Source organism: Desmodus rotundus, chromosome 1 (assembly GCF_022682495.2).
Source record: "Desmodus rotundus isolate HL8 chromosome 1, HLdesRot8A.1, whole genome shotgun sequence".
Taxonomy (NCBI): domain Eukaryota; kingdom Metazoa; phylum Chordata; class Mammalia; order Chiroptera; family Phyllostomidae; genus Desmodus; species Desmodus rotundus.
Window position 1 is genome coordinate 212,002,118 of NC_071387.1, and position 130,044 is coordinate 212,132,161.

General features: G+C 51.4%; 2 protein-coding genes across 4 annotated transcripts in view; both read left to right on the forward strand.

Moving 5' to 3' along the window:
* Nucleotides 1-1,662, forward strand: part of GAPT (GRB2 binding adaptor protein, transmembrane) — a 15,777-nt gene extending 14,115 nt beyond the window's left edge. Inside the window, exon 5 of the transcript XR_006657044.3 lies at nucleotides 232-1,662. The gene's annotated coding sequence lies outside the window, so the exon portion shown is untranslated. The remainder of the gene's footprint in view (nucleotides 1-231) is intronic.
* Nucleotides 1,663-12,621: 10,959 nt separating this feature from the next.
* RAB3C (RAB3C, member RAS oncogene family) lies at nucleotides 12,622-107,093 on the forward strand. 3 transcript variants are annotated; one of them, XM_024571925.4, is made up of 5 exons: nucleotides 12,622-13,052; nucleotides 21,848-22,075; nucleotides 67,878-67,996; nucleotides 88,656-88,780; nucleotides 99,164-107,093. In XM_024571925.4, exons 1-5 carry the CDS (start codon nucleotides 13,035-13,037, stop codon nucleotides 99,349-99,351), a joined length of 678 nt encoding a protein of 225 aa, XP_024427693.2. In that variant the 5' UTR covers nucleotides 12,622-13,034; the 3' UTR covers nucleotides 99,352-107,093. The 3 variants fall into 3 exon arrangements, with proteins under 3 accessions (XP_024427693.2, XP_045060764.1, XP_053771008.1); XM_045204829.2 differs by lacking the exon at nucleotides 12,622-13,052 and adding an exon at nucleotides 13,880-14,015; XM_053915033.2 differs by lacking the exon at nucleotides 12,622-13,052 and adding an exon at nucleotides 17,739-17,801.
* Nucleotides 107,094-130,044: the final 22,951 nt, after the last annotated feature.

Consider the following 130,044-nt stretch of genomic DNA (forward strand, 5'->3'; position numbering starts at 1 on the left):
AGGTGGATAGATGGGTGGATAGGTGATAGAGAGTAGATAGGTAGGTAGATGGCGGGTGAGAGAGAAGCAGTAGACTGATAGACAGAGCGCCAGTAGGTGTCACACGGGAGAAAGTACTGTCTTGTTTCCCCCAAAGGCGGTGTTTGGCGGGGTGGGGGGGGTGGTCTGGGGGAGGAGAGGCGAGAACTGTGTAACCAAATGCACTAAGCAGCTTCTCTGACGCCTGCGCAGCCTCTCCGGTCGGACACTAGAGGGAGACAGAGCGCATCCCCGGAGCGGAGTGGGTTTCGCAGCCTTTCCCTTATTGTCCTCGTGAAACGGCGGCGCCAACTCAACGGCACCGACAACGAAGTGGTTTCTCCATCAGAGGTTCCACTCGCCCGCCAGTGACCCCCAGACTCCGGCAGCCCCGATGCCGGCTCAGCGAGCGCTGGGGCTGCGGGCGCGGCGCCCTCGGGGAGCGCGGTCCGCCGGCCACGCCCGCAGCCGGGGTACCCCTCTGCTTCCAGACAGACCCCGGGGGTCGCCGCCCCTGCGAGGGGCGCACAGGTACCGAGAGGCGCCTGCTTCCCGCCCGGAGCTGGCCGCCGTCCCCGGGGACTGCCTGGGTGCCCGCAGGCCGCCCTCGGACGGACGGGACCGAGCGCAGCGGGCAGTGGTCGGTCTCCGCCTGCGCACCGCGCCCGCAACCGCACGCGCTCCGCGTCCCGGGTCCGTCCGAGGCTGCGCCGGGCCACCGGCTGAGCGCGCGGGGCGCTGTGGCTGCGGAGCGTCCTCCACCCGCGCCCTCCGGGCGGGAGCTCGGAGGCCCAGGCCTGTCCGCGGGCGGCTGCTCACGCGGCTGGGACGAACGCGGCCCTCGCTACCGTCTCGTTGAAGGCGCCGCGTAGTTTCCGCGCAAACTTTTCTTTTCAGGACCCTTTTAACCAAAAGCTCGTTCTTTGCGGAGCTCCGGGAAAACCTAGGTTGGGGTGGAAGGTGCCTGTTGCTGGGAAGGAGCCGGGGCCTCGGTGGATGCCCGCGGTCACGGGAGGGACTCCGGTCTAACGGCGACATTATTTCTAGAAGGTTCTAACTGCTCGGCGGCCGTAGTAACTCAGGTACTGAGTGACGACCACGGAATCACCTTGAACTTCCTCCGGGAGCTGCGCGGCCCGGCGTAAGTTACTGCACCCACCGCAGAGCGGGCGCGCAGGCCAGGGCCTGCCTGACAGGGGCTCCGGGCAATTCGCTGTGCCTTTGATTTCGTTCCTTCATCTGTACAGTGAAGTTACAGTAATAACGCTCACGTCACAGGGGCCAAAAAGACAGAAGAAATTATTACTTTACTGCTACTTTTTCTTCAAAAGTTTTATGATACCACACTCCCCTTTGAAAGGACTTGACTCGATGGCACAGAATTATAAAAGAGAAAGTATTGTATTTGGACATAAGAAACATGTTCTCTGTGTAAAAATATAATAGTTTGAATGTAATGAATCTTAGAAAATACTAACTTTTGAGGAGGGTATAAGGGGACTAAATGCTAATGGAAAAAATACAATAAAACCTTTTTAAAGGAAAATACTAACTTTTTGAATAAATAAATACATATTTCCCTTCCTTTAAAATTCATATTCCACATTATGTTTCTATTTTCATTATTTTTATTAATAACTTTCTTAAGTCAAAATTTATGTTGTAGAAGTTAGGATGAAGATCACCAATAGAAAAACTCCACAAAATTTGATTTTCAAATTGGCACCTAGTGAAATCAACTGGGAATTTGTGTGCTAGTTTTGTAACTGAAACGCAGGTTCGGCTGCCTGTTCCAACGAAAGCCAGACTCAGGAGACAGGTGCTGGTGCAGAAGGAAGGGGTTTGTTCAGGTGCTGGGAGGATGGCGGTGGAGCCCAGGGCAAAGACCCGCCCCCTCTCCACTCAAGGGCCCTGTTCTCCTGGGGACGGGAGCTGAGGACTTTCTTCTGTCCATTCATCTTTCCTGCCTTTGGGGCTCATGGTAAGACCCTCCCCTGCCACGCACCCCCCCCCCCCCCCGCCAGCGTCTGGACCCATGGGGGTGACTCCCCACCCTCCCTGACTTTCTACAATAACAGTTTGGGAGTAACTTTTTTTTTTTAATTAAGAAACTCGGGAATTCTGTAATTACAAAACTAAATACCAAATTGCCTCTTTGAGGTTATAGAAAATTACTGAAGAACTTCAAAAACTACCCTGCAGACCATTTCTCCCCGTGGACGGGACCTGCTCATCACTCACGTGGGAGGCTCGGGGTGTGGGGACCAGCAGGGAGCGCTAGGGTGGTGCCCCCCCCAGGGAGCCTCACACTTCTGCCCATAGGAGAGCGGGCTCCTTAGCCTGCCCGTGCCCTGGGTGATTTTTCCGTAATATCTACTCTGTGGGTTTTACGTGAGGAGAAAATGATAAAAAGATTAAAAAATTATTACTTTATTACTACTGTGGCATTAAGACAACAACACATGAATAAAGTCAGTTTCTCTAGTAGAGGTCCCACTTGTCTGCCAGTGAAACCGCTAATTAGGGACGTGTAGGAAACTTAGTATGGGTCCTGGGAAGCCAGCTCCAACGTGCCCCATGGACACCCGCCTTTGCCCGCTTGGTGCCAGGACAGCGAGGCAGGACAGTGGCGATGGTGGGAGCCAGAATCATTCAGGAACGTATGAAATGTGAAGCTCACGGGCCCAACTTTTCCTTGCACACCCACCTCCCTGCGCTCAGACTCACCTGAGCTGCGGGAGCTAAAGGCAGTCACTTCGTGGGGTCCACGCCGACGAGCTGAGTGGCTGCTGCTTGCCTGGCTGTGACTGTTGGACCAGAGGCTTTTTCCCTCCTTATGTATCCCCTCCACCTCCTTTGCGGAATGAGAAAACAAATTCCTTCAGATCTGGCGTGATTTTATCTTGCCCAGAGGGATCTAGGACCCAGATGTGTTCTAATGCCCACCCCTCCCTTTTTCTTTCATTGTTTTTATCCTCACCTGAGGGCATTTTTTCCCCCGTTGCTTTCGGAGAGAGAGAAACACCGATGGGAGAGAGAACATCAATCGGTTGCCTCCGCGTGTGCTGGGACATGGACCTAACACTTACCCTTTGGTACCAGCCAACTGAGCCTCACCGGTGGGGACCCCGGCAATCCCTTTTTCTTCAGGCAAAAACAAGGGGCTCGGCAAGGAAGTACTGCCATGAATTCAGCCAGAGTTGAATCGCCTGGGTTGAGTTCTAATCCTGCTGAGATGTTCGAGTGTGGATGCCATGTCTCAGCCCCAGGGCCCCTCCAAGGCGTGGAAGTCATTCTCCCTCAAGCAGCTTCCGAGAGTTAAGAACAGCAAGCCCACAACCAGCAAACAATTGCTCCGCACCCACCTGTGATGAAACATCTGAGGGAAGCCCCCTGCAGCGGGTCGCATTGCAAGGCCTGACCCCGACAGGCACTTTCTGTGGTGAGTGCACAACCCCAGACAGGACAGAGGGAGCCGAGGTTTCTCCGTCTCCACCGGCTGCTCCCACAGCTGAGTGCTGCTCTGAGAAGGCAGGGTGCTCCCGGTCACAGGGTGGGACCGCAGGGTCAGGAACAACGCTCTGTGGCACTAACACAACCTTAGCTCGGGTTGCAGCTCATTATTATTTGTTTTTCATTGTCTGGTGGGGCGGGGCCAACCCACCGCAGTTTGCCGGGGACTTGGGCGGACTTCGCCTGGCAAATCCCAACAGCGCTGGTCCCGGGGCAAAACAAGCGCGTTGCTCACCTGGACCCCAAACCGAGTGAGCAGGCCAGGCCTGCTCCCACCTCCATGGGCTGCGTAATTCCAGGGTCCCAAGGGGAGGTTTATCAGCCTGAAGTATAGCATTTGAGAAAAGGTCATTAGAATCATACTCATAGAATGATTATGAATTTATGGGGACCTTGAACTAGTTCTCAGTTTAGTGCTGGCAGTCGGTGAACGGAGCCTTGTGCGGAGAAGGGAGGCCGGCCGGCAAGCTCGCCTGAACATCCGGCAACGCCAGCAGCAGGGGCCCGGAGCAGGGCACTCCAGAGTGGGAGGGGGCACGGGGAGGAGGACAGAGATCCAGAAGGTGCCAGAGGGTCACCGCTGGCTCCTCCAGAACAAACTCCCTTTTATCACGTTTCCCTTGATCTCCCGAAGGAGAGACTTGGGCGCCTCTCATGTACCCAAAGTCCCCTGCGAAGGAGCCCGGTGTCCTGCCCACTCTTCAGCTCACATTCCTCTGGGCGTCTGCACTCGCTGCGGGGCTTCCTCCGTCAGTGCGCCCCTGACCCCGCCACCCGCCCCCCCTACCCCTAACACCTTTGCGCACTTCAGTGTTGGAATCCGGTCTTTTATGTCTTTTTATTATTTACTGATTCACCCACTGCTCTGCTCCAGGCATTCCTCCAGGTACTGGCTAAAAAGTAGCAAGCATGTTAAACAGGACCCCTGGTCTCTTGGAGACGCGGTGCTTTTTCTCTCAGAACCAGCACACAGGCCCGGAAAGGCACGGACCACATCGCGCCTGCCGGTCGTGCCTCTGCGGCCTCCTGTGAGGCCGTTAGAAGGTAGACGACAGCGTGAAAAGTTAAAATGTTCAGTAGTGGGACTGTTCATATCAGCAAACAACAGCCACAGCAGATGGAAGAGCGGCTGTGTGTACAAGACACTCGGCGAGGAGGCGCGTCACCGTCTGCCCTTGTGTAGCCCTGGGGACACTGGGATGTGAAAGTTAAGAGGGAAATGGAGTTGGAATTTTGGAAAGTACTTGTTATGATGAAAATGTAAATATTTTCCTTCACCCAACCCAGTAGAGTTGCTAGCACGTGTCTTGCAAAGGCAACTAGATCTGAGTTTAAATTCCGTTTGGGCTCTGGGACCCTCCTTTGACTCAATTGCTTCATTTTTAAAACGAGGGAAGACACTGGTGCCTGCTCTCTGCCCCCGCCCCCCTCACGCTGCCTCTTGGGGGCTCTGGTCTGATGGGGTCCAGCCAGGAGCAGCCACAGGCGGTGGGGGAGCATGGATGTGCCTTCCCGCTGGCTTCACCTGCTCCGGCACATTCTTCCTGGGCCTTGGCCACAGGCTGTGACTTCCATCCCAGCGTTCTTGACGGCTGGTTTCTACGGACACTCCCCAGCCTTGCCAACAGTCCCTTCATTAAATTTCCACAAATTACCCAGGCTGACCGCACCATCTTTCCCTGTGGGTACGGCAGTCGTAAGTGCCCCCACCAACACGAACATTAAGCAGAGCTCGGTGAGAGTCTAGAGCCCTGCTTCGTAAGCGTGCGTCTTAGATAAATACGGCTCTCACCCTCCTCCACGTTCTTAAAGACGCGGTGCTAATGCCTGTGTGGAATCTCTGTCCGATGTGATTCCTAATAGCTTCACCTTTAAGAGGGCTTTGCTATTACAAGGGGAAACTATTCTTCATATCAGGGTTGTTTGCCAATAAAATCAAGAAAATGCACCATTCAGGAAGTCACGGCAACATGAAGAAAAGTGTGAGTGTCCCAGTAGAGAGATGGCAGGCCTCCTTTCAGGGACCCACACCCACTCGGACCACGGAAGAGCCCCAGGGTCACAGAGAAGGAAAAGATGTGTTTGACGTAGGTAACACCTTTGTGGACAAAAACTGCCTGGAAAATTATCTCGGAGATGATCAATAATATTTCTAGCTCAAGTTTCCTAGCACTTTTGAGTCAGGGAGACCCACTAGAGTTAAACGGGACAGATCACTGCTGAGAAATGACTGAGTCCCTTTGTCCCTGTTGGGTGACTGTGGAGAAGGACAGGCGTCCTTTCCTTGGTGGTGACAAGGCCTGAGCGTCCTCCTGTATGGGAATCCTTACCTCGCTTACCTTCTGGGGTGGTGTGCAGCCGGAGGAAGAGATCAGCTGAGGAGGGTAGCCTTGTCGTCAAAGACTTAGGTCCATGTGAATAATTACACGGGATTCTCAAAGGGAAAATTAACCAGTACGGTGACTGAGGGTCGGAGAGGGGCCCGGTGCGGTTGGCGGGAACCCTGAAGCCAGGCAGACCGTGAGGATTCTGGGTCCGGTGCAGTGAGGCTGGGCTCCCAGGCTGCAGAGCCGTGGAGGTGGCTGGGCCCCAAGGCCACACCAGCCCGAGTGGCTCCTCTCACCACGGCCATGTTTTCCACACCTCCTGGTGTCTGAGGGGTTTTGGAATGTGACTTTGTGGCTCCTCTCATCAAGAAATCGAGTTTATCCCTCCACGTGTTGCATCTGAGCTGAATTGTGACTTCTGGCCACAGGATTTCTGTGCCTGCTCCAAGTGTAGGCCCTGGACGCCTGTGCGTTTCTGCTCGTTCTCTGGGAACCATGAAAAGCTGCTCTGTGTACAGACTCGAGATTGCCTTCTAGGAGACCAGGGACCCCTGGCCCCGCCCCTCTCCCCCGCCCACCCAACAGCCAAGCAAACCCAAGGAGCAAAGCCACTCGTCTGACTCCCCGCTGGCTGAGCGGGTCTGCGCGAGCCCGGCCTAGACAGAGAGGCCTGCTGGACACACGCCCGTCCCCCTGCACCCACAGAGTCGTGGACTAACAATTGTTGTCTAAGTCACTAACTCAGGGGTTGCGTGTCACACAGCAGCACGAACTACACACCATGCGCTCGAGACCTGGGGGTCTCCATCAGGATTTCTGAGGCTTGGCTTGCAGTCAAATGGGACATGCTGACCTGAAAAAGAGCGGCATCAGTGACCATCAGCGACGTCCAGCACCTGCCCTTTTACTGTCCTGCCCGTCACCCAGGGTTCTTGTGCAATTGGGAGAGGAAGGAGGAACCCTCGTCCCCATTCCTGTCAAATCGGTTGATACTGAACTATATAACCATCTGAACATGTGGGGACTTGGGTCAAGTTTAATTTTAATTAGAAAAATAATGAAACTTTGGTCCTGTAGCTTAGTTTTTGTCATTAAAAAAATGTAAATAGCCCTGACCGGCGTGGCTCATAGGTCGGGCATTGTTCACCTTTGGTCGGGCATTGTTCCATAAGGTGCCGGGGCGGGCGCGGTTGGAGTCTGGTCAGGGCAGGGGCCTGGGCTGCGGGTTCGGTCCCCAGCGCGGGTGTGTGTGAACGGTCGCTGTTTCTCCCTCACGTCCGTGTTTCTCTCCTTCTCTTTCTCTCCCTGCCCTGCTCTCTAAAAATAAATGAATAGAATCTTAAAAAATTTGTAAAAATATTTTACAAGCCTTTATTTGTAAAGTGAGTATTGTATTGGTTGGCTAAAAAGTTCACCTGTGTTTTTCTGTAAGGTGGCTCTAGTAGTGCTTAATTGTCTTGAAATTCATCTGAAACAAGTTTGTTAGGTTATATGGTGACAGCTGTCATATCAGTGTGCTTTTAAAAGACATCAAAATTGGTGAATTTTTGTGTAGCCATTTTAATATGGAAGATGGAACAAAATAAGCAATATTTTTAGCACATTATGCTTTATTATTTTAAGAAGGGTAAAAATGCAACTGAAATGCAAAAAAAAAAAAACAATTTGTGCAGCATGTGGAGAAGGTGCTGTGACTGATCAAACATGTCAGAAGTGGTTTGTGAAGTTTTGAGCTGGGGATTTCTTGCTGGACGATGCTCCATGGTCAGGTAGACCAGGTGAAGTGGACAGCGATCACATTGAGATGTTAACTGAGAACTATCAACGTTGTACCACGCGGGAGAGAGCCGACATACTCAGAATACCCACATCAATCAGGTTATTGGTGAACGTGAAAAATGTGTCTTTTATTTAACGGAGCAAAGTAAATGAACTTTTTGGCCAACTCAACACTTCGACCCTCCTTAGATTTTACACCCTGTATGCCAGCCAGCTGAGGAGAGACACCATCAGACACAGGTCCTTTGAGAAGTGTCTTTGACCTGTGATGTAGTGTGTGGTGATTGCATGATTTCTGAGAAACGTTTGGCCAAGTTATAAGATAGCAAATAAATGTTCAAAGCAGTGGTTGTTGAACTGCGTATTTACACAGCACTCTGGGCTTGACGTCGTGTGAGTCACACACGAGTCCTGGCTGCGTTGCTGGTGTGATGTTGGTGAGTCCTTGCCCGTCTCTGAGCTTCAGGTTTTCTCTCTGCAAAGCCAGAAAGAAGACCTGAAGTCTCTTTCAGTTCCTCTGAAGGCCGCTGAGTCTGTCTCGCCTTCTGCATGTCCATGTGTCCAGAGGCATCACTTGGGGCACACAGAATCCCCTTGACTGACTGCTGTCTCTGCGAGTCTGGGGAGCAGCTGTGGACATTCAGAGTGGGCAGGCAGCTCCCCTGCTCTGCTCGGCATTCTCTCTGCTGCTGGGGTCTGCTTGTCTGTCACCGTCTGGGTGCCTGGTCTCCGGAGCCAGTGCGGAGGCCCCGGAGGTTGAAGTCCCAAGTCTTTTTGACTTCATTTTAATTTATGGTGTGTGACCCTAAAAATGACTCAGCAAGTACTGATACACTTTTCTGGGAGCTAATTTCTTGTCCACAGAGTGGGCTGGGCTGCTTGTGAGATCTCTTCGTGCACTTCACGGGCCATGGAAGTTCACAACAGAGACATTTGTGCCTTTCCTGTCGCTGACCTGGCTCTGAGATGTAAGCTTCACTTGCAGCTGTGGGTGGGGACGGGGCCACAGGCGGGCTGTCCCCAGGCCACGGGCGTGGAACCCACAGTGTGCACTGCACCTCACTGGCACCTGTGCCCCTGCCTCCAAATCACACACACACACACACACACACACACACACTCACACTCACAAGCTACACACACCCCCACACACCCATATACATACGCACATGCACCACACACATGCACCACACACTCCACACACACACACACACACACACACTGTGGCAAGTCTCACAGGGGCGTCTGTTCAGGGCCGCCCTGTTTCTGTGCTGGTCAGAGCCGAGAGGTAGGAAGCTTGTTATCTAAATGGTCCCTCATTAAGTCAGGCCTGGATTATAAAACTGTCTTCAAAATTTGTGACAGATTTATAAGAGTAATGTTTTTTTTTAAAAGATAATATCTATTTCTTCGGAAGTACGCCATGGCTTAATGAAGCTGTAGGTCACACAAGCTTTTCCCAAACACGCCAATCAAAGACCAGTCGCTGAACAAGTGCTTTGTGTGAATGTGGGAAATGTTGTTCAGTGTCGCTCTGGTTTTTCTCATAATTTGTATGATTGTAATCTGCTTATTCTAAAACTGTCTCCTCTGAACTGGAGATACACATGCTTCACCAAAGGATCTGAATTTGATACAGCTCCTTAATAATATGTCTAATGCATCAAATCTATTGATACTTATCTGGAGATGCTGACAATTTTCAAATTAAAAAGCACTGTATGAAAAGATATCTAATAACCAGTAATCCCATGACAGGACTGTATGTAACCCCTTTCAAGCAAGGTCAACCACCACAACAAAGCCCAGGAAAACTTCTTTGGAAGCGATCATAAAACACTACTTTGAAGCAGCGTTACCTTTTACGAGAAAATCTTTGGGTGGGAGTCTGAGCTTTGGAAGCAGATGACCCTGAGCCGTAAATCCTGGCCCAATATCTTACTGGCTAGGTGTCTGTAAGCAAAATAGTAGACCTCTCTATTAGTTTTCTTCTTTGTAACATAAAGCTGATAACACCACTTTGCAACATTATTGAGGGTGAGATGGAATAACAGATACAAATGCCTCCTACAAAATAGATATTGAAGAGAGGGTAGCTGTCACCAATAGTATCATATTTCTGTTATAGAAAGAAAACATCCTTTTCATTCTATTGGAGAGCATTCATTTGTTTTGTTTTTTTTTAAAAAAAACACGTTCGTATTGTTTATATGTGAATTGGAAGCATCACAAGCAGGAATGAGTTTAAATGATTTTTTTCTTTTAATTAAAAAGAAATCGATAATGTCACGAGGATGTTCCATTTCTTCCAAAGGGAACGTGAGATAATCAATAGCATTTATTGATATGAGCACTGCATGGAGATGAAGTCAAAGCCAGCGCCCACACCGTGACTCCGACAGTGAGGGCTCAGGCCAGAGAACCCTCCTGCGCAGAAGGAAATGGCCCTGGACATACCCAGGATCACACACCAGCTGTGTCCTCGCTGCGTGGGTTTGAGCAGGGCTCGCAGGAGGGAGGGAGTGAATCCCAGGAGCATCCTTATCTCCTTTGTCAAGTTCCAGTTGTTTATTTTCAGTGTAAGTACTAACGCAGAGATGGGAACAGTGATGGAAACAAAATGTCTGTTTCTATTTTTTACTTAACCAACCTCAGTGGTACCAGTTAATACTAAATTAACTGTCTTTGTTCTTGGCTGTGATTTAGCCAAATAAATGATCCCCATTTGACCTTGCTTGATAGAATTCCAGTGTTTAATAGAGCTGACACAGACACGGACTGATGACAGCAAAGTGAACCATAGATAACCTAGATAAACACAAAACTCAAAGTGAATATTAATAAATATGAGATAAACACAAGGTAGCAAAAAGCCAATCAATAAAGAGTAGTGATGTAAGACAAAGAAAAGAAAACCGAAACCAAAGACAAAGATTGAAGCGTCCTCATCCCAGCCCCTGGCCCTCCCAGTCTCTGTGACTCTGGCTGAGGCCCCTCCGGGCCCCAGGACGGGCCTGCTCCGCACTCTGCTGTGGGTCCTGCAGACTCTGTGGCGTCCACTGGTGGCCCCTGTGCTTTCCATGAACTGTCCTGCCTTTAAAACCTTTTCCTGTCAACTGACCCCAGATTCATTTGTAAGTGAAGGTGGCTTCCCTCTTTCCAGGATACTCCGGGATTTTAAGGCTTTGGTTGCTGTTTAATTACAGAGATCCTGGGAATGGGTACATTTTCAAATAGATATTTCCATTTCCATAAAGGTGTAGTAAAGTGGGGGAGGGGGAGCAGCACTCTGTATCTGGGAGTTGCCAGCCACCTGTGGTGGAGACTCCGGCGGCCTTCCAGACCCTGTGCTTCCCTTCCTTTGTAGCCAAATCCTGCTGCTCAGCCAGGCACCTGTTCACCCAACGTAAGAACTACATTTCCCAGCCGGCCTTGCAACGAGGCGCGGGGATCTCGCTAGAGCCACGGTGTGCTCAGAGGGTGGGAGCGGCCCTTCGTCACTTCTTCCTTCTCGATCCCCAGGAGGTGAAGGTGGGGGCCGGGCCCCGGAGGGCATCTGGTGGCCTTGGCAATGGAACTGGTAGGTGGTGGTCCGACTTCACACAAAGCTTCCGTGCTCTTGTTTTCATTGCAGGGAGACAGTCAGCTCCAGTCCTTCTTGCTGGTTTAGTTGATCCCTAGCCACCTTTTTTTTTCTTACTCCCTGAACCCATGTAAAACCCCCAAAACATAAGAAACAGGACAGGACTCGGTTCCCCCAAACATCTTGCCACTCTAATAGTATTTTCACAACTCAATTTTCGTGTGTTATTCCACAAGTAAGAGAGATACTGGAAAACCGAGGAGGTATTTATGATTTTCATAAAATGTCAAGAAGAGATGGGGTTCTCAAAGACTAGTAAACCTGTAACAGCACAACAGTTGTAATATTTAAATGTGTCCTATGATAGCAGCCTCTGGAATTCTGAGAATTTCGGAAGGTGATGATAGCATCAAAATTACAGGAAGTTCTGAAGAAAAGCAACTCATAAGTTCCTGCGTGATTTTTTAATTATTAAGTGCCAAATAATCACACTTAAGTGTTGGTATTGGTTTTTGGTATTTCCCCTGGAAACCTTTACATGTACCTTTAAAAATTACAGAAATGTTGTTTCTAACAAGCTGCTACCATGAACCGCTCCGGCAGGGTCCCCGTTACCTTTTCCTTTCATTTGTCATCCGCTAATTTAAATGCACTTGCTCTAACCATCAGATCACCTCAACTATCAGAGGAGCATTTAAACATGTGTTTTCTGAATAGCTACAAAACCTGTTCAGTAAGTGATACCCCATGAGATTCTCGCTGATAGCGAGATTAGAGGACAGGTCTTAGATTTCTTAAACAAAAACAAAACAAAACCCTAAAATAAATGGGACATAGTTGGTTCCCAATACATTGTTGTCTCATTATTGAGTCAATCTGTGAAATGGCTAAAGCTTGTGTTTTTAAAAAACTCTTACATATAAATTATTTAAGGCAGTGTTTCTTGAATTAGAGCAAAGGACCACTTGCATCAGAATTGCTGGCGTGTTTGTTGAAAACGCCGACGACTCAAAATCCCCATAGATGCTTCGAGAATTTGGATTTAATCCCCGCCCCCACCCCCCAGATTCAAGCTCATTTCGGTTCAGAACCGCCATTCTACTGCCTCGTCTAACGCTACGAAGTTTCGCGCTGATTCCGCGTATTACTTCCACGTCTCTCTGCCAGTATCAAGTTCATTCCTTTCCCACTCTGCCTCCGCTAACAGTCGTTCAGACCTCTTGCCAAAGGCAGCGCCCTCCCTGGACTCGCGGCCGTTTACTCTCAAGGGCAGAGACCGGTCTGGCTCCGCGAACGGGGCCAGCCACGCACGCTGGTCCGCTGAGGGGAAACCTCAGTGTAATGAAAGCGCCGTTCAGAGATTTGAGATCCGTTTTGAACTCGTGTGGGAGGAGTAGGCCGAATGGAAGGACAGGGAAGCTTAATAAGGTCTCCAGTGCCACCCTGTGCGGGCGTTCCGGCCCCGGCGACGAGCGCGTTCCCTTTGTAGGACCTGCTCTGGGCCAGTAACCCGCGCGCGCTCCGCTCCGGCCCGCGGCCGCGCCCCGGGGACGCGGACGGCGCCCGGCTGGGAGGGGCCGCCCCGCGCGGTGGCGCCCCCGGCGCGGCTCCCGGGAGCCCTTTCTCCGCGCTGCCGCCAGGACTGCCCGCTGCTCCCGAGGGAAGAAGCGGTCGGTCCGGATCAGCGGTGCGTCCACGTCCCTCCGTCTCTCTCCGCCACCTCGCCCCCACCCGCTCCATTGTGTTGTGCGTTTACCGGCGCCTCCTGCGCAGACCCGCACCCCCCGCAGAAGGACTAGGAGCCGCGCCTCGCCATGGAGCTGTACGGAAAGGTGAGCGAAGGGCGTCCCCTGCGAGGTCTGCAGGACAGCTCACCTTACATACTTGTGTGTGTGCGAGTGCGCCAATGTGAGTGCTTGTGAGCGTGTGTGCAATCGTGTGTCAGTGTGTACGTGCGCACGTGTGCGTGTGTGCAAGTGCATGCTTGCGTGCGGCTGTGCGTGTCAATGTATGGGCGAGTGGTTTTGTGTGTCACTGTCAATGTGAGTGTGCGCGCGCGTGTGTGAATGTGTCAGTGTACGGGCGTGTGCGCGCGCGCGCGTCATAGTCTGGGTGAGTGTGTCAGTGTCAGTTTGAGAGTGTGCGCGCGCGCGCGCCTTCTTAACGCGACGGTGCGGGTAACCCACTTTGCCCATGTGTGCGCTGCCCGTCGCTTTTTCCTCGCCTTTGGGGTGACGGCGTGACACCAGCCCGCCTGCCTGTGGAATAAACTGTCCGGGTCCGGGACGGCAAGTGTAGGGCAGAGTCGGAACGCCGCGCAGGTGTCGTTTATATTGGTCATCACCACCGGGCAGCGCGTTTTCTAACCGGAAAATCCCGTATAGCTTCGGAAGGCGACAGGTGGAAACTAGAAATCTGCAGCTGAGGCTGAGCGATAGTCAAGTCCGCCTGCACCTGGGGAGGGCTGGGGGCGAGGCCAAGAGCGGTCCCAAGAGAAGGAGGCGCGGCGGCCGAGCGCGGCTGGAGGGAAGGCGGCCTGCGCTCTGGATCGCCGGGAGTTGTAGTTCGCGGCGCGCGGGCTTGCAGGGCGTGCCCGGGATCTAGACTACAATTCCCAGGAGCGCGTGCGCCGAGCCAGGCTGCGCAGGCGCCCCATGAGGGGACAGCGCCGGTGCTGATATCAGGCGGGTCAGCGAACCCGAGGGTGCGGAGCGGGGAGCGCGCGCCGGGCTAGCGCTGTCGTCCCCGAGAGCGAGGACCGCCCGAGAACAATGAGACACGAAGCTCCCGTGCAGGTGGGTCTGTGCAGAGCGTGTGGCCTCGGGAGGGACTGACAGAGATGCTGGCACCCTGAGTCCAGGCGGCCGCCGCGGGGAGCGCTTTCGACTCGGTCCGGGGACAGACGTGTCCCGATGCGGGGTGGGGGTCCCTGTCGCCGTCCTGGGCTCCGCAGGGACGGTGAGCGCGCCTGTGTGCCTGTGAGCAACAGTCCGGGGCGCAGGGTCGTGTGTCACCCGTGGTCCCGGGTCTGAGACGGCGGTGCCTGCGCACGGGCTTCAGACCGGCGGGCGTCCAGTGGTTCTGGGGTCGCGACCGACTGAGAGCCGGGCCAGGAGCGGGGAGGGGAGGCGGCGTTAGGGTACCCCCCGTCCTCGGCCTCGGTCAGAGCCAGGACAGCGTAGGCGCGCAGGGGCGAACACGGAGGGCTCGGCGGCCACCCGGAGGCCCTTCACCTCTGACCCGCCGGTTCACCCCTGCCCTTCACCTCTGACCCCCGCGCACCCCGGAGGTACTTCACCTCTGACCCCGGCAGGTTAATCTCTGGGCCCCGAGACCCTGAGTCCCCTGAGCGATGAGCCCATTGCTGGGCGCTCAGCCGCTTCAGTCCCACTCAGGTTTGCTGCCGTGGACTCCGGTGATGAGCGTCGAGATTAACTTCTGTTTTTAAGTAACGTTGAGCGAACGCTGCTCATTAGCCCGGGTTTCCCGGACCGAGAGGCGACCGTGTGCCGCAGAACCAAGCAGGTGCGCAGGGCCTCCGGACAGTGGTGTGTGTGTGTAGGGGGGGGGGGTCCCTCGAGAGAGCCCACCCAGCTGCCAAATGCAGCAGCACAAATATTTGACCTTAATTCTTTCTGAAACGCTTTCTTTATGAATCAAGGGCTTTAAACATATGCACCTATTTACTTTTCATCTATTTTGGGGCTATGCGCGTTAAGCTGTACACCGATTGGACTGTTAATGAAAAAACCACAAATCTGCAGAATCTGTTTGTTTAAGGGTTATGCAGTGGAAGCCCTCAGATTACCGTATGAGTTATTGAAGATTTGCTTTGTTCTAGAGAACAGGGCCCATTGTGTGTTTTCTAATACCTCTGTGGCTTGGCTTTGCACTGTGAACCTGATGTGAGCAGAGTCTGGCAGACAATGAAGGTGCAGGCCGTGGCGGTGGAAATACATTGGCTGATGATGATTTTCCATTTGCTGGAGACACTGCCAGCAGCCACCTGGCTACATTAATCGTGTTTGATTAGAAGTAAACGTTGACAATGGAGTTTAAAAAGTAGATTGTTAGTACTTAAGTCAACCCCGTATAGGCACTGAAGTGTTTCTGTCAAAATAAATTACTAAAAAATGAACCACAGTGCATCTTGATTTTTATTTTCATACAAGAGTAGCTTGGAATCTTCAGAGGGTCATTAAAATGTTTCAGAACTATATGAAATTAATGCCTTAGGAAATATTTTAAATTATTTCGTATCAACTATACAGCAGGCAATTTAATGAAGAATTAATGTAAAAATAGGTTAACAAAATTAATTTGCTCATGGATGGAGTTATGTTCATATTTATGGTGTACTTGATTCATTGGACTAGATTTTTGAGATTTAAAATTTTAAATGCCCAAATATGCCCTGGCTGGTGTGTCTCAGTAGATTGAGCACCAGCTTGGGAAGGAAAGGGTCTCAGGTTGGATTCCCAGTCAGGGCACATGCCTGGGTTGTGGGCCAGGTCCCCAGTAGGGGGCGCATGAGAGGCAACCACACACTGATGTGTCTCTCCCTCACTCCCTCCCTTGCCCTCCCTCTAAAATAAATAAATAAAGTCTTTAAAAAAAATTTAAATGACCAAATGCTATTGTGAATAACATAGATTTTAAGGAATCAAAGAGTATTTTCTGTAGTATATTTAATTAAAGCACATTTGATTCAATTTAACAAGTAAATTGTTGTTTTGGGGATCCTCTCTTCATTATAATCAGATTTTCAAACATATAATGATAGGAAGAAAAAAAACTATAAACAAGCTTTATATATCTTAAGTGGCAAGAAGTAGCATCCATATGTCTGAATCATAATCACATTCTAGGAGACTTTGATATATGAAAATGCAACAAGATTAATAGTTGACATTTCTTTTTTCTTCCATTTAAAGACTGAATGAAATACATTATAATTTTAAATATGTGCTCTTAAATTTTACTTAGGTTTCTGGACAATGGGTGGCAAGCAAAACCTCATCCTATAGTTGATTATCCTGAGATTCTTTTCCTCACTTAAAAGTATTTAGTTAAGGTGGGGTGAAAACAGAGACAATTGTCCTTGAACAACAGTAAACAATTAAAATAAAAATATTTAGTTAGTTTGTTGGTGTGAAACAAAATGAGTTCTTTCACTGCTGATTTCCTGATTTACTTGCGTGCTTTCTTCAGTCAGAGAAGCCTTTTAGAAATTATGTAATGTCTTTTAAAAAGCATTTGATGTGCCTGTATCTTGGTGTTCTGTTCAAGGTAGTTTTTGATATAGGGATACTTTTTGAATCCTCACCCAAGGACATGGTTATTGATTTTAGAAAGAGAGGAAGTGAGGGAGAGAGAGAGAGAGAGGGAGAGAAACGTTGGTCGGCTGCCTCTCACATGCCCCAGCTGGGGGCCGAACCTGCAACCCAGGCCTGTGCCCTCACCAGCAATCGAACCCACGGCCTTTTGGTTCTCAGATGACACTCCAACCCACCGAGCCACACCGGCGAGGGCAACATGGGGACACTGTTTTTAAACATTGCTCTTGGAGGTGATGCAAAGTGAGGGGTAATAGTTGTTTTTTTATAGTGACTATTAAATTAATATTCTGTGATAACATTTGATTTCCATATTTCCTTTGTAACTAAGTAACCAGGAATAGCATTTGGTAAGTGCTCCAAAGGATGGGTTAGAAGGCTAGAATTTTAAGGCAGGAAGTGGTCACTCCGTGCCTCCTTCAGGGGTGTCCGTCAGTCCCCAGCACCTGATGAACAGGCAGGAGCTGTGCTTCTGACTCGAGGGAGGGGCTCACGTCAGACTGTCATTTGTCTCGGGAGCCAGACTGAGCAGACTCCGGTTCGCTCAGTGCTCTGTGCCCAGCACTGTGCCCTGGACTCGGGGGGGGGGGGGGGGGGTGTGTGTGTGTGTGTGTGTGTGTGTGTGTGTGTGTGTAAAATAGAAACCATCCTGGAGGGCACTGTTACTGGTTACAGCCCAGTGACCGGAGCTCACTGAGAGGAAATAACTTTCCCAACGTGGCAGATTTGAGACTGTGACAAACCTCTGTCTAGAAAGCCCGTGTTCTTTCTTCGGTTACTCTGGGCCTCCCAGGAAGACACAGGAGAGTGTTGGAAGGAGTGAGGGCACTAGGGATATGAACCGATCCATTCATCTGGCTCAGAAGAAAGACAAATGGTCTTTACCTTCTGTGTACAGAACAAACCTCTATAAACCAAACCAAACATTTCAGGAGGGCCTGTGCTTTAAGAATGGCTTGATTTTTGTTTTCTGGATTTGAATTTCTTACAGGTTGGCTTGCTGTCTTGCAGGACCATTGTGGAATCCGTTGTCTCGGACTGGATGCTTTGTCTTCCGTTTTGTTATCCGCACGCTTCTTGGGTCATCTTAGAAATGCAGAGCATTCTGGCCATTCGGGAAACTTTAAAGAAAAACATCTATCCCATGAATGAAACAGAGTGCCAAAACCTAAAATGAAAAGAGTTTGGCTGAAAATGAGGAGGATTGGAGAAAGAGTATAGACGTGGGCTGAAGATGAAGTTGAGGTGGGAAACTGTCACTGATGGTAAATACGGTCGTGCTGTACAGAGAAATAACTTAGCAAGAAGTAAGGTCTGAATGCCCACGGTTTCGTTTGACCATGAGAAGCGCGTGTCTCTCTTGCATTTCGTGGCGATTGGATTTCTGACAGTGTCCAGCCTCAGTGGTGGCCCCTTCCTCTTTAAGAGAAACGGAAATTTAGTTCCCATGCCTCATGGAGACGGAGAAGCTAGTGCCTCCTTCTTCCTCCCGCAAGGGGGGCGACTAGAAGTGCCAGGCAGACACCCTCACCTTGTCCCCTTGGAGGGGGCTCCCCTCTTTCACCACGAAATGCTGCAGTTTTGTCGTGGCTGCTGCAGGCTGAGACACCCTGTCGCACTGAGGACATTTCTTCTGATTTTTAGTGTGCTGAGAGTATTCATTTTTAACATACATGGGTGCTGAGCTTTGTCAGGCACTTTTTCTGCACCTATTGGGCGATCACATGGTTTATCTCCTTCGTCCTGTTGGATGTTGTTAATTGACTTTTGCGTGAACCTGGCATTCTTTAGATAAATCTCCCTTAGTCCTTTCCATGTATTGCTGGATTCAGTTTGATTACATTTCCTTAAGGATTTTTGCATTTGAGTTCATGATGGATATTCGTGTATGATTTCCTTTTAATGTCTTTATGGGGCTATAATATCATAGTCATGTAGACCTTATAAAAGATGAGAAGTGTTCTTTCCCCTCTGTTTTCTGAGTGAGTTTGGTGTGATTAATGTATGTTGGTATTTAAAGTGTTTTAGAGTTCATCAGTGAAGCCAATGGAGGCTGGAGTTTTCCCTGCAGAAAATTTTTTTGATAAATTCAACTTTACACACACACAACCCCCTCTGTCATCCAACTATCTGTCTTGTCTATTTACTGACCTACCTACCAGCCTGGCTACTACCAACCTACTCCGTCTGTCATCTATCATCCATCGTCTGTCTGTCTCTCCTCTCTCTATTGTCTGTCTTTGAGGGGCTGCTATCCTGCCTTCCGCTGCATACTAAAGATGACAGGTGGAGAGACAGGTGGAGGGACAGATGATGGGTGATAGGTGGGTGGACGTTTGCAGGTGTTTAGCAGGGAAGCGTCCTGTCCCCAGTGGGAGAGCTAGCATCGCTCCTGAGAGGCTCGGATGCTGGAAAAGGGAGTCTTGGGTTGAGTTTGGAAATTAATTCAAAAGTAATACAATTTTCAGGGTTATCTTTTCTCTAACTTTTAGGAGCTCTGATTTGCCCTGGGGGAGGTTACTGCCTGCCCACCATGTTTTCAAATTCTAGCTGTATTTTCCCATGTATTTAGAGGTGTCAGCAAATTTGCACAGCAAGTGTCTATAATTCCCTCTGACATTACTGTCAAATCGCTTCATTTCTGTTCTCAGCAAGGCATTAGGGCATCTCTTTCTCCATCCTCTGAGCCAGGATTTATTTCCTTATTCTAAAGTTTAATAAAATGAATACATTCCCAATGCAGTCTGTGACTCTCACCGAGGATATAGATCAGGCAATAGTAGAAATTCTCCCGGGATAGTGGGCCAGCAACCCTCTCTATTCGACCCCTCAGGGGCTCAGGGCTCCCACTCCGCACCCACCTCCCTCACCCTGGTGCCCTCAGTGCCCTGTAGCCTCTGCTGCCTGAGGCCAACCCGCCCTAGTGAGGGTAGACAGAGTCAACGCCCACACTGCAGAGAGCCCCACTGCCCCTTTCCCTCTGGGACCCCTGGAGGGCACTCAGAGTCCCCACAGGGCGGGCATCTGTTTCTGCCGGAGTTGGAGTCAGCCTGGTTCTGGAACAGGACTCGGGGTTGATGACCACAGAGAACTCATCTCATGCTGTCTTGAGGTGACCGGGAGCGCCAGGGCTCAGGGGCCTCACCCTGCAGGGCAGTGGGTTCACACACCGTTGGCTGTCAGGAGAGCAGCTCTGGGAACCGGGGAGTCCGTGTCCTGACTGGGCAGTGGCTGAACACTGTTTGCCCCGGGTCTGAGCTGGCTTGTGCAGAAGAGGCAGGAGCTTCAGGGCAGCTGTCTGAGGCCCAGCTGCACTCGGCAGCCCCTGGGGGTGGCAGTGGGGGGGGGTACTAGTTGTTGAAAGGAATGTGTCTGCAGGAACCTGCCAAATGAGACAGTTACCTGGCCTTGTGGGGGTACCAGAGCCATCAGAGCAAGATGTCATTGTTCAAATGGTCATCGAGGTGGCAGGCCTGTTTTTGCCCCTGGCTGGTGCTTGGGCTGCAGGAGGGTTTTCTCGGCGCGTGGATTCCCAGAGCAGAAAGGAAGGTGATAGCACTGGCCTGCGTCAGGGCCCAGGTTTTCCACCAGCAAACATTCCTACAAGTCGTGATCAGTGACGGCATCTGAGTGGTTATGTGGACTTAACAGGAGAAACGCGAGCACTCGCTAAGAAAGTGTGATATGCGACCGGAATTTTTATTGTCCTTAGATTTTATCACGTCTACAGATTTTCTTTTTGTCCTTATTCTTATGCGCACAACTGTGTTCTCCTACTGGCAACACAGAGGGACTGCGGTCCCACCCTCTCCCTTTTCCGTTTCCCACAGTTGTCTGTGAATGCACACGCCGACCTCAGCGGGGCCAGCCCTTGTCCAGGATGCTGAGCACTCTTGACTGCTTCCCGCACTCCGCCGTCTGCTGGGGAAGCTGCCACTGTTGGTCAGACTTTGCGGGAAACCATCACAGGCCGCCTGGCCCCGCCCTGCTCCTCAGAACTGTGGGCAGTCACCAGTGTGCTCTGCACCTGTCGGGCTCAGGGCACCTGTGACTGGTGTGGCAGAGCAGCTGTGTTCAGTCAGGTGCAAGCAGGGGCGCAGGGCCAGTGGCTCCCTCACCGGGCAGCAGGGGAAGGGCCACGGACTCCAGTGTCGGGAAAGCGCCAGCAAGAGGGCTGCCGCTCACCCTCCCGAACGCCCCCTCAGCCCTGAGCCAACGAACTTGGACCTCGCACTGAGTTACATTTGGTGGCTGTTAGCACAACTTCCAAACAAATGAGAAGGGAACCAACACCCACGCCCAGCATTTCTAATGAATAATGACGTTATTCTCCACGCTGTGCTAGCAGCCTCGCACATCTGCTTTACACAAGTGTTACTTTCACGAGCGTCCCAAGTCAGATCACACTCGTTTCCGTTCACCTAAGAGAGGGGAGTGAAGCGCACCAGTCTAAAGTAACAAACTCAGGGTCGCCAGCCGGCAGTGGGGGGGCCACGGGGGGGGGGGCCCTTCATCGGTTCATGTCACAGTGAACACCCCCTCCGTCTTTCAGAGCAGATGCGCGCCTGGTCCTCAAGCGCGATGGGCCGTGGGCTCAGAATGTGGGTCCTGCCTGGTGAATCCTGCCCTGGGTACATGTCACCTGTGTGACACTGAGCACATCGCTTGGTATTTCTAAGCCTCAGTTTTCTCCTTTGAATGTGGAAGTAATGAAGGCACCCTCCTCATAGGGTTGCCGTGAGGTTTAAATGAACTAATAGTTCCTGGCACATTGTTTGAGCCACATGTATTTGCCATCGGCACTATTTTTAATTTGAAAGAAACTGCATTTATGTTCAGGTGTTGGTTTAACGTGGTATTAGCAGATGAACTAGAGACAGGTTTTGGGAGTGCTTGCCTGGGAAATATGGGGACACTAAGGACTCAGACACTTGAGGAAGGAACATCTCGCTGTTCCGCCGTGGGTGTGACTGCCGCGGGTGTGTCCGCCACCAAGACTGCAACGTTCCCGAGCCACAAGCCACAGCCAGGCTTCAGGTCGTGGCTTTTCACGTTGCCACACAGAGGTCCCTTCCTGTCTGATTGGTTCTGGACGCTGAGCAGGGCAAACACCAGCCCTGCGGGGAAGGGTGGGTCCTGTCTCCCAGCAGGCTGTCGCCATGGTTACACGTCAGGGAAGAGGGGAGCACTCTGCCCCGTCTGGTCTGGAGCAGACTGAAAGGCCAGCAGAGAGCGGCCGCTAGCTGCCCAGCGAGCGGAGACTGATGGCGCCTCTTTTGTTTCCCCCGCAGGTGGCCTCCGCCCAAGACGCCAGGGCGGGCCAGAAGGACTCCTCCGACCAGAACTTCGACTACATGTTCAAACTGCTCATCATCGGCAACAGCAGCGTGGGCAAAACCTCCTTCCTGTTCCGCTATGCGGACGACTCCTTCACGTCTGCCTTCGTCAGCACTGTTGGGATCGACTTCAAAGTAAAAACTGTATTCAGAAACGAAAAGAGAATCAAGCTCCAGATTTGGGTAAGTGACCTTAACTGATGTGTGAGAGAGGGCTCCCTGCCTGCCTGTCTGTCTGTCTGTCTCCAGGGCTCCACAACCTGCATTGCCAGGCTCTCTGCTGTGGAAGGTTCTGTTTCCAAGACAGCAGAGCGAAGCCTCTTTAAGGCTTGGAAACTGAATTCTGCCTTGTTGTGAAGTGTTGCTTCCTGAGAGTGTTCAGAAAAGAGAAAATGTAGATGCTGTTGTGTTGGTGGCAGGAACAGCCGGTCAGAAGTCTGTGCCTCTGTGGCTGGCGTGACCCCGGGCACGTCTGCGACCCTGTGTGCCAGTCTTCTAATCCACGCGAAGTGGGCCTCACTGTTCACGTGGCAGGAAGCAGCCTGTCCTGGGCACTTTCAGGAAAAAGGCGAACAGCCAGCTGTAGAAAAAGCCTAAGTCTCGTCCCTGCAAAAGGCCCCAGATAGAACTTGGAACGTGATCTGTTCATGCTTCGTGTACTGTGCTCCCAGCTCTAACAGTTACGTTTATCCACACAAGGAACACAAATGAAATAAAATACTTATTTTAAAACAGGGCTTTCCCCTGAGCACAAGGCTCTCCAGTCAGTTCTGAGACTTCCTGCCAGTCTGCTCCCCTGCGGGAGATCAGAGCCCTTGCCTGGACTGCGGGGTAAATTCAGAATCGCTAGCGAGAAACAGAACAATGCATGTGGTGACAGGTGCAAGGTGCCGTGAGGGACAAAGTGACCAAGACATTCGTCACGCAAGAGACTCGTATGTACTCAGCGTTCACACCCATGAAATAAAGTACAAGGACACGGGTGGAACGTGTCCCAGTCAGTCGAGGCCCCTTTTCCCGTTCGTTTTACCCCACCCACCTTGGAAGTGGGCTCGGGCCGTCAGCAGGTGTTCCCCAGGAGGCGGCATTCACAACTTCTTCTGGGGTGATTCTGGCCCCACCCGCTGCTGGGGTGGGGGTGGTCCAGGACCGACCGAGGATAAGCCCCCTCCTCAGACACCCAGCATCCAAAGACAGGCAAGCCCTGGGGCATAGCATTTAAGCATGTCTGAAGGAAAAGTGCCTTTATTAAAATATTTATGTAAACTCGGTGACCTTTACATCCTAAAGCCTGTAGCAGCCAGATGTAAAGAAGCAGGTAAACACAGGCATCCTCTCAGGCGGTTCACAACGGTGCATCTGTTTCTCTTATTCTGACTCCGGATCTTCCAAGTCAGGTTAGAACTCGGGCCAGAACTTGAAAGAGTAGTCCCCAACCCTAAGCTTTATCCTCAAGAAGTCTTCTGGAGCAAGGCGTTGTTTTCGTGAAGCTGGCAGTCTTACCAGGTGTGTCCTGGGAAGCCCAAGAAGAGGCCTGTGAAAGCATGTGACTGTCTCAGTGAGTGGACCGTGGGGGAGGACACGGCTGGAGCGGCAGGGCGGCGTCCTTTCCTGCGGGCTCCTGCCGTGGGTCTCGGGGTTTCAGCTTCATGCTGTGATGTGTGAGTCCTGGAAAGTGTTTGCTGTGTGCTGTTCCCGTGGTTTAGCGACTTCAAGAAATAATTTATTTGGGCATGAATTTGACATTGAGGTTGGTCGTCTCGTTGCATTTTAGTTGCCAGACAACTGTTTTTCCCAGTTTATAGGGTTTTTATGAACTTACATGAACTTGTAAATGAGTTATTAAGAAGCCCACAGTCTCTCAGCCTATCCTACCATCTCTGTCCACTCACACCACTTCTGACAGCCAGTGTGTGGGTTTGTCCGACCCAGCAACTCTTTAATTCTCTGTCGATGCCACCTGGCTGTCCCACAATTTAATTCAGTTCTGACCCTCACCACCTGGATGAGCAGAGACTGACCAGGTAAAGACCTCAGTTCTGCAGGCCCCGCCCCCAGCTTTCAGAGACCAGTCGCAAGTCTTGAGGCTGCACAGCCCCACCCGTCAGGGTTGGTAATTGGCTAGAACAGCTCACGAGACTCAGGAAAGCACTGGACTCACTGTTACTGGTGTATTTAAAGCGTACAGCTTGGGGACAGCCACCTAAAGAGCGGCAGAGGACAGAGCATGGGGGGCTGCAGGGGACCTGTCCCCTCCAGCACCGTGGTGTGACCCCTAGCCCAGCTGCCAGGGCCTCGAGCCATCCAGGAGATTTTCAGCACCTGCCACTCCAGGAGGTCAGGGGGTGGGGCTGGAAGTCCTGGCCGTAGATCACGGTCTCCATGGTGAAGCCTTCCAGGTCCGAGAGTCACCTCTTTAGGAAACTCGAGTGGAACAGAAGGGGCCTGTTGTGAACAATCCCAAAGCGGAAATTCCGAGGGTTTCAGGAGCTCCTTCCCAGGAGCCGGGAGGGAGACCCAATGCGCATTTCTCACTTCACGGCAGCACCGCCGCCTGTTGGACATTTCAGGGGAGAGAAGCAGAGTGGTCTCACAGGTGAGTCCAGGGCAGCTGGACCTTCCCTGAGACACCAGCCAGGTCCCCGGCACCCTCCTGGTTGTGATCCCCCCGCAGACAGCTCCTTTCTGCTGAGGAAGCCAGACGGAGTGGGGTGAGCGCCAAGGCCAAGCAGGGTCTCAAGGCCATGTCTGTGCAAGGAGAGCATCTAAATGGTGACGGGAAACGTGACGTTTCCGCAAGGACACATCGCACCTCCGCTCTCTTGAAGTTCGTCGCTGCCTGGGAATAAATGTGCTTAGAAAAAATCATCGTTCATCGCGTTGGTTACAGACCTCGTGTCCCATTGGCGTTGTCACGACAACCTCCTCTACCACATCAGCATTGCTGTTGCTCTTGCATTTGATGAGCGCTTTTATGGTCCTCAAATCAAACTTTTTCAAAATTTTAGAGATCCCACGTATTCAGGCTGGTCCCTATTATTCTGCGTCAGTTAATGGTGTTACGCATAGACTGGAGAGAGACTGCGTGTGGTGTTCCACTTTAATTATAGAAAGAGATTTCACAGCTGGGGCCCGTAGTGTTTTAGTTTAATCTAAAAAGTAGTTTAGCCCCGAGCATGGCGGTGGAGGGTGGCTGTCATCCCAGGGAGAGCATTGCAGACAGTGCGGCCTCCGTGAGGAAGACACCCCTGTGCTACATGCGCTCCGCGTGTAGACTGCCGCCGTGGGAACAGTGGGACTCAAAGGGACAGCACGGAGTGTGGTTGCTGCTGAAGTGGCCATGTCGGAGGCCAAACTCGACAGCCTCCTTTGCTCAGGAAAGCACTGGGCCCCCTTTTTCCATGGGCTCTGCCGAGTTCACATCCAGAACTCAGGGATGATCTCGCTGGTGGAAGACCAGCCTAGGGAACACAGGGGGGGCGTGGGCGGAGCATTACAGGCAGCAGGTGGCTGTTCCCTTGGGTGTCACCATGAGCTTTGCCTCCTTTCCGCAGCTCCTTTTCTCCCCGGCACCCTTCGCCACTCCTGGCTCCCCACCCCTCTTGGTCCTGTCCTGATCTCAGCTCTGGCTGAGCTGCTGGGAACTCGGCCCCCATGAGTCGGAGGCCAGGGCTGCCGAGAGCCCACAGAGGGCTGCTCGCTGAGCTGTGCTGGGGTCCTTGTCACAATGCGGCCTCCTGACTTTCGAGCATTGCTCCTGGTCCATGTGCCACCGAGGGTGCTCCAGCTCCCACAGGGAGCCATCTGCGGAAGCTGTGCCACCGTCTGGTGCAGCCACAGACGAGGGAGCCGAGAAGACACGCCGCCTCCCTCGCCACGGCCCGGGGAAGAGCGTGTTCTAAAACACAGGTTTTAGTGTCTTACGTTTTATGAATGGAGAATAGAGTGTACACTGCTATGCTGGTGTTTGTTTCTTAAAATAAATTTAATAACAGCTTCATCACAGGCACTTTGCATTTCCATTTCTGCAAAACAAGTGTCAGAAAAACGGTCGAGAGCAGAGGGACACACAGCCTGTGACCGGAGCCTCCTGCCCCTGTGGGGAAGGGGTGTGCAGGCAGGCAGGTGGCAGGTGGGGGCTGGTTCAGTGGGCCCTGGGGCAGCGCTGTCTCTGGCTGTCGTGCCTTCCTGGGCGCTCAGGGCAGGTGGCTGTGGCTGGAGTGTAGGAGCCCAGTGGGGAGGTGGTCAGGGTGTGAGCTCTGGATTGGTTGGTTTGCACGTGAAGAGTGAGCCCCTGGGTTGTTCACCATCTCTAGGAGTCGGCTCACTGGAGGACGGGGAGGCAGACCCTTCAGGGCCCACGGGCCCCAGGGGTCAAAGATCAGAACAGAGAGAAGGAAAGGCAGGTTCTTGGAGCCACACAGGTGGCTTCTGTCACTGCCCCCGACCGTGGTTTCAGCCACTGCCCCACAGGCCCCGTGCACTCCTGGTCTCGCGTTTGGAGCCCCAGGACACAGCGTCCTGTCCCCGCACCTCACCCAGGGACAGGACTGTGGACGGCATCAACCTGCGAAGTGAGCGCTTTGTATCTGTGAGCAGTTGAGGGTTTATTTTTGCAACAACCCCATGAGGGAAAAGGGTATTATTAGCCCCATTAAATGAGGAAACCGAGAATCAGCAAGACACGGGGGTTGGCCCAAGGTCACAGCCGGGCTGCGTCAGGGCAGGGCTGTAGCCAGGGCCGGCGCCCAAGGCCTGCACGTGCCCACAGGCTGCCAGCGCACCCGGGTGGTCACGGCTGCGCCCGAGGCCTTCAGGACATCTGATCCGAAACCCTGCATCGCTTATTCCCATCTCCCCCACACTAAGTCTCTGCTGGATACCTTTCGTCCTTCTTTGTCACCTGTCCCGGGAAGTGGTCTGCAGTCTGTAGTCATGGGATCAGTTGTTTCGTTCCAGGCGCGAGCAGGTCACCGTGGTCTGCGTGGTGTGGAGAACTCGCTGTCAGCGAGCTCCTCGGCCTGCAGGGTGGCTGTTTGGGGAACATGCGGGTTCAGAGCCACGTGTGAGGAGAGGCTGAGTGAACGGGGTAAGCACCTGTGGAAAGTGCCCGGCCTGCGGCCTCTGCACGGCGATGGGGGGGAGCCCTGCTCGCTGGATGAGCAGGGTCGCTCCCCCGGCCCACCCATCCAGCGTGGCGTTCAGACCTCAGCCCGCGTTTCTTCCTGCATTCGGGCTTCTGGACGCCTCCCAGTCCTCCGCGTGCCCCTCCCCCACCGCGTTCTTCCAGCTTAGCATCATCTCCTTTTCCTGAGAGACTGGGAAAGGCGAGACTCAGTCTCACTCCTGAGCGGGGGCTGTCGGGCGCGAGGGCCTGTCTGTCCCACAGCCGCGGCAGGAGCTTGCGCAACCAAGTGTCCGGACCCTCCTCCTCCACGCAGCGCAGCGTGAGGACCTGGCCAGACCCTTCGGGCTGTGCGGCGTCCGTGTGCGCCCCCAAGCGGCAGGGCAGCCCCACCGCGCCCGCAGGACTTCAGAGTCGGACAGTCCGGGTTCCAGGGCTGACCCTGAGCTCGCCGGCACTGTGGCCTCGAGGTTTCACTTCTCTGTGAAACAGGAGCAAATCACACCTACCCTTTAGCTGCTGAGCGTTTGCTGTGACAAGTGCTCATTCCTCATTCAGTACGAGGTGCCAAACTATCAGGTTCGTTTTCTTTTTTCTAAATAGCGTACCATGCCAGCTTTGAGGCTGTTGTACTCAATCAAGTCATTCAGTCGAATGAAACACTCGTTGGCCGCCCACTACGTTCTGGGCACTGTGCTGGGAGCTGGGGACAAGCAGCGAGGGGTGCACAGGGTCGGCGGCGAGGAGCCAGCTTCCCAAGGGACTTGGGTGAGCGGAGAACCCGCCTGCTGTGACAGATGCCCTGCGGGCATGAGCACGGGTGTGCAGGGAGGATGCCCAGCCTCGAGGAGCCACCATGCGTGAGCCAGGAAACGACCGACAGAGGGAATTATTAGTTCATTCACTCACTCACTCACTCACTCACTTGGCCGACATGTTTGAGTTTTCACTGCGCACCGGACACTGAAGGAATTGAGATTGAAGGTAAATCCACAAAACGTGGATGGGACTGCTCTGGGGAGAGGGCAGAGCACCCGAGGATGCAGAAGGCTGCCCGCAGGGAGCCTGTGTCTGTCAGAGGGTCCTGGGGCGGGGGGGGCGGGGGGGGGCGGTGGTTGTGTGTGCTGCCCAAGCAGAGACCCGAGAGCAAGACAGAGCCGGAGCTTGGAGAACAGGGTGAGCTCTCGAGGTCTCTCTGCCTCTCCGTGTTTTAGATTTTTGTTTTCTGAGGTTCCCACCAGACCTTCACGTAGAGCGTTTTCTGCCCAATGTTTGTCAGATTCCGACTGTCCCCATCTTGCCATCTGTCTGGGCAGGGGTGGACTTAGGTCATTGTTGGGGCCTGAAGCACTTACAGTTCGGTGGTCCTCTATAAGAAACAGGATGCAGAAACACCTTACTTTCGACAAAGTCACAAAAGCAGATGACCACATGAACCCTCTGCCGGGGCCCGTGGAGGGAACCTGAGCTTCATCTTCAGCGAGCTTCATGGACAATCAGCTGTGCTGTCGTGGCATTTTCCCTGCATGTCTGTGGGGACTGAGGACATGTGGGTGCTGAGAGGCAGCGGCAGCCAGTGACGGGAGAGAGGGGTGTGGTGGGCACTGAGCACAGGGGCGTCCGGGTGGCACACAGGGAGGGACACTGGGGCCACAGGCTGGGCCCTGGGGCTCACGAGCTCACCTCTCAGGCCTCAGTCACTGACCTTGAACGTGGAGGAGGACTCAGCTAAACAAAACCAGACTGACGTTCTGTGGTCCTTATGCGTCAGGTACAGTGTGCGTGCTCATAGGTGTTGAGTCACGCAACCCTCTGGAAAACCTGAGACAGACGCTGTTCTTACCTTCCATTTACAGATGAGGAAACTGAGGCACGGAGAGCAGAAGAAGCTGTCAGGTGTTTGCAGCTCTGAGTGTGAGCCCGCCTGGTGCAGAGCCTTTTCTCTGGACGCACCTGCTCGCTCTCTCTCGGTTGCTGCTTTTTCGGTGCTTGCTCTGGGCCAGCCATCGAGCACACTTTGTTTTTAACATTTATAACATCCTTGGAATGTATTAATATGCCTTTTTTTAAAGACATGAGGAAACCAAGACCCAGAGTGGCTAAATAATTTCCTCCCGGTTATATAGCTCCTTTACTGCCTTTGTGGTAACTTTGAACTTGGTAACTCCCCAATTAAACAGTCCAGGAAGTAGCCCGCAATCAGTGGGGAGAGATGTGTCCCCAGTAACACACCGCACCCCACCCGGACGGGTACATCCTGCTTCCTCCCGGACTTCTCACTGGCCGCAGCTCTCACGTCTGAAACGGGGAATTCGACCTTTGGTGGCAGAGAATGGAAATTCCAAGTGAAGTTCCAAATAACTCTTTGTTTAAATGGACCAAGCTTTAAAAAAACATTTTAATGAATGTCTTTTTTTTTTTAACGTGTGCTGCACATTTCCTTCCTTTGGGGGCAGCCAGCTGAGGATGTGAACAGCAGGCTGAGTTGCCCTGCCAGTCGGGTCTGTCAGTAGGAGCCCCCCCCCCCCCCCCCCCCCGTGCCGAGCCCCTCAGGGTCAGCGTTCGGCTCGTCTTCTGTCATCGCAGGCTCAGTGTCACCCCCCCTCTTCAACTTCCCAGTGCGTTCCCGTCCCGCTCTACTTTGTTTATTTCTGCCACACTGTTTGTAAGGGAAGCTGACTGTCGTCACTGACTTAACAGGAAAATGGCTCCGTGAGACTAAGAGTCTTTTCCTTGACGTGCCGGGGCTGCGTTGCAGGGCGGGGGCTGCCGCACACACGGCAGGGAGTTTGACCAGAGGCCTCCACTTTGCTCACGTGGTCGGGTTCCCCTAAGTAACAGGACAATGCTGTCGTGAAAATGGGCCCCAGAGCCTGGCTGTGGGGTTCGGATCTTCTCTCAGACTAGCAGCGTCCTGGGAAACTGGGTGAGTTAGTAACTTCCCATGCCTCAGGCTTTCTGTCTCTAAACTGGGAATGATAATAGTGCTTTGCTTGTAGTCTCTTTGTAAACATTAAATAAAATATGCATGAAGTACTTAGTGTAGTATCTGACACACAATATGTGCTCAATTTTTATTTCCCTCAGCCTCTTGCGTTTCAAAGGTGCTGACCTCACCTGCCTAACTCTGCACTTTCCGCGGCGGCTGGTAGACTTCTGGGGGCATAAGCTGCCAGTTCCGAGGTCGGCAGACACCCACATGCAGAAGTTGGTGGTGGTGTCCTGACATAATAATGGCATGGACACGCTTATCGACAAGGGACCCGGGTTCCTCTCACTGGCTGCTGGTGCGTGTTGGTGTGCCCTGGCCGTCCGCGGTGCTTGCAGGCGTGCTAGACAGCGTCGTCAGCTGCCCCGCGAGCTGGTCATGCGGGCGGCTTGTTCACTGGGCGCTCACGGAGCTGACCCCCCGCAGTGTGGCTGGCAGTTACAAACCACCGCGCCCAGGAGAGCTGCTGTTGCAGTGCCGGGCACAGTCTCCCGGGATGCTGCCCGGGGCGCAGGTGGCCTCCGACCTGGGATGCAGCCGTGATTCCAGCACCAGGTGGCTCCCCGTCAGGCTCCCGTGGGTCTGTGTGAAGGGGTTCCGGGCCGGCCAGCGGTCCAGCATTATGTGACCTCGGCTCAAATCTGGACCCAGTGAGTGAGTTCAGTGTCCACATTCCTGTCTCAAACCAGAGTGAGGGAGGGCGCACAGTGTTCGCCACGCTGGGAAATGTACATCGTCCCTGTTCGGTCGCTCTGGCTCTCCCTCCTCATCTGCTCTGCTAGTGCTGATGTGGCCAGTCCTGAGCATCTGGCCGCGGACAGGAGAGAGAGCAGGCATGGCCATCAGTGGACACAGATCACTTTGCTCCGCCCTCAGGTGGACGATGGACATGCCTTCAGGAAGTTTACAGTATCTGACATAATCTTAGAAAGTCTACGAAGCATCAGGCACCACAGTGTAGTGTAAACTGAAAATAAAAGCACAAAGGAGACAGGAAATTAAAAAGAATTGAAGTGGGTGTGAGAATTAACAGGGTTTGGGGGAGAGTTGCTGCATGTAATTCAGGAGTTTAACAATGTAACAAAGGGGTGCACAGGGTTTGGGGAAGCAATCAGGACGGACAGACCCTGGGGACAGAAGGGTGGGGCGGGGACTGCCCCTGCAGAGAGGAGGTGGGGGGAGTGCGCCACCTTGTCTTCCTCCTGCCCCCACCTACCCCTTCCATGCCTCTTGGCTGAGGCCTTCTCTCCTGGGCAGCCTGTCCCTGGGGGACACGGTGTGGGATGAGGTGGGCAGGGGCAAAGGCTCACATCGAGCATGGTGGGGAAGGCAGTTTGCGATTAATGTTTCTGTGCAAAGCAATTCGGTTGTCAGCTAAGGAGGCTTAGGGAACCCGAAGCATAGAAACTGCACGGCGTGGTCTTCATATGCTCATAACCCTAATAACTGGGGTAACGCGGGACATTTCACTGCTGTTGTTTCTCTCTGACCACCCACGTGGTCCCTACGGAGTCTCAGGCATTCTCCGCACAATTCCCTCTGAGGCTGGAGACGTGCTCGTGTCCGCCTCACAAAGAAATACCTTGTATCACTTGAAGCAGGAGAAGCCACATCCTGTCACTCGTCCCCTCTGAGGTGCTTTGTGTCCTCTGAAAAGGGAAGACGGGCAATCTGAGAAGCTCAGCTCGTCTGGTCACGGCCTGTGCTGCACACGTCAGGACTCAGGCCGGCCTCCTGGTCAGAGCCTGAGGTTTCAGTGGTGCTCCCAATGCCAGCCGCCGACTCGCCGACAAACAACGTGTCCCCGGACGAAGACCAAGGCAATGTGTGGCTTCAAAAACTGAATTTACTCAATTTCAAGGAGCATTCTAAATTAAAATAATGTTATTTATTTCAGTTAATTTCTCCCAGTTTGGTAATCTGGGAAATGGTAGGTTCTCTTTGTAAACCTTTCTTGGGAAAAAGCAACAGTTTCTGTCGATTACCCGTCTGTTTTTGGATACTATATATTAACACTGTTTCGAACTCGGAAGCCCCACGCCTGGGAGGCTGAGCTGCGGGTCTATGTGGTGAGGCCCTGCCGGGCTGACAGCAGGCAGTGGGGGGACAGTGAGGGACCTAGGGACCTGGCAGTCAGTGTTTCTGTCCAGCCCCAGCCCGACGTTTACAAGGGGTCACTCCGTGCTGTGCGAAGGGCCAGACTCTGGGAAATGGAGACGGCCTGTGTGCCGGGCCACACAGCCGGGTGCAGGAGATGCGGGTGTGGGAGTCACTGCCAAGCAGCCTCAGGAGGAGAGCAAAGGCTGTTCCTGCCAGGCCTGACCCAGCAGAGCCAGCGCCCATCGCTGGTTCTGTCAGAGATGGAAGGTGGGCAAGGAGGGGGACGGCTTCAGGTGCTGCCCGACTGGAGGCCCGAGGCCAGGGACCCTGGAGGCAGGTCACTGGACGGGGATGCTTTGTGAAGCGTCAGGGTGTGGGTGGCCGTCCCCCGTGGTCCCAGGTCTTCCTCAGGTCCTGACCCTGGTGGCACGTTATGACAGAGTTATTACGTGCTTCCCGGCTGCCACGAGACCCAGTCCCGCTTCCCGCAGGTCTGGCCAACAGCGGGCTGGCTTCCTGGGCTGTCGGTTGGAGACACTGCGGGGCGGGGCGGGCGGTCTCCTCGGGAGAACACATGGTTCAGGTTGTGGCGGTCGGCCTGGCGTCTGCGTGTAAGGGGAGGCCAGCCGTCCTGACACCAGTGACAGAAGCAGCCTGGGAAGAGTGGTGGATTTGGTGCCCGATAGTTTGATTCAGGGCAACTTAGTCAACCTGCTGTGTCTGGGTTTCATTCTCTCTGGATTAAGGGCACCAACTGCCCCGCAGGCTTCTCTGAAGAACAACGTAATGTGCGCAGTGTGCCTTGAGTAAGTGTGGTCACAGTGTTTGGACCAATTTACACCCTTAAAAACCATTGAGTACCCCAAAGAGCATGTGTGTTTGTGGGTTCTGCCATCGATAGTTACTGTGTTAGAAATTAAAACTAGAAAAAGTAAGCATTAACTTATTTAAAAGTAAAAACAATGACATGGCAACATGAATTACACAAAGAGGCCCCTCAATTATGATGCATTTCATCCCAACACACTCACCGGAAGTTGAAAGATGGGAAGGGGAAAGTGGACTTGGTGTGCCTCGCCCACCGAGCATTGCAGCTTGGCCTCCCCGATGGCAAACGTGCTCAGGGCACGATACCGAAAGACGCTGGCCACTCAGTGCCCTGGGGAGCGCTTATCGGCCGACCCCACCTCCCCCGCCCCGATTGCATGGCCAACGGCAGCCACCGCCCAGCTCCCAGCAGTACCACACTGAGTCGCTGGCCTGGGACACATTCAAAATCCAAAAAAGTACAGTTTCTCCTGAACGCGTAACGCTTTCTCACCGTTGTCAGAAACTTCAGTTGAGCCATCACAAGTCGGGATCATCTGTACTTTTATGAAAAATAACTACATTTTTAAAAACAAACAATAAAAGCAGTGAGAAGACTGGTCCTGTTATATTTTTGCAAATCTCTGTGACATTTTCCAAAGGAGGGCAGCTGGGTTTTCAAGTCTCCTTCCTCAGTCTGTTGCCGCATGGCCTCTGGGGACCCCTGCCCAGGAGGAGGGGGAGAGCGAAGAGGGCTTGCAACAGCGTGGTTCCCATCTTGGGAATGCGAGGGGGCCCAGACTGCAACTCCCGGCCTCCGGCGAGTGACTATCAACACCCCCAGGAGGTGAAGTGCTGCTGGCACGTCTGAGGGGCACGTCTCTGTGGACGGAGGCCGTCTGGTGCCCAGGGCTGGCAGGTACAGGCAGGAGACCTGGGGGCAGCTGGCTTTCCAGAGGCCAGGTTTGAGGCTCACACCTCCACCAATGCAGGTGACACAGGGGGAAGCGCTCAGTTTCCACCGGTGTCTGAACGAGAGGAGGCGAGAGCAGAGCACAGACACACACCTTCCACCCAACAGCAGCAGCAAGTGCAGAGGGCTGGGGGGTGGGCCTGCCCACGTGTGCTGAGCCGCTGAGCCAGCATCCCCCTCAGCCTGGGGGAGGAGTGGACTTGGGGCTCCCTGCATGCAGGGTTCTGACTTATGCGGTCGGGGCACAGCCTTGGGGTGGCCCAGAGGCCCCTCCAGCGGCCTGTCCTGCAGAGCAGCTGGGGGCAGAGTGCCTGTGCCGGCCCTGCTCCTCACCCCTCCCTGTTGCCTCCCCCACCCCCGCCTGTCACCCCAAGACCAGCCAGGGCCCCACCCCCCATGTTGCTAGGTTGCTCCCAGTCCCTTCTTCTCCCTGTGGTTCCCTAGTGCTGGGACACGCTGATCTGGGGTCTGGAGCACCCAACCCCCTTCCCCATTCGAGGGTCGAGTATTGTGAACTAGGATACAGAAAGTTCCAGCACTCTCTCCGTCACGGCCAAGAGAGCTCTGTTTCCTGGGAACCAACATCAGGGGCCTGCGTTCGGGTGGCAGGACCAGGCTTGTTCATCCTGGTGTCCCTAGGGGTCCTCCTGGCCCCAGGCTGTACCCCGAGTGTGTTCACCTCTCTGACTGGGTCCCGGCTATGACCCCCTTTCCCCACACAGAAGGGAAAGTTCAGCGACCCTCCCAAATAGGTCAGGAAGGCGGCCACAAGGCAGCGTGGCTGGTGGGCCGGAGGTGCACAGAGCCTGCTGTGGGGGCTGCGGGAAGTGGGGAGGGGACACGCGTTTCATTCTGTGAATGCTTATGTGACTCTGGTTGTCTGATTTCGGCGCGCTTTGGGAATGGACCAAACGGAGGCATTGGAAGTCTCTGAGCCGGGAAAGTGAGAGGGGGCAGCACAGAGCACCTGGCTGCACGTTAATGATCTCGCTGCCGCTCCCCTGACTTCAGGCCGCCCACTAATCATCGCTTTGGGTTCGAGCCTGCTTCGGCCTCCTTCCAGCACGAGAAAACGTGCGGAGCCCAAGCACGCTTGTTGTTCACCTGGTCAGTCTCGAAACGACCCTCCCACTGATTTCCCGAGAACCGGGACGTTCCGGCTGACGCATCTTCGTTAACTGGGGTCTGATCTCCTCACTGGCACCCGGCAGGTAGAAACGTGCGTGCGTCTCACCCCGTGTCAGTGCGCACACCTGTCCTCGGGCACGCGTGCAGAGGTCACACTCTGCTCCTTTGCTGCCTAAGGACAGGGAGGCAGGGGCAGCGTCCTGATCAGCCTGCCCGGGTGCCCTCGTGTTCGACCCCGCTGCACAGTGTCCACACCTCGCTGCGCGGAGATTTCGGCGCACTCCGCACGTCCATCATCTGTGCAGTCCGAGCCTCAAAGACGTGCGGACTTCCCGGTGTTCATCTCCGTGTTATCATTTGGAATCTGGAACGTATTCCCCACTTCAGAACGCTATGAAGATGGTTGGTAGAGCTACAAAGGCTGTATAATTTATAAGGTAGCAGAAAAAAATATTAGCAATCAGCAGTCTGGGGAACTCTGCCAAAGGAAGAACTCTGGACTTGGCTGGATACAAAAAGATCAGAAGCCAGTTCAGTCTTTCAGGGAAATGTATCATCATACAATCAGGAAGGGGTGGGGGTGGGGTGAGGTTCACCATGCCCGTGGCAGTGACCAGAGACTCAGCAGTGACACTTCTTAAACACAATGACCCCAAGTCCACCTCTATTTTCAACTTACAGTTCTTTGACAAGAACTAGCTAAATGGCCCCGGCCAGTGTGGCTCAGTGGGTTGGGTGTCATCCCTCAGAGTGACAGGTCGCCCATTAGATACCCCGTCAGGGCACCTGCCTGGGTTGTGGGTTCAGTCCCATCCCGGGAGCGTATGGGAGGCAACCGGTCCATGTTTCTGTCTCACATCGATGTTTCTCTCCCTCTCTTTCTCCCTCCCTTCCCCTTTCTCCAAAAGCCAATAAATCAATAAAATTAGAAAAGAATGACCTAAATGGCCACACATAAACTGTGAGAGGCTGCGGAACAGTCTAGCTGTGCTCTTAGGGAAGAGAGCAGATTTTGGTGAACAGCTGTGGACTGGGCCGTACCTGCCCGTGACAGCTTCCCATCCCCCTCCCAGGCTGACCCCCGCAGCCTTCTCAGAGGACCTGCGTGCCATTTTCCGGCAGCTGCCGTCCTCCCTCGTGGCCTTTAGTGCGGCGCCATCCCTGTAGGCCCGAGTTGTTCACGCTGAGGCTGGAGCTTGTCTCCCATTTCCGGGCTCAGCCCCCAATGCTCTCAGCTCCCCCAGTCCTCGGAGTGCCGGTTCAGTCAGTATCACCCCAGGGGGACACGCAGAGGAGTCAAGTGACCCCCATGACCCCTACAGTCACCCAGCGGAGAGGTGACAGCTAGGATTCAAATCCAGTGGGCCCTGTCTGACTCACGGGGCCTCTGTCCTGTTATTCCACACCTGTCCCTTCAGCAAAGATCAGTAGTTTGTGGGAAAAACACTTTGATATGGAAGAAAATTGATGGTCATGCCTGGCTGACCATCAGCTCAGGTATGGCTCAGTGGATTGAGTGCCGACCTGCAAACCAGAGGGTCACTGGTTTGATTCCCAGTCAGGGCACATGCCTGGGCTGCAGGCCAGGTCCCCAGTAGGGGGCGTGTGAGAGGCAAACACATATTGATGTTTCTCTCCCTCCCTCCCTTCCCCCTTCTCTAAAAATAAATAAAATTTCAAAAAAACAAAAGAAAATTGATGGTCATTATCTTAATTAATTTCATAATCTGCATCCAGCCTCAATGACTTGGTAACATTGTGGCCAATATAATGTGTTATAAAGTACCAATATAACGTGTTATAAAGTAACTACATAGAATAACAATTCTTGAGGGCGGTGTAGACAGAGAAAAAGGTTATACTTTACTTGGGTTAAAGAAGCAGATTAGCTGAACTTGCCTGAGAAGCACCTGGGCTCCTGGCCCTGTGTCCTTCGTCCCAGGTTCCCAGGCTTCTCCACGTCGAGGTCACACGGGCTCATGGACGGGCTCTGTCAGCGGCTGGGACTTTATCTACTGCTGTGGGCCCAGCCACGTGGCCACACGTGGGAAATAGAAGGTGACAGCGTGACAGGTGGCAGGTGCCCCCTTGCCTGTGACTGGTACCAGCTGTTCAGACGGATGACTGGCCAGCAGACCGTGTCCTCCTTGTGGGAATTCCGGTGAGTGACTCTCGGCTGGAAACACACAGTGAAGTGTCTGACGCGACTCCCAGGTGGACGCATGGTGGAAAGTCACAATTTCCTGCCTTTCCAGCGCTGCATGTGGCCTTCCGAATTCTCTGTGTTAAACTGCCCATTTCTGAAATCTTGGCTTTGTGTGGCCAATCCAACTGACCACACCGCCACCCCTGAAACTGTCTCCTGCCTCCTTCTGCAGGACGTAGTTCACAAGCTTGGCAGAAATGTGCACCAACACCGCACTTACTCCATGCTCCCTGGGGTGCAGCAAACACCAGAAGGGTCCCCGGGGCGGGGCAGGCAGCAGGCTAGGAGTAAACATCTGGCTTTAAACACGTTCTTGGTTGTGAAAGGCAAACCGACACCAGGACTCCAGTGAGCCAGCAGCGCTGCTCTCTGGGGGCTTCTTGCTCGGGAGCTGTCCCGGCAAGTCCGACCTCAGCTTCCTCCCAGGGGTGGTGCGCCTGTGAAGTCAGGGAGCAGCTCCCGTGGTCCCTGTCGTGGTGCCCGGCACTCTGAGCTTCACTGGGGCTCCTTGCTGTGCCCTCGTAGGTACGGCTGCACTGAAGGAGCAGCGAGGGAGAGTGAGAAGTGCCGTTGACAAGATCGCAGCTACAAAGAGGCAGCTCAGTGCAGGGGCCCCCACCAGGAGTCCCGGCAGACGTAGAGTCCGGCTGCAGCCTCGGGATGGCCACGTGCAGCCCGGGGACTGTTGTCCTCCCTGCCCTTCATCTAGCACCTACAGCTAAGCGCCTCGGGGTTCTGTGGGGCCTGGTGTTCTATGACTTAGCACTGGTTCAGGCTAAAACAGTTCCCCATGTTTAGAACCAGATTTGGGGTCACAGCCAGGGAACCCCATCAAGCAGACAGCTCAATCCACAGGTCTCTCTGGAAGCGTGTGTGGGGCTAGAGCAGGCGCACTGTCCTGCATAGCAGCCCAGTTCTCTGGCCTTGCTGTTACTATTGCCGTTCTGCAGAGGGGCCCTGAGGCACAGGCAGGTGCACCACATGCCCAGGGACACCCAGAATGCAGGCGGGACCTGCAGGTCCCAGGCACAGCAGAGCCAGAGCTGGAGCCAGCCCACCGCTGGTCAGGGGCGTCCCCGGAATTTCACAACACAAATAACCGACAGTAACTCTCTTCTCCATCTGAGCTTTGAAAAAAATGAGAAAAAAGACAAATAGTTAATAGGTGGTGGTTAAGTAAAATCACCTTTTTAGTCATAAGGCAGATCCTCGAGACACATGCCCCCAGCCAGAGTTCCCGAGACTCTGGACTCCATTCGCCAAAGTGAGGAGCAGTCCCAGCTGAGATGGCCTTCTGGTCCACCCATCCCAGGGCGCTTTGTTTGACGCCTGGGGCCCTGAGCCCACAGGGCAGCCGGTCCGGTCTCTCAGACTCTGCAGCAGTGTGATGACACGGGCCTCCTCGTCTGCGCCAGCCCTGAGCTCTCCCCTCTGCCTGCTCTCCTGGGTTCCCGCTGTTTTGCTTGTAATTCACAATTTATCTGCAAAGAACTGTCAGCACCTGACCACGACAAACTGAAGTAACAATTGCATGATCTTGTTCTTGGGGCCCTGATTGCATGGATTTAAAACCTGGACTCACCTGGCCCCAGGGACACTTTGAACACTGGGGACATTCAGTGCTGGCTTCCCACCAGCTCACGTTTTCCTAATGCTGATGCCAGGGTTTCTAAGGTGCTCTCTGTTCAAATTTAAAATGCAGGCCATACCTGTGCCAGTGATTTATAAAAAAGGATTGTTCTTGCTACGCTCTTAACACTGTCAGGCAGGAGAGCAGAGGGCAGAGTCTGGGAAGAAAGACAGCAGTGAGGGAAGCAAAGGGGAGAACAAAGAGGGAAAGGGGGAAGGGGCGTCGACACTGGACTCCAGGCAGCGGCAGGAAAGATCAGCAGAGCGCAACATCAAACTCCGGTGTCTGGCTGAAGATGAGGGATGGTGGGTGGATTTAGGAAGTGATACAGCCATTCTCGTTAGGTAAGGAGAGACCTGGAAGTTTCTGCAACATTTATGTTACACACGGTCGGCTCTGCGTTCTCACGTGGTGGCATCTTCTCATTCCCCGGTTCGTCGGGTTTCACAGTGACAGTTACAAATCATCACTGGGGTGCTACTCCTGGAAGAACTAATGTGGTCCCACTTGTCCAGCTTCTGTTTGTCGCCTTCTCTGAATGTCTTGCAGCTGTGTTCCTGCGGGCGGTTTGAGTGCAGGAACCAACAGCTGTGACTCCCAGCCTATGGCTGCGGACTGGCCAGGGCCCCTGAGACCATCTCAGAAATAGCTTCCATAGTTCTTTTGTTCATTCCAGTCTGCAAACACTGATCTCCAAGATGAGGGAGAAAAGAGGACCCCAGAGCTGAAACACAGACCCACTTGGAACATTCGGACGAGGCAGACCCACGCTCAGTGCAGGGCTGTCCCATTTTTTGAGCCTGACCAGGGACGTCCAGCCTTGTGGCATCTCTGGGCCACACAGTAAATACACAAACACTAATGAAAACTGATGAGCAAGAAAAAGGTTTTAAGTGCATTTACGCTTTTGTGTTGGGCCGCCTTCACAGCCACCCTGGACCGTGGGTGGGACACCCCCTAAACCGAGCTGGGCATCCTCACTCCGGAGCTCACATCAGATCCAGTCGGAAACATGTCCCTGGTGCGGGGGCATCGAATGGAGGCAAATCAGACCCCACTGGAAACCCGATGGCTTCCTGGGATGTGTGAGCCACAGAATCACTGCTGACCGCAGTGACCCCCGTGCCGTGGCACCCAGTGTCACCTCTCAGAGCTGTCTGACTCCAGCGCTGGTCCCTGCCAACCCCTGACCGCCGCCTAGCCATGGCTGACGCTGGTTCCAGCTTCCGGCTATGAGCGTTTCTGTCACCGTTCATTGAGTCCACACACGGGGCTGCCAGCATGTCCTCAGACATGCTGTTTCCACAGTGACGGGCGGCAGAGGTGGTGGGGGCGTGTCCATGCCAGGGCTGCTCGAGGGGAGGCTTCTGCAGTGATGTTAGAAAATGCTAGAAAATGGGTCGATGCTTTCATTTTTAATTTTAATTTAATTTTAATTACATTTATTGGGGTGACATTGGTTAATCAAATTATATTTAGGCTTTTAGATTTTATGTTTGTGTTTTCATATGCCTGATGTATGGGTACAATAGAACATTATGTAGCCTATTATACGTATCTGTGTGTGTAAAACAACAGGTCTGTGCGTTATGAAGACTTTTTCTGCAAAACTGTATTAACCGTGGTGGGCGACGTTGGCTCAGAAGATCACACAGGTCTCAAGTGCCTGACCCTGTGACGCATCGTCTGGGTGTTGCGCCGTGCACCCCCCAAAGTCTCGTCTCCGCTCCACGTGTTTGACCCCACTGGCCCTCCGGCACCCTCCCTTCCCTCCTATAGCCACCACACTGCCGTCTGCGTCCGTGAGTCTGCTTGTCTTGCTGGTTCTTTTGTTTCTTTCAGTTTTCTGCCCCACACGTGAGGGCAACCACATAGGTTGTAGCTTTTCCTGTCTGGCTTATTTCACCTAGTATAATACTCTCACGGTCCACCTGTGTCATCACAAATGGCGGTACCTCGTCTTTCCCGTGTCTGGGCCCTGCCCCACTGTGCACACACACCACACCTCCTCTCTCCGTCACCCACCTAAGGGCACTGTGGTGTCTCACGTCTGGGCCACCAGGATGGTGCTACAGTGAACACAGGGGTGCACATGTCTTTGCAAACACACGTTTGCAAATTGTTGGGGTTGATACCCAGGAGAGGGGCTGCTGGGTCCTACGGTAGCTTTGCCAAGATTTATGTTAAACTGAGTAAAAAATCTAAATGCATTCATTTTCTATTATAACAATAACCTAACTGCAAGTCAATCCAATATATAATTGTGATTTAAAAAAAAAAAAACTTAGACCAGTATAAATAATGCCAAGCTCCTTTATTATGGACTCAAAAGAGCTATTCTGATAAAAAAAATAATAAATCTCTGTTTGCTGTCTTTGCTGGATGTGGCTATAAGTAGGAAACCCTGGACAGCCAGGGAGAGGCTGCTCTGGGTCCAGCGGCGTGTCTTCTGCTTAGCGAACATTGTCACTTTAGATGCTGGCTGGCAGGTGCTCCCCGTCCCGCTGGACTCCATGCTGCTTACACCGTGGCCCGGTCCTGCTGTCCCAGCCAGAACCGGAGCCACGGCACCTGGTCGTGGGCTCGCTCTTGGCTCGGCCTCCCGTAGGTCCACTGATTGTCTTCTGTTCCCAGTTTGAACGGGACACTCTGTGTGTCGATGGCCCTCATCTCTCAGATGCTCGGTCCCTCTCCCTGTCAGCCGCGCCCCCTCACACCGTGGGGGAGCGCATAGCTGAGTGTTCCCCGGCACACAGCTGTGCTGCCCGAGGCACAGCTCTCTTGTCCGGGTGCATTCCTCATCCCTCCCGTCCCAGCCCCACTCCCGGCCGGGGCCCACGAGGCCAAACCCTCTGCTTCTCCACTGTCCCATGGCCTATCCCTGGGTGGTGTGTGCAGTGGCTGTCTCCCGGGGGTGGGGGAGGGGAGGCCCCCCCGATGGTCCTCACTGTATCTGAATGCTTTTAACCTCAGGCCAGGCTGCTGATGCCGCTCCTGGCTCAACACCGGATCTGAGTCCGAGAGTTCAGTGGTTGGCAGACTCCGCAGCCGCTTCCCCAGCAGGGAAAGCAGCACCGGCGGCAATGCTGCTGAGTCCGCGTGTGGCAGGCACATCCTTAGGAAACGGGAAGTTCGCTTTTCCATGAGAAGTGTGTGCCGAGCTCAGACTTTTAGAGGTCTGGTTTGTCAGTAGGTTTTTGTGTCATTCAGATTTTTGCTTCTTCCTTTCGGAATCTAAAATTACTTCATGTGAATATTTTCCCTCAAAACTCTGTACAGAAGGTGCACCTAAAGCCCGAGACTTGGGCACTGACTGGTGCGTGGTCTTCAGTTCTGGCTGGCGCCGGACAGCAGCGCGTCACTGGGCCGTCACGCCTCACGCACTGAGATGAGTCGGGGCAAGTCGGCAGACGTGGCGCTCCTTCACAGCACATGAGAGAGTCAAAAAAGGGACGGGGCCACATAATTTATGAATGAGGGGTTCAGAAGTGTCCCGTCTAGAGAAAATGGGGTGCCCTAAAACAGTACCAGCAGTTTACCCCTGTACATTCCCTTGAAGTTCTAGAACCTAAAAAAAGAGCTAATTTCGCCAAGCTGTCTAGCCAAGGAGAAGAACTTGTAAAGCGTGGAACCCAGAGGGACAGTGGGTCAGAAGGGTCACACTCTTACATGAGGGTTCCTGACGGAACGGCGAAAAGAAAACGATCCGGATGCTGTGTGTTGTGCACGCACAGCCCAGCAACTGACCGGAAAAACACACCTGCTTCCCTTTCCTGTTGCTGCTGCAACAAATGGGCACAGACGCTTCCTGCCTGGAGAGGAGGTGCACTCGACCTGCTTGCCTCTCGTGCCCTTGACCTCTGTGTCTCCAGCAAACTTCACCTTCCTGTCCAGGTCACTGGACTACTTGTCTGGTCACGTTCTCGGCATCTCCTTTGAGTTCTTCAAACAGCGTGCCTGCCTGAATGGAACCACTTATCCATCCAGTTTCCTCTCGCAGGAGCTCCCCTGCACCTGTAACGCAGAAGCGGAGGTTGTACAGGGGTTTGTTAAACAGAGATAGAGTACAGAAGGGCATGGGAAGGAGGCTTTGGCTTAAACAGAAATCCTTCTGCCCTCTGCCCCCCAGCCCCAGTAAAGCGACAGAGACAAGGAGAGCAGGAGAGGAGGCCCAGAAGCTTCTCCGGTGTGGGATGGGAAGCACTGGGCCCCCTGGTGGCGGGACTACGTGTTGGGTGCAAGGGGAGGCTGGGTCCCTCCTGCCAAACCTCCTACAGTCTCAGAACTTGAAAACCTCAGGCACCAAAGCAGGTGGACAGGAAGGACACAGTCGACCGGTCGGCTGAGGCGTTGGACCAGATGACAGCGGGGCTGAGGGGCTGACAGAGTGATCGGTGAGAACTGGTCCCAGGTCCATAGGTTGTGAAGCAAACGAAACACGAGGAAAGGACTGACTGCAGGAAAATCCAAAACATAAACAAGAAGGCGACAGTACTTCTCTCAATAGTGAAAAGGCCACATGGCTACAATGTGTAAAATAGGCCTTTGATTGAATGAAAGCTTGTGCTCTTTTGCTGTGTCTTCGTGAGGGTGTGAAGGGAAGGGAAATGGGTATGAAGGGGTCACTGAGCTCAAGCCTTCTCTGTTATGAAGGAAGCCAATAGATAAAGTCTGAAACTGACCAAACAGAAACAGCAAGAAAACATATTATTGAGAAATATGGGCATGAAGGTTGAGGTTACATGGAGTGTTGGGAGCCTCGGACTGGTGTGAATTTCCCTAATGTGCTTTTTAAACTAGGTGTACACGTTACTATGATTAAAGTGAACATTTGCTAAGATTAGAAGCGAACGAAGGTCGAAGGAAGGGTAGGGGATTAGATCAGAGAGAGAAGCACAGAGCAGAGGGAGGACAGCAATTGAAAGGCGGGCACATTTCATCAGCTGAGCACAGACTTGCCGAGATATCTTGTAGCGATTGTTAACACTGCCTGCCACGGGCTGCCTTTTAGTAAGAGCTCCTTGAATGAATTTATTTCAGTCACTTACTATCTTATACATTAGGCCAACTACCTAACTCTGCTCAGTTAACAATAAAAGCCACACTGAAGAACTAAAGTAAGTGGGCCAACCGAACATGGGGAGCACTTGACCCCACACGGGATACAAAATCTGCAGCTAGCCATAGAACCTAACCAGAAAGAGCCTGCACCCAATGCGGAACTCACACCCGGTGCAGAACCTGCCCCAGATACAGAACTCTAGGACCCCAGCCCATCTCAGGCAAGGGGGTTGGAGGCTGGCCCAGGACTGCAGAGGCGTGACTGGCAGACTGAGACTACAGATGATGTTTTCCAATTTTCAGTTCTCATGCTGCCTTATCACAGTGCCTCTCGGGGCTGAATCACCACTCAAAGAGAAGGGCAAGGAGGGGGAGTCACTGGGAAGCAGCAGGTTGTGGAAGGAGACGTCAGAGGGAAGAGGAAGACACCTGAGGAGTTAGTTACATAGGCCAGGGAGGAAAACAGGGTGGCAGGAAATGGCTTGGCAGCATTTGTGTTCATCTTTATTGATGTAATCAGTAAAATAACATTGTTCTCATAAAACCACACAAATGCTCTTGCTTGTGTCTGGTGGGTGTGCTCACTTCCTGCCACTAACGTTGCATACGCTTCAGGCAGCTGGGGTACAGGGGGCTGGAGAACTTCTTAATGAGAGGCTGAACAAAGTAAAGCCTTGTGTTTGAAAAGTGCAAAAACATTCTTAGCACAAGGACAGGGAAGAGGAGGAAGCAGGGTCTACCAGCTTCTGTCCGATCATTGGACTTCCTGCCTCTCTCAGGGGCTGGCCCCCCGGCGATTCCCCCGGCGTAGGGATGGACGGTGTGCAGCTCTCTAGGCTCTGGGCTGAAGGGGCTGTGGGGCAGGTTGTAGGTTTTCGATGAATGTCGCCTGAACTAAACAGAATTACACAGTGTTTCTTCTTCCCAAATTCCTATTTCCATTCTAAAGTTGGAGATTGCACTGGGTGGTTTTTGCTTCAGTGCTTAATCCGAGCATTTGTGCACCAGGGTTCTTATCTGGACAGAAAGGGTCTGGGAAAACCGAGTCAACCACCACGTAATTTAGGTGAAAACAGTTGCGGTGCCCAAACCCTGTGGTCATCTACAGTTGCCCCTAAATGTCTCCTTTTGAGGTCTAGTTAACAGAGATCTTGACGATTAGTCCTGCAATGACCTGTGAGTTCTGTCCCTGTGTATGTGTCTCCTCCTTGCTCCGTCTGCTTCTCTGATTTTCATCCTCCCCCAGCACTCACAGAAACTAGCTCTTAGGGCAGCCCTCCTCCTCAGACGGGCAAGGGAGGGAAGTCGCTCAGCTACACTGCTCACCTGGAGACACACTTGTAAATGACAGGGTCGGACGGCCCTTGACCCTTGCAGCCGTGCGGCACAGTGACCGCTGCCCATCAGCTGGAGGAGGGCAGAGGCCTCGATGCTACTGCCCATTTTTGTACACGTCTAATAACCATTAAAATAGAGCTTTTTAAGTTGGTTTAAGTCTCCAATGATGTGTTCCAGGGAGCTGCAGCTGACAACCCTCCCACCCACCCTGTGCCTCGTGAGCACAATGACAGGACCGCTTTCCTTGGGGGTTATTGGGAACAGGGACCTTCTCTCGTCCTTCAGAGCCGAAGAATTCTAGAAACAGTGGCAGGTTATTTCGTCCACCCACTACACACCAAAATAACCTGCCGTCTTCACAAAATGTGCGCCCACTCCCTAAGTCGTACTTATGCCAAGTTTTAGAAGAGAGGGAATCGTGCCAAGATTCATTTTAAATCAAGTTCTGTTTCCCATTTCTAGTGGGGGTGGGGGAATGGTTCTTTTCAGTTGGGTTCTTCTCGACACTGTCTCTTTTCAGATATGAATTAGCTAGAATCATACTAAAATGAAGTTAACAAGTTCTGAACTAAAAAACACACAGTGAAACTAATTGGAAATAAATAAAACCCAGCAAACATTTCAGGATTAATATGCTTGTGGGGTGGTTAACATTATTCCATATGTCTAGGAAATGTTAATTGTGTGAATGTTAAGAAACTCCACCTAATAAATCCTAGTCTATATGAATGTGGCAGAAGTGGAGATATTAGGCAAAAAATAAGAAAATCCAATTGAGCTAGAAAAAAATAAGGCATAGAGTACATTTAATATAATGAGCCTAACCTGGATGTTAGCGTAGACAGCCCTACATTAAGGTAAACTCCAAATGAACTTGAGAGGACACAGCATTTTGATGGACTTGGTCCCCTTCCTAGTTACTAATGTGTTATCTTGCGTCCTTCATCCTGTGAACCATTGGACTTTTACCATTGAAAACATTTCTGTTTTAAGTCATTGCATTCACTTTGCTAAGGTTCTGCTGGTTTATAATCTCTGCTTATTTCAGCTTCCCTCAGCTATCAGCCGTCTCCGACACTAATTGAATATGCTGTTCCCAACATACCAACTATGTTAATTAATTCTGGCAAACGCTTTGAAAAAGCCAGAATTATTTTTCTATAGAAATGCCAAAAATCCTTTTACTTGGTCCTAAGAGCTATGGAATTTTTTTCCACTTTTAAAATTAAATCATTTTTAATTGTTATTCTGTTACAGTTGTCCCAATATTTCCCCCTTTTCCCTCCTCCACCCGTCCCACCCTCCGCTTCCACAGTCAATTCCCACCCTGTTGTCCATGTCCATGGGTCATTCATACATGTTCTTTGCCTAGTCCCTTCCCTTCTTCCCATCTTATACCCCTCCCCTCTCCCCTCTGGTGGCTGTCAGTCTGGTCCTTGTTTCCAACAGAACTCTGGTTCTATTTTGCTCGCTTGTTTGTTTTGTTGATCAGGTTCCACTTAAAGGTGAGATCATATGGTATTTGTCTTTCACCACTTGGCTTATTTCACTTAGCATAATGCTCTCCAGTTCCATTCATAATGTGGTGAAGGGTAGGAGCTCCTTCTTTCTCTCTGCTGCATAGAATTCCATTGTGTAAATATACCACAGTTTTTTGATCCACTCATTTACTTATGGGCACTTAGGTTGCTTCCAGTGCTTGGCTATTGCAAATTGTGCTGCTATGAACATTGGGGTACATAGGTTCTTTTGAATTGGTGTTTCAGGATTCTTAGGGTATAATCCCAGCAGTGGAATTGCCGTGTCAAAAGGCAGTTCCAGTTTTAGTTTTTTAAGGAAATTCCATTCTGGATTTTTATATGAGTTTGATGTCTGGTAGAGCCCTGGCTTTCTCTAACTATGACTCTGGATTGTGCATATTTGCTTATTAATGACAATAACTTCATTCTACTCAGAAAAATCAGTAGAAATGGTCTCTTGCATCCAATGTGATTTTGAATGAAGTCAGATGGGTTGGTTTCATCTTCATTGTAACTCGCGCTCGTTAGTGACTGGTTATTCTCATTGGCTGTGTCTCCTCTGTGGTAGGGAGCCAGGGACACCTGCCGTTCGCTGCCCTTCCCCCGTGTGCCGGGCCCATTATGTTAAGCATTTTTGTACTTTATTCTCACTTAATCCCCACAGAAGCTCTATGAAGTTGATGCTATTTTTATTCCTGCCCATCCCACTGCCATTTTTTGTTTTTACAATGAAGCCCAGAGAAGTTTACATAACTCGTCCAAGGCAATGTGGTGACTATGAGGTGCGAGCAGAAGGAAGTGGGGAAGGTGGACTTCAGGAGCTGAACCCCAGCCACCACTCTGTCCCCCTTCCACGAAGACAGCGCTGTTTTCTCAGCCCAGCCCTGTCCTGCAGCTCCGCCTGCCCCCCGGTGCCGAAGTAACACTTCCCGGCAGACAGCACAAGCTGAAGGGCTTCGGCAACTGGTTGCCGCGACTTCACCAGCTTTGTGTTGAGATCTTAGAGCGAATCTTCCAGCCGCACAACTGTCTGCCTCGCAAGCAGTTACTTCGGAGGGCACTCCATGAAGTGACCCTGCTAAGATACAGTTTTTTAAATAGTTGTTTTATTAAAGAAAAATTATATGGAGCGGGAGTGTTCCTGGTTGTCTCTGGTCGAAGATTGGTGGGTGGGAGCAGTTTCAGTGCAGCCAGGCGAGGGGGTGAGGCCCGGTCACCGGGACGCTGCAGATGGGCCTGGAGAAGGGGGGCCATGCCGAGTCTCCTTATGACTCCCGCACCCCCACACGCTTCAGGGCACAGAGGTGCCTCCAGGCAGACTGTCCTTCTGGCAGCCTCCCCACTGTCACTGTGGGTGCCACCACGCCCGCTGCAGAGATCCCTGTGTAGTGCTGGCTGAGGACAGACAGCTGGCACCCTGCACCTTATCTGGCCGCTTAGTGGTCACCAGAAGTGAGCAGCCCAGTCCTTCAGGAGGTTTTGTGTCCACCCCATGGCCCTTGTGGGTGAGGGGCTTTCCCGAGTCTCCACCTCCCTCTGGAAGGGGCCTCAGGGCAACGGGAAGCAGCCAGGACCTGAATGCTCGGCCCCCTACGGAGGGCCAGCTCCTCCGCCTTAAAAGTAAACACTTGTAGCTCCGTGACTCCACATCCAGTCGCTCGGCCTGAGGTTTCTTAACTTCACCAGAGTTACTGTAAGGACAGAGCAATGGTAATTGAACAGATCCCCTGTCAGTTTCCCGTGTCAGTTATGTATTACTGTGTAGCAAACTCTACCAAAACTAAGTGGCCTGACCTATTTTCTCTTTCCCATGATTTCCTGGGTCGGAGGTGGGCAGAATGCTGTGAGTTTCTGTACACATGCCCGACACCTCGGTGGGACAGCTAAACCCAGCTGCTACATTTAAAAAGTATAACAGTTCATCACGAGATTGGGGCCAGTATTGATAATATGCACAAATAGATTTCCATGTGAAATGATAAGTTGCTTTTAAGCCATTTTGAATTAACCTATTAATAATAGCTCTATATTAAAGTAACAAAGAACCCAGGAATTACGGTGGTCCATATCATTTCTGTTAAAGAAACGTTTTGTAATAGAGCAGGGCAGGGGGTGGTTCACGATAAATTATTACAGAAAGGATTCCGCCTTTCTGTCTCTGGAGGTTCCTTCCCCCACGCCCACCTGCTAGGTTCAAAATGCCCGCCGCCAGAGGAAAGACATCTCTCAATGCCAGAGACTGGTGAAAAGGAAAGGAATTGTTTATTTAAAAGTTACACAAACTTAGAATAATGACCTAATGTCTTCAATAAGATACTAAAGTCCTTTAGAATACCCACAGATGCACAGTCCTTCCCTCTCCCTGTGCCCAGTCCGGGGTACCGTGTCTCAGGAAAAGAAGTAGAAGTCCGTGGTTCAGGCTCCCGGCACCATCAGCTGTGTGGCTGCTGCAATCTCCAGTTAATCCAAAGCCATGTGGCACCTTCTCATGGCCCACCAGCAAGAGTCCTCTCTCCCCTTTCTCTATGGCTGCAAAGTCTCTCCTGCTGCCTAAGCCGCGTGGCAAGAAGAAGCACTCCAAAACCTCGTGGTCCTCTCTACTCTCCTTCAGAACCGCGTGGTCCTCTCTTTACTTCACCAAAGCTGCCTGATCCTGGCCCTCTTCCTTTCCCCTCAGAACCTCGTGGTACCCTCCTCTTTTACTTCAGAACCACATGGACCTCTATCTATCTACTTGCTCCAGAACCTCGTGGGTCTACTCTTTACTTCAGAGCCGCGTGGTCTCCTCCACCCTTCAGAGCCGCATGGTCTCCTTCCTCTTCAGAGCCGCATGGTCTACTCCCCATTTACTTTGGAGCCACGTGGTCTCCTCTCTTTACTTCGGAGCCGCGTGGTCTCCTCCCTATTTACTTCAGAGCCACATGGTCTACTCCTTTCTCCCCCAAAACCTTGTGGTCCTCCCCCTTCTATGGCTGCCGCGCCTAGGTTTAAATCCCAGCACCCATCTTCCTTTGCAGCCCCATTTCCGACTCCTCCTACAGTCAGTTACACCTGCCAGCATCCCTGTATTCTTCCAGCTTTACTGGGCTGCCATAGTAAGTAAGGGCAGGTGTGGCCCCATGGCATGGAGCCAATCATCTCCAAGCTCTCACCCAGGCCCTGTAACCAGGGGGAGTTGCTTCCTAGACCCATCTTGGGTGGAAGTCACTCCCATCTCCCTGGCTCAAAGCAGGACCACAGCTATTTAACATATCTGTGAAACCAGTTAAAGGTTATAGATATGTTAAATGACTGTGCCAGGGGTTAGCTGCAAAGCTCTTGCTACCCAAAACAGCTCTGAATGGCCCTGTTCCATGTGTCCCACCCCCCTGGCTCAGGCCTGTGGGGTTGAGGACATCCTACATACATTTTTCTAATATTTCCTGGACACCCTGAGTCCTGGACCCCATTACAAATCCCTTCCTGGGGCCCTCCTCTTGGCTGCACCCTGCTTCAGTTTCACCTGAAAACTTTTGAAAAGTTGCCTGGATGTTTTCTTAAAATTCCTGTAAGTTGCCTAGGAAGGAAAGAAAGAGGGAAGATGCTTTGTGCTGTGGTATGCTTAATTTTTGTAAAGAAGTTTTGTCCGAAGTCATTTTGTGGGGATTTTAAAACCAGACTCTCTGGCCCTGGCAAAGTGGCCTAGCTGGTCAGAGAATTGTCCCATACACCAAAGGCTGCAGATTCAATTCCCCGTCAGGGCACAGGCCTGGGTTGCAGTTTCAGCCCCCATTCTGGGCACGTGCAGGAGGCAGCCGATCAATGTTTCTCCTACATCGCTGTTTCTCTCTCCTTTCCTCTCTCCCTTCCTCTCTCTGTCTCTGAAATCAATAAACATAGCCTTGGCTGAAGACTTTTAAAGAATCAGAATCTCTAGTTCTAAGGCATGCTACCTTGATATGCGGTAGGATGAAAATAAAGGCTGACAATCACCCTGACTGGCAACAAGGTTTATGGTTGTTATTATTTTAAAGAGTATCAGAGGACTGGAGGCTAAGTGTGTGTGCAATGGGCATGAACCTCATGAGGAACCTTCCCTGGCACCATGGAAGTGTGGTCTGGGAAAGTCCAATGTATGGTTCAGACAGGGAAACTCCCTAGTAACGTGGAAGACGGACTGAGCTGAGAGGAAGCATGGAAGGGAAGGTGTCTTACGTGCGGTTCCCGATTTGGAAGACTGGTTGGTCTGGCTGTAGCACAGTTTCTTTCATGAAAGGAGTGGTAGCTCTTTGCCAGCTGCCAATGAGCACCAACGTTGCCATTTCCAGGGTCCATTGGGAAGAAATACCATGAACCGGCTGAGTGATAAGACACCTACATGACTCACGTCATTAATATTAAGAGCAGGCTGCTGTAGAGACAAGGAGGGGGGATGCGGTGGGAGACGGTGACGGGCAGACAATGGCTGAGGTTGTCGGAGAAGCGGCACTCACCGAGCTGTGAGGTGCAGACAGAACCCTCGCAGGCTCCCCAATCCTGTCCTGACCCACAGCTCACAGCTCTCAGCTCACAGCTGGTCCACCCTGTTCGCTCTCCTCCGTGGATCAGGAACAGGAAGGATGTGCCGGCCGTGTGTGTGCTCCTTCCTCCTGGCGCTTGTTAGTGGGGTTCCCAGAGGGAGGCCTGGTGCCAGGCCAGCACGGAGAACTGGCCCAGCCTCAGGGCATTGGCCGTTCCCACCCCGGGCAGCAGGCAGGGCAACACACAGATCACACAGCCAAGCAGGGGACAGACTCCAGCTTTTTGCCGACATTTTTTGGTTCTGCCAAATCCACGGGAAGGTGCTCCAACTGCTTGCTATTCAAGCGATTCTCTCCTCTCCAGTTCTGATCAGACATGAATGTGCAGCTGAGCCTGGTGCACGGCTCCGTTACTGAAGGAACTGAGGTCAGAGGTGGGGGTCAGAGGCCAGCCACAAGGACAGATAACAGGGTGGATGAGAGATGTGTCCATGGAAAACAATTAGGGAGGCTTCGTTAAGCCTCAGAAGTCTGAGGAGTGACTTCCTACACACTTGAAGATATAAAAGTCCTCTGATAGAACATCATACATCTTCATTCAAGACAGGACTGGGCTCACTGGGGGAAGTGGGGCCTGGACCTGGCTGCAAGGACTGGGGAAGCGAGGAAGACAGATGCCCCGCTTTGAGGACTGGGCTGAGTGGGGGACTCTCCTCAGAGGCGGTGGAGGGGCCAGGTGGGAGGGAGAAAGCCCTGTGGGCACTCAGCCCCTTTAACCTTGCTGCTGTGGGTGCTGCTTTTGAAAAGGAGAAAACGGACCATAGCATCAAACGAAAACAAAATCTAAGAGAGAGTCCAAACATAGTTAAGACTTGATAGACTCTAAATCTAGAATGACACCCACAGAATTCATTCAACTTGAATTCTACTGGCTTGGCTAAACAGTTTATTTAGAGTTTGTTTTTTTTTCTGTACAAGGGCTCTAGTGGTTGGTTGTCTTTAACTTCATTCAGACCAATTCTGTTCGATTGTATTGGGACAGCTGTCATATCAGCATGCATTTAAAAAAAACATCAAAATTTTTGTGCAGCCATTTTAATATTGAAGATGGAAGAAAATATGCAATGTTTTCAGCGTATATGGTTTAGTATTTCGAGAAAGGTAAAAATGCAACTGAAATGCAAAAAAAAAAAAGATTTGTGCAGTGGGTGGAGAAGGTGCTATGACAGATTGAAGTGTCAAAAGCAATTTATGAAGTTTCTTGTACTGTTGACGTTTTGGCCAAATAGTTCCTTGCTGTGGGGCTGTCTCATGCATTGGAAGGTGTTGAGCAGCACCCTGGCCTCCACCCACTGGAAGCCAATAGTGGGAGAGAGCCAACATACTCAAAATATCTAGATCAATGAAGTCATTGGTGAAAATGAAAAATGTGTCTTTTATTTTATGGGAAAAACTAAGTGGATTTTTTGGCCAACCCAATACTTAGGGATTAAATCTTCCAGTGGGTCAGAAAAAGAAGCCTTCCCGGAGTCAGGACAAGTAAACCAACCACATGATTTCTGGACCAAACGGAAAGAACCCAACTGAATTACGTGGGACAGGAAGCGACGGCACATCCGTGCTGAGAGCACATAACACACTCCGACATCAGCACTTTAAATCGAAGAGGAAAGTACTTGGGCCCGAGAACAACTCTGCTGATGGGAAATAGAGCCCATGCAGAAGCAGCATTTGGCTACTGTTTTCATAGTAAAAAGTTGCCAACCTCGCTGCAACACAACTAGACCACATAGATCGTTTGCCACACCACCGGGCAGCCCACGAAGGCTTCCCCCCACACTTACATTTCTCTGACAATATTAGAATTCCAACTATAATTCACATTTCTACTTTCAATGCAAAAAATTCCTTTAGGGGTCATCTTCCTTCCTTCCCAGGTCCTCAGACTCTATGCTGGGAGCTGCCAGTGAGTCAGAACACACGCTTGGGCATCTACGGACCCTTCTCCTGCAGGACAGATGGACGTGTCTCCCTCGGGGCCCCACACAGGCCTGAGGGTCGCACTGTGCTCACAGGGTCAGAGCCTGATCTCCACGCGTTCCCTGTTCTGCCTGAGGCCATGCTCACCCTGGCGAGTCCCCAACGTGAGAGGCGGGTGACGGGGGGGCCCACAGACCCGCCGTCCATCACAGGACGGCAACCATGTAATTCCTTACACCCCACGACTCCCTGAAGTGCTGACAGACGCAGGTCAGGGTTTCTTACCTTTGGAACCAACAGCAATAGCGTGTGATGCAGCTCAGAGCTGTCTTGGAGGGACAATACAATGAGGGGTGACCCCTCACTTCCAGGGAAATGTCAGGACACCTCTTCCTTCTGATCGGCTTATTTAAAAATTACATCCAGCACCTTCCCATGGTGCCGTATGCTCAGAGCTTACCTTTAAAGGTTTGGTGGGCGGATCTGGGCGCTGGAGCTCCCTACGAGCACCCTTGTGGTTCTGACACTGGTGGTTCGATGGATGGGTAAGTGACTGGCAGGGACTCTGGGCTTAGATGGCTTGTGATCACATTCTGGCTCCATCACTAGCTCATGACCTTAGAAAAATCAATTCACCTCCTACACCTGTTTCCTCAATTGTGAAGTTCCGATCATGGCAGACCAGCCCTCACGGTCGTTACAAAGAGCAAATGAGCTGACACAGGCAACCTCTCCGGCACTGGGCCTCAGACACAGGAAGCAAGGCATGCAATTCATTGTTATGGCCCCCGCTGCTCTTCCCTTCCCTCTGAAGCTTCTTCCTTACGTGCAGGGTTTTGGGTTTCGAGGTTTCGTGGTATGGTTTGGGTTTATGGTATGCATACAGAAGTTCACACAAGGTATATTACATATAATATCTGCGCTACTATTCTTATATCTACTAACTGGGGTGACAGACCTAAGTTTTAGATGTCATTTTTTTCAAAGATGAAGCTACAAACCATTATTAATCACTCTTCTTTAAATACAATGGTGAGTGACCAAGGAGTAAAGATGTCTCAAAAGTAGCCATTCTTTGCTAAAAAATTATCTTTTTTTCTCAGATGGAAACAGGATTACTTTTGTGGTCTTTCAAGTTCACTGAAGTTGACAGGTAAAAATCTCTGAGCCTTACAACTTCTTTCTGCCAGAAGAGTGACTTCCATATGCAGCTTCCAGCGCAATTAAAGACCAAATGGAGACAAGTCGATGAAACTGGAAGCTGCCTCGGAAAGAAAAGCAAACAAATAATGACCGGGGTCGTGCTTTGGCCTCTACTCTGGTTTCACAAAGGGAAGAAGACGCTTTGTCTTATGTTGTGAATAACTGCAGATGTGCAGAGTTTGATAAAACAGAGAAACTCACTAGTAAAAACATCAGTTGATCTGGGCTGGGTGAGCGAGGTGAAGGACGCTGTAGATGAGAGTTCCGTGGCCTGTAAGGGGTTAGGGGGTGCAGCCACACGATTTCAAGATGACAGTTGTAGGTGGTGTCGAAGTTGTAATCACTAGGTATTGGAAGGCTCGTGTTTCTGCTAACTACAGAAAAGTGGAGAAGTTACTTACCTGTGGAAAGACAAGGAGCTCAGATTTTAGACATGTTTGATTTTAACCCTCGCTGGAGACCTCTAATAAGAGGGCTCTAAAACCAACAATCTGTAAGTGGGTACATTCTCATGATTAGAAATCTTTTTCTTTTAATAACTCTTTTTGATTACTGGTGTTTTGCTTTTCCTATCATATAAGTTTCAATGATTCCTTGAGTGGGATTAGCCATTTATCTATAAATAGTTATAAATTTGGGGTGGGTGCCCAAAGCAAAAATTGAAAAATATGCTTATTCAGGGGGTGCCCAGCCTCTCTCCTTCCAAGACTAATTGTCATCTCACCACTTGTAGCTGGAACTAACCAATTTTTTTCCTAATTAGTGAGACGGCACAGCTTACCATTCAAGGTGGTGAGCTGCTCCTTAAGCAACAATGTTTCTATACTTGTTATCTCCTTTCTAGATCACTCAGTAATTGCTGGTGTCACGTTATTTTAATTTCTATTTTTAAAAAATTGTGCCAAACACACCTGGAACCATTAGAGATTCAGTGTAAGAATCCTGAGATCCTACTTTCACACTGGAGGCACCGAAGACACAACGCCCAGCATCTCCTGCAGGTCCACACAGGATCGATCGCGGCCTTGTCCCCGATCGCAGGAAGGTGGACTCTGCAGCCATGAGAGCATTGATGTGTAAAATTTAGTTAGCTCCATTTCCTGAAGCCAGTTAAATTGGGTCAGGAGCCAGAGTCCCTTTTTCCAAAGACAGAGGCAGGGAGGGCGCCAGAGGGGAAGCAAGTGGGCAGCAGGACGAAGGTGCTGGAGCAGAGTCCTTTTATTCAAGGCGCCCTCCCAGCAGGAGGCCTGGGCACGTCCAGTTCTGCCTCCTGAGCCCAGTCCCGAGCCGGGCTCCATCGGAAGGAAGACTCCCTTAACCTCACTCACGTGCACTGGGACACACGCTCAGTTTATCTTGGATTCTGACCTCAAGCGCCTCTTTCCTCTTTTCCCAATAAATAAAAATCCAAATGTCATAATGTCAAGCTCTTTATTGGCATTTTTAAGATTTGCAGTGACTGTCACTGGTGGTTGTGTCATGAAGCTCCAGACGAACGCTGCCCTCCCACGTCCTCGGTGAGAGCACCTCCCGAAGAGAAGGCTGCTTTGCTTACTTACAAAACAGGAACTTGAAACATCCCCAATACAGCGCACAGTTACTTCATCAGCGTTTTTACTCTGAAAGTATTTTGAGAGCAGAGACTCCTGAAGAAACATCTTTTCACCTCACACAATGTCGTCAGTAACCAGATAGTTAGAAAAACACTAAAGAACAAGGGGAAAAGCAAAGGATCGCAGTGATTGTCAGAACAAGGAATTGATAATCTTCGCTTCAATGACCTCGGTTCTGAACATGTCACTGGGTGTCACTCGCGCTGACCCGCCACCTAGGAAACGAGGCAACGGAGATGCCGGGACTGGGCACCACGGGCTCTCGTGGTGCAGATGGACAGCATGAGGTCAACAGCCAGCACGGCCGATAAACTGTGTGCACAGCCCATCAACAGCAGGCACGGCCCATCGACGCGAGCGCAGCCCCGCACCAGACCTGCGCAGCAGGTCCCGCGCCTAAGTCAAACTGGAGCCCGTGCGCACCCGGAGACTGCACGGAGGTTCCAGTAGGCCAAAGAGGAAGAACTGCTCCCTTCAGACTTCTGAAATACAGCGACCAAAACAAGTCGGATAAGGTAGAAGTCCCTTTTTCAGGACAGCGGTTCGGAGTGGAGTAGAATTTCAGCAGCAGACGCACGCAGCACCGTTCACTCGGACAGCGTTGCGTTTGCTTTGCTTTCATCTGGCTGTGAGCTCGTTCGATGTGAGATAAATGCAGCTGTTCACCATCACCCGGTGCTGTGCACCAGGTCCCCAGAAGGTACGTGTCGTCCCACCCGCCGCTGTTCCGTCCTTTCAGACTGCAGGCCAAGGGGCATCAACCCCGCTGGTTTAGTGTGGTCCCCCCACTGCAGGATTCTCGGTCCTTTGGAGAATTCTGTGTTTGAGATCATACTCAGCCAGTCAGGCTACTTTTCATCTCACTAATCAAAGAAATGTTTTTCTGTCCTGGAAACATGTCACGCCGGGGAGTTTATCCACCAGAGTCCTTCTGTGCAGAGCTCTTGCCGCCTGGTCTTAGCTGAGGGCGCCCACAGGCGAACTCGAGAATTGTGGACCACAGATTACATGCCAGCTCACGCCACACGCTGCTAACAAAGATTTCATGTCTCCCCACTTCTCAAAATTAAATGAAAGCCAGACATGTTTCTCTCTAAAAAACAAAATGTGATTTTTTAAAGAAACTGGATTCAGGATGTGTCAATTCAAAGTAAACAGGCAAGGATTAAAACGCCACTTCCTGGGACGAAGCCTCCACACAGAAGCAACCCAGCCCCTCAGAGAACGTGCTCCCCTCGGCAGAAGGGGGGTGGGGCTTCAGACTGGGAGTCAGAACTTCCTCTGGGGAACGAGCTGTCCTTCCTCAGTCTCACCTGAGACCTCAGCAAGGTCCCTTCATCTTTTGAGCTTCTTTATTTGTACAGTGACCTGACTGAACACACAATATTATGGTCTCTTTCAATTCCAAAGACACCAGGGAGCCTGGGACCCACTGTACAAGGTCAGGTGGAGACTAACTGCTCGGAGGGAATGGGGAGAGGCTTCTCCAGGCAGCAGACTGAGAATGGGCTCTGCAGCAGGAGGGCCGCCTAGGGGCGGAGGGCTGGGCGGCCCGGCCTGTCTGAGGTCTCCACGCAGTCTGCCTGCTTGACGGAGCCCATGCGGCAGGGACACAGTGACGTGCAGCCTGTAGCCGCCTCTGTGGCCCAGGGGGGAGCAGGAAGTTCGTGAAGCAGGCCACGATCAGCATTTTGAAAATTTACAGGACGTGACAGAAGATAACCGAGTGCATCGTACAGGGACCTCCGGGGCAGACTTCACTGTGTGTCCGTGGGTGGGGTCGCGGCGCACAAATAAAGGCACTTTGTCCTGTGGGTCATGGTCAGAAAAGCTTCAGGGCCACGACTGGAGCCTGGGAAGTCCCCAGAGCCCATGGCAGAGCCTGTGGCAGAGCCTCGCACTCAGCAGGCGCCATCGTCGTTCTCCTGCGAAGGTTTCCACGTGAACTTTTACGTACACAGATGGGTAGCACATGCCACTTCATACACAATGTAATGAATTACCTGGTGGCCTGGAGAAAGCCCCACTGAACACTGGGGACAGGAGGACTATTTGCAGGCTGTCTGTGCTCACTTCCCTCTGAGCGGACTGTCATCGTCACCTTGGTGTCCGCCGCGATGGAAATGACACGGCATGAATGAATCGCGTTCAGATTGCCGCGCGGCTGTCCACTTGCACCAAAGGCACCGTGGAGGCAGTGGCTCCGCTTCCGCCCAGCCCCGCAGTGCGGTCCGCACCCTGCCTGAGCTTACAGTGCACCCCAGACACGATGGCAGCCCCACCTCCTTCTTCCCCGGACTGTACTTTCCAACTGGCAAATACTCACATTTCTGGTAAGTGGTACCTTGCTTCCTCGTGGTTTTGACAAATGCATTATCTAAACATTTAAGCGCTTATTGAATATTCTGCTACTTAACCTCAGAGTTTATAAAACTCTGAAAAAAGAAGGCAAGTGTCTATGTTTGGGGATGTATTTACATTACAGACAACCTGATTCTCTGGTTACTGTGTGGCACATCCTTTGGGTTTTTAAGTGTCCAGCCGTGTGGAACCGCTGTCCTGCTGGCTGCAGCCCAGGACTCGGTTCTGTGGGAACGGCGCAGGCCTGCTCGCCCTTGGGAGTTTGGATCCTGGGAAGTGTCCCTGTACAGCTCCAGGTGACGCCCAGACTGCGTTTGCCCTGGACCCTGGCGCTCTTGCGTCCACCCACCTCAGAACAAAGTCGCATTTCCTGAGGAGAGGGGACGCGTGAGTCCTTTGTGACTAAAGAACAAGATGGCCAGTCCCGCACGCTAATCAGATCAGGGTGTAAATGGACTTGTCGACATGCTGTTCCAGGGACAGCGTAGGTGCGCGGAGAGTGGATAAAATCTAGTCCATCAAATGTTATACAAAACCACGGTCCCGTGTTTTGAGCTGATATGCCACTGGGTGTCCCCTGGGGGCCGTGTTCTGGGCCCAAGGCGTCCTACCCCCACCTGCCGGGAGCTGTCTGGTCCCCGAGAGACGTTTTGTTCCGAGAGGCCCCTCCTTCCAGCTGGAGCTCTGAATCAGTGCGTTTAAAGGCTGCTAACAGGTGTGGGCTGGTTTCCCAGACTCTGTCAACACCAAGCTTTTCTGCAGAGGCAAACAGAGGCCGTCTCTTCCTTCCTTCCATGCTCCTTTCCTGGGGACTTCATGCACCAGACACCCCACCTGTATGTCCCCAGTACTCTGCGCTTGTTAAAGCTCTTCTCTGTCTGGAGGAAGGAACCTCAGTTCACGTAGGAAGAAATGTGGAACCAATCGTATGGTATGTTCACCCCCAGCTGACAACTTTCTAGAACGTAAAGCCCTCCACACCTTCCTGCCAAACTGGAAGTACAACCCAAACTCTCGGGCAGAACCCGTAAGAACCCACGTGATGTGGCTCAGCTGCCCTTTCCCCCTTCACTCCTGCCGGCGATGGCAGCCTCGCCCTGAGCAGAGTGAAGACCATGCCCCAGGCCCTTTGCCCAGAGCCTCACAAGCTGCTCCCTCCCCCCACCCCCGGCTCCACGTCCCACCTTCTACTCCCTCAACAACAACCCGTCGAAGGTGAACCCCACTCCCACAGCCCCCTGGCGCTCAGTGCTGTCTGAATGCGTGCGTTTCCTGAGGGGGACGCTCTGTCTCTCTCAGCCAGAAGGCAAATCTAATGCGGCAGGTGCCCATCCATCCTGTGCACCAGGTGCCCAAGTCCATTCATGGAGGAGCACCTGGCACCTCGCAGGTGCTCGGAAGTACCTGTAAGGGACTGAGTGAATGAACTGGAAGCCATGTGAAGAGCCACCCAGAGGCCCCAGCGCAGGACGTGGTGTGGAGCAGAAGGGGCGAGGGCAGGGCAGGGTGTGGAACTCCCCAGCCCCTGCGTAGGGGCGCAGAGCAGAAGCTCAGTTGTTAGCAGATGAAATGCGATAGACGTGTGAAAAGTGAAAGAAGAAGGGTACACCCTAGCTCATAGTCCTATTGGCTCTGAACAGTGTAAAATCACAACGACTTCGCTAAAATAACAAATGGAAATGTATCATGACCTCGCACCCTGCTCCCCAGACAGTTGGCAGTGACTCTGGAAGACTTATCAGTCTATCAGTCCTGGTGGTGATGGCTGGCACGGCGCATGGTGGGGACCCCGTGGCCGGGATGAGGGCGGCCCTGACCCTCGTCAGCACAGCCAGGAGAACCTTGTATCCACGCAGACTGCCCCACACCCACTCCGCACGGTCCTGGCTTTCAACCAGACAGCAGCCAAGCCCATCAGACCAAACAGGCTTTTCTTTTCAAATCCATTTTGATTTGCTCGTGGATTTCAGTAATCAAAGGTTTCTGCTGACGGCTGACACTCTGTGGCTGCTGCCCCAGAGCCCTTCAGAGGGCAGCGGGGGGCAGGCCCACAAAGCAGAGCTACATGTGTGTTCGTCTTCTCCATCCGTCCAGCCTGTGAGCCCCAGCGCTGCCCCCGCCCCCCATCCTGGGCGGCCTGATGACCTGGCCCTAGGAGACAGCTCAGGAAAGAGTCGCAGTGCGTATCCGAACGCCGTACGAGCACAGGAAACACAAACTCAACCCCGCTTCACGCTTTCAGCTCTGCTGCCATTTTCATGATTTTAAAATTCTGTCGCAACATGGATATATAAAAATCAGATAATAAAGAAAAATAGCCATCTATTGAAAGACTTATGAACCAAAACTTAAAAGCAGACCGATCTTCAGTGGTGGAGTAGGTACATACATGCCATTCACATGGCTGTGAATGCTGCCACGGGCGGCTGAGGCCAAGCACTGGACTTCCAAATACAGAAATCCAGTACTTAGCACATGACGGGTTCTCGATGTGCATTTCTTTGTCTGGAAGAAAGTGATTGCTTATGAAAGGTCAACAGTTGTGTCTCAAGGGAAGTTATGGAAACTTCATACATGACGATCTCTTACGAATGGAATGGCCAAGCTCCAGACCCCATCCAGAACACCATCGGTCATAACGACACCACCTATAGCATTTTACAGCTGACACAGACCTCCTTGCATTTGCAGCTTGCAGTTCAGCTGGGCGTTTGGTATTGATTTTGTTTTGGAAATCTGCAAACTGGTGCCCAGAGAGGTGAGGTGGTATTTCTAAAGCCACACAGCATGTGAGCCTTGGAGCCAGAGCAGCAGCCCTGGTGCTCCCTGAGAAAAGCCCGGTTCCCTCCTGCACACGTGGCTGTTTTGGAAAAGAAACACAAAAACAACAAAACACCCCAGGAAGCCACCTGTTGCTCTCCAAGTCTGGGCAGGAGGCGAACCCTTACAGCAGCTCGAGAAGGTAGACGTTGTTGCCCTCATTTTAGGTAGAAAGTGGTGCTTCAGAAGCCTTTAATTCCTCAGCCCGGCTGGTCCTGGGCAGTACTTTGCCTTTGCTCGCTCCCACGTCAGATTATGGATCTTCCTCCGGAAGAAACAAGGATCCGTTCTGAGCTGCCCTGCCCAGGCCGCAGTTTAAAGGGGAGTGGAATTGTTTGCTCATGTGCAACACTGTGAACCTAAAACTGCTCTGAAAAATGAAGTGTGTTGAAGGAAGCGCTGTGCCTTTGAATCTCGCTTAAAGTGCCCCTGTCATTGCCCGTTGAACACTCTTCCTCCCGAATCACAAGTGTGGCTACCTTCTGGGGGACGGGTCGCTCCCAGGAAGAGGGTCTCCGGGTGGGACCAGGGCCGGGGCAGAGACGGTGGACTGGTCCTCACCGCACGGGAATCACAGCTCGCTCTTGGCTTCCCCTCTGCATTGGCAGGGGCCTTGTGCGGGTTCCCCCCCTGGAACATCCCGCACTCCCCCCCAACCCAGGGCCCAGCCCCGTCTCTCTGCAGGTACCGCTGTGGGGGGCTTTCCCGTGCCCAGAACCTCCCCTGCATCCCCTGCTAACCTCCCCACCCAGCCCTGCGACCCCTCCCAGAGACCCCACCGCCTGGACAGCCACCCCTGCAACCAGCCAACCCTTTGCACAGAGTCTCTGCTGCCTTTTATTTTAGGGCAGCAGTGAGAGTCCTATGGAAAAGCATGTTTTCCTCCGAAGCAGAGATTTGATCTGGTGCGGGCATTCTGAGCAGCATCCTGGGAGAAACAGCCTCCAGCCATGGCTGCAAGCTCTGGGCTGCCTGCCTCTAAGTGTTGACGCTCCGGATTTGACAAAGTTGAGCATAATCAAAATCCCACTGGGAAGAGGTATGTCAAAAAGATTAATTAGAAAGAAAGCGAAAATGGCGTCTTTCTCTGCCTTTGTGTTAATCGTTCTTAGGAAACAACACGAGAGGAGACGCCTTCACCCGGCTTGGCTGTGAATTTTATGCAGGTTTGGAAGAGAGTTCATGGGAGGGTTTAGAGGATGTTATCTGAAAGATTTCTCCGGCTTCCACGAGCAGAAACACACAGTCCTTAGGCTCTCCCTGGGGTCAAAGGCCCCCATAAAAGAGCTTTATACGCCTGTCCCCTCCTCCAGGAAAGATGGATTGCCATGGCAACACAACAAGAAGGAATAGGTCAAGTGTATCCTTCTGCCTCAGGCTTTTTGTCTCAGGCTTCAGGCAGAAGTGTGCGCTATTGTGAAACGAGGACCTGAGCATTTCCACGTCAGGAGGAGACAATCTGTTCGGTAGACCTGCTGGAGGAGGGCGGACAAAGGCAGGGAGGTGGGAAGACCGGCTGCTCGGACTGGACAGAGTTCGGTGTGGGCTTGAGTCCCACCACCTGCTCACCTGCCTGCGTGAACGACTCCAAACCTACTCTTCGCACAAGGTCAGTGGGAAAGGGGTTTATGAATTTTATTTTAATGGAAGATTAACTGCCATAAGGGAAGAAAGTTCTTATTTCATTCCAAAAATAAATATGCAGCAAGAAAGCATAAAATATTTAAGCGTCCTGTTTAGCTTACTATTTTTAGAAGACTAAATTCAGTGCTGCTTTATCGTGCCTGTTTGTGGAAATGAAAAAATGAATGCAACTTTGGAGAAAGTAACACCGGACAGAGGAAGTGACGTGCGGCAGTCAGCACTTGGCCGTTCCCGTGGTTGTGTGGCTCTGTCTCGGCGAACTGGCGACTTCAGAGTTCCCTGTTACAGTGCTTCGGTCAGCGGGAGACGGTCCCAATGTGGAGCAATGGATAGTTTTTGTCATTTCAAGAAACTCTGCCCTGTCTTTCTAAGAACCACGTGCGTACGCACGCACGTGTCTTTATGTCAGTGGCTTTCAACCAGCGCGCCACGAGAAACTTTAGAACACACAGTGTCTGACTGTTTAGTCGGGGCACTGATCTCCCTCCCCTTAGACTGTGACGTGAGAAAATGTCAGGGGCCAGCCCAACGATAGCCACCTGGGGTGACTGAGTCCAAGTCATAGCGAGTTTTTGTCAGGTTGGCACAAAGGTACTTTTTGGCGTGCCACAGGATCTTAGTAATCAGTTCATGTGTGCCATGGGATGGCAAATGCTGAAAATGGCTGAGCTGCCTACATTCACATATACGAAGATCTCCTTCTTTAAAATGATAAGCTATATCACCTCTGCTTTCTTTTGAACAGAATTACATTTACCTAAGTGTAACACACGAACGCATTTTACTCTAACGGGCTGCGTGAGCTCACACGTGAGACTAGCGTAGCCTTCTTCACAAGCTACCTTCAGCTTTCCCTGCTGTCTCCTCTGTGAAGAGTACGCGGGTGTGTGGGCGGCCGTAAGAGTCCCACTGCTTTTGCCCCGGTCGTCACACAGCAAACCGGGTGTCTTAAAACGGCAGAGATGTGTCGACTCGTAGTTCTGGAGGCTGGACATCCTGACCCCAGGTGTGGCCAGGGCCGCACTGTCTCTCTGCCATGCGGGGATGGGGCAGGGCAGCACGGGGTCCAGGCCCACAGTCCTTGGTGCCCTTAGCCTGTCAGGGCAGCTTTCGCATCTCTGCCTCTGCCCTCAGGTGGCCTCTGCACGTCTGTGTCTCTGTCCCTCTTCTTGAGGGACCCCAGTCCCTGGAGCAGGGCCCACCCTCATCCAGCACGAAGGCCTGTCTCCAAGTCAGTCCCCATTCACAGGTTTGGGGGTTAGGACTTCAGCATATTTGGGGGGGGAACTACAGTGGGAACTACAATTTTGGGAGGGAACAGTGCATGTGAATCAGACAACCACACCTCTGAGCTGATGGTGTGGTATCGATTGCAATTTCAAATTGCTGGCCATACTGTCGGCTTATTAGAAATGATATTTTCACAAATTTATCTAATCTTTTGTAGACATGTAGGGAATATGATATTCTGATTAATGAAATGCTCTATGTGTGGAATTTAAAAATATACAAAAATATATCTAGAAATGATGAAATGAATTTAACATATAGCTCACAGTTCCTAACTGGTGATAGGCATTCACTAAACGTTTACTGAAAGAGGGAGTAGATGAACGAATCAGTCATTGTATAGTCAAGATACTGAGCATAATTTCACCTTCCTTTGGTAATTCAAAATAATTCCTCCAGGTGAAATGTAGCAAAGTGCAGGTTAAGGGATCTCTCCCTGCTCCAGGGCTAAATGACTCAGGCTAAGGTCATCATTTCTCATCTGGGTGCATTTGGAGGCTCGCTGGCTCGCGTATGTGTTACGTCTTACGTCGCCTTTTTCTCATCCTCCATCTCTGTTGACATCCTCTTTGGGTTACCACTTACTCTTCCCTTTGACTTATTTAAATTATTTTGCTGACCAGTTAACAGCAACATGTTTTGGTTCGGTTTCTCCAGCTATGGAATTAGCTGCTTTATCATGTACCAGGATTGTCTGCCCTTCAATCTACTTTTCTCTATGTAGACATTCAATAAGTGTATTTCAATGGTGGCCACAGTGTTTGAGTTATGTTCCTTCACTAATGGTTACTTTCATTTTTCATTTAATCCAATACAGAGGAAAGTAACCACTGAAACAACAGCAACAAAATTACAGTGTAACCCTGACCTTACAATTGAAAGTATTTCCTCAGTGTTAAAACCGTGTCTTATCTCTGTATGACCTCCAAAGGGTTTGAAAGTGCAGTACATACAGTTAAAAATAAAGTGTTTTATCAAAGAAGAAACTCAAGGCAAAAACAAAGACAAAAATGCCAGAATTCACACTGAAACTGCTTTCAGCTACGACCCACCAAGCTGCTGACATGTTCCGTTTTACGGTTCTTGACAGATCCTCAAGGATTTGCCAATCAAACCTGTCATCCAAGCCAAAAATTTCTTCTAGACACATGATTGAGAAATCAAAATATTTAAACCAAGTGGAATGATTTTATTTTTCTTAAAAGAAAGAGAGATAAAAACTAAGTCCCATAAAAGAAAGTTTTCTTTTAGTCATATTTTTATTCCTCATTTTCTCCGTAAGAGATTTCCAGTTGTGGTTTTCGGTCTCAGAAGCGGACATTTACAGAAAATCAGCCCGTGTCCCCTGCTGTCAGAACCCCCTGGGCAGAGGGGCAGCTACAGCCAGGTGTGGCGCCTTTTCCTGAGACGACCGAGAGCCGTGCCACCGCCGGGTGACCTGTGACCGCTCACGTCTGGCTACACTATAGAACGTTCTTCTCTTTCTAACGTAACCTTCTGTCGTCACTAGTAAAGGCCAACCGCAGTGAAGTGTCCTCCTCGCTTCCTTCTCCCCCGTGTCGCAGGGGAGAAAGTGCGAGTGGGTTTGCGACCCCGGCACTGTCTCAGTCCCGGGACCAGTGCACAGCCGCACGGTGTTGCTCCTCCGCTCAGTGTGCTCTTCCCCTTGGCCTTCGGAGGGGACTGTCCCCCGGACTTCTCACTCACGTCCTCTGCCCGGTGCATTTCGTATTCCCCTGAGACCCCTGACAGCTGCCTCCAATCAGACTGCGTTTCTGGTTCAAATCCGATCGGTGTGGCAGTCCTGCCCCTGCTGTGCATTAAATGCTAAGAACTACAATTTTTCCCTGAATGCTGTGTTTGTCCTGCTCTCTCTGTGACAAGCGATGGCTGTCCCACCATGTGGCTTCCTGTAACATTTCAATCACAACATCAGGGACCTGGCGTTCCGCTCCGTCCTGCTGTGGAACCCACCTGTTTCCTCACATAACTTTACTGTCTGAATAAAATGAGTATCCTGGGAGCGGGGAGGAGAAAGCGGTGACGTCATAGCCCAGCACCCTGAGGGGACGGACGCCCGGGCCACCAGCCCCTCTGCTGGCCGATCCCTCCCTTGGAGAGATGGGGGTGCTGCTGTGCAGAGAGGGCAGCAGGAGGGGTCCTCTCCCTGTAAGAACGCGACTCAGTTGATGCCAAAAAGATATTTTACCAGGAGAGAAAGAAAGACACTTATTTAACAAGAAAGAAAAGGAAAATTTATAGATGACTGGAAAACTTGAACTCGTCAAATGTGGGAAAGTTTTCAAATAGAATGACTACGTGTACGGGTTCTAGTTCCCAAACAGCTGAGATATGTTGCACAGTCTCCGAGTACACCTGGTTTTCTGGACACAGTCTTTGGGAATTTGCTCTGCAACTTTCTTCTTTAGCTCACAGAAGGATGTACAGTTAACCAGGCTGAATCCCATGCATACCCAGGAACATCCAAATAAGCTCGACATTAAGCTTCTGTCCGCCTGCCAAATTTGTGTTTGTCTCAATCGCATGCAGTTTGTGATTTGCATGTTTACCTCTAATATCGACACTTTCACATTCACAAAACACCAAGCGAAGTGCAAAAAATATTTGAACAATGGCTACGTAGCTTCTGTTTTATAGGCGTGAAGCTGTACGGCGTTGCACTTCTGTTATTATGCTTGGGATCCAACTCTTTTTACAAAACAATTAGCTACTTATGTGCCTGTTTACAAATAACTTTAACAATTAGAATATTTAACATATTCCTTAATAATTTGTAACACCATTTAGTATATTAAAGGTATTAAACTTTGTTCTCTGGTAAAATAGGAATATATTTCCCGCTTTATCACTCGATTATATGCCACTTCCATTTTATTTACAGCATTTTTTCTGTGGTCAAGGAATTGCCAAGTTTCCATGTGGTGGAACCCATACTTTCCTTTTGGGTTTCTGCCCTTGGCCGTGTGTTCTGAGAACTTCGTCACTGGCTCTGCTCTATTTTGGATGTTTGGGTCCAGTGCTCTGTTTTCAGCTTACCTTTGCCACCATGTTCTCTTACTATTACCTAGTGAACACCTTGCAAGCAGTACAGCCTTGTCCCTGCTCCAGTGCAGGACCCTCCGAGCCTTCCCTCCCCCAACCCCAGCAAGCACACAGAGGTACAGAGGCTCAGGCCCAGCTTTCCGAGGGACAAGCCGGAGCCCCAGGTTTGTGTGACTCTGACATCCTCACGAAGGGCGTGTTTCTGCCCTCAGGCTCCACTGAATAAACTGTGGCTGGGCTGCTGGCTTTTCAAAGCAGAGCCTGCGCGACCGGCCCTGGTGCAGACAGTGAAGGCCTGGCGGACAGCACCGCACGCTGTGGTTTAAACCAGGCAGCCGCGTGTTTTCATGTGTACAGTCTTTCTTTTTATTTTATTGTATGCAGTGAGATGCTGAGATGCTGCTTAATGGGAGTGAAATGCGTACAAGGTGCTCTTTATCAAAAAGAAAACCGAGAGTGTTCGTAGTTTGCAGAGCTGCCATGTAGAAATCATTAGGAAAACCGAGGCCAAGACGTATACGTAGCTATAGATTGCTAGTACAGGTTAGGCTCTGTTGTGACTGTTTGGGAATCGTTAATCACTTTCCGAAAGACAGATTGCCTTATTTTAAAGAGATCTTTGTTGCTACTTTTAGGACACAGCAGGCCAGGAGAGGTACCGGACCATCACCACCGCCTACTACCGAGGGGCCATGGGCTTCATCCTGATGTATGACGTCACAAACGAGGGCTCCTTCGCTGCAGTGCAGGACTGGTGAGTCGGCTCTGTCACCCGCGATGGCGGCACCCACGCCCGTCCGTTCCTCCTCCCGGCGGGCGGGCCCACGCCCCAGTGCCGGGTGCTTGTCACACACTCCGGGCCCATGCGCCCTTCACACAGCAGCCGCCCCGTGCCATCCACTCTCGGCTCCTTCCTAAGGGCTTGATCAGAAAGGACTCGGGTGACTTTTCTCCCTGTTGTTCCTCTTGGTCTTGGCCTCCTGCCACCTCATCTCTGTGGGGACCAGCCCATTGCTTTCGATTTTTTAACACACAAAGAACGAATGGCTGGGAGGTTTGCTGGCCCAACCCAGGGATGTAGAAACTGAAGCACAGGCCCAGTCGGGCCGTGAACTCAGCGCCGCCCACCGCCTGCTTTGTAGGAGTTTTGCTAGAGCACAGCCGGGCTCACTGCTCGGGTCTGGGAGGCGCTCGCAGGACGGCGGCAGAGAAGCTGCAACAGCCGCCTCACTGCCCGGAAGCCGTTCGCAGGACAAGTTTGCTGATGCTGCATCTAGACTTGTGAAGTAGATTTCAGTTTGTCTTTAAATTGAAAGTTGCAGAGGACTGGGACAAAGGGAAAGATAAAACCAAAACCTTTTCTGCCTCTTGGCCAATCAACCTCCCCAAAGCCCCTCTGCCCAATGAGCGTGGTCCACACAGGGGCCTTGCTGCCCCCAGCTGTGCCCCTGAGCTCAGGCCGCAGGCTGAGCAGGGCTGGCTTCTGTGGGAAGAGCTGGAGCTGAGCTCGATCTCCGTGCGGTGCTGGGAGGGCTTGGGACGGGGTCTGGTAGAGCAGGGGAACTGCGTGGGGAGTGGCAGTCGTGGTTAAACTGGCATTGGCTCTGTGATGCCTTGGAAGCCGCGTGGCCACTGGCGCAGGAAGAGAAAGCCCGCGTGGTACACATGCGGTGTCGTTCTCAGAACGCAGGCGGCACTCGGCCAGCTCTCTGGGAATCCCAGGCGGATGGAAGCGTCGGGTGTTTGGGTGAGTTGGGTTCATGTCAACAACCAGCACTAAAAAACCGCGTGAGACTCGTTTGTCAAGCCAGGAAAACCCGCAAGAGGGAGTTGGGGGTGCTTGCGGGAGGCCCTGAGAGAGGCGAGGCAGGTGTGCCCGAGCGCAGGGCGCTCTGCAGCCCCAGGGGACCCGAGAATCCTGTAGTGACCGCTGGGACTGTGTGCACCGATCAAGCTCACTTCCTCTTGGCCTGCGGATGCCAGTGGGGCGGCCCCTTTCCACGACGCGTGTGCCTGTGATGCCAGCCCCGTGGAGTCGCCCCTGCAGCAGGCTCTCAGAACCGCACCCAGGCACCCGCGGCAGGTAGTTTTCCTCGAAGACAAGGGCTGCACCTGACCCACAGCCACACCGCAGCAGTTACCGGATGAGGGTAGTGCCAGGAAGGTGTGGCTGCCGAGGTTCCAGAATTGCCCAGCGGGCCTGGTGACCACACATGGGAAGGTGGGGGTCGTGACCATTCCAGGGGAAGCTGCCGGGGGCTGCCAGTGGCCCTTGTGGTGAGAGTGTGTGCAGTCCTGGTCGGTACCACACCAACTTGCCGTCCCCGTTTGCTGAAACCTGCGGTTTGGTCAGAAGATGACCCTGGAGTTGTCAAGCCGAGGGGAGCAGTTCTGTAGCTCCAAATTGCAAGACAATGGAAGTATTCTGAACACTGTTTTCAAGTATTCTCACCTTCAAATGCTGCTCCTTTTTCTCTCCGGAAGTGTGTGACGATCTTAAGGTGAGCGTGTGTTAAGTGTGAACGAACTTGAACCTGACATTAACACCTGAGACGTGACCAGCGTTTGCTGGACCTGTGTTCAGGGTTTCCTCGTCTTGGTCGAGAGTCCAACTGGCTGCCCACTCTGGCTCTGTCACAGCTGGAGGGGACAGTGATGGGGTCGGAGCACAGACGTGTGCCCCTGCGTTTCCCCACCGCCCCCCGGGCATCGGGGAGTCTCCCCTGTCGCTGGGTCTTCACGAGGACACTTCTTCCCGGGGCTCTGAGGAGCATCCCACGCTCCTCCCACAGACCGCGCAGCCTGAACCCAAGTCTGCGTGTAGAAGATGCCTGGCTCCTGGGCCACAGCTCACTTCAAAAAACTCAAGTAAAACCCAAACCCACCCTGCTCCCTGCACTGCCTTTTCACGCGTCAGTCCAGGTGCAGAGACTGTTTTGGTGACCCGTGCGCAGCCCGTGGCTTGAAGGCCGGAGCCTGAGCCTGTGCTAGCGGCCAGCATGCTGGTCTGTCCAGAGGAGGGGCCGGGGGTGCCTCCATGTCTTTGTGCTTTAGGAGCGGGAACTGCGACTCCTTGAGTGTTGACGCCAAAGTAAAGGCTAGAAGCCACCTTCTGGTAGCTGCCCCGAACCTCGGGGAGGCTCCTAGGGAGCGTGGAGATTAAAGACAGACATGGACTTGGGATAAAAGGCATTTTACAGCTACATCTGCTACTTGTTCTGCTTCATGTGCTCTCTGAAAGTAGACTTCTTCTGTGCAGTTCTGTGTCACAATATTTATTGCAAATGCCAGCATTTTCTCACAGGATTTCCTTCGTTTCTATCTATTTTAACAGACCTTCTGACTTTTAAAGCAGTTGCCTGTCTCAGGGCAGACTTGTCCTGAAGGACAGTGATTGTAAAATTGTCCTCAGCAAAGGAGACGGTGATAAGAGCTCGTTTTCAAGGCCTGGGTGTTCAGCCTGGTTTCTGGGCAGGTTGGTGGTGGTGGTTGGAAAGCAGACCTGTGGGGTGGAGATGCTCCCACTTGGAGGGCAGGGTCTGGGCTTTGGAAACAAGCAGTCACACCTGCAGCCTCCCTGACCCCGCTGGCGTGTGCAGGTCTGCCATTGACAGGACCTCATCAGGCCACTCCTTCCCCTCAGTGGTGCGGTCCACCCTTCCTGCCTCAGCCATTGGGCCATGTCTGCCTGCCCGACCAGCGCGTAAGCCCCACCCTGCTGAAGGAAAGGCCAGCTCTCCCAGGTCTGGGCAGATGCAGTCCAGCCGAACCCCTAACACTTCCCACCTACGGCCCTCTCCGTCTGGCACAGGGTCCTTCCTCCGGCTGCAGGGCTCTGGAGCCCCATTTGTGCCTCTGCCATTGGGGTGGACTTTGCCATTTATCTTTGCAGTTCAGGTCATTACAATAAGTATTCTAATTATCAGTCGTAAAACACACCCCTACATACCCACTTCTAGATGAACAAATAAACATGAAAGAAAACTATTCAGAAGAGAAAATTAGAAAACAGCGAAGTAGTCGTGGGAGGGCTATATTTCCTCACCAGAGGTGATGGCTCACGGCGCCTGATGTGTGACTCTGTTAAATTTGGACAAGGCTCGTGAAGTCTTGTCACATGCCCTCCCTGCCTATGCTCTCAGTAGAAGAGCTCAGATGCAGCCCTACCCTGCCACACGCCCAGTCTCCGTCCCCGCAGTCTTGTGTCCCCAGTTCAAGTGTGCCACACGTCCCGTGACCTAATTTTATTTGGAAATACCAAACAGATTATTTTTTTAATATATTTATTGATTATGCTATTACAGTTGTCCCATTTCCCCCCCTTCACTCCACTCCATCCTGCCCACCCCCTCCCTCCCACATTCCCCCCCCACACACATAGTTCATGTCCATGGGTCATACTTATAAGGTTCTTTGGCTTCTACATTTCCTATACTATTCTTACCCTCCCCCTGTCTATTCTCCACCTATCATCTATGCTACTTATTCTCTGTACCTTTCCCCCCTCTCTCCCCCTCCCACTCCCCTGTTGATAACCCTCCATGTGATCTCCATTTCTGTGGTTCCGTTTCTGTTCTAGTTGTTTGCTTAGTTTGCTTTTGTTTTTGTTTTAGGTGTGGTTGTTCATAACTGTGAGTTTGCTGTCATTTTTACTGTCCATATTTTTGATCTTCTTTTTCTTAGATAAGTCCCTTTAACGTTTCATATAATAAGGGCTTGGTGATGATGAACTCCTTTAACTTGACCTTATCTGGGAAGCACTTTATCTGCCCTTCCATTCTAAATGAAAGCTTTGCTGGATAGAGCAATCTTGGATGTAGGTCCTTGGCTTTCATGACTTCAAATACTTCTTTCCAGCCCCTTCTTGCCTTTAAGGTTTCTCTTGAGAAATCAGCTGATAGTCTTATGGGAACTCCTTTGTAGGTAACTGTCTCCTTTTCTCTTGCTGCTTCTAAGGTTCTCTCCTTCTCTTCAATCTTGGGTAGTGTAATTATGATGTGCCCTGGTGTGTTCCTCCTTGGGTCCAGCTTCCTTGGGACTCTCTGAGCTTCCTGGACTTTGTGGAAGTCTATTTCCTTTGCCAGATTGCAGAAGTTCTCCTTCATTATTTTTTCAAATAAGATTTCAATTTCTTGCTCTTCCTCTTCTCCTGGTACCCCTATAATTCGGATGTTGGAACGTTTCAAGATGTCCTGGAGGTTCCTAAGCCTCTCCTCATTTTTCCAAATTCTTGTTTCTTCATTCTTTTCTGGTTGGATGTTTCTTTCTTCCTTCTGGTCCACACCGTTGATTTGAGTCCCAGTTTCCTTCGCCTTCCTATTGGTTCCCTGTACATTTTCCTTTGTCTCTCTTAGCATAGCCTTCATTTTTTCATCTAGTTTTCAACCAATTCAACCAATTCTGTAAGCTTATTGATTACCAGTGTTTTGAACTGTGCATCTGATAGGTTGGCTATCTGTTCACTGTTTATTTGTATTATTTCTGGAGCTTTGAAGTGTTCTGTCATTTGGGCCATTTTTTTTTTTTTTTTTGCCTTGGTGCTCCTGTTACATAAAGGGGCAGAGCCTTAGGTGTTCACCGGGGCGGGGTAACGGTCGCTGCGCTGTGATGCTGTACATGGGGGAGAGGCTGAGAGGGAGCAATGGTGCCCGCTCCACTCTCTGCCAGATTTCAGTCACTCCCTTTGCTACCCACAATCAAATTGGGCCCCTCCGGTGCTTATTCCCGAGTGGGTGGGCTTGTGCATGCTCTAGGCCCCTGTGGGTCTCTCCAACAAACTCTCCTGTGAGGCTGGGAGTTTCTCCTGCTGCTGCCTCAACCCCCACGGGTGTTTTCAATCAGAGGTTTTAGGCTTTATTTCCCTGCACTGGAGCCATGGGTTACACGGTCTGCTTCGCTCCCCCGCTGTTCCTCCTGGTTTATCTATGCGAGAATGTGGGGCCGCGGGGTCTGCTAGCTGTCGCACTGCCTGCCCCTTTCGTTCCACAATCCACCACCTTGCTGGGTCCCTCCACCAGCCTCCCGTTGCTGTGAGTCCTCTCTGCCCCGGCTGCCCGCCTCTGGCCCTCCCACTGGTCTGGACAAATGTTTCTTCTTTATCTCCTTGGTTGTCGGACTTCCGTGCGGTTCGATTTTCTGACAGTTCTGGTTGTTTTTTGTTTTTAAATTGTTGTTGTCCTTCTTTTGGTTGTGCGAGGAGGTGCAGTGTGTCTACCTACGCCTCCATCTTGGCCGGAACCTACCAAACAGATTTTTTGAAAACAGTTTTCCTTCCCAAAGCACACGGGAAGTGACGACCAGTGGGTGGCAGGTGAGGGAAGAGTGGTCACAGGGTCTGAGCCCCGGTGTCCTCGGTGGGTTCCAAACTTTTGGAACCAACACTCGCAGCAATTGAAAGTGTTTGAGTGGCCATCAGAATAGGTGTCCACCCAGAGTTAACTGAGGTTCAGTCCTTCACAAAACTGGCCTCACTTCAGATACTACTTCTAAGTTGGGGGTCCCTGCCTGTGGGGTCTCCATGGCCATCCTCACCCTGACCAGCTGGCTACAAATTGAGGGTTTCCCATGACTACTTTCAGATCTGATAATTCACTAGAATGACCTGCAGAATTCCGCAAAGTGTTGTGTTCACAACCGTAGTTTTAGCAGAACAAAAAGACGCAAATCAGTACCAACCAGAGAGAGATGCATTTGGCGAGATGTGGGAGGGGTCCAAACGGGAAGCCTCTGTGGTTGTCAGGGACACACTGATATGTGACAACACGTGAGAACTGCCCACCAGGGAAGCTCCCCCAGCTCTGATGTGCAGAGCATTACCACGGCTTCACCGCACACGCAGGGTTGGCCGCGTCCTTGCCCACGACGCGGCTGTGGCTGAGCCCCTCCTGAGAGGGCTGCCTGACTCAAGGTGCCCACCCTCTCATGCCGGTGGTCTTCTTGGCATAGCCACGCCTCTCCCCATTCTGAGTCGTCTCATTAGCATAAGCTGTCAGGTGAGTCGTCTCATTGGCATAAACTGTCAAGGGTGCTCTACAGACCCTCCATGGGTGAGAGGCGCTCCGGTCACTTGGGAAGTATGGAGGGTTTAGAGGTTAGCGCCCGGAACTGGGGACGAAGACCGACCAGATTCTCTAATACACAATATCCATGTATTTATTCATAAATGATAAGCACAGACCACTGTGCTTATCACAAAACACACAGGAAACTAGATGCTAAAAAATGATGGGTTGGATATAAAAGTAGACTTTGCATGTTGTATTGTATTCTTTGTGGAAAACCACTTTGTAGAAGAAGTTCAAGAAAGCAACCCTTTCACGAACCCTGAAAGGGTGACGAAGGAGGCTCGCCCACTGCAGCGCACCCGCCGCCGTCTGACTTCCCCTCACTCCGTCTCCCTCCCCCTTGGCATTTCTCCCCACTTGTGCCCTGTTGGCTTCTCACATTTTGCCACTCAATCAGCTTCATTGCCGCTGAAGTGGCGCCTAGTGCTAAGGCCAGTGTGACAGGGGCATGTGGCTAATGCCCGATCACAAGGCAGGTGTCAAAATGTCGAAACACTCATCTTTTTATGAGCAAATATGGAGCCACAAATATGCTTACCTCCTGTTCCTCCCCCGCCCCATCTCTCACCACACGGCTTTCCTCAGCCTAAGTTCTGTGGATCCATGGCCCAGGGGCCCCAAACGGACAGACGTATGGGGTAGCTCTGGTTCCTGGCACTCACAGAGTTAAGTAGAGCTGTGCCCCCAAAACCAGCCCTTCCTAAGTTCATATCAAATATTTAAGCAACGTGAAAAAAATGGATGCTCTGCTAGAATTGAAATTATTTTATCTTTCATTCTTCATAAACTGGTAATTTTAAAAATGTACATTAATATGGTAATTTATGTAAATCTTTGTCTTCACAGTTTATATTCTGGAGCTGAGCCTTTTCTAAATTGCTAGAGCACAGAATTTTACATCCCATGACCTTACGATGTGTTTTGAAAAGTACTGAAATTGACTTAATTTATGTAGCCGGATAGAGCAGCTTATCGTACGAAAAATTTCCTTCAGCCCAAAGGAAATGCTGCCTTTTAAAAACAGTTCCCTCAGTTTAAAATCAGTGGAGGAGGGATTTAGGGAGGGCATGGGAGAGGCAGAAGGAGGGGGGCTGGGCCGTGGGCTTAAGCTCTGTCCTGAGAAGGTCAGGAGGCGGCAGGCCGCCCCAGGCTGGCGGGAGCCACGGCCTTTACTGACCCTCAGCTGAAGCGTCCGCCTCACAGGGAGACGCGTCCGGCACCCAGACTGCAGGCTCGGAGATTCCACAGCGTCTTCTCAGCCTGACCCAACTGCGTTTGAAACAGGGCAGGAATCTCCACCTGCCCAAGTGTCTGGGGGGAACAGAGGAGGAGCTCCAACCTGCCTGGCATCTCGCAGGTACCGAGGGCTCCGCCTCTGCAGCAGTCGGCTCCCGGGTGGCTCGCCAGATGCCCCTGACCCCTCTCAAAGGTGTGTCGCCCTTGGTGCGGCTCCGGCCCCTTCTCTGCCCCTGGAGCCCCGCGTCACGGTTTAACAGCTGTCTCTCCAAGTGGTCCCGGTCCTGACAAGAGCTTGCGCTGAGAGAGGAGAGCTTTAACCCAGGCTGTTTTCAGTCACATGTCCCTGGAATTGCATTCTTGTGTATTAATAATAACATTTCGGGAAACACACAACTATATTTCATAAGGCTTCTTGACCTTCCATATTTTTAGGTTTTGCAGACCTCCTCCAGGGTGAAAAATAAGCCTGAACCCCTGGGATGGAGCAGGGGGCTCCCTTGGAAGGGGTGAGATGCGGGGAGAGGGTTTAGCACCCATGATGCCTCTGCCACAGTTCTCGGGCCCCCTGCCTGTCTTATTCACGGAAGTGGCTGAAGAAGGGCCGGCACACGTGTCATCAAGCAGGCGTCGGTCTCACAGTCCAGCGCCAGGCGTGGTGTGTCCAGCTCAGCCTCGGGCAGGGCTCTCCAGAGCAGCAGCAGCAGCCCCTGGAGCTCGTGTGGAGGGAGCCCATGGGTATGAGTGCGCCTCCCATGTTCTCTCCGAGGCCACTTCCAATCGGCAGAGTAGGAGGAGGGCCAAGCTCGTGACTTTCAGATGAGATTCAGTTCAACCAACAAGGGCTGTTTTGTTTGACTGGTTTTTGTTTTGTTGGTCGAGGGGTTTTGCATGGCTGTCACTGCGAAAGGGGCCTCGGTCACAGTCTCTGCCCCAGTCTCCCTCGTCTTTCCGGGGAAAGAGACACATAGCCCTGGTCACCAGGCTGACGTTGCAGAATCCATCTGTGTCCCCTGGATGGTCCGCTTCGGTCCCTTCCACGTGCAGGGCTTCTGTGCCAGCCCTTCGCTGAGCCCCGCCCAGACTCTTAGGCCCCGCCCTCCAGGCCCGCAGTTCTGGAAGGGGGTGGGGTGCGCTCTTCCTCACTCCGTCAGCCCAGACCACAGACCGGGGGTCCTGACCCAGATGTGCAGTGCTGCGTGCTGCCTCTGCTGCCCCATCAGAACGAGGGGGCCTGTCCTCACAGCAGACCCCTGGCCCTCTCCCTCTGCAGCCCCCCTCAGATACCTCGTGCTCAGTGACACTGCAGGGTTGTCTTCCTTGAGACCCCCGCCAGGCCCACCACCAGGCCGGCCTTTGGCAGGTGCCTGTCATCTCCCTCCTGCCTCCGCTCGCTCAGGGTCAGGTGCTGCCTGTGGCTGCGCTGCTGAGCACCTTCTTCGTCCTGCCTTCCGTTGCCATTGTCCACTTGTCTGCTTCCTCTATGAGGCTATAGTTTCTGCTAATTGGGCGTAAATTAGATTTATCCCTGTATCACCCAGGGAGCTCTCAAAAACCCTTACACTTAGTCAGCACTCAATTAATATTCAATAGATGAATGAATGAGTGAATGGGAAAACCTTTGCCTACATAGTTCTCCCTTCCACAGGGTTTTCTCCCATTAAACAATTCCTATTAGCTGATTGCTTTGGTACTTCCCAGGGGCTAAAGGTTAAAACAATTCACAGAATGTATAAGTGTGTCATTGATTTGCTGGGGTGGATGGGAATATTTGCACTTTAGAAAGAGAGTTTTAGATCCCAACCTGATCTCCAGTTTCCGAAGGATTCATGCTGAGTATACGTAGGAGAGTGCATCTGTCCCTCCTTGAGGCTACAGGGAAAAACACGCAGGGAGACAAAGGAACAAGAACCACCTCTCACTCTCGCGTCACCGTCCTCCCAGTGACGAGCCAGCACCGTGCGTAGCATCCCTGGCAGCTGACTTCCCCGGTCGCAGGTGGGAAGTGAGGGAAACAAGGTGAGCAGAGGGAGGACGCACTGCGCTGAGTTTCGTCTGGGAGTCAGGAAGCAGCCGACTGGCTGAGGGTTGGAGAGGCGCTGCACACTCGTGCACACGCAGCCGCCCCAGGGGCTTGAGCTGCAGGGGCGGACTTTGACCTGCGGCGTCTCTGCAGCAGCCGTACAGCATCAGGTGAGGCAGCAGCATGTTGCGTAGATGGTGGAAAGCCAGAATGGAACGCAGCATTGGTTCCCTGCTGCCTCTGCAGCCGCGGCTGGGATGCCCAGCACTTTCCTGAAATCGAGACTCACGTGTCGCCTCCTGAAGCAGGAGGGTGTTTCACTTGCTGACTCGCAAGTCAAATACACTGACAGGGTCTGAGAAGCTTCTAAACTGTAACTCTGAAAACATAAAGGTATTTATTATTTTCATAATTACTGTGGATTCCTGTTTCTAGGTAAGAAAAGTGCTCGGTTGTTTCCTTGAGCTTGCTAGTTAATTTGTCGAATGGAAGGTGCCCAAACCCGTGAGAGGGCCATGAAAACGAGCTGAAGCCGTGGGCTGCGCGCTCTTTCTTGTTCTGACAGGTGTGCAGTACTCTCATGCCTCGAGGGTAGGACGCGCTGGAGTGGACACAGCTCTCGCTGCAGCACCTGCCTCGAAGCTGCCACGGTTTCCTCTCGCTGTTTCCGGCCACACCTGTCTTTCGGGGCACTCTCAGGCAACAACAGGTGTGTCGTGTGTAACAGCTGAAGGATCCAACAGGAACTTTTAGTCGGATTGCCAGATGCATCAATAGCACAAATTGTGCAGTTAAATTTAAATTTCAGATAAATAACAAAGACATTTTTAGGACAAGTATTCCCAGGCCCCCTCTGGGACATACTTAAACTAAGAAATGATTTGACGTTTTCTGAAATTCCAACCTAACTTGGCATGCGGTATTTTATCAGGTAACTGCTTTCTTCCAAGGTCTGTAGACAGCCTGAGCGTCCTATAAAATAAAATACTCACATCGAACATTTTTCCATTAAACTACTTCCCTACTTCCTGCCATCTGCCTCTCCCATTTTCCTGGAGGTCAAAGCTGGAGACCAAAAGCATCTTTTATTTACTCAAAATACTTACTATTTCAGGCAAAAGCACATGACGTCCCAGGCCTGAGGTGGGAAAAGCCATCACGTGGAAAACCACATAACGTGAGCTCATCGGTGCAACTCCGTGGCCCCCAGCCAACCCTAATTCTGGTTATTTTGTGTTTTACCTTGTTGTTTAATACCATTTCTGTTCACCCATGGAGCTATAAAACTCATTGGCTTGGGACAACATGAAGTAAAGCTCTATAAATCGGACTATTTTCAGCACCAAGTCATTAGCTTTTTAAATATTCAGGAAAGGTGTTTTTTTTTTAAATCAGAAAATATTATAATCAAGACCATAAGCAAATGTCTGAGGGTTTAAATGGCTCCAAATGATTTGCTATTGCCTACGTCCAACCATCCTCCTTGTTAAAAGTCCTTTAATGTTTTCAGGCATTCAGAAAACATGCTTGTCACGTTTGAACAACAAGAAAGAAAGCTGTGGCTGTGGCTACATGTGGCCGCAACGGTGACTGCCCGCCGTGACGGCCGCCGCCCTCCCTGGCCAGTGGTGTGGTCAGGGAGTCCTTTAGGAGCCCTGTGGGCTGTAGTTTGAAGGAGAGAGACAGTCTGTCCATCCAGAGAGAATGCTGGGAGACCGCTGAGTCGTAGGAAGAAACCTAACTAACCTTTTTAAGCATCAAAATCGGCTCAGCCTGCCCCTTGTTTTCCCCGGGCCTCGTGTAGCCTTCCTCTCCCCAGGCAGGTGACCCTGTGACGTGTGGAGTGCCGCGGTCCAGCCCAGTCTGGGCCACCACTGGTCCAGCAAGTCTGGGGCCGTGGCTGTTAAGGAGGCTGCCACGGAATTGGGAGAGTTAAGTGAAGGACGCGCCACTTTAATTCGGGAGGGGTCAGACCTCGCGCTGTGCTTGGAGCCGCAGCCGCTTGTTTCTCAGAGGCCCAGACACCGTGTGTGTGCACGCACCTTTCAGAACCTGAATGCGTTGTCTCCAGGAGTCACTGTCTGCCGCTTCACTTGCAGCCTTTCGCCGAACAGTTGTCAGTGATTAATTTTACGGGTAACGATTTAGTTTTTGCTTCAGTCACCATGATCTCGCTCATAGTTTTTTAAGCTTGAGGGTTTTTGAAATCAAATTCTTTACCCCACCTGGAATTTTTGGTTGTACTTGATAACAAGTAAATTATTTCACCCTTTATTAATCTGTTTGTCAGGTGTTACTTATTTGTCCATCATCTCATTCCACACGGTGTTCGTCTGGCACACCTGGAGGCGTGGCTCCATCCGAGGGGCCCCGTTCCCCTTCCTCTGCCCAGCCTTCTTTCTTTGACTAGAATCACCCAGTCTTCACACCCAGGGCTTCTCCCGCAGTTCTGGATGCAGCCGGACCAGCCCTGTGACGTCAGCCTTGCCTTTCACTCCCCTGGACTCAGAGCCGTGTTCATCTGGCAGGGGGCCGGTTTCCAAAGCCCAGAAGTTTAGAAACAATAAAACAAACAGGAAGGGATTGAGGCATTTAGTCAGGAAAAAGAAATAGTAAGCTAGAGAGTTGTTGCCTCTTCTCTGTGTGGTAGGTGCTGCAGGGCAAGCACCCTCTCCCCCTGTGCAACCAAGGCCTTGGGCGGCAGGTGCTGAGTCGAGGCACTGCGGCCGGCTCATTGTCTCTGTGGGTCCGTGACCACAGCTGGGGAATCGGCTGCGGAAGGGTTGCCTTCAGCAACCGTTTGTGACAGGTGCGGAAACTCCAAGAAACGTTTATTGGAAAACATCGAAACTCTTAGGTGAAGAAGGCTTTGAAAAAAAGGAGAAAAGAAATTAGATCTCTTCCTTTTGAAAGCAATTAACTGAGTGTTAGACTCCACTCTGAGTTCTTTCAATATATATGGAAATTACTTTCCTATGTCAGTAGAGTCTCCATAATCATGTTGCAAGATTTACACTTTTTGTTTCATGTAGCTTATTGTAACTCATGTCTTCTTTTTAAAGCAAGATTTAAAACAAGGTTGGATTTGGAAAAGTGCTGTGTTTAGGAAAACAAAGGCTTTTGTCATCATATACAGATCTGGGCCCTGACTCTGCCTGCGCCTAGGTCTGCAGAGAGGCGGGACCACTGAGGCCGGAGCTGGCTGCTGGGGGCAAGGGTGCCCCGCTCCCTGCCTCCTTGGGCCCCTGCTGCCTGCAGGGCCACGGTGGGCACTCGGGGGACAAGGGACTGAAGTGCTGCCAAGCATGAGCCACAGCCAGACCAATGAAGAGCAATGGTACCTGTAAGTTGGAGCGAGAGGAGGTCCAGGAGCCGGACCAGAGGTGGGGGAGGCCCCAGGCCTGAGGCGTGGGGGACAAGGTGTGGCTTTGGTTGCCGTGGGTGACTGAAGAGCTTGTTTGACTCGACTGGCAGAGGGTTTGTAAAATATTTGCTTGTTCAGAATGCTGAATTGAACCTGATGTTTTAGTATTTTTAAATAAAGCTTCAAGTTAATGATTTAAATGTAGGTCAGAGATGTAATTGCTGATTTTCCTTAATTTGAAGCCTGTCAAACATTCTGTTTTCAGCCGTACATCACAACAGAGCGCAGTGTTGAGCACAGCGAGCTGTGGGAGCAAGTACGAAAATGAGCTCTCAGACTCGCCGTGGTTCTTGGATTACTTTCTGAGTCGGGGGATGTCACATCTATTGAGAACTCTGGACTTCTCATTTGCTGGTAAAACAATTTCAGAGACTCAGAAAACCCACTTTTCTTCGGCTCAAGCTGCAGCAGACAAGCAAAATTCAAAGTAACCACCTACTGAAATCACTTCTTGAACCTGCTTAGTAACTCTCAATATCCTGAACTCGGTAAACACGCAGCAACGAATCTGTCAACTAAGCAGCACCCCACCCGGAGGGGCAGTGGCCCTGCTCGGAAGCACACTTGGCGCAGAGCTGGGAAAGGACCACGGGCCGGCCCCTGACAGCCCACCTGCCGTGACACCTCCCACAGTGTCCCGACAGACGACCCTGAGAGGGCCTGGCGTTGCTCTGGGCAGAGCAGGTCAAGCATCGAAGTGCAGAAAACCCACTGAACCTACTGCAGAAAAGCGCGAGGCGGAGGGGAGGACATGGATTCTGCGGGAGCACCTGTGTGTGCTCCTCCTCGACTCCCACTCGTCGAGGTGTCTCCTCCCGGAAATTCCCGCCACTGCAAACTCCCCATTGCTGTCCCTTTTGCTTGGGTCCCAACGGGAACCTGACTGCCGCAGGCCCTCGTGCAGCCGCGGGGTGAGGTGCCTGCAGGAGAGGCCGCAGCGCTGGGGCTCGGGCTGAGCTCTGACAGTTCTTCGTGCTACTTGCTCCATTTTGTTACTTCTCAACTGCTACCTAAAATGCAGATACATCCATCAGCTTAACACATGGTGTGTTACTTGAACAATGTAACGATACATCAGCCTGCCAAAAGATCAGATTATGGAAACACACTCCCAGCCTGAAAGTAGTAGCTGATGTAACTCCCTGTGAGGAGTCAGGCTGCTGAGTGGGAGACCCTCGTTCTGGACCCTCGGCAGAGTGGGCTTTAACTTGGGCCTTAAAGAGTGAAAAGGGATCATTTAAAAAATTGTTCCTGTTGGAAAAATGGTTAATAGGATGTTCTGAGCTCATTCAAACTTCCTCCAGATGGATAAATATTCATTGAATCAGTTAGTTATTCTAAGCTTGATGTTTTGCTGCTAAACCAAAATAATTCTCTGCTAAGGGGGCATCCTGTCTCGAGTCTGCATTTGTTTTGAAATGTGTGGAGGAAGTGGCAGGGATTTTCAGTCTGATCTCTGCGTGTAGGCGTCTTTTAACTGAACTATAGAATCAACTTCCTCTGACTCAAAGGAAGTGAGAATTTTTTTTAAAAGGGCAGAGATTTCTCATGCCTGTTCCTGCCCGATTCCCAAGTCCTAGGTCTTGAGAAAGAGTCGCTATTCAAAAGTAATTTTAAAGAAATGCCCAGTCAGTTCCATGAGTTATGAATGGGGTAAACCCTCAACGACCCGGAATCCGTTTTTCCAGACCCTCCAGGTTCCCTGAAATTGTTTGGACCCAGAGTCAATGCCACACCATTCAGCCTCCCCTCACCCCTCTGGTCTTTTACGGGAAGAAGCAGCCCCCGAGCCCCCGGGAAACTCAGTCTGAGGAGAGCAGAGACCCTGCCGGTAGTTTGGGGGCCGGTCTGTCCCAGAGCAGGAGCAGGGCAGTGGGTGGAAGGGGCCACCCTGGCTCACCGGTCAGGACAGGCTCGCGGGCAAGAATCGAAGACACAGAACAAAGTGGAGGCAGAAAGGCAGCGATGCGCAGTGTTGGTGTCGGACGAGATGCCACCGTGGCCCAGAGGGCAGCTGTGCGGGTCTGGGCTGAGAGGAGCAGGGCCTTCCTTCACAGGGCCCAGCTCTGGCAGATTTTGTTGTGTTCATTGAGAAGGAAGATGCCAGCGCAGGCCTGGGGGAGGAAGGCGGGGCGGGGCGGGGCAGGTGGGCAGATGGACAGGTAGTCCTCAGTCTGAGAGATGGCTGGGAAGCTTTCCGTCACAAAAGCCTCACGTTCGGCATTAGCCCCGTGTCTGCTCCACGGTGAACTGCCTGACAGGGCGAGCTCACTCTTGTGGGGTGAGTCCTGTGTCTTAATATGACTTCTGGTCCCCCTCCCCCAGCTCCCTGGGTGTTAGGTCAGTCCCTGCCAAAATGCAGGGCGGTCAGCCAGGGCCGTGCTGGGCGTGGGTGTGTGGAACCCCGAGGCACTTTGGTGAGGAAGACTCCGGTAGGGGATCTCTGTCTTCTGGGCGCATACTCCCTCCCCAGACGGAGCGGCCCCAGGCCCAGGAGGCATGCACAAAGAGCCACCGAAGCCAAGAGGAACCGGAAATCCACGTTCTGTCACACTCAGCATGGTGGCCCTGTGTCCCTCTCGAAAGACAGGAAGCGGAGGCCAGGAGCAGAGTCCTAAGCCTCAGGGACGCAGTGTTTGCAGCCCCTGTGGGCACCTCTGTGGCGGGGCGCCCGGACAGCTCACCCTAATCTCTGGTGTGCCTCCTGGGCCTTTTCTTCTGGCTCCTGCACAAATCAGGAGAACCTCCCCCATCAACCTGAGTTAGCTTGTAAGCAGCACGGGCGAGGAGACCAAAAAGGTGTGAGGGAAAAATCAGATTGGCTTAAATACGCTGAATTCAACTCAGCAGCTGACCGCTGATACTGGATCCATTGGATGGAAGTCACTCCCTGATCACTCACAACAACAGGGAGAGCATGGCAGCTACCAGGCGCGGGGCAGGGGGGGGGGGTGGGGGCGCTGCATCCCGGACAGGTGGCACAGGTGGATTCTTATCCCACGGGCGGTCAGGCTGGTCCTGACGGATTCCAGGGCAGAGCAGTCATGTCCTGCTTTAATGTCGCTGTGGCCTAGCACATCCGCCACAGTAAAGCTTCCCGGCTATTTCCAGCGATCATTTCCCTTTGATCTGTGCGTGTTCCTCCACCAGGTGCCGAGCCTGCGGCAGGCGCACTCCACGCTGTGCACCGGGTGACGGCGCTCCTGCAGTGGCCAGCTGCCGGCTGGGAGTCGCTTCTAGTAATTGCGCATCTGTCTGTCTGTGTCCCTGGGCTCCTGCAAAAGAGCGTTCTGGTGGGCAGGACGTCAGGTCTTCGGGGGGGAGGGGGGAGCAGTGCCAGGACTGGCAGGAGCTCCAGGCACGGGCGGTGGGGGGGTGTTTGGGATGGTAGGGCCGGGACTGCATGGAGGAATCTGCTTCTCCTGGGGACAGAGACGGCTGCTGGGGGTCCCCCTGCTCAACATGCCCCCTGGGCAGCACCTCAAAAACCAGAAGCGGCTAAAGCTGGGGCCTGCCAAGCGCTCTCGATGGTGTGCTGGCTTCCCTGCCCGTACCGGCCCCATTGTGTGGTGCCCCAGGCGGGACACCCACCGGCCCTTCACCCAGCGTCACTTAGCGCTGACCTTTCACGCACCAGCCTTGTGGTGCGTGTGCCCTTTCTGTCTCTCTACCCTCTCTCCGTGTGTACTAGACACAGACTATTATCCACACGCCGGGGCTTCCATGGGAATTGAGGGCAAGTCACAGGAGTCAGGCCCGTCCCCGCACACGGCCCACGCACCTCCTGAACTCGGGTGTCCTCGCGCCCTGCACCAGCGCCCTTCGCAGCCTCCCCACCCTCAACACTGTACCCGACATTTCGGTTTCATCTTGTGAGGCAAACGTGAGCTTCAGAGCACCCCCCCCTCCCAGGACCCAGTCTAGGCTGAGGTGTTGAATCTCGCAGCTGGGCCTCCTTAGCCTCTCTCCTCTTGGAGTATTTCTACAGCCTGCCCTTGTCTTTTCTTACATTGACCTTTCGGGGGGACAGGGTACCCCCCTCCCCACCCCCTCCCCCGCACACTCCAGCTTTTACAGTAGCACCTCGCACCAGGCCGCCTGGCCGCTCCTCCCGGGAATGCACAGGCGCGGCGCAGGTGTGCATTCTTGGTTGGCAGGTTCAGCAGGCGGTGCCAGGTACTTCCCCTCGGATCACAACTGAGGTCCCCAGCACCCACCTGTTGCTCGTCCGTGACGATTGCTGGGTCCCTGCGGTTCCAGTTTCTCCCCCACCACCAGTGAGCACTCAGTGGAGACTCGTCGGAGCTGTACCTCACCATGGTTCCCTGCAGGCTCAGCACCCACTGCTTCGTAGCGTGCTCACGGAAATCCTGACGCTCGGTCCCGACCCGCGCTTGCGTCTGCCACAGGGAGTCGGACACAAAGCGGCAGGAGCGCCAGTAGAGAGGGCCGGTCCCCCACCTCCGCTCCCCTCGCAGCCCAGATTGGACCCTCCGAGGCCATGACTATTGGGGTCACTGAGGGGCACGTTGTGTGTTGTGTTTCAGAAAGTCCCCTCTGAGAGCAGGCTAAACTCAGTGGGAATTATGTGTGTACCCAGAACAAGGGAGAAGGGGTAGGGACTTGAATGATTTTTTTCTGTGCAGAGTTCAGTCATTTATGTGTAAAACATGAAAAACTTCTCTCCTGCTGCTTCATAATATAAAACAAAAACAATAAAACCCTCTCCTCTGTATATATAAGTATATGTATGTATTTTTATATATACAGAGAGAGAAAAATATTTTTAAAAATATAGAAAATACATACGTATAGAGAGGGGGGAGGTGGTTCTCTGGACAACAGATTTTTAATAACTATGATCTGGTGCCGGTAAGGTCTGTGTTAATCGCCACTTGCTGAGTAACCATGGTGACCAGCATGTTGCTTCTGATCCCATTAATCTTGTAGAGGTTAGCAGTGAATCCCAAAGGATCTTCTGCCGTGACTCAGAAATAAATCATCTTTTCACGTGTATGTCACTTGGTGACGGCCACTTTCTTTCAGAGTCTCTGACCAACAAAGAAGCAAGAGTCCCTAGAGAGGACACTTTACAAACCCACGTCCCAACACAGGAAATTCTGCAAAACACAGCGAACTGAAGGCAAGACGAAATACACGGAAAGGCCGCCTGAGGAGGACTCCCTCTCGCCCCTTCCAGGCGTGCCTGTGACTCGCGGTGAGCAGTTTCCCTGTGCAGGGTCTCCGCCTCGCGGTACGGACTGGAGACGAGATTTGAGATACTTAAATGGAAAAAGCCGTTACTGTTTAGATTATAGGGATTGAAAGAAAGTGAGCTGAGCTGGATTTGGAGGAAGGATGGCCCGACCTGGGACTAAAGTGCGTCCATTTGGAAAGAGATGCTTGCAAGCGGGACAGTGGAGTGCGACCCTCCCTGAAGCCTCAAGTGCCCACAACAGCCCCAGCGAGCGCGGAGCCTTGTGAGGCTGAAGGATGCCGAACGACCTCCCCACACTCGCTTTGTGTTCATGCTTCCTTCCAAAAGGGCTGAGCACATTTTCATGTGCTGTCCAGGTAGTGAGGGAAGGGGAATCGCTGTGCTTACCTGTGTGGTCTGTCCCAGGAGCCTAAGGCCCCAGGGGCGAGTATGATGTGCTTCATGGCAGAGGCGAGCCTCCCGTGAGCGTGGCTCAAGGGTTGTGTGCACACATCACGGTGCACGGGGCAAGTGTGCCTGGGCTGCAGGAGGGCTGAAGTTCCTCTAGCGAGTGTCTGTCCTCAAACCCAGGACACCTGTCCTTGACAGCCGGCCCCCACCCCGTCCTCACACAGCTGTGACCCCTCCGGGGACTCCCATCTCCCTAACCTCGCTCTGGCTGTTTGGCTCCTAGCTGTGTGCCGCAGTAAGAACTTTGTCCATTAACACAGGGCTCTACCTACGGCGTTTCCAGGAAGAGGCCAGGCCCTGGCCTGGGAGTCTGACGGGAGCTGAGGATGGGTTGCAAACCTGACCTGAGGAAACCCAGTTCAGTGTGAGCCCCTGTACAGGGACCTTTGGAATCCCTTCATAAGACTGTCAGCCCTTGAGAGGCAAGGGGCATCCGTGTGCAGGGTGTGTTTTTCCTGGTGGTTCACGACGAATTCATTGTTTTTACATGCGCCACACAAGAGAAGAGGCGGGAGCAAGGTGTGGTTCTGGATGTCTGCCTTTGTTTTCCCGGTTGTGGCTGTTTGCCGAATCTCCCTGTCGCTGAAGGACCACATTGTTACCTGAGGTACCAGAGTCAGAAAGCTGGCGTTCACAGACTTTCGGATGACCAGGTGCACCTCTGAGACGGAGCCCGGACCACGTCTCACCAGCTACTTAGTTCTCATGGGAGCCCTCGCTCCTGGGTCCGGGGGTGCCCTGGCACCAGCCCTGCGGCCCCCGCAGCCCCCTCTCCTGTCAGGAGGGGAACAGGGTCGCACCTCACTGAGAGCTCTGCTGCCGCTGTTTGAAGCGACTTGCTTTTACTCTCTTCGCCAGTCAGGAGCAGCTCCTCACTGCTTTCTGTTGAACAACCTGGAGGGTTTGGAAATTGCTGGTAAGAACACAGCCAAGCTTCTCTTCTTCGCACTTTTCAAATCTTTTCCTTTAAACTGTCATCACGCCTTTCGCTTTCCCGCGTTTGATCCATGTGTCTCTCTCACCTGAGTCTGTTGTTCTCAAAGAAGAACGTGGCCATTAGAATGGGAGCTTCAAAGACATGCTTCCCGTCAGCTTCCTGGTCACGACCGCGCTCCGCAAGTCCTGAGAAAAGTCGCTTCTCCAGCCTGCGCCGAGCAGTCCGGCATCTGGCCAGGGGCCCCGGCCCTCGGGTCCTGGGTCCACGTTCGGATTGCGTTCCCAGCAAGGGGTGTCCGATGAGATCTGAGCTGCCCTGTGCCCTGGCAGTTTTGTCTTTAAAATGTAAGACCATGGCCCTGGGTGGTGTGGCTCAGTGGATTGAGCGCTGGCCTGTGAACCAAAGGGCCGCCGGTTTGCTTCCCAGTCAGGGCACATGTCTGGGTTTTGGGCCAGGTCCCCAGTAGGGGGTGCCAGAGACAACCGCACAGTGATATTTCCCTCTTTTTCCTTTCCCCTCTCTCTAAAAATAAATAAAATCTTTTAAAAAATATAAGGCCCTGATTATATTAGTTTTTCTATTCATTTTTTAAAATCAGCACTACCTTCAGGCTTCCTAGGCCCCAGTTGACTTAGCTTTCTTGGGCATTGCTGTAATGAGGGAATTATGTTTCTGTGGTGGGCTGTCAAGTGACTGACCGTCTGGGGTTTCCCAGCACAGAGGGGCTTCTCCAACGTGGGACTTCCACTCCTGACACTGAGTGCGTCGGGCAGACAGGGGTGGCTGGCCACTCTAGCTGCAAAGGTTGGGGGGTAACCCTCATCAAACGCAGAAGAATTCGTAGTACAGCATCACTGTGCTTTCATTTTCACCTCATGCAATCCCTGATGAGTGTTTGATGGGCAAAATTTTACTGAAGTAGCAAAGTCCAAATTTGGGCTTCGTTGTTTGCTATTAGCACCCTCTGTGTGATGTATTTCTTCTTCATTTTATGCTCTTCCACTTTCCTCTGATTTTTTTTTTTTTTTTTTTTTTTTTTTTGCCTGTTCCTCTTATTTTAGGTCAACTCAGATCAAGACCTACTCTTGGGATAACGCCCAGGTCATCCTGGTGGGGAACAAATGTGACATGGAGGACGAGCGTGTCATCTCTACGGAGAGAGGCCAGCGCTTGGGAGAGCAGCTCGGTAAGGAGCCGGCTCACAGCAGGAGAGCGTGGTGGTCATGTGGGACTCCGTCCAGAGACCCGCTAACTGGCAGGACAGGCTCAATGGCAAGGTCGTTAGCCCTGCTGCAGCCACCAGCACATCCTCTCTGAGCACGTGGCTTCCTCCCACACACAGTCGCAGAGACGGCACAGACCCCGAGCTCTGATGCCGGGCAGCGTACTCGACTTCTCACCCCATGAGAAACACAGGATGCACCTTTGCTGCTGGTTACCGGGTGTTTTCTCTGTACAGAGTTGCGTTGAATGAGCACATGCCATGTGGTTGTTGTTCTCAAGTGTCCACCGGAGCAGGGAGGTGGCACAGGACAGGTCACATCATAGCTTCTGTTCTAGGGACACTGCGTACAAGCTGTGTTACCGTCACAAGTCTCTTTGAGACTCATCTCCCCACCTCTCAGGAATGAGTACATAACCCATTGCCTACTTTGCCAAGTCCTTAGAGATACGATGAACTGAGATAAGAGGTAGATAGAGAGAGCTGTAGAAATGGCAAAGCCACTTCAGACACAAAACACTGTATCTAAAGAGAAAAATGCTGGAGTGTGTGGGGTAGAGCTTTCATGCAAAGGAAGGCATTGCTATTTCATAATTCAAGGCATTTTTACTGAGCACCTACTATATGCCCCACACTGTGTCAGACATCACAGGGGATAAAAATGTGCGCTCCACTATCCCTGGGCTCAAGTTGCTTTCACTCGAGTGGGCTGACTAGAGATGAAGCAAAAATAATAAGACCACAGAGACTGAGTAATTGGAGACGGTGACCTAGAAGGTGGATGCTGAGAGGGGAGCCCAGGGGAGAGAAGCAGAGCCAGTGAGAGAGGGGCCAGGAGGAGGTGTGGGAGAGGAGAGGGGCCAGAGGCAGATGAAGAACAATGCAGGCGGCTGGCCAGAGAGAAAGTGTGAGAAGCGGGCAGAACAGTTGGTCAGAGGTGTGAGAGGCAGGGAAACAGAGATCAAGTTTGCTGAGTGGCAAGATGAGACTTCACAGTCTCTAAGGAGAGCAGAATGTGTGCAGAGAGCACAAAGAACAGAGGAAGTGTCCTGAATCCAGGCACGGCAGGGCAAGGACACGAGAGGACGGTGGGCAGAGAAGCTGGAGCCTGGTGTGAGGGCGGGGAGTAGGCGGTGGGTTTGGGGACGTTCCAGCCCTGGAGCAGAGGAGGTGGAATAAGCCCTCTCCTCCTCCTCCGCCTCCTCCTCTACTTCTTTTCCTCCTTCTTTTTCTCCTCTAGACCATAGAAAACATAGAAGGGTCCCTAGCAGGGAAGATCTGGCTTCCCAACCTTGTTGACCAGGATCTACAACAAGAAATGCATCCAGTCGAGCCACTTAGTGCCGACGTGCGGAGCGAGGAGGGCAGAATGGGACAAACGCTTTACAGAACACACTCACTCTTCCTAGATGAAATTCATTGTGTTTTCTGTCTTCTTTCTTCTTCTCCTCCTCTCCTCCTCCTCTTCTCCCTCCCCTTCCTTCTTCTCCTCTCCTCCTTCTTGTCACAGCCCACTAAATGGGTCCGTAGGACCCAACAAGGGGCCTCAGGCTATCATTTGAAAACACTGTATGAAGGGATTTGACTCCCTCAGTGGGTCACTCTACCACTTGGTGGTTTTGTAAATGAACTTGCACAGTCCGCTCTGAGAGCTTGGCCATTTCCTTATGAGATGAAGCTCCTTCAACCAAAGGCCCGCACCCTGCCACTGCAGGCTCTTCAAGCTGCCCGCGCTCACACACCTGTTTCCGGCGCTCTCTGGCTGCTCTTGAACCTTTGCTGTCTCGTTCACGGGGCCTCTGCTCTCTGTTAGCAAGGTTCTGCAACTATTTCTGAAAAGTTTGGCCATCTTTCCTGAGTCTTCTCAGCACCTGAGGCAGATGGGGATGGAGGATAGTGAATCCCCCCAAAAGAGCAAAGAGAGACCTTGGAGAGGGTGGTCCGGTGGCATCTGCCATCCCTGCGTCTTGTTTTTGTTTTTGAGCAGTCAGGGCTGTGCCACTTTAGGGAAGAAATTTCTACACAGATGTAATTGTCACTTCCTGTAAACCTGAAGATTGTTTGGTTCAAAGGATTTTTAGATCTGAGCCCAGAATTGTTTAATGATATCATTACAAAAGAGCCAGACATGGGCTAAATTTGTTTGCCACTCCAACAGACAACGTGGGCGTCGCGGGAGAGCACAAGGAGGCCCAGGAAGGAGGCTTTCCATACCCCCCGCTCTCACGGCACACACCCAGGCCCTTCCTGCAGTGCAGAGATGTGGGGACGGTTCTGGGTTGGAGAGGCAGAAACATTCTGTGTTCCCGTGCAAGTTTTTCCAACGGTTTCTAATTGACTTTTTTGCTCTCTACACAATAAAAAGCCAGCAGTTGTCACGGCAACCGGCACTTGCTCATTCTTAGAGGGTCACTTACCTCCTTTAATGAGGTTTGTTCTCCTCAGGACAACACACGCCTCTACAAGTACTCACCAGAGGTCACTCGTAGGGGAGAAGGCACGCTCGCAGTCCACAGGACAGGTGTTGAAGGTCTTTGCTGTATTTTTAAAAACGGCCGGCAGAGTGCCGGCGTTCGAGTGCCGTCCCACACACACACGGACGTCAGCTCGGGTTTTTACCATGTGACCGTATTGGCAGGTGGCTCAGAACTGCTGCATCACCCGTTGGGTTACGATGGGTTCTCCACTGTGAACGCTTATCCTCACGGAGCATTTGCTCTTCCTAGTTGAGGGTGCTTGATGCAGCCGAGCTGAGGCTGAGCTCCTTAAATCGCGTATGGAGCCCCCTGGGAGTCCAGTGTAATTCACCTAACGTTTGCTCAGCGCTTGCAGTACGCCAGGTGCTGGGAGCACAAGGGCAGAGGTTACAGTGCTGGAGACAGGCTCCGCGTCGCCCCCACCTGAGGGGGCGTGTTCCCAGACCCACAGTGGGCGCCTGAAAGCGCAGACAGCACCCCGTCTGCATGCCTCTCCCGGCACACACTCGCCTAGGGTGAAGGGCAGCTTAGGAACTGGGCTCAGTGAGAGGTTAGCTGCAGGGATCACGCACAACCGTAACAGTGGACTGCAGTGAAAGGTGTGTGAATGTGGCCTCTGTCTCACCCTGAAACTTCCTCAGTGTCCTGGACTCACTGTTCCTCTTGTGACCATGTGAGAGGACAAGATACCAAACCTCGTCCTGAGTCCGGGCAGACTTCCCCTGATTGCAGTAAATGGCTCGGTGTCAGGGACCCCTTGCTAAACCCCTCATGTAGGCTCGTGCTTCCTGGCACAGCATGACGCCTCCGGCTGCGAACCGTGTTCTGATTGCACATGTCCCCCCCCGCCTCCCGCAAGTCGAATGCTTTTTCCGCCTTAACTGAGGACTCACCGCACACTGTGGCCGCAACCTCTTCAGTTCGAGTTGTGACAGCAAAGTGAGCACTGATTTCTTTCTCCTTCCTCACAGTTTCAGGTAGATTTGCTCTCAACTGTGGATCTTAGCAACCTCGGCATGTGGTTTTTTCTTTCCTTATTAAGTCGAGAACTTCACCTTGTAAAGGAAGCACACAGCAACTTCTCTCTGACGCACCCGAATCGCCAGCGCCCTTGCGCTCTAGGCCGGGAGGGTGACGTAAAATAACAGCCCCTCCAACACAAGCACTGCAGTCCCTGGAGAGCAGATCTGATAACTGAGAAGCTTCACAGGGACGAACAGAGGGGGCGTCCAGAGCACAGAGTGCGCACAGCACAGAGATGAAGACAAAGGGATGAGCCACATCCCCGGTGGGACAGAGCGGACGGTGAGAGATGTCATCACACTTCTAAGAACAACGAGCAATTTGAAACTTACAAACTGTTCAGTTCTGGAATGTTTCAGTTATTGTTTTCCGCCCCGGGTGCCCCCCAGGTAACTGAAACCGTGGAAAGTGGAACCGTGGGTGCAATGGGGACAGTGTGTTTGTGGCCTTCCCCGTCCTGGTCACTTTGTTCCTCCTGCTCTGGGGGGCGGGCCCTCCTGTGGAATGCTGCGCCTTGATGCCCTCCTCCTCCTCCCTTGCCCCTCCTGACTTCTGTTTGCTGGGGGGTTGCCCTCCTCTGCCGCCCACACTTCAGCTTTCCACCCCCGGCCCACCACTCTCCTGTCCGCACCCTCCCTCGGGTGTGCCCATCCTGATCCCTGTGCCAGCCCCGGGCTCTCACCCAGCCTCCCGCGCCTCTGCTTGCAGTTTCTTTACCAGTGTCTGGGAGTTTTCACAGCAAAGATCTTTCACCTCCTTGGTTAGTGTTATTCGTAAGTGTTTTATTGGTTTTGATCCTATTGTACATGGATCATTTTTACCTGTTTTTCAGGTAATTTGTTGTAGTGCATGGAGAAGCTACTGGGTTTTGTATGTTAATTTTATACCCTGCATCTTCACTGAATTTCTTGATTAGATTTAATGGGGGTTTTTGGTTGGGTCTCTAGGATTTTCTCTGTACAAAATGTCGTCTCCAAGGAGAGGAGGCTTTTCTTCTTCCTTTCTGGTCTGGAAGCCGCTTACGTCTTTCGCTGCCGGGTCACTGGGGCGCCCAGGAGTGTGCTTTAGAGGAGTGAGGAGAGCGGGGCCTTCGCCTTGTTTCTGAGCTTGGGGGAAAGGTTTCGACCTTTCGCTTTTGGTTACACTGAGGAATTTCCCTTCTCCTCCTAATTTATTAAGAATTGTCACATGAATCAATGTTGAGTTTTGCCCAATGCCTTTTCTGCATCTGTGGAGATGGTGGCATAACTCTTCTTTCATTCCATTCATGTGATGTGTCACATAAAGTGGTTTGTGTGTGTGGAGCCATCTTAGCCTCCCAGGGATAAATCCCACTGGGTCATGGTGAATGACCCTTTAACACGATGCTCTGTTAGGTTTGCTAGTGTTTTATTGAGAATTGCTGTGCCTCTATTCGTCATGGATATTGGCCTGTAGTTTTCTTTTCTGGCTGTTATGAGAGTGATGCTCCATTGCAGAGCTTGAAACCAGAAAGTGTGATCTGTTCTCTTGCAAAATGATTTTAGAAGTATCTCCTCCTCTCCAACTTTTTAGAAGAGTCTGAGGAAAATTAGTGTTAATTATTCTTTGAAAGTTTGGTAAAATTTACCAGTAAAGCCATCCAGTTTTGGGCTTTTCTTCATTGGGGAATTTTTAATTACTGGTTTAATCTTCTTATTACTAATTGGTCTGTTCATATTTTCTATGTCCTCCTAATTCACTCTTCGTAGGTTGTATGTTTCTAAGAATTTTTTCATTTTTTTCTAGGTTGTCCAGTTTATTGATCTATAGTTGTTGATTTTAGCCTTTGATGTTTTTTTTTTTGTATTTCAGGTGTAATGATATCAGTCGAATGTCTCCTTTTTTCATTTATAATTTTGTTGATTTGGATCCTCTCTTTTTCCCTTGGTTAGTCTAGCTACGTTTGTCAGTCTTATTTATATTTTCAAGGAGCCAACTGTTAGTTTTATAAATCTCTCTATTGTTTTGCTATTCTCTGTTTCATTTATTTTGCTCTAATATTTATTTTCTTTTGTTCTGCTAATGTTGGGCTCAGTTTGCTCCTCTTTTTGTAGTTCTTCAAGGTATGCAATCAAGTTTTTTGGATCTTTCTTATTTCTTAATGCAGGTGGTCATTGCTGTGGGTTCCACGTTAGACCTGCTTTCGGTTGTGTCCCATAAGTTTCAGTGTGTTTTCTTTCCGTTTTTGCTTGTCTCAAAACCCTTGCCTGTAGCTCCCCTTCAGGTCCGACTCTGATGCATTTGTGGCTCAGCACAGTGTCACACAACTCTCGTGTTCTCATGAAATCCAGTCTTTCTCTTGTTATCGATCTCTAGTATCACACCATTTTGGTCAGAGAAGATACTTGGTATCACTTCAAACTTCTTGAATTTTTGTGACCTAACCTGTGGCCCGTCTGTCCTAGAAAACGTCCCATGGGTGCCAGGGAAGGACGCGCACCCTGCTTCCAGCGCTTCCAGCCGTCGGTCGGAATATTAGGCACCTGTCCACTGGGGGCAGTGGCCTGCTCACTTTGAATTTCTGTCTAGACAACCTTCCCACGGTTGAAAGTGGGATATTGAAGTCCCAACTACTATGATATGACCATTTGTTTCTCCTTTTCACTGTTGGGTTTTGCTTTATGTATTTGGATGCCCCAGTGCAGGGAGCATCATTGTTTATGATGCTTATCTCCTCTTGGCTCATTGGGTCCTTCATCATTACGTAGAGATCTCTTTCTGTTTTTCACCATTCTTTAGTTTATAGTCTATTTTAGTTTATAGCTACCCTTGCTTTTTTACCGAAGTTAATGTGTGCTCGAAATGCCTTTTACTGCTCTTTCATTCTTGCCTGTGTCTTTACGGCCCAAGTGAGTCACGTGTAAGCAGCAACACTTGGGTTTTGTTCTGTGTCCATTCAGCCACACAGCGGTGTCTTTGTTTGGAGATTCAATCTATTTTAGGAGATTATTGCCCTCGCTAGTGTGGCTCAGTTGGTTGGTCACCTTCCCACAAACCACAATTATTGACGTGGTAGGTAAGGACTTACAGTTGCCGTTCCGTTGTTTTCTGGCTGTTCTGTAGGTCTGTTCTTCCTTGTTTCGTATCTTGCTGTCTTACTTTGTGTTCAGATATCTTTGGCATCAATATACTTTGACTTCTTTATCACGTTATTCTGTGTAATTATTGCAGGATTTTTCTCCTTGTGGTTGCCATGATGCTTATATAAAGTGTCCTAAAACTCTAAAACCACTGTGTTTTAAAGTAATAACGGTTGTATTTCAATAGCATGTCTAAGCTTGACACTTTTACTTCCATTCTTTCTCACAATTTAGGTTATTGATGTTACAGTTTACATATTTTTATATTATGTAGATAATTCCAGGTTATTGTAGTTTTGGTTCTCTTCACTATGTTTGCTTGTTAACTTTTAAACTACAGTGGTAGGTGAATTATGCACCACCATCACCATATTACAGAATCTAACTTGGACTATATATTTATAATTACCAATGAGTTTATACTTCCTTCCTATGTTTTTATGATATTAATTAGCATTGCTTTAGTTCCAAACAAAGGCTTCTTTTAGCATGTCTTGTAAGACAGGCCTACGGCTTTTGTTTGTTTGGGAAAGTCTTCACTTCTGGACAGTTTTGCTGGGTATGGAATTCTTGGTTGGCAGATTTTTTTTTCTTTCAATATTTTTAATATATCATCCCATTATTCTCTGACCTGGATAGCTTCATGGGGTATTCCCTTCTATGTAACTTCTCTCTTTTTCTTGCTGCTTTCAGAATTCTCCTTGACATTTGACAACTTAATTGTAATGTATCTCAGTGTAGCCCTATTTGGTCTCAACCTGTTTGGGGTTCCTTGGGCCTTGTGGATCTGCACGTCCATTTTTCTCCTTAAGTCTGGAAAATTCTTAGGCATTATTGCTTTAAATTTACATTCTGTTTTTATCGCTTTCTCCTCTCCTCCTGGAATTCCCATAGTACAGCTATTAATTCTTGTGATTGTGTCCTATTGGTCTCATAGGTTTTCTTCACTTTTTTCATTGTTTTTTCCTTTTACTCCTCTGATTGGATAACTTCAAATGTCCTGTCTTCTAGATCACTAATTTTTTTTTTTTTTGCATGGTTGAATTGGCTTTTGAAGCTCTCTTTTGAATTCTTTGGTTCAGTCAAACATTTCAGCTCTAGGATTTAAGGGGCAGGGGGCGGGTAGCATTTATATTTGTTGAACATTTCTTTTTGTTCTTGCATTGTTATTCTAACTTTGTTTAGTCGTTTGTGTGTTCCTGTAGTTTACTAAACTTCTTTATGAGAACTATTCTGAATTCTTTTGAGTTCATAGATCTCCATTTCTTCAGGGTCAGTTATTAGAGCTTTATTAGTTTTCTTGGGTGGGGTCACGTTTGCCTCAGTTTTTGTGATCCTTGACGTCTCACGCTGGTATCGTCACGTCACTGACTAAGTGCCGGCTTTCTGCTGGTGTTTGGGTGTGTGGATGGGACGCTAAGATTTCTAAGAACAAGGTCGTCTGCTGGAGGGAAGTGAGCACTCTGAGATGCTGGGAGGTAACAGCCAGAAAGCCCAGTGCTGACAGAGGAGGGAGGGCTGCAGCATTTGCACCCGTGGCTCTGATTCCACGCATGGCCTTAGACAGCCTTGTGGAAGCCAAGTAAGACAAATGTCGCAAGTCAGGGACTTGAGAATACGGTTGTGGGCTGCCCATGGTCTCAAAGCTAGTTAGTATCACTAGAGTGGCTACATCCCACAGCTTCCTACTGAGAACCCATCCTCCCACGGTATGGAGGTACCTCCAGCTGTGGTGGGTAAACAGAGAGCTGTTGTAATAGGGGTTCTCTTCTTGGGGCGCCCCCCAGCAGCCACACCCTCCTGGGTCCCAGGTGAAATGAGGAGGAGACCCTGTAGCGCCGGCTGCCAGGATCAAGGATCACCTTGCTGACCTCAAACCACACACCAGCACCAGGGGCTTCTCAAAGCCCAGGTCAAAGGGGGCGTGCTGCACCATGACTTGTGTGGGTCCCCAGGTCATCCCCCAACTCGGCGCCTCCCCGGCCGTGCCAAGCAGTAGAGGAGGGGCTAGCAGACAGGCCGAGAGAACGGAACCTGTAGCTGAGACCTTTGTGCCAACTTGTGAGATTTTTTTTCTCCAAAGTGTCAGCCAGGGATTTTGACCTCTTGAGCGGGGTGCTGGCATCTTGTGACATAAAGCACGCTCTCGTGAGCCCTGGAAGAAGCCCAGAATGATGCAAACGGTTCTGACATTGTAGCAATGAGGGTATTTCTGAGATCCGCGTTTGCCCTCCCCCATCTGAATCTGAGCGGTGAATGATCTGGCCCTGTAGGCTGTACCAGCACCAGAAAAGGGAGTTCTGTTAATGTCGAATGCCTTTTCTGAGGAGATGCAGAGTGTGGGAGAGTCCTGTGAGCACCGCCCGGGGAAACACGGAAGACAAGTGCAAGCCATAGAGGGTTTGGAGCGTCCTCCACGGTCGACGGGCCCTGGCTCTGTACATGGGCCTGCAGCTCAAGCCCTGCAGTTCTTCCTCAGGTCTTAATGGCAGAATGCGTAACAGCCAGTGAGAGTCAAGTGCAGCTAAGCCATCCCACTAAATGTACTGTAGCCTCGCTGAATTAGTGTAACGCAAGAGAATTCCTTTTTGCTGTCTACCCGTCGGTACTGTGTCAGAGAGTAAGTATTTCTGTGTTGACACGGACGCATAACGTCTGTCCATTTCTTGTCCTTTGGCCCCAGGAACTGGGATGAAGTCGCAGGATCTAACCTTTCCCGATGCTTGTGGCTGCTCTGAGACAGGGCCAGGTGTAACCAGAGGATTTATAGGGTGTAGAATTCAGAGTGGGTCAGGAAAGTATTTCTGTGTTCAGCCCAGTTTGTCCTAAATCAATGTCCCCTGAAAGGACCAGAGCAGTCCCTGGCTGGGTACTAGGGAGGTTGTCATGGCAACCGACTGGCTAGCCCAGCCCCAGACGGGGAGTGCAAACAACGCAGCCATCCGGGTGCAAACAATGGAGGGAGAGCCAGCGGCCACCTCTGCCCAGGTACAGGGTCACATCAGCACAAGTGTGCAAGTGGAGCTGCACTTTTTAAATACCTTCTTGCGATTCTGGCAGCTGAACCGAAACTTATCCAAGTGCGCTTTCCCAGCTGTTGGTAAAAACACTGCTGCTGAGAGATGGCAGGTGTGGAGAAATCACCCCCAACACGCAAGGCTGCAGAAGGCCCTGGAAGGCTGTCGGGCTAAGGCCGCTCAGACGTCTCTGCGGGACGGTGCTGCGCCGGCCGTGAGTCCAGGGACGCACAGCGCCCCCTGGAGGCCACCAAAGCGACACCCCAGCCCTTCAGGGGTGACAGGGAGTGAGCGCGGGATCACCTTGGCATCCACGGTTCCCTGTGCGGCAGAATCTGCATGGAAAATCCGAGCTTCGGGTTAATGAAAAAAAAGAAAATTAATCACTTCGGTAGGCTTCCAAATGAGGAGAGAGAGAAAGGCCAGATAACACCAGTTCTAGCAAAGTCCCCAAGAGGGTGCGTGGCGGCCAGGGCTGGGAGGCTGGAAAGGCAGATTCAGGGTCGAGGATGCGCAGAGTAGCCCCGCGAGCTCCGGCCACGGGGTGTCTGTCTGCCCGGCCCCGCTGGAGCGTCGGCGGGTCCATGGAGGAGACAGCGCGCGGACAATCCGCGGCCACGCGTGTGCAGACGTGACCCCGCTGTCGGCCGCTGTCCGCCCCTCCATCCAGTCCCTCCCGTTTCAGCAGAAGCGCGAAGTGACCAGGCTGCGCTCCTGTGTTTCTTCCAGGGTTTGAGTTCTTCGAAACGAGCGCCAAGGAGAACATCAACGTCAAGCAGACCTTCGAGCGCCTGGTGGACGTCATCTGCGACAGGATGTCGGAGAGTCTGGAGACGGACCCGGCCGCCGCCGCCGCCAGGCCGAACGCCAGGCTCCAGGAAAGCCCGCCGCCCCCGCAGCCCGGCTGTGGCTGTTAGCGCGCACCGGCAGCCCCGCAGGCCGGGCCGCAGGGGGACCAGCCGCCGGTTGGCTGCCCGAGGGCCATAGGCCGGGATCGTCGGTGTGCGCGGCTGGGACGTGCGCTGAGTTCCTGGGAGACCCCCCGGTGCCGACGGGTGGCGAACGCGTTATCCTAAGTTCCTAGACTCTCCACCCACACACACCTGGTCCTTGCATGTGGTTTGTTACTTGTCTTCTAGGTCTTTATGCTTCGGATTTGTGTTCAGACTAAGCTGCTGCTGGGGCCTCAGAGGCAGTAAATCCACTCCTCTGACTTGGATGCCGAGGGCTCGGCTGACGCTGGTCACCGGCCAGGTGACAACCGAGGAATTGCTTGGGCCAGAAGGGGAGGGGGAGCGATCTCAGGGGATCTAATGGGCTTTACTCTGAAGTGAAAATCACGTACACGCATTACTCGTGTTTTCTGAGTAAATCGCCAGCCTTCTGGCCGGTGTACTGTCCAGGAAATGTGTGTGTTCTGTGCCAGGAACAACGGGGCGGCCGCTGACTATGAAAAGACTGAAGTGCTGTGTTTAAGGTTCTTTCAAGTTTCTGAGAGATTCTACCCACCTGACTGGAACTAGGTGTGAACACTAATCTTAGCTGAGATGCTTAAAGAAGGAGCACCCCAGAGGGCTGCTCTTCCCACTTCTTTACATGTGAGGCCTCCAGCTGCTGATGGTTATGTGACTGGTGTTTAGATAACAAGGGCGTGAGCAGCCGTGGAATGCCACACCCGAGGGCCCCCCATCGCTTCACTAGCTAGCCCCACAGAATGTGCACTAGTCCCCCCATAACTCGCACCGGCGCCCTGTAATGCACACTAGCCCCCCATAACTCGCACTAGTCCCCTATACACACACTAGCCCCCCATAACTCGCACTAGTCCCCTGTACACACACTAGCCCCCCATAACTTGCACTAGTCCCTCCATAACACACACTAGCCCCCCATAACTCGCACTAGCTCCCCCATAACATACACTAGCACCTCGTAATGAGCACTAGTCCCCCCATAATGCACACTAATCCTCATAACACACACTAGTTCCCCCATAATGCGCACTAGTCCCCCCACAACACGCACTAGCGCCCATAATACGCCCCAGCACTGTGACCTATTGGAATGTCACCAGCCTGCGGGTGGTGGTGGAGCAGGAGCTCGTGCAAGCCGTTCGCCCGCAGCTCACAGGCTGGCTTCCCAACCGGCTGCCTTTGGCCTGCACCTGGCCAAGCTTTTGCCTAAATGGAAGCTATTCGAACAGTATGGCAACGGCTCCCAGGTTGGGAAGGAGACCATTTCCTCACGTGTCTTTTCCAATCCAGCTGTCCCCAGCTCTATCTCAGGTCCCCGTGTGCAAGCTTTGAAATGCGCTTCAGTTACTCAGAGACTCTAGAGCCAAGCCAGTGCCACGCGCCAGGACGCCACAGACTACGTGGGCGGAGGGAGGAAGCGAGTCGTGCCAACACCCAAGCCTTCGCCCAGACTCCCCACAGCCCCGTGTGAGAGGCAGGAGGACTCCCTGTGGCCTTCTGAGGGCACTGGAGGAAACTTGCCGGCTGTCACCGCCCAGCGTTGGGGTAACCGTGGGAAAGTGGCAGGCGGATTTGGAGGACTGTCACATTAGGTGGACTTACCCCCTTTTTGGTGCTCGCCTTAAAGATGTTTCTCAGCTTTTGAAAAATAGAGACTCTTCCTGTGAAAGTAAGTATTGGTGCGAGTTTATTAAGCAAGGATGCAGACAGGGAAACACGCGTGTGTGGAAGGAGATTTTGGGGGCAATCCCCTGCAAGTCAGGGAAGTGGGTCACGTGCACTGTTAGTGACGTCTCCGATGGAAACACAGGAAAGAGCCTTTCCAATGTTCTAAGCATGGCCTGTGCTTTCTCCCACTTTTAGCCTAAGATATACACTAATTGGTAATAAATTTTCACTTCGGCAACCCCCAAGGCAGGCCTTAGCTTAACGAAGACAAGAAAATACTAATGCTGTATTGGATTTTAATGGGCAACCAGCTTCAAAAGCCACAGAGATTAGACATGAAGGAAAGAGAGAGGGCGGGGCGTCCAAGCAAGTTCGTGGCATGGTAACATCTCTAAGCCCTGGGCTGGACCACAGCGGTGGTGCCGGTTCAGCTGCGCTCACACTTCAACTTGCCACAGGGACTCCGGGAAGCCCCCACACTCACAGTCCCTGGTCGCGGAGGACGGGCAGCGCTGTGGAGTGGAAAACAAAACGAGAAAGGTCAGGACAGTGGAGGAGAGGGTGGAGCTTCCCCCTCTCGAACCCTTTCCCTTGATGAGCTGACAGCTGTTGGACTGGCCAGCCCAGGACCAGAGGCGCAAAGCACGTGTCCACGACCCCTGTCGAGCCAGCCAGGCTGGGGAGGGTGGCCGGACAACGAACTGCCTGAGGTCCTCCCACTTCTCCAACCTCGGTGGAAACCAGCCTTCCTAGCTGGTTGTCAGTTTCAAAACACCCACCCTGGTGTGAATGTCATCGGTGATCGGTTTCCAGAGAGGGTGCCGCAGAGCTGGAGCAAGTGCACCCCTGGGTTCGTTCTGCAACGTGCGTGGGGAGAGAGAATATCCTCTGTTGCCAATGTCGTCAAGAGACCCTGGTTAAAGTCAAATTTGGCAAAAGAGGAACCAGCCCAGGGTTGACTAAGTGAGCTTCTATTTATTGGCATCCAGTTATATTAGTTATACAGTATCGCACAGTAGTCCAAGGGTTTTCAGGCTTTTGGCCAATATGGGCACACCCACATGCACACTGAGGGCGCACACACGCATGACACCTGCGTTCTCTCCATCCACCCGCAGCTCGTTTGTGCTAATGGCCTAACTGAGTGTGTGTCCAGAAGCTGAAGACTTCTGAAAAAGATCTGCTTGTTAGTTTGTAAATATTAGACATCCCTCTTTTGTCTCTGGTGCAATTCAATTAGTGTTTCAAGTGAATTTCTCTTTCTCTTGCCCCCCATCACCTCACTGGCCCCCCAATTACTTTTAGGAATAAACCTGGATTGTTTTGAGTAAATACTTCCAAGAACTTTGGTTTTGCTACACTTCTTTTGTTTCGAATGTAATTGAAAAATTGGACTGGAAGGGATTTTTTCAAATAGGCATCCGAGGAGTAGATCTGCATGTCAGCCTTTCGGATGTGAACGGATGCCCTGGCAGGTGAACGGCTTCCTACCTCCTGAAAGGGTGCGCTCACCAGCCGGCATCACAGCCAGGGCTCCTGAGCAGAATTGCTGTGGAACAGTGAGCGAGTTCATTGCTGCTGCCACCACTGAAACGCTTCTGTGGCCTTGAGGAGCTCCTACAGGTCCTAAGTTCCTGCTTAGCTTCCCTTCAGCCCACGTCCCCTCGTTTCCTGCAACTGGCCAGGGAAGGGTGACCACGCTTCAGTCGCAGCAGGAAGGTGAGCCCCGCGACTCTAAGTGCACAGTACCAGTTCTACTAAACTGCAGCCCAGGTTGTACAAGACAGCGACATACTCAACAAACGGAGATCTCAGCGACCTAACTCTTACCCAGATGGATTGTAGCTCTTGTGTTCGGCACAGTTGCTGTTTCAGGAACCAGCTCAGACTCCAGTTGTAACTGCAGCGCTGCTGAGAATAGACTTTCAGGTGCACAATATAGCGGCGACTATAGCGGCACATTCACGAAGCGGCGTTGGCGCTAGAGCATCCCAGCCGGCAATCCGTGGCGCCTGCGGACACGCTGTCCCACGTGTGTCTGACCACCGCCCATCTGTCAGCTCACTGTGGCATCCGTGGGACTATTTAAAACTGTTTCCAGGCTCTGCCCAGCCCTCTCAGGCCTGAGGTAGTTGCTGCATGTGAAAACCAGAGAACTCTCATTTTATAGTAATGATTAAAACCTTCCTAGACCAAAAAGTTCTTGTTAACAATCTTCACAGAGTGTTGTGATGCTCAGTCAGCTACTTTGGCTGTGACATCTTGGGAGGTGACCTGTCTCTCTCTGTCTTAGAGTGTGCGTGGCTGCTACCTGAGGCTCTTTGTTTCCTGTGTGTGTCCTCAGCCTGCAAGGTCATGGCCATGTGGGCAGCCAGGCCATGTGACCTCCTCGGGGGGTGGGGGGGCCTCCACAGCTCTGCCTGTGTCTGTCTGTGTCTGACAGTTTACTAGCAAAGGGGGGAAGTGTTGTTAATGAGAGGAATAATTAGGATCAGCTTTCTAGTCTTTTCGGTGAACTTTGACCAAAGCCAATTATAGACATAAACCTCTTTTATGTTCTGGAATGAATATGAAAAGAATTGGACAAAAGATGAAGTTTGTGACCAGGAAAAAAAAAAGCACCTTTGTCCCTGCAGTGCACTTACAGGGCTCCACATCCCAGGAATTCGGTTTTCCTTACAGGGGCCGAGCCAGGTCGGGGACTTTAACATGTATCGACCAAGTCTTACTGATACTGCATAAATAAATGTAGTTTTTCTCAGAAACCTTTACAGAAATCCTCAACACTCCAGGCAAATGATATTTCCCTTTGGTAGGTTAGAATATTTACACGTGGTCGCAAACATAGCGTTGCCTCTCCCAACGCAGGCACACTCCCATGCACGCCTCCGTGTGACGGGCACGTCCGAGCCGGCACGTCCTCAGCGCTGGGAAGCGGAGCTCGCACTCTGTTCCACCTGTACCTCACGCTTGTGCAAAAAGTTCTGGGAGGTAGATTCTTCACACTGATCTGTGTGTCTGCGATCACAATTAACTCCCATTAAAAAAAGGATAGAGAAGTGAAAATGCATTTTTCAAAAGACTCTAGATGAAAGCACCTTTGCCAGAGCTCGAGTGTTCCAACCAAACCATCCATCTGGTGGGCCGATCAGACTTTCTGTTTGCTGCTCTTTTCTCCTTCCCGGTGTTTTAATCGGCCGGGGTTCGGAAGCACGCCCCTCACAGAGCGACAGGCGCAAGAGCAGGAGCTGATGCCAGAGTTTCACCATTTACCCCCTATCAACACTAATGCAGGTGGAGTTTCAACCAGACGTTACCTGTGGGGAGGAGGTGGGGCTTCACCTGTGTATCACCTGTGTTCACACTGTCCTTCTGCTTGGACACTTGAGAGTTGCTGTGACTTTATTTCTTAATGACAATATTTCCACACTCCTGTTTTTGGTGGCCAGAGGTTGCTTCGTTTCACAGACGCCGTTATTAATGACACAGACAGCGTGTGAGCCGCGCAGGCGCCCGGCCTTTCAGGGAAGCAAGCGTGGCCGCCTCTGCCCAGTGGTCCGGTACGTGTCGTGAACGTGGTGGGGTCTGGGCCTGCGGCGTGGGCGGGATGGGCTTCACACGTGGTCACGCCCCCCCAGCGTGTGTGCAGAACGAGCATTGTTGGTAGCTCCTGTTAATATGTTGTTGATGTCAGACGTGATGTGAGGCCACTGGACTGTCCACGTGTACAACTACTTAGTGGTGTTTGTGGGGCTGAAACGTCTTAAATGTTGCATGAAATACGTTATAAAAATAGATTTTTCTATTTTCAACACCTCAGAATTGAGGGTTCATGGGCCAATATGTGCAATATTTAATGACTTACTCAGTGTATATAAACTAGTGGAAGTGAATCCTAATGAGTGTGTGAGGTGCTTTGGCTGGCGTGTGGCTTATTCGAATTATTGCCTATAGCTGTATGTGTCTAGTGGTGCAGTCTGTAGAGTAAATACCTTGTTGGTGTCACGTGAAACTCTTTTGTGCCTACTTCAAAGTAATTTATTTCCTATAAGACCAAACTTCCAGTACCTGCAAATATACATCAATTTTGCCCTTTAGAATTGTGGACTTTGTTTTCAAGAAGGAATGGTTGTCGGTTTGTTTTATGTAGGTATTTTCTTGTTTAATTCAGAATTCTCCTTGAGTCTCTCTTAAGAGGCTAATTTACATACCTAAGAAAATATATGCACACAAGAAAAAGTCATTTTTATTCTCAGAAATGTTGCTCACCTGTTCTGTCTGCTAGGAACTTCCACTTTTGTATTTGTATGTATACTTGATTGTAACTTGACCTTGTATTTTGTTCACAAATGTAACATTGTCAACCCTGAAAAACCCTAAAATATTTGTGTCTTTGTAGCTTGTAGCTAATGTTGTTGTCGCGTCAATTCTCAGTTGTCCACATGGGTGCTGTAAGAGAAAGGGGAGTGGGGACCCCTCTGCACACAGACAGGTCAGCTCAAAGGCGCACGCTCGCCCTCCAGCCTCCCGGCCACCCCTCCCTCGGTGGCCTAGAACTTCACTGAGATGCAAAACCAAGAGATCAGGCCTGGCTTCTGGGTTAGCAAACCCTGTAATCATTTATGTGTGTGAAGTTTAAAGTCAACCACCTTGAACTCCTATGTATCATTCCAGTTTTCACGGCAAAGCGTTCATCTTGACCGTGTGCTTTGCCTTTTCATCTACTGAGCACGTAAACCATGACCCCCTTAGAAGAGTTTAGACTCACACACTCAAAGTGACGAAGAGCAGTTCTTCTGATGACAGGTTGTCTGGACATCACATGACACCTTCGGTTCCTCCGTCGCACGTGCCTGAAATGGACGTGGGAGAATGTGCCAAACGTGAAAAGGTTCGGGCTCCTGCTGGGGACGTGTGGGCCAGTTTTGGCTGAAAGCCTGAAATTTGTACTCAGCTCATAAACCCACGGAAGAAGCCAAGTGTTTAGTGATGGCTTTGTGCCAAATTTTAAAAAATGTAAACAGGTAGCCAACATGAGAATAATAATTTAAGAGTGCTTTAATGTTTGGTTAGTCATCCCACAGTTACCGAATACCATTTGCTCAGTGCTTAGCTCAATGACTGAAAAAGGAGGGGCCGGGGTGCCGGGCACAGTCGGAATGCGAAGGCATGGCTGGCTGGGCACAGGGGCTCAGAGAACAGAGCGCCTGTGAGGACCACACTCGTCAAGGGCAACTCTATTGAAGAGGCCGGGCGTGGTCCCGGAAGGAGCTCCCTGTGAGGAGATTGTGCCCAGCATGTGAGTGGGGCGGCCGCAGGACGACCTCATGACCGGAAAGACAACAGAGCGTTGTGTCCTCCCTCCAGTACCACACTGTCCTCTGGGAGCCGTCCGGTCGCCCCTGCTTCTCTCTTTTTGTCCCCACGAGGAAGAGGAGCTGCCGCATCGTCAGATTTGCCTGTGCTGAGCAGCCCCAGACATGGCCACAAAACACGAATGGCTTTAAAGCCGTGTTGGAAAAGTCGACGTAGACCTTTTTCCCAGGCACCAAAACACAAGGCATCGTTTTGTCCGATGCCAAGTAGGCAGATGTGCACTGCAGAGGTTCCCGTGCAGTGTGCTGGGGTGTGCACAGATGAAGCCCTCCCTCTGTAACCGGGCACTCCGGGCTGCACAGTGACTGCACTGTGGGCTCCTCTTGAGAAAATACTGAGTAACAACAGCTTCATGCTTTTGTATAGTGGTCGTGATACTTAGTTGGAAACTACTGCACAGCAAATGTGACTCTTCGTGTGTCCACAGGAGCTCTTGTCTTAGTTTAAAGCTATAAAGTGTATTCACATTGTGAAGTTTTAATTCTCTCTCTTGAAATTGTGTAAAAATTGTATGTGCTCTATTAGGTATTAAATCTGTATGTGGATTCTGTATAGAAAGTGGTTTTTGTTCTTTGGCTTTATTTTGTTTTAATTTTTGGAGATTATAATAAATATCTAACAGAATATATTCCTGAATTTCTGAGCCTTAGTCTGATAATTTTTTGATCTCCCTTTACTTTGTATTACTCTTCATCCTAGGATGCCTATTTCCATTTCCTGTCACCTTTCTCTTCCAGGCACAGCACTGAAAAACTACAGACAGACTGAATACATTTTTATTTAGGGCTCTTGGTTTTCAACATCTGAATGTGGACTTAGGCATAAGAGTTAACTTGAATACTTTCAGTCTTTTAAGTTAGGTAACTGTTTCTTCTTGAGTGCATTCCAGAGTTAAAGTTCTTGGCTGTAGGATCAGGAATGGCTGTTAAGCGATAAGACGGTCAGCACTGCTGACTAAGGACCATGTGTCCCTATATCTGAAGTCCAGGATCCAGGGATCGTGTTGGCTCCCTGCTGGCACAGTGTAGGAAAGAAGCTGGCAGCAAGGACAGCCTGTGGGCGGGACATGCGGTGGGCATGGCTGCCGCAGCCAGCGTGTGTGACGCAGCCATGCCCCAGACTGGAGGGCTCAGGGAAGGGCGGAGTGCCTGGCAGTCAACCTACCAGCAGCACAGCAGACGCACTACAAGTTGGGGGATCACTTGGTCTTCACGTTGTACCCCCAGCTCTCTTTCTACATATTTTGTTCCCAATGCCCCTCTCAGAGCCATTTCCAGGACTCTGCATTAAAAATAAACCAAGTAATAAGGTCCCAGAAATATCTGCACTGGCCCACATGGGTCAAAATAGCTTCCTGAAACTCAGTGGCTGAGAATCACCTACCTAGGTACATAAAGCAAATAACAAGCAAAGAACCAAAATCAAGGTAAAAATAATAAAGGGACCTCCAGTTATATTGTCAACAAACATTTATAGAATGTCTTCTATATGCAAATTTCTTGGTATACATAAAAATACATAAGTTCTTGACCCTCAGTAAAGTCATATAAGTGGGACAGAGCATAATGTGTAAGTTCATATTAATAGATTATCACAGTTTATAAATTCCATATTTCTTAATATTTGTGTAACAAATCATTGTTACAAATATTAGAGATTTGTTTTATTCTAAAAGAGTGCACTGTGGGGAGGCCCCGCCCACAGAGGCCTTCCCCCACCCCTCCCACCACCACGGATGAGAATAATTCTACCAAGACATTATCTGCTTGGGGAGGAGAGGTGGCTGATCTCTCAAAAGAAAAGGGCTTTGAGCCTGTTCCTCAAAGGGCTTTTATTGGGTCAATTTGCATAAGAATACAGGGCATATATATACAAAGCTCAATCATTGTCAGGCAGTAAGGATCAAACAACAGATAACATTCAAAGAACTGTGAGGGCTTATTCTGAGTCAGGGTCAGATAGCTAAAGGGTCATAAAACTTTGGGGAAACAAACTCATTCTATGCTTGGACCCTTATCATTTAAATTGAGGGTATTAGCAAAGCAGGTTTCACAGGATTTTATGCATTCTTTTCTTAGGCCTGATTGCCCTGGAAACCTGCCTTTTCCAGCACATGGCCGCACCCGCCTCCGGCATTGTTTCAGGCTTAAGTCAGGTGGGGGATGCGGGCAGCCAAGAGATTAGGAGACTTTTTACAGACAGAATGAGGACTCAGGCTATGTCAAAGCCAAGGGGTGAGGGTCCATCACCCCCTTTTTATATAGTCCCCCAAGTCCTTCTCTGAGGGCCTCTTCCTGACCATGCCTGTCTTAGGTCGTCCCTCCCTTGAGGAATCTTACCCGTCATTGGCTAACCAGTCATTCACCCGGGGCCAAGCAGGGGGAAGTAAAAGGGGACAGAGGTGGCGCCCCTGCCAGGGAGATAAGCTTTGTCTCCTTAGTGGCTATGGTCCCAAGTCTCTCTACTCAGCCTTAGCCATGGGGGGGTTACAGCTTCTGAAACCAGGCAGGGCAGTTCCCAACAGCATATGAAAATGACTTTCTGAAATGTTATAAAACACATTTTTTGACACTAGTTCTCTATTCCGGATAAACTTTGAAGGTTTTTCTCTGCAGTCATCCATTATGTATCTTGGCAATAACACCTGAGTGTTGGCCAGCATGGCACAGGGAAAGGCTTTCTACGCTGCCATCCAGAGGGCATCTTAGGAATAACACTTGGGTGGAGCTCACCTGTAGAAGCTCTCTCTGCTTCCATCTGGTGTGCATCTTGTGAATAACACCGTCCAGGTTATCACCAAGAAAAGCTCTTATCTGCTGCCCTCTAGTGTGTGTATTGGAAATAACATCCAAGGGGAGGCCGTAAAGAAAAGCACTAGAACCTTAATAAAAATCACAAAAAAAACCTCTGCTGTCATCTAGTGTGACTCTTGGGAATAAGATCTGAGTGAGGGTAACAGGGAAAGACACTTCTCCTCTGTCCTCTACTGTGAAAGTAGTTTATAACATCTGAGTGTGTCATAAAAAGTTACTCTGTGCTGCCATCCAGCGTCCATCAGCAACAGGACACCGAAGATGGAGAGAACGGGCAGAGGGAGAACTTACAGAACAGAGACACAAAATGAACACAAAGAACAGGAAGAAAAGAGAAAAAAGAACAGAAATAGCAGACAGAGAACAAGCAGGACAGAGAGAACAGAATGAGAAGAGAACAGAGAGAGCACAGAGAGCATAAAGAGAACGAGAGAATAAAGACAAGAGAGAGAACAAAAAGAAAACAAGTCAGAGAAGAAAAAACAGAAGAAAACAAAAAGAATAAGAGAACACAGAGCAAATAGAGAACAGAGGGAACAGTGAGAAGAAAGAGAAAACAGAGAGAATCGAGAGAACCAAGAGTAAAAAGGGAGAACAGACAGAACAAGGAGAACAAAGAGAAAAGAGAGAGGACAGAGAAAACTAGAGAATAAAAAGGACAAAGAGAGAATAATAGAAGAGACAACAGGTCTTGGATTCATGGATATTTTGTATTGTTTTTCAGACTATTTCATTTATTTCTGCTCTGATCTTTATTATTGCCTTTCTTCTACTCACTTTGGGCTTTGTTCATTGTTCAAGTTACTTTAAGTGTAAAGTTAGACTGTTTATTTGAGCTTTTCTTTCTTTCTTTTCTTTTTTCTTTCTTTCTTTCTTTCTTTCTTTCTTTCTTTCTTTCTTTCTTTCTTTCTTTTTCTTTTTTTTTTTTTTGAGCTAGGCCTGTAATGCTATGAATTTCCCTCTTACGATTGTTTTCCCAGTGTCGTACAGGTTTGGGATTATTGTGTCCTCATTTTCATTTGCTTCAAGGTATCTTTTGATTTCTTTCTTGATTTCTTTGTTGATCCATTCATTGTTTAATAACATGTTATTTAGCTTCCATGTCTTGTGTGTTTTTCAGTGTTGTTCTTGTGACTGATTTCTGGCCTCATAGCATCGTGGTCAGAGAAGATGAAAGTGCTCCAAAGATACCAATGAAATCCATTTGGTCTAGTGTGTCATTTACGGCCGCTGTGTCCTTGTTGATTTTTCTGTCTGGAAGGTCTAGTTATTGAAGTCCATGGGGTGTTAGAATCCCCGACTGCGACTGTATTGCTGTCAGTCTCTCCCTTTATGTCCATCAAGATTCGCTTCACATACGCAGGTGCTCCCATGTTGGGTGCGTAAATGTTTACTAGGGTTATGTCCTCTTGTTGGATTTGTCATTATGTAGTGTCCTTCCTTAAAGTCTATGTTGTTGCATATAAGTGCTGCTACCTCAGCATTTTTTTCTTTTCCATTTGCATGAAATATCTTTTTCCATCTCTTTGCTTCTAGTCTGTGTGTGTCTTTCAATCTGAGGTGGGTTTCTTAGAGGCAGGACATATATGGGTCTTGTTTTTTGTCCACTCAGCTACCCTATGTCTTTTGGTCGGAGCATTTAAGCCGTTACTTTTAAGGTGAGTATTGATAGATACATATGTAGTACCATTTAATTGTTAGACTGTTTTCCTCTGTTTTTTTTTTTTCTTTCTCTTTTTCCTCTTCTTCTTAAAGCAAGCCCTTTAACATTTGTTGCAGTACTGGTTTGATGTTAACAAACCCCTTCAGCTTTGTCTTGTCTGGGAAGCTCTTTATTGCTCCTTCGGTTTTAAATGATAGCCTTGCTGGGTAAAGTGGCCTTGGTCGTAGGTCCTTGCTTTTCGTCACCTTGACTATTTCATGCCTCTGCCCCCCGTCCTGAAACGTTTCTGGTGAGGAATCAGAAGACAGTCTAACTGGTGCTCCCTTGTAGGTTACCACCTGCTGTTCTCGTGCGGCTTTTAGGGTTCTCTCCTTGACTTTAAGCCTTGTCATTTTAATTATATGTGTCTTGGTGTAGGCCGCTTTTTGTCCAACTTGTTTGGGATTCTGAGCTTCCTTGATTTTTGTGTCTTTTTCCTTCACCAGATTGGGGAAGTTTTTGGTCATTATTTCTTCAAATAGGTTGTGGATCCCTTGCTCACTCCTCCTTCTGGTATTCCCATGACGCAGATGTTGTTACACTTCCTGTTGTCCCAAAGGCTTCTTAAGCTCTCCTCATTTAAAAAAATTCTTTTTCTTTATGCTGCTATGCTTCAGTGTTCTTTTCTGCCTTATCTTCCAAAAACAATGATTAGATCCTCTGCTTCATCTAACATACAATTTATTCCTTCCGGCGTATTATTTATCTCAGATATTGCATTCTTTATTTATGATTGGTCCTTTTTATGGTTTCTATGTCCTTTTTCATGCTGTTGAGAATCCTTATAATCATTACTCTAAACTCTCTATCTGATGAATTGCTTGCCTCCATTTCATCTAGTTCCTCTGCAAAATTCTCTTGTTCTTTCACTTGGGGCCAGTTTCCTTCTTTCCCATTTTGGCTGCCTTTTTGTGCTTGTTTTTATGTAATAGGTAGATCTGCAAGACTCTGGTACAGGCCTAAGTCGAACCCCGCCTGGGACTGGCTCTGGGTAACCCGTCTGCAGCCCTCGTGGACCCACAGCTTGTGTTTCCCTCTCCTGGGCCTGGGCTTGTGCAGAAAGAACCAGACTGGGCAACAGGCTGGGTTTTATTGGCACCAGAGGGAATCCACCTCTGGCTGCAGGCTTTCTGTGGGGTTAATCAGCGAATGTCTTCCAGCTGTGCTCCTCGGCAAGTGGGCTTAAGCACCACAGGGTGGAGCAGAATGATTCCTATCAGCGTGGATGTTGCTTCCCCTCAGGCTGATGCCACTTGCAGAGGAGAAAGACAGCCTGAGAAAGACGGCTTCTGCTGCAGCATGGGGAACGACTCAGCACAGGGATCCTGGTGGCTGTTCCCTCAGTTCCCTCCCCAGAGTCACCAGCCCCAGACTTTCTTCAAGTGTCTCTAGTCCACTCTGCCCTCCCTCTGCCAGAGCCCAAGGTAAGTGGCTGCAAATGAAATTGTGCGCATTGCTCTTTTAAAAGGCTCTCTGCGTCTCTAGCCATCTCTCTCTGGTGGACAGAAACCCCACTGCTTCTCACAGCTGGATGATACGTGGGTTCCTTTCCCAGTTCTGGTTTAGACCCCACACTCCTCAGGGGGAACCCCAGCCACTGAAATATCCCTCCTTCACCTCAGCTGCTGCCCGTGGGATCCCAGCCAGCCTGCTCACACCTCCTCTGAACTCCCTACCAGTCTCGTGGTGCTGTGGCTTCTTCCATCTCACGGTTCTAAGGCTTCTCTCGAGCTAGTGGTCAGTTGGTTTTGCAGGATGATTTTTCCACGAATTGGTTGCAATTCCAGCTTGATTCTGGGAGGAGGTGAGTGTAGCTCCCACTTAATCCTCTGCCATCTTGGGTCCTTGCTAGGAGTTTTTAAAATCATGAATAAATGATGGATTTTGTAAAGCTCTTTCTGCATCTATTGAGGTAATCCTTTATAGTCATTCTTGCATCCCTGGAATGAAACAGCTTGGTCAGTGTGTTCTCTGTATTTATTGCTGGAATCCACTTCGATGTCATGTTCGTGAACGGGACCAGTTTCGTCAGGGTTTGGTACACTGACCTCGTACAAGTTTGCAGGGTGCCTGCTTCTCGCTGTTCTCGGTGAGAGTCTGGATAAAATCTGCATTATTTAGCTACAAACACTTCATAGGATTTCCCAGTGAGGACAGTCTGGGCCTGGAGTTTGCTTTGTGGGGAGTTTTCAAATTGTAGATTCAATGCACTAACACTTAGAGAACGATGCGGATTTTCAAATTTTCCCTGTGTCTTCTTTGTGAGTTGTGCTCTCCTCGTTATTTGTAAACTTTACCTACAATTTCAAGTTTATCAGCATAAATACGCTCATACTAGTTTTTTATTTTCATTTTATTATCTAAATAAATATACATAGAGAGGTTACCTGTTTCATTCCATATATTTATTTATTCATTTATTTATTTACTTCTTTCTTTCTTTCTTCTCTTTTTCTTGTCAGGGAGTCATTCAGTCTTTTCAAAGACAAAATTTTTGGCTTTTTGATCCTGCCTATTATATATTTGCTTTTAATTTTTAATTTCTGCTCTTTCATAGTTCCTTGCTACTTTCTTTTGCTTAATTTGCAGTTTTTCCTTTAAGTTTTTGAGAGGAGTGCTGAGCTCACTGATTTTTGGTCTTTCTTCTTGTTTTGTTTTGTTTTGTTCTGTTTTGCACTCACCTGAACAGCTTGTAAAATGGAGCTATGCTAAATGAAGTTGCGAATGGGAGAGAGATTCATCTACCTGCGCATCTTCTTAAACAACAGAGTTACCTTCACGCTGTCTGCGTCACCTCGTCTCAGACCATCCGTGTGAAGCGTCGGCGCTCGAACACCGGTTGGCAGAGTCCGCAACTTTCTTCTCTCACTAGGACCGAGCCCCCAGCTCTCACTTACGTGACTCTCAGCAGGTCTTACTACATCACCTCATCTTGTTTTCTGTTTTATTTCCTCTCTTTTGAGGCTTGCTCATTACATTGTTTTATTATTATTTTTCCTCCAGGAGTTGGCAGTCAAGGAGCTATACATCTATTTATATTTTTCTAGTAATTATACTTAAATTTTTTCCAATGTGTGGAATTAATCATCATTTCTATGTTCTCCTAAAAAAGACAAGGCCTTTTATATCACTGATTCCCCTCATTTCTCACCAGGCCCCCCGTCCTCACCTCGCACGCTCACGTCATGGGGTTATTGTGGCTCGAGGTTCCCAGTAACACATTTTCAAATGCTCTACCTCCTAAGTTAGACACATAATTTTTCTCCCCTCCATTCTCTCAACTTTCTACATGTGAAACTTGTCAGATGATGACTTTATTTATTTCATTTGTTTCTCATTATGGTCCCGTACAGTTTATGTTGTCCACTTAAAGTCATTATTTTTGTTTGTTTTGGTAGAGTCAGTCCCTCATTCGTTCCAAGGGTGTGCATAGGTGGTAGACTCTCCAAGTTCTAACGTGGCTGAATGTGTCTTCACTTCGATCTCGCACGTAAATGTTAGTTCTTGACTGCGTGAAAATTCTGCTCTCAAACGTATTTCCAGCATCATTGCCGCCAGTAGGAATGGGGAACCAATGTGGTTTTTGTTCCTTTGTAGGCAACTGTCTTCTTTCCTTTCTCTGTCCCTCTTGTTTTCAACTTTGTCATCTTTTAGTATTTCCCCTTTGTCCTTGTTCTGAATTTCCCAGTGGTGTCTGTAGGTGCTTACCTATTTTTCACTCATTCTGACCAATTCTCATGTCTACATTTTACTCTGAATAATTTTATTATTAGATTTTTTTTCTCCTTTATCCTCTCAATTCTCTGCCTATGAAATTCATACCAGATGGCTTTGGGAATGGTTTGATTTTTCAGGAAATAATTCATTTTTAACTGCATCAATCTCCTGTTTATCGATCTGTGGAGTTCTAACTTTTAACTGTCATTGTTTCATTTCTAAGACCCTTACGTGGCCCCCCTCTCTGCTGTGATCTCTCTGGGCATTGCTTTATGTGTGGCAACAAAGTACTTCATGAGAGAACAGGAACCTCATCGGTGTTACCTGGTGTTTCAAAGAACTTGAAAATTACACAGCCACAGCTGGCCTGAACCTTGGTGAAGAACATAGCACAGCCAGATGGCATACTGTTTAAAAAGGAGAAACTCCTGTCCAAGGTACAGTCACCAACCTTGAGATTCCCTTTAGGCTGAAGCAACGTGAGACCTGCTCTAATCCCCCAAACGCGGCAAGTAAGCCCCAGAGACACAGTCTGCAACACCACGGGACCCTCGCGCGGCCACTCTGGCCGGTCACAGTGGTCGGCATGCCCTCATGCAGACGGCTCCTCGCCGTTTGCTTCTGTTTGGAGGAAGGCCCGGAAGTCCCTTCAGATCCTTTTAGTTCATAAAACAGATTTAAGTTCAGCTGAGAACTAAATATATTGTTTATACTGGTACAAGCTGGAAACAACCCAAAAGGCCAAAGAGAAGGGAGAAGAAAGTCAGTCTTTGTGCACCCAGCCCGAGAACGGTTGCCGCGCACGGCAGGGACAGATGGGACACACTCAGGTCACTGGAACACAGGTCTCGGCATCACACACAAAGGACTGTTCAAACTGTGCACGCGTGCGTTCTGGGTGCGTTCTGGGTGCACGCGTGCAGTGAACCCAGAAAGAACAAGATACGAAATACAAAAGAAATGTTAGTTGTGATGATGAATTGGGGTACTTTTTTATGGGGGAGCTTTTTGTTTGTTTTCAAAGTCAAATTTTTGTAACCTAAGGTTACTTTTAAAGAATTTGATTATTTAAAAAAACGTCCAGTGGTCAGAGCCGGGGTGGCTTTGGGAGGGGTCTGATTCCAGGTCCCAGCCGTGGCTCTGCTCTGCGCATGGCGCATCGCTGAGCGACTGCAGCTTCTGCTTGTGCTTTGGACTTTTGATGCCCTCTCTCGATCCCATCGATAGAAGGGGTCCCATCCAGTGCATTTTTTACACTTCAGAAAAACTTCCAAATGTGTAGTCTAGTACTGTGACAGATTTATTCTCTTTAAAGTTATAATTGCTGCCATTTTATGGGGTTTGGGGTGAGAGGAAAATGATTTTTTTATACATGATTTTGTTATATTTCCATTATTTTTTGTTAACTAATCAACAATTATGAAGGCATGCTTATTTGTATCTTTATTCTCCTAATATTATTTCTCCCATAAATCTTTGTTTTCTTATTTTTTAATTAACGGTATTGGGCTGGCCTGGATTGTACGGGCTTTGAGAGCATATTTCTGTGACACAGGATCTGTACGTGGTGCTCTGTGCCCGCCACCCCAAGTCGCGTCTTTGACCCTTCACCCTTTGCCCCCCCTTCCCTCTGGTCACTGCCGCGCTGTTGTCATCTGTGTCCATGAGGGTTTGTCTGCTGCTCTCGTTCATTCGTGTGTTGCTTGCACTTGTACATCCCACCGAGGAGTGAAATAACCATTTCTGTCTGGTTTATTTTGCTTAGTGTGACATGTCTGATCCAATTAGAAACTGAGCCCATGGGACTGGGCATATTGCACATTGCATGTGCAACAATGTTGCATGTTATGTCTAACTAAACTGTATTTGAAGATTCATTTCAGTCTCTAACCCTTTCCTGCCTCCTAGATTTAAATAAACCTGACGTTACTCATGGCGTTGATTGCGGGATGGAGTCTCACCCTGCTCTGCACAGCGTGGGCAGCAGGGGATGCCGAGCGTGGCTTCCGTGACATCATTTTGGAAGTCCTAACCCACAGGCTCTGCTGTCAGCCGAGGCTCCAGCTTATGGACCCACTTACTCTGTTTTTTTTCACTTGACACCCACTTCATGGTGGACCCCCTCCACATTGTCCAGCCTGGACCCATTTATTATAAAATATCACCCGTGAGTAAGCTCTCAGGGCTGGCTAAGTCGTGGGTTATTAAGACGGCAGCCCAGTAGCTGTCCCCCTTGTGAAATGTGGCTACTGGGGAATTTAAAGTTACACACGCAGTTTACATCCACAGCCCAAACTGTGTTTCCATCCGACTGCGCTGGAACAGCCAGTTCAGAAACAGAAGCATATATAGATGGTTAACTAATTTTTGACAAAGATGCCAAGGCAAATCGGTAGGGGGGGAAAGCTTTGTCTCCCACTTTGAGGCTCAAAGCAAAGCGTAAGTTCCTGGCTCTTTGGGGCCCTTCTTTCCAAACAGCCACCCTGAAGGCCCAGCCCTGGCTATGCTGACCTCCCGCACCGTTGTAGGGCTTGGAGCGGCCGTCTGTTCCACTCCGCGGGCCCACGCAGGCTCAGACAAGGACACCCCCCCCTTTGGAGCTGTGACCTGTGGAGACAGATTGCGGTCTCTCATTGAACTGGGCCACTCGTGTAGATGGCCGTGACAGAGGCTGTGACAGAAGCTGTGACAGGAGGGGCCATGTCAGGGCTGCGCTCGCCAGGCGCACGCTGTGCTCTCTGATGTGCCCCACGGTCAGCATGCGGCTGACCGAGCTGACGCCCGCCTCCCATTGCTCACAAACACAGCCGCTCCGTGCCTCCGGGGCAGCACTCCCTGGGCAAGAGCGGGACGTGGGTCCAGAGAGACAGAGCTCTTAGACCAGTGGCTCTGAGGGTTTCAAGTGTGCTGAGAAATGGCCTTCCGAGCCAGGGCACGGTGCTCCCGTTTCCCCGGCACCTTTTCATAGAGGGTTTCAGAACCTCTGCCTGAAATACAGAGTGCCCGTGTCATGTTTCATAATACTGTTGCTCTTGTAGAGGGCCGGGGCTGTGCTTCCCACGCAGAAATGCTTCCAGAGCAGAGCATGCACGCTGTGCGGGCGCTGTCCTGGGTGCTGAAAACTCAGCCTGATGCAAAACTCAGCACCTTCCCAGGGAGCTTCAGGGAGGAGCGTGCCTGAGACACAGCAAAAGGCCACCCCTGTGGCAGAGCACTGGGTGGTGATGGGGTGGGGAGTGAGAGGGGGACAAGGGATTCGACCTTAAGACAATAAGGAAAGCCTCTCGAATACAAGGACATTTGAGCAAAGATCAGAACAAAGTGATTAGTTTCAGGGGATCAATACATCTCTTGACTCAGTGAATTTATATACCAAGAATTTCCACTTATAGCAGCACAGGTGCAGGAGATAACACACCTGGCTCCAGCCACCTGCAGATCATGGAAGACCAAGCCTTTGGTCTGACCCTAAACGCCGTCTGGACCAGTGACCAACAGGGCTTGTTCTAACTTCTGTGCACACTCCTGTGGGCTTGTTTGGCTCCATCCACAACAGTGGTCGTCAGCCCTTAGCGGCACAGCCCAGGACCCCTGTCCAGGGCCGAGACCCTGCATTTGCTCGGGGCAAGTCTTCGCGGGCTCATGCCCCTGGCCTGCACTTGAATAGACTCAGTTTTACACTCTGTTTAGGCTATGGTGGTTGTGATTTCTTCTCTGGTGGTATCTATTCTGATCCAAACAAAATAAAGATATGAAGAGTCCAATTTGGGAAAATTTATTTCTATGTGTCTGTGAAGCCTTACATGTGTGAGGTGAGTGTAACTTAGGATTGTTTGTCTTCCGAGGACTCCAAGCACCCTTCCTTCCTGCTGCCACTGTCACTGGAAGTGGCCCCGTGCCCCCACACTGTGGGTGGCCTTCGCCTGAGGTCGTGCCGGGACTGATGACCACAGGCAGAAGGTACTCTCAGAGCTTGTCTGAGTGGTTCTCTGGCAGAGCGGGAGGCCAGAAGAATCACTCTGAAACGCAGGAAGCAAGACAGAGCTTACTTTCTGCCACAGGCGGACGGCTGGAGATTTCCATTGTCTCTCAGCTGCCCGGCTGCCTGAGCATCTTACTTTCGTGCTGATCGAGGGTCCGAGGTGCTGCCCTGGGCACTCGGTGAATGAAATGGGATGAAGCTGGGAGCTGAGCTATTACTCAACAGCTTTTGTTCTTAACGCCGATGGGCACAGTTAATGTGGAATCGTCACTCAGGGCGTGGTTGTCCTCACGTCCCGCAGTGTCGTGTTAACACAACTCAGGACAGACAGAGCAAGACCACGGAAAACCTGTCGGTTCCTCACGGACTTCGACGTGGGATCTGCACACTCGGCGTGAGATACGCTCTTACACTGACGTTCTGCAGTTGTTATATTATATTATATTGTTATGTTATGTTACATTAACAGGATGACTTGGTGGTTCGTTCATCTCAGTCTTCAGAGGTGTAGCTTGAGATTGGATTGAAGGAGCGGAAACCCCATTCGGCTGTTCAAATAGCTGGGGTTCAACCCACTGGAACGTTGCTCGTCAGTGAGGCTGAGACTGGGCCTCTCGAGCTTTAAAGTGACCCCGGTCCCACGTCACGCCCCGGTCTCTCTGTTCACTGTCCCTCCCTCCTCGGCCCTGGTGGTGTGAGTCTCTGCACTTCTGCTAATGGCTGTTCAGCTTTGAAAGGAGCCTGGTCCAGCCGTGACACCGCCAGAGACTGAGCGAACAAGCCGTTCCGCTTCTCTTTCTTGGGCTGCATCTGGAACCACTATTCAATAAGCACACGGACGTGACTCTGTGTCGGACACGGCGTGGGGCCACCGCCCCTGATGGCGGGTGGCTCTTGTCCCTGACCCCTTCCTGCACGTCAGCGCTGCCTGGCCTTGTCTCTGCACCTACGACCTGGTAATCCTCATTTCCTTAGGGACTCCTGACAGCAAAACCCTTTCATGGGCCTACTGGCCATTTGATACTTTGTTTTGTAATCGTTGCTCTATTAGAGTTGTCCCAATTTCCCCGCTGCTCTCCCCTGACTCACCCCCTGCTCCTACAGTCTATCCCCACTGCCTTTTTGAAGCGTTTTTAGTCTTGGGAAATGTTCCTTGTGTGCTTCAAAAGTGTGTGTGTTCTGCAGTTCTGGGTGAATGTTCTGTAAGTGTTAGTTGGCCCAGTGGGCTGACAGTGCTGTGTGTCTTCCAAGTCCTTCTGAGTTTTGGCAACGTCGTCCCTCCTTCCGTCTGCGCCCAGGAGCAATTCCCTGCTAATGGACTTCCTGAAATGCACTCCGGCCCGCTGCACCCGGACTGTGGGCCCTGCCAGCTCACGTGTGACGGATGGGCCTTACTGGGCACAGAGCATGGTCCAGCGGGCGAGGGGCATCAGGACCCAGGACCACGGCCGCCTCGGCGCCGGTCTCGGTGTCCAGACCGCTCGGCCGCCCGCCAGTGTGCCCTGCGTGAGCAGCTCCGGCCCTGCTCGTTTTCTCGGGTGGCCAGGGGACCCGCCACCTCCATCGTTCTCCAGGCCACGACTCTGTTCAGCCTGTGCAGCCACAGTATTCAAATTCTCTCCTGGTCTTTCCGCCGTGGGGAACTTAACTGGCTTCACCCCGGGGTCTGGGTGAGTGCACCAGGTGGTGTGGGCACCAGTGTCTGTGGCTGCTGTCACAAATTGCCACCAACCAGGGGACTCAAACGACAGAAATCGAGTGCCCGTGGCTCTGTGTAGGAGGGTGGACGGGGTCTCCCGGGCTCGCGTGGCCCTGGACCCTTCTCCCCCCACCCCTTCCCTGACCCTGACCCTCCCGCCTCTCCTGTCCCAGCTTTACCGAGACAGGACTGACAGGCAGCACTGTGTGGGCCACTGTGGGCCATGTGACGATCTGACAGGCAGAAGTGCTGCGAAACGATGCCACAGCAGGGCCCTGAGTACCTGTCACCTCCCACCGTCACCATTTTTCTGTGGTGACAGCATTTAAGATCTACTCCCTTAGTGACCTTCCAGGGAGCTCCCGGGGTTGTTAACTACGTCACCACACAGAAGTCACCTGTAACTGCACATCTGTCCCCGCCGCAGGCCACCCTCTCCCCTGCCCTCGCCCCCGGCAACCTCGTCTCCTTTCTGTCCCTGTGGGCCCGTGTTTTCAGCTTCCACACGTGAGTGAGATCGAGGTCAAGCAGTATGTCTTCCTCTGGCCCATCTCAACTTAGTGCACCGCCGTCGAGGGCCGTCCCCACTGCTGCAAACGGCAGGGTTTCCTTCTGAACCCCGCCGCCTCACAAGCACACGCACAGCGCACACCCTGTGTCCACTCCTCTGCCGCAGGCACGGGGCTGTGTCTGTACCTTGGCTGCTGTGGAGGACGCTGCAGCGCAGCCTTGTCTTCCCAAATGGGGAAGTCTGTTTACTCGGGTTCACCCCTCCCCTCGGGGCTGCCTCCACCTCCAGGCTGTGCCCAGGTGACCCCGGGTCCTCCGTCCCCACCGCCCACCTCCACTGGGCTCCCCTCAGTGACTGTGGACCCCCAGGACTGCAGCTGCTTACAGAAGAGAACAAACGCCCGCTTCCCTCCAGGCTGCGTGGCCTGAGCCCGTCGTCAGGGCCCTGTTTCCTCCTCCTTCAGAGAAAGAAGAGATTCTGCAGCAGTTCAGCCCTGGAGCTGGGGTTTCAGGGTCCCCTCCACACTTGTCCCGTGTCCGTGGTGAATTACGAAGGATGCGAGTGAGGATGGGGCTCTGAGCCGAGCCCCACGAGGAGCCTGGGGGCTGGGTCCTGCTCACCTCACCCCGCTCCCAGGCCTCCCATTGCCGCCTTCTCCCCGCCCCTCTTCACTGAGCGCCTCCCAGCCTCCGAGCCTGGGGCTGCCTTGCGGGAGGACAGGGTCAATGACACAGTGTGAGGCATCACCGAGGCTGGTGGACACCTGTGTTCCTGCGACGCTAGCTGGTCTCATGGAGGGTGCCTGTGTCCCCGGGACTGTGACAGACAGTGAGGCGGGTGTGGCTGCCACGGGGGTTCTGCGCAGCCTCCCGAAGGCAGGACTGTGCCCTTCCAGCCGATGGGCTGGTCTGCCGCCTCCATTTGTTGGCACTGACAGCAGCACATTCTAAGTGTATCCTCAGAGGAAGTGACCTCCAGCATCCTGGGCTTTGCTAGTAGGAGTGAGCGACTCCTATTCTCAGGCTGCTTTGGGGCTATGAGTCTCCAGGTTCCCCAGGTGCTTGTCAGCGGAATCTCCTGAGTCACGAACGGTGACGGAGGCCAGGTGGTGCCCTAGGAGCAGTGCCATAAGGGGCCCGTGGGCTGCTCTCTCGGCTCGTTCTCTCTGGACTTTCCTCGCACCCATCCAGGCCGTGCGGGCAGCTCTGGAAATGCTGTCTGCGGAACCTGTCGGACACAGGGGGTCCTTGGCTACTGTGGTCAGAGCCTTGTCTCCAGGTAACTCTCTGGAGAGGCCCCGCTGTGGGCAAAGCCATGTGCTTTCCCCTGCCTTTGCCAACTCAACAGAGGGTCAAAACAAAGCAGAACCTGAACCAATGAGCAGCTGAGCCTGGAGACGCGGGGAGACCCCAGAGGAGCCACAGCTGAACTCCAGCCCCAAACCACATGCTCCACATCACCGGGTGGATGCAGCGGCCACAGCTGGGTGCCTGCCAGCGAGAACGTGGGCTGTAGAGCTCGGGCACAAATGTCAGCATCCCTGCTGGAGTCCGGGTGGTCGTCGGTGGCCTGGCCTGGCCGGAGCCCTCAGCGGCACATGTGGTAGAATGTGGTGAAGTGAGGCGGATGGAGTTTCTTCTGTTTCTAATATGTGCATTTAAGGGCGAAGATTTCTTTCTGAAGTTTTGGTATGTAGTGTTTTTAGAATCATTCAGCTCAAATTATTTTGTAACTGAAATGGTGGTTCATTTTGGAGGTTATTTATGAGTCTATTTCATAAGTACCAACCAGCAGAACTTTCCGGTCACCCACTCTCAGTGAATCCCAGCTGAAGTGCTGTGAGAACAAAGCACATTCTAGGTGATCTCAGCGCTGCGTGCCATGCCGGGGACGCCTGCTTTATACCCGGCTGGCCGAAAAGTGAGTTCGGCCCCCACGGCCCCGCCTTCACCCCCCATCTCCCCACCCCCGTCACGTGGCTCTGGTTCACGTACTTGTGTTTAGCTTCATTCGAGACCATCTTGTTATACTGTATCATGACAAGTGTCATATCAGCCTGAGTTAAGAAAACTCATCAAAGTTGTCGAGTGTTTGCGTGACCATTTTCATATTTAAGGTGGATGAGAATAAGTAATATTTTCAGCACACTAGGCTTTGGTATTTCGAGAAGGGTGAAGATGCCGGTAAACAGAAGAAGAGTTGTGGCGTGTACGGGAAGGTGTCGTGACAGATCGAACGTGTCGGGAGTGGTTTGCAGCATTTCATGCAGGAGGTTTCTCACGCGAAGACGCCCCAGGGGCGAACAGACCAGCTGCAGTGGGGAGCCATCAAGTCCAGATGTTCGCTGAGGACAGTGAGGCCACGCGGGAGACAGGCCACATGCTCAAAGTTCCCAAATCAATTGTCGAAAAGCATTTGCACCAGGATGCCTATGGTAACTGTTTTGGTGTTTGGGTTCCACACCAGTGAAGCGGGAAAAAAAGCAAACCACCATTCTTGACAGCCAGGGTATTTAATTATGCGTGTAATTTCTCCCACACATTACTTAGTTCTATTATTTGTAGTAATGTAAAAGTTGATTCTAATGAGTTTCACGGTAAGTAAGCTCTATCATGTAATAATAATAATCACATTATTTTAGTTATATATAACTTAAAATAGCTAAAACTTGACAGAAAACATGAAGATATAAGATAATGTGAAGAGTTAGAAAAATTCTTTTTGTTAGTTGTAAGTTCATTAGTGACTAAATGAAGTAGTAATGGCGTTCTCAGCGTTCTCAATGAGCCAGGGCCTGGATGCGTGGTGCTCCAGTGCTCCGCAGTCAGAAGTGTCCTGTAAGCGAGGGTGTGCCCGTTATATGCGAGAGCGAGATCTCTCGTTCCAGGAACTGACGGACTCAGACTCTTAAGAGATTTATAGATGGTTTATTGGCCAAACAAAGTTTTTACCTGCGCAGGGGCGAACTCTCCGATGAGAGCCGCGCCAAACGCTCACAGGCTAGCTCTTTTATAGGGTGAGAAGCAAGCAAGCAAGTTACAAAAGCGGGAGTTGCTGTTATCTCTGCATAGCTCTTGGCTCTGGAGGAACATTAACCAGATGTTAAAATTTTCTTTTGAAACCCTGTCTCCTGTCGATAAGAACCACCTGTCCCACTTAATTTGTACCCTCAGTTTAAAGATAAGGGTCCAGACCCGAGATGAGTCTGGCACCCAAAGTTTTATGGCCCTCTAACTAATTGGCTGTAACTCAGAATGAGCCCTCTGCAAATCACGTATTGTTTACCTTTACTTCGGCGGACAATGTTGTTTCTCTCCCCTATCTATTCTGGTGCCCTTCAAGAGGTTTTCTGCTTAGCAATGCCTATAACTGCCTAGCTCTCTTGCCTAGCTCTCAACAGTGCCCCTTGTGGGTAATCTAAGGAATTTACAATATGGCCCGTGTCCACATTTTCAACAGGGAAATTTTAGGTGGTGAATTCTGGGAACTAAAAGACTAAGATTATTGATTCTTAGTTACACTGCAGAACAGGTATTAACAGCTATTAACGAGTGATGTACGGGCAATGAAAAGAAGCAGCGACCCTCAGATGTGCGCTGTGGCGTATCACAGTGTGGTTCTGTCTCCTAAGGTGTCAGATCTTTTCTGCTTCCTGACTTTTTGAGGGTCTCTTCTCAGCCTTGGACACTCGCCAATCTTTGCAAGATGGCGAGCTTTTGTCGTTATTGTTCTTTAGGCCTCAGTCTGCATGCTGTCTGTGCAAAGAGAGAGGCGTTTCAGATCTAGGGAGCGAAGTGACATGTGGTTTCCAAGAGTCCTGGGGGCTCTTCATTGAGTTCCACACAGAGCAGGGCTTCTCATTCTCAGCACTGCTAAGCAGGAGAGGTAGCATACCAAGGCGGGGCAGGGGATGGGGACACGGGGACATGTCCCACCCAGTAATTCAGCAGTCCTCAGCGGGGTCAGGTATGATTTTCAGAGATCACAAGAGAGACCAGCAGCTGGAGGGGAGCCTTTGAAAGTCTGTGTACTGTTTTCTCCATCTGGGAAGGGAAGCCTTTGAGACTGTATGTTAGTCCCAAGGCAGGAGAAGGGCTGGCAGAGGAAGCCTGCAGGCTTGCTGCAAGCATGAAAGCCCTGACACCCCAGCAGGCGGGGCACTCAGACTAGCTGGGTGCAGGAGCGCAGGTTCCTGTCCAGTGCATTTCACAAATGACCCTGCTGCCTCACTTGCACTGTGCTTGTTGTCCCTTGCCTGAACCCATTCTTTCGAGCAGGACAAGAACCGAGGAGGGGAAGCCCCCTACTTCCCCCAATTTGGGTCTTCCCGGTAACAGTACTGCGGACCTTTTGGGCCAATAATTCTTTCTCCTGGGGGAATTTTTCCGCATTGTAGGTGCTTATCAGCATCCATGACCTCTATTCTCTGCTGGCCAGCAACACCCTCCCTCCCCTCCGCCCTCATGACAATCTGAGTTGTGTCCCTGCTTCCCCTAATGTCCCCCTGGGGGCAAAACCACTTGTGCTTGACAACCACTGACCTTGATCGTTTGTGGAACCCGAATGATCTGGCCTTGGTACGCAGTATTTTTATTATAATCACTCAGTTTAAGTTACTTCTGACTCCAATGGTGATTTGTTTGGGGGGGTTATTTAGAAGTGTACTTTATAACATTTAAATGAAAGGACTTTCTGTAACAGGGTGCAGCCAAGAGGAGGGCCCCAAATAGGGATCTGTAATGGGGTCCAGAACTCAAGGTGTCCAGGAAATATTAGAAAAATATATATAGGATGTCCTTACCCCCACAAGCCTGAGCTGGGGGAAGGGACACATGGAGCAGGGCCTTTCAGAGCTGTTTTGTATAACAACAGCTGTGCAGCTAGCCTCTGGCACGGGTCATTTAACATATCTGTAACCTTTAACTGGTTTCATGGATATGTTAAATAGCTGTGGCCAAGCTTTGAGCCAGGGAGCTGGGAGTGACTTCTACCCAAGATGTAACTGGGAGGCAACTCCCCCCGGTTACAGAGCCTGAGTGAGAGCGTGAGATGATTGGCTCCATGCCATGGGGCCACACCTGCCCAGACTTACTGTGGCAGCCTAGTCAAGCTGGAAGAATACAGGGATGCTGGCAGGTGTAACTGGTTGTAGGAGGAGTTGGAAATGGGGCTGCAGGGGAAGAGTGGCACTGGGATTTAAACCCAGGCTCAGCAGCCATACCTGGGAGAGGACTACGTGGTCTTGAATGAGAAGGGAGAGAACCACATGGCTTTGGCAGAGTGGGGACCCCGTGGCGGTGACACTGCTGATGGTGCTGGGAGCCTGAATCACGGACTTCTACTTCTTTTCCTGAGATAACGGCACCCCGGACTGGGCAGAGGGAGAAGGAAGGACTGTGTGTGTCTGTGGGTATTCTAAAGGACTTTAGCATTGTAATGAAGACATTAAGTCATTACTCTAAGTCTGTATAACTTTTAAATAAATAATTCCTTTTTTTTCACCAGTCTCTGGCATTGAGAGACGTCTTTCCTCTGGCGGCGAGCAAGGTGAACCTAGTAGGTGTGTGTGGGGGGGTCCCCAGAGAGACAGAAAGGGGGGATCCTTTCCGTAATAGTATATTGTTCACCCCTGCCCCAGGTCTGTTCTGTAACATTTCTAGTTCCCCTCTGTTCCTGATTTCTAGATTATTAGCAATGAGAGCAAGTAACATACCTTATATAATTTCATTCAATGGCAATTTGTTGGAACTTGCTTTATAGCATAATATGGTTAATTTTTTTCAATTTGTGTTATTTTATTTTCGCTCTTTCAAGTCTGAAGCTGTGACCATGAGCATTTAGAGTTATACAAATGACACTTAAAAAAAAATACCAAGACTCCCAAGTGAGATGCTTGGCAGAGACAAACCACATTAAGGCATGTTGGCAGGGGCAGGCCTGGGAGCCGGGAGTCAGGGGCTGGGTGGCTCCTCACAGGCTCCTAGCTGACAGTCAGCTTCATCCACCCCAAGACCCAGATAAGGAGCACCGATCCTGCCAGCAGGGGCCTAACACCTGGCAGCCCTGGTCCCAGGTGCACCTCTGGCAGGAAGAGGAGGCAGCAGTAGCTGTGAGAGGTTGTGCCAAGACTGTAGACCCTCAGGCCCTGACTGTGGTCCTCAGCCCTGCAGGGCTGGGAGCAGAGTCAGAAGTCAGGTCTGGACTGTCTCCTGCTGCCAGTTCCTCCCCCCCCCACCTCCCTGTCACAGTCCCTCTGACTGTGTTTCCAAGGGGAGCAAATTTCTCCATCCTGAGTCAGGCCTGTGCAATCTTCGGTAGGGCCCAGCTGGAATGCCCGACAGCTGCAGGTGAGACGCCGACATCCGCCCGTCACCTTGGGGGCAGTGCTGGTTTTACTGCTCAGGACCAGACGTGCCTGCACATTTCTGTCACTGGGAAAAGGGCACAAACCCCTGCCGTTCTCTGTGTCCTGGTGTCTCTGTCTTGGGATCAAAGGACACAAACGGTGGCTCCGTCCAGAGAGGGGAGGGCTTCCCAACTCTAACAAGCCCAGCAGTAGCGGCTCCCCAGTTCAAAAGACACTGGCTCCTGTCCTCCTCCCTCCCGATCTCTGGGACTGGACAAGTGTGATGCTGGAAGTGCAGGAGCCCCTGGCTACCAGGAGGACAAAACACAGGCCCAGGAAGACGGAGCGGAAGGAGAGCCGAAGCTGTGTGCCTGGTGCTGCTGCTGGGCTGCCTGGCAGCCGGGCCTCTGGGCCTGGACTGTGTGCCGGAGCCACAGGACAGCTGTGCTCTTGAACCATCTCGCTGACGTTTCCGGGCCAGTGGCTGCAGGCGTTTCTGCCTCGTAGATTTGAGTCCATACAGGTAAAACACGCAGCACACCCTGCTCAGTAATCTGGAACTGACGGTTCTTCCTCGTCAGCCAAGGCCCTGAGCAGAGACCTGAGGACTTGGCTGGTCTGGCGGCTGTCTGGACAAGCACCCACCACAGGGAGGCCTGCGCGTCACGGCGGCTGGATGGTCACAGGAAGGATGCCTGTGCCCGTCCCCAACACCACTGTGCTGGGAATGTGTGGAAGGAGTCAGAGCCCCTCACCCAACCCCAGAGCAACCGCATCCGGACTTCGTCGTGGACTCTGCCCGCTGCCCTTGTCTCCCTGTTTGAGTCACTGCCCAGGCCAGAGACAGCTGCCCTTGCCCTGGGACAGAGGGTTGGTTGGTATATTCCAGTGAGGCCCAGAGGGTTCTAACGAGCCACCTGGCTGAGGACCAAGGGCCTGAGTGACACTGTGGCCCAACACAGTGACGCACAAGCCACCAGCAAACACAATTCACGGGACATGAGCTGGCTTCTGCTGGACATGGTCAGGCTGGAGACTGGAGGGTGGCTGTTGCCGTGAGTGAGTGTGAGTCCAGTTGTCACTGCAGAACCTACTTGTCACCTTGGAGGCCGTCTCCTTGGACTGTCAGGCTGTACATGGCACGCTCTGCAGACAGACACGCGGTGCTCTGCCCTGGGGATCAGAGGCAGGTTGGGCTCGTCCACCCAACGCCACCAAGAGCAGATGAGGAGCCCCTGAGGCACCCACCTAGAAGGACCATCCTCTCCAGGAAACGACCAGCTTCTGGGTCGGGTCCTGTGAGGTGTTCAAGGCAAGGCTGACGGGTGGCTCAGCTTCCACCTTGGTCCCCGGCTCCACAAAGAGGCAACGTTTGGTGATTCCGGACCATCCCCTCCCAGAACTGACCTGAGGAGACTTTCCCTGGGCTGGGATCTGATCCATATGTTCCCAGTCCCAGCACCAGACAGGGGGTTCTGGGACCCCTGTGGTTATGTGCTCCACACTTACGGTGGCGGGCGATGCTGGGAGTGTTTTCTGTTTTCAGCAGAGAATGTGGTCTAATTTTGGGAGAGGCCATTTCCTCCTGCTACGTACAGGGCAGCCTTGTGAGCACATTTCTGATGTACTCTGGTGACCCCTTAGGGCTACTCTGCTCAGGGCCCAACGCCAGCCTGTGGGCACCAGCAGGACCCAGTCTGCAGCGGGTGCCCCTTCCGGCTGGTTGGTGCACATTCCAAGTAAGAGTCTGCTCTGATTGGCCGGTGTCTGTTCCAAGTAAGAGTCTGCTCTGATTGGCCGGTGTCTGCTCTGACTGGCCAGTGTCTGTGCCCGCCAGCTGGGGCAAATGTACGTGGACCACACCACCCAGGGGACCCTCCTGCCGCCCACCCTGTCGGTCCAGCCCTGGAGTGAGCACAGCGATGATGCTTGTGCGCTGGCTGATGATGAGCGTGATGTGCTGAGGCACCGTGTGAGCCATGGCTGCGTTGTAGGTGTTCTCGTCGTCGGCTGTGTCCATTGCTGTGACTTGCATCCTGGTGGTGCCTGCAGGGAAACGCGGAGGGGAGTTGATATCCCAACAGCTAACAGCCAGCATGGCAACAAAACTAGCACAGAAGTCTAAAGTGCAACGTGCTCCCGTTTGGGTCTGCTCGCTGTGCAGACCATAGTACTGCCTGTGAAGTGGGTCAGCAGTACAGTCCACCTCATTACTGTAGCAATTCCATGGTTATTTGTTTACTCATCTGGAAAGCTTTGGGGCTTCTTCTGACACGGCTGTAGCTGTGGGAACACTGTCCCTCATTAACATGAAACTATCAGGGACCTGAGGGAAGGGCATGTGGCTGTCCAGGTCTCATCCCTCCACCTGCCCCACTGCTCCCAGGCCCTTGTCCCTCTTTCCCTGACACTGTCAGGGGCGTCCTGTCTGGACGCTGGCCTCACAAGCCAGAGGGGAGAGCTGGGTGGGGAGAGTGAGTCCTGGTCGCTCACACCAAGACTTTGGAGTTTGGTCCACGAATGGCCCTCAGTGGCCGTGTCCCTCGTGTGGTCATCAGGAGATGGGTGGTGCTGGCTGGTGAGCAGGGGTTTGCTGTGGGGACAAAGCCGCCACGATGACAGAAGAGGGAGGAAAGGGGGAGAAAACAGCAGTGGCTGCCACTGGCAGGCGAGGGGGACCAGAGATCTGCCCATCGGAATGTCGCGTCATGCAGAATTTTTGGTGTCGTTCACTTTTCGGCTGCTGCTGTCTACTCTGAGCTGGGAAGCTGGCCCACCATATAATCTTCCCGCCCAGCGAGGCCCAGAGCTTGTCCACGAGC

What these genes read in the sequence shown, in the direction of transcription:
- RAB3C (XM_045204829.2), top strand. Translation starts at nt 13,992, where the DNA reads ATGAGACACGAAGCTCCCGTGCAG. An exon ending in GACACGAAGCTCCCGTGCAG is followed by an intron (nt 14,016 to 21,847) that starts GTGGGTCTGTGC and finishes TTTCCCCCGCAG; the next exon opens with GTGGCCTCCGCCCAAGACGC. An exon ending in TTCGCTGCAGTGCAGGACTG is followed by an intron (nt 67,997 to 88,655) that starts GTGAGTCGGCTC and finishes CTCTTATTTTAG; the next exon opens with GTCAACTCAGATCAAGACCT.